Genomic DNA, 101,138 nt, shown 5'->3' with positions numbered 1-101,138 from the left:
TTCTGTCTATTTCACCAATTTGGTATCATCTTCTCTAATAAAATGTTATTTGAAATTATGTACACATGTATATATACATACATACATACATATATTTAATCAATGTAGATATTAGTTATGTGTTATGATACGTAAGCTTTGCAAATTATGTAGGGTAAAATGTACTTCCTCTTGCCACCTCTCGCACAGAACACTGGATAACTGCAAGCAACCCAATGCCTCAACAACAATGGCTATATCATAGATCTATATTTCACAAATGGAATACATTATTAGCTGCCCTAGCTGTTGGAAATAGCCCAGCCCAAGTATAGTAAAGCAGCAAGAAATGGAGCAAATGTAATATACAGTATATATGTGAGTGTGTGAGTTCACCAGGGATTCCATCAGGATGCCATATCAGAAACCCACTTTTTTTAGTAGCAGTGTAAGATTTGTGTTCAGCTGACTCTGTGTAAAGAAGACATACATACTTTTCCAATTCATCTTCAAAAATTCCAGACTGAACTAAACAATCTATATTTATCTATATTTGGCAAAAGAAAATAAAGTACATATCAGAGCCTACCTTTTGTTCAGGATAAAGGGTGGAGGGTTATCACAAGCCAGTCTGGAGCTAAATGCCTTTCCTGATTTTATTTAAGAAAGGGTTAATGAACATTAAATTAATAAGTATTGTCAAAAGCTGAATTCATTGGTTTTCTTTAAATAAGTCTTAGCATCAGTAAATGCTAGCAAATAATGCCATCAGTTCCGAAATGTTGAAATTATTGCAAAAGCACTGATAACCCCATGTATGAATGTTATGATTAAAAACCTTCATTCAAAAACATTTAGCAACTGCTAAATTACATTTTACCTTTTTTCTCACTGACTCACTAAGCACTAGTCACATAAATTGGACTGTACAGCCTTGCCTTGATGTTGTATTGGTTAAAAGCTTCAAATCCCAGGGCAAACACTTAGCCATCTTATCAGAAAACAAAAATGTCACAGCTGCTGGTGTCTTGCACCTCATCACACTTCAGATAATTGAGAGATTGTGTGAAATACTGGGGGGAAAGATATTTTATTAGCATGCTGACAATTTAATTGCCTGTTGCCCATGAAATATTTTTGGAGATTCAAATGCTTCATAAACAGCCTCGAGCCATGAATGGGTAAGGCAGTTGACAATGCAATACAGTAAATTTAACATGATCAAAAATTCATCATTATAATGATCACAGCAACCCACAAAATACTTAAATTAACATATCAGCGTTAGAGATGTCGCGAACTGTTCGCCGGCGAACTTGTTCGCGCGAACATCGGGTGTTCGCGCTCGCCGGAAGTTCGCGAACGTCGCGCGACGTTCGCCATTTTGGGTTCGCCATTGTTGGCGCTTTTTTTTGCCCTCTCACCCCAGACCAGCAGGTACATGGCAGCCAATCAGGAAGCTCTCCCCTGGACCACTCCCCTTCCCTATAAAAACCGAAGCCCTGCAGCGTTTTTTCACTCTGCCTGTGTGTGCTGAAGAGATAGTGTAGGGAGAGAGCTGCTGCCTGTTAGTGATTTCAGGGACAGTTGAAAGTTTGCTGGCTAGTAATCGTTTTGATACTGCTCTGTTATTGGAGGGACAGAAGTCTGCAGGGGTTTGAGGGACATTTAAGCTTAGGTAGCTTTGCTGGCTAGTAATCTACCTTCTACTGCAGTGCTCTGTATGTAGCTGCAGTGGGCAGCTGTCCTGCTTCTGATCTCATCTGCTGACTGCTGCAATAACAGTAGTCCTTGTAAGGACTGCTTTTATTTATTTTTTTGTTGTTTTACTACTACTACTACTACTACTACTATATAAGAGCCCAGTGCTATTAGTCTAGCAGTGTTGGGGAGTGGGACTGGTGTGCTAATCTGCTGCTCCTAGTAGTTCAGCAGCACCAACTTTAATTTTTTTTTTTAATATTCATTTTTTTTTTATTTTACTTTTTTTTATTTTACTACCGCTGTAGTAGTGTATAAGTTGACCTTTTAGGCATTATTTGCCCTGTAGGCATTATTTGCACACTGTTTTCTTCAACCCGCCATCGAGCTGTGTGACCTTGTTCACATTCTGTCTAAATATCCATAATATTACCGTCTCCAGAAAAAACACCGGAGTCACTTTTTTCAAGCAGCCATAATATATTTTACGTAATCCGTATCCACCGCTGTAGTAGTGTATACGTTGGCCTTGTAGGCATTATTTGCACACTGTTTTCTTCAACCCGCCATCGAGCTGTGTGACCTTGTTCCCATTCTGTCTAAATATCCATAATATTACCGTCTCCAGAAAAAACACCGGAGTCACTTTTTTCAAGCAGCATTCATATATTTTACGTAATCCGTATCCACCGCTGTAGTAGTGTATACGTTGACCTTGTAGGCATTGTTTGCCCAGTTTTTTTGGCCGCAGCCACTGAAGCACAGAGGCCAGAAAAAATATGCCATATAAATGCTGAAAATAGTAATTTTTTGCCATACGTTGACTCAACGTATATGGCAAAAAATGACTATTTTCAGCATTTATATGGCATATTTTTTCTGGCAACTGTGCTTCAGTGGCTGCGACCAAAAAAATGCATATTTTCTGCATTTATATGGCATAATTTTTCTGGCCTCTGTGCTTCAGTGGCTGCAACCAAAAAAATTTATATTTTCAGCATTTATATGGCATAATTTTTCTGGCAACTGTGCTTCAGTGGCTGCGACCAAAAAAATGCATATTTTCTGCATTTATATGGCATAATTTTTCTGGCCTCTGTGCTTCAGTGGCTGCAACCAAAAAAATTTATATTTTCAGCATTTATATGGCATAATTTTTCTGGCAACTGTGCTTCAGTGGCTGCGTCCAAAAAAACTGGGCAAACAATGTCTACAAGGTCAACGTATGGCGAAAAATTACTATTTTCAGCATTTATATGGCATATTTTTTCTGGCAACTGTGCTTCAGTGGCTGCGTCCAAAAAAACTGGGCAAACAATGCCTACAAGGTCAACGTATGGCAGTTGTTTAAAGAGAACAGTAGATTACTAGCCAGCAAAGCTACCTAAGCTAAAATGTCCCTCAAATCCCTGCAGACTTCTGTCCCTCCAATACAGAGCAGTATCAAGCAGATTACTAGCCAGCAAGCTTACTATCATCTGTCCCTGAAATCACTAACAGCTCTCCCCCTACACTATCTCTTCCAAGCACACACAGGCAGATTTTTCAGATACATTTTTGCCCTTGATCCCCCTCTGGCATGCCACTGTCCAGGTCGTTGCACCCTTTAAACAACTTTAAAATCATTTTTCTGGCCAGAAATGTCTTTTCTAGATGTTAAAGTTCGCCTTCCCATTGAAGTCTATGGGGTTCGCGAACCGTTCGCGAACCGCTCGCATTTCTGCGCAAGTTCGCGAATATGTTCGCGAACTTTTTTTCCGACGTTCGCTACATCCCTAATCAGCGTGTCACAAGGAGATAGTTCTATTGCTGAAAAAAAAGCATACTTATAAAAAGTAGCTTACACATATTACATCTGTGATTACGTCTGTGAAGGTTCTCATTCATCCAGGTCATGGTATCAGTGTCGGACTGGCCCACCAGGATACCAGGAAAACTCCTGGTGGGCCCAGGGGTCAATGGGCCCTCCTGCTTTTAAGCATCTGTAACAATTTCATGTTCATTCTCTAATTCTTTATGGAAAGAAAGGGTCCAGATAGATGGAGAATAGAGTTTATCATGTAAAGAAAAGTACCATGAAAATCAAAAGGTTAAGTGAGAAGTGGAGGAAAATTAGCTTGGAGAATGGTCCCATGGTCTAAGGTTTTCTGGTGGGCCCCTGGCATCCCAGTGCAACACTGCATGGTATAGCTATAGTAATAACTCAAATCAGCTGGACTTGCTGTATTTTCTTTTTCCTTGAAGACGTTTAAATATATTGCAATATATGGACAAACAACCCATGTTTTGTTTAAAAGGGAGGACATTTTTGGTAGTTTAATGCACAATACTGTATGTCTTAATGTATTTTTTGTCTTTAGTATTTTGATTACGGTTAGTTAGTGCAGATGACAGTCTGAGTTTGTATGAATATTTTAGTTGTTTTCCCTTTTTTTCCCTTTCTGTGATTACCTTTATAATAGTCTATCTAATGGTGATCAGCTCAGGTTAAAGTTAATGTCTGGAAGTCATGTCTCCAGCATTAGCTTTCGACCATCTTATTATTCTTTTGTTACTCCTCTGCTGTGAACTCCCTCTGGTGGCCATTTCTGGCATCTATCTCGCACCTACATTCAGCCATCCACAGTACTACATTATTCCAACATGAGACCCAGCACAGTGCTTTGTGGAAACTTCATTTTGCAGCTCATGGTGTGGAAAAAGCACACTGTTTTCAATCTCTCTATGGTAGCATCGCTGGTACGCAAATGGACTTAAACCTGTATTAAGCTACTTCTACAGCTACCAGCAGCTCAGATGCTTTGCTGAATACATGTATTATGCCAGTTTATGTATTATCTTGCAGCTGTTTAAAGTAGTTTGCCTTTCTTGAGTCACTGTTTGATATGTGTTTATGACAATATCATTGGTTATGTAGTCATGTTCATTGAGTTTTCTGTTATTTTACAGTTTCAATTTCATCTCTCACCTGCAATACATCCAGTAAAATTTACAGACTTCACTCTCAGGGGCAAATTTACTAAAGGGCGAAGTGGCTAACGCTAGTGAAAATTTGCCAGCGTGACGTCATTTTGTTACTTCGCCAATTTACTAACGGGTCCTGGCGTAAATTCGCTAGTGAAGTGGACCTACTTGAGCGCTACTTCGCACCCTTACGTCAGGCGAAGTTGCGCTATGGCGAAGGGACCTAACTACGCTAATTCACTAAGTTGCGGATTTTCGTGAATGTTACCTCTTGCTCCAGACTTTACTTTGCCACGAACAGGGTAGATAGGGATTGCTCCAAAAAAAGTTGAAATACTTTGGATCTTTGTGAATTTGCGCAGCCCTGGCGAATCTACGCCTGGCTAAGTGCGGCGAATTCAATGCTGGCGCAACTTCAAAGGTAAGTAAATTTGCCCCTCAGTCTCTTTATTGGTTTGAGGGAGGTTTAGCTACATGTTAAACTATACACTGCCTCAGGGTAATACGTAGTGAGGACACTAGGTATATTGCTGCTCCTTGGCTAATGGCACTTGGGGTGTTCTCCACCTGAATATAGTAGGCTGACTTCAGTTGGAACTAGAGTTGCCACCTTTTTGAGAAAAGTTTACCGGCCAGGGTAGGGGGCGTGTCCATGTGGTGGAGGACAGTGATGTAAATTGGCAGGGTTGTGATGTCACAGGGGCGGGGTCATGATGACGAGGGGCCGACCTGAGTCATGGAGCATGGAATTGGTAAGTATCGTCTAAAGGGAAGAAAGGGGTGGACTGGGGGTGCATTGGAGGCAGGCCGGGAGCAGTTTGACTGGTGATCACATATTTTTGACTGTAAATTTGTAATACCGGCCTTGGCTGGTATTTTACCGGGTAGACCGGTGAAAAAACAACCAGGTGGCAGACCTAGTTGACGTAGCTAGTTTGTGTGGTTTTCAACCTGAAAATGATCTGATGTACATTCTTATTGGAGACAATGGGAGGCAACATACATGGTTTAATGCACTTCTTTATGGCTTAAATATGGTAATTTAGCCAGTAAAAAATTGCTGGGGGGCCCTGCTCCCCCGGTAGTTACGCCACTGTTCTAGAGGCTGCTACAGTAGGCTCCTCTGAAGTTTTTTCCAAACTCCCTTATTAAGTAGCCTCCTCCTATTATGCCACTACACCTTCTATGGTCACAGTCATACTGGCCTTACAGAAATACCAGGCTCAAGGCTTATCTGAGGCTTTGCCTCCCCGGACTCCACTGTGGGGTAATAACCATCTTCTCCACTTTTATGGTCTTCCAGATACTGCCAGGTGGGCACAGCTTGGTATTAAAACCCTAGAGGACACTGTTACTGGTGGTGAATGTAAGACTTAGGTGCACCCCCCCAGATGTTTTTTTGTTTTTTTTAGGTTACTGCAATTGCACCATGTTTTCAGTATGCAATTTTCTACAAGGCCTGTAAGGTTGGCCAAAATAACTCTTGAATCTACCTACACGAGATGTGTTTGATACACTCAAACTAGTTCCAGACCCATCAATTTCCATGAAATATACATACAGATACATTTTCTCAACAGAGTGTACTTGACCACTTCCCGACTGGCAAAAATGTATGATAATGTGTCTGACCTATGTTCCAAGTGCAGGGATGAGATAAGCACTCTGTTTTCTGGTCCTGTTCAGCAATCCAGACATTCTGGGGTGATGTGTTACCAGTGTTGGACTGGGATGCCAGGGGCCCACCAGAAAACCTTAAGACCATGGGCCCACTTTCCAAACTATTATTCCTCCTCTCCTCACTCAACCTGTTTATTCTCCTAGTCTTTTATATCTACTTACTATATTCTTCTATTATTAAGCAGAAATAGAGAATGACCATGAAATAGGCTTAATGGTTAAAGCAAGAGGGCCAGCTGACACCTGGGCCCACCGGGAGTTTTCCTGGTATTCCAGTGGGCCAGTCGACACTGTGGGGCCCATTTACTTCGTTCAAGTGAAGCAATAGAAGAAAAAAAGAATTTAGAATGTTTTTTTAGCTACTTCGACCATCGAATTGGCTACTTCGACCTTCGACTACGACTTTGAATCGAACGATTCAAACTAAAAATCAGTCGACTATTCGACCATTCGATAGTCGAAGTACTGTCTCTTTAAAAAAAACTTCGACCCCCTAGTTCGCCACCTAAAACCTACCGAAGGAAGGTCCACATAGGCTTTCTAAGTATTTTTTGGTCGAACAAAAATCGTTTGATCGATGGATTAAAATCCTTTGAATCGAACGATTCGAAGGATTTAATCGTTCGATCAAACGATTTTTCATTCGATCGAACGAATTGCGGTAAATCCTTCGACTTCGGTATCCGAAGTCGAAGGATTTCAATTCGGCAATCGAAAATTCGACCATAAGTAAATTTGCCCCTGTGTGTTACAGTTTCTCAATGAGAAGTTTGCTCTCCCAAATATTCGTTCTCCCGAATTCTGTTTGTTAGAGTTTACAGGTGATCTACAACTGCGGTCTTATTCCAGTGCGCTATTTACAACTGTCCTACTATGCTAAAAAGGTCATCCTAATGTCTATGGATTTCCCCTCCCTACAAATTTGGCCAGAGGTTGCCTAGAGAAATTCAGTGCCATATGAGGTACTTGGCTGGACCTTTTTTTTTTTTTGATTGTGAAATACTGAATCCTGAACATTCACAATTAGTATTAGTGCATTAGCCTCACTTCTCTTTCTTTCATTTCTGTTTTTCTATTTGTTTGTAATTGAAAAAATAAGCAAGATAAAATCGTATTTAAAATGTGTACTATTCTGTGTTAAGCATTCATCCTTGTGACATGACATCCAGTGCCATGCCAGGTATACAGCTTCCCTGTGTCTTGCACCTGTGTTGCAAACCGTTACATGATAGTATTACTAGCTACCTGACCTTCTTGATAATGCACAACATTAGTTTCCTGGTTATCAAAGACTTTGTAGACATCAGTTATATATATATATATATATATATATATATATATATATATATATATATATATATATATATATATATATAATCAAACAGAATGCAATGCACAACCATTAGTATGCAGAAACCTGGGTGCTAGTCTGAAAAGTATGTAGACAAAATGCAGAGATTGACAGCACTCCAAGGAAATACATCAAGTCAATAGTTCAAATGAAAGTGGAGATTTATTGCTGATCCAACATTGACTTGATGTATTTCCTTTTATATATATATAATCAATGTTCATTGTTAGCTCAGTAAGAAAGCAATAAATACAATAGAATGGTTCGGTACTGGTCTAGTAACCCATAGCAAATAAGCAGCAGCGAGAATTAACTGGCCAGTTGTGTGTGGAAAATCCATTCCATCCTTCTTATCCATTAATCTGGTGGAAGCATCCTTTTCTCAACAGATCAGCCTTGAGTTAACTGGTATTGATTTATTTTCAAACAGCAATTGGTTGGGGCTAGAGATGCATCAAGTCCACTATTTTAGGATACCAACCAAATTTGAACCCTAATTTGCACTTATAAATTATCTGAATGAGGGGGAAAGAGAAGCACGCATGCAGCACAGTATTAACATTTTTTTTACTTCCTTGTTTGTGTGATGAAAAGTCACGTGTTTTTTTAGATTTTTTCAGCTGAATCTTGGCCGAATCCAAAACCAAAATCCCTAGGTGGGTCACAATACTAGAAAGAAAATTCATCTCAACAATTCACAAAACTTGGCTGATTAGGGTTTATCTAGCACATACTAATCCTACTAGTGGGGAAAAGGTTACTCCTACATTCACTAATAGCAAAACATTATAGTTTAACATAACAATGTGTCTGATATACTGTACCGCCACTTGAGACAAACATCACACCTGCGCTAACCCGTAATTAGAATGTAGCACTGTTTATTTTGTACAGCACATTTTATGGCACTTGAGTCACAGCTGGCCTCATGTTTTGCATGTACCAAAAATGACCATCTGAAGCCCTATCATTAATCCCTGACTGCGACCTATAGACCAGTGCCACCTTAGCAATATCATTCAATGTCTCTTCAGAGAACCTGCTATAAACATAAAACTATCACCATCCAATGAGACTGTTGTACTTACTAATGTTAATGAAGCATAGCTCACAGTGGTGAAAGAAAGCCCCATACTTGACATCTGCACATGTGCATTTTCCTCACCGAATGTTGAAAAATTGTGGTGTATGTAAATATACTGCCGTCATGACTATACGGGGTCTGTTTTGGTGTTACTCCAACAATCTACTCCAACAATCTACTAGCCCACAAAACAGTCCTCACATGGGCAGGGAATGAGCATCCCTAGAGGTGAAAATGCTGGATATGAAATGCTCCATATGGACTATGGATATTTTGCACTTTGTGGTAACAGTAAATAAATATGATGGTGTGTTACATTCTTTGCTTCTTTATCAAGGGTTGAATTTCAAATTCCCATGAACTCGATATTCCACCAATTGAAATGTATTTAAAACATTGAATTTTCCAAAGTCAGATGAATAGGATCGTCCCGAAAACTCAAATCAATTCGAATTCGATTCGAGTTTTAAAAAGTTTTAAAAACTCGAATGTCAGGAAGGCAGGAAACAACTCCAAATTGATCCTAGGATGTCTCCCATTGACTAAAACAGCAATGCGGCAGGTTTAAGGTGGCGAATAGTTGGATTTGAGTTCTTAAAGGGCCAGAGTATGATTAATCTTGAAAATTAAATTAAAATATTTAAAAAAAACTTGAATAAAAATTGAACAATTCCGAATTTGACAGTTTTGCCCATAAAAAAAACCTCAAAAATTTGAAATCGAAGTTCAAATTTTCACTTACACCCTTGATAAATTTTCCCATAAGTGGATGCATTTTTGAGTTTCTCGAAATGCCATTTTTATATTTTCTTTCAGTAACCTAGGAAACAGCCTTGGTTATTTTTTCCATCAGGTTCCTTTTATAGACCTAAAGTATAAGCTATAGAGTATAATTCCAGATTCTAGCCATTTAATATATTATACAGAATGTTATTAAAATTGTAACTGAAAGCTCACAATTTATCATTCAAGGGATGGACATATTTTTCTTAAGCAATTTAAGAATTGAACTTTGTGGATGTTCATAAAGCCAGGCATTTCTGTAAGTGTTTTTTTTATAGACCAGAAATACCAAAATGAAAGACTACAATGATGGATGTTGCAGTTTAATGGCATTCTTTAAGTCAGAAATGAGTAAAATGGACAGTGCATAGCAATAATAATGTTTGGAAATGTATTTTATCATTTTCAACCAAAAAAATAGACATTGAGTTCATTCCTACTGGATTACCAATGCTAACCTAAATGCATCTCTTTCCATATAACAATGTAGACATTAATGCATGTCCAGTAGGAGTTTAGTTGATTTAGGGTCTGTATAACTACAGATCGTAAAACACATAGTTGTACAGAATATATATATTTTTTTACCTACTGCATATATAAAAAAATTGTATAAATGCTGGTTTCACAGAATACAACTGTAAATGTTTTTATCTATTCCTATAATGTTTAATGAAAATTAAGGAGTCTATTCATTAAAGGTCAACTTTCTGTGGTTGAGTTTTTTAGTGAAAAATTAGAAATTTATTAAGCCCCAAAGCAGCAAAAAAAACCAAATCCAAAAATACTCCAGCTAAAATTTGTCAAATTCATGTAAAAGTCAATAAGCAGAGCTCTCTTTATCCATTTGAAGATGTTTTTTGCCTCACAATCTTTGGGTCTTTTGGGGTGTTTGACGCTGTTTTTCACATGAAAACTTGAATAATTTGAGTTTGTCACGCAACAATTCAAAAACGTTGCACGATTCGATGCTCAATATTTTCAAGGTTTTTTAGATCTGATTATATCAACCTAAATTATTAGTAAATTAGCCAAATTTGTGGATGGAAGTTAGTTTTAAAAAAAATGGTGCCAAATCAGGGAACTGTATTATACATGTATTGGTGGAACAGGAAACAGACTCGTAAAAACTTGACTATTTTATTACAAATTTGTAATGGAAATAAAACATTTGAATGTATAAATCCACTGAATACAGATTTTTTGTGTTTTTTTCCAGCTATGAATGAACTGCATTCTTCATTCCAAAGTTCTTCAACAGATTTTCACACACACAGCTCATGCATATCTGTAAAGACATAGATTACAGAGTGTAGTATAGGCCATACAGGATACTTAAAAAATTCTTGCTTGGCTGCGTTTCACAAAGCAATAATATATAACAGGGATGTAGGAAAGTTATTTACTGGCACTGAACATTTATTATGACAAAATAGTGACCTATTCAAAAGAGCTGTGCAGGTAATTCAGTATTTGCTGTCTGGTTTATAGTAGAACTTGCACCAGAAAGACCTACTCTTAAAAATAAGCCTTTTTATCCAAAGTCTGGAACTGGAAAAGCTGCTTGCTGTTAAGCCAATACTTATTAGCAGCGAAACATCTTTATTTAAATGTAATACATGTATTGGACCTGTTATCCAGAATGCTCGGGACTTGGGGTTTCCCAGATAACAGATCTTTCTTAAGAAAATAATATAAATATTAAATAAACCCTATAAGCTGGTTTTGCATCCAATAATGATTAATTATGTGTCAGTTCTGGTCAAGTACCAGGTACTGTTTTATTATTATTACAGAGAAAAAGAAAATCATTTTTAACAATTTGGATTATTTGATTATAATGGAGTCTATGGGAGATAGTCTTTCAGTAATTCAGAGCTTTCTGTATAACGGGTTTCCAGATAATGGATCCTATACCTGTAAAAAATCTTAGTTGTGGGCTTTGCTTTCCACAGAAAAGATTGAGTCTGATAAAATAGTAGTAAAAAAAAAGCAGTTTTCATTTTAATGTTCTCATCTTGAGATCAACAGCATAACAATTGAATCTCCGTTCCTACTATCCATTAATAAATAACACGGAAGAACAACTGCAGTGTATTTTGTTATTAGTTAAAAGAACATTGCTGACAAAGCTTTTGATTTCAACATATTGCCAAAACACCAGGATCACAATGGAAGCCCTGCATACTGTTACCTTTTAAAAGAGTAGTAGACCCACAAACTGCTGTGAAGTGCAACGCATGAAAGGATACTAGAAAGTGTAACAAGCGTTTGACATTTTAACATTGGTTACGTTAGGCAGCAAATATTGTATTTATCTGCAATATACAATTCTTACCTAAAAAAGGGATTCTTGAGATCAAGAATGTTACCAGACTTAAAACCGGTTTGGTCTACTGCTGCCACAATTTGTATGTCATAACTTTGTCTGGATCAAACAAAAAACATAGCATACCGTTAGTTATCAGTTATGCTCCATTACCACCTAATTACCTCCAATTATGTGCCTCTTCGTTGATTTGTGGTTAAAAATGGTATTAGAAGTATGTATATTACTTCTGCATTATACGTTCTCATAACAAACCGATACCATCACACTATTCTGAACATACTTTTTGTTAATTTGGGTGCCTTGATGCATACAGGTAAAGTTTCACAATTAGATTCTTGTACAAATAAAAATTGAAACATAGTTCTTGATTTCTGTACTTAGACGTATGCAGGAGCAGTTGATGTTTTTTTGGAGAAGCCTAAAAATACATTTTTGGTATTACACATATGGGGGTCTATTATCCAGAAAGCTTGGGACCTAGGGTTCTCCAGATAAAGGGTCTTTTCATACTTTTGTATGCTTAAGCAACAGTTTATATCAATTTAAGTGGAATATTAAAGAATCTTACCAAACTGGTATATATATTTATGTAAATATTGCCCTTTTATATCTCTTGCCTTGAACCACCATTTCGTGATGGTCTCTGTGCTGCTTAAGAGATCACCTGACCAGGAATACTACAACTCTAACTGTAACAGGAAGAAGTGTGGGAGTAAAATACAGAACTCTGTCTGTTAATTGGCTCATGTGACATAACATGTATGGTTTGTTTGAGTGCACTGTGAATCCTAGGATCCCAGGGGGCGGCCCTTATTTTTTAAAATGGTAATTTTCTATTTATGATTATCCAATGGCACATATTACTAAAAAGGTACATTATTATGAAATTGGTTTATTTACATGAAGCAGGGTTTTACATATGAGCTGTTTTATGCAATATAATATTATAGAGACCTACATTGTTCGGGGGGTATTGTTTTCCTTTAACTGGGTGACTACTACTATATACAATTTGTGATGGTCTGTTTCCTCTATAGAGCCTACATTAAGGGACCCATTTACTAACAATCGAATTGTGATTTTTTCCCCATAAATCTGGAAGAATTTGTGGTTTTCCTATATTTCTTAAAATCTGTTAAAATTCTAAATTTATTAAGTGCAAAACTTAAAAGTTGTTGAGATAGAAGTCAATGAGAGCTGCACTGATCTTATTGGACCACTTTAAATCAATTGGGACTTTCAGAAGTTTTCTGAAGGTTTTCGAGGTATTCGTATTTTTTAGCGCATCGTTCAGTGCCTTTTTTTTATTTGTACTTTTTATATTATGATCTTTTAATAAATTCAATGACAATCGTGGTTTTAGAGTTCGTGAGTTGAGTCGTGGTTGCAGAAACCTCTATATCCACTAAAATCCGACCTTTAATAAATACGCCTCCACTTTTCACTGAGAAGGAAGTCATTACTGGGTCAGGAACAAGTGATGCTTATAGGCCTTAGTGACCGCATTCTGCAACATTCTCATACTCAGCCCTTGACAATCAGGAGCTTATAGTTCATAAAATCAAAAATTCACTAAGCCATGGTAATGTATTCTAATATCATTATATATTACAAAATGAAATTGTGCTTACAGTAGTACCTTGTATTGACTTGAACAAGGGTATTACTATTTGGAGCATCTAAAATTCACTAAATCTATCCATACAGTAGATCTACTAAGAGGTGTCACAATTTCAAAAAAAATACCTGTTAGAAATATAATAAAACAGTGCTGGTCTCAATAAACACTGATCAAGGGTCATTGCACCCCACTAGTTTCTTGTACAAACAAAATTAATCACTCGTAAACTCACACAATGCTTTTCCAATATGTGCCATATTTAATGATATTTGCAGTATTATGGATGACATTTTATTAAACTGTCCACTAGATGTATTCCTTTATAACAAGAGTCACCCATGGCCTCCTGATTTATTTCCTATTTGGTGGAAACTGTGGGATGCAGTGGCTGTCTGCTTTCAGGTTCATGTTCCCTAAAATAAATGTTCTTGAAGTGCATATTCCTCAAACCATATCCTGTTGAGATTATTAATCATCTAGTTTTGCCTTTCTCTACCCAAGACCAACAGACACTACTATGAGGGAATTTACATGAACACACAAACTCCCATTTGGAGGCTTTTTTCTTTAGTCTGGGAAAAGTATTTTAGTTAACTAGCTATCAGTGTAACATTATTTCCAAAATTTTCAATTAGTTTAAGTACATAAAAATAAAGATGCCATTTTTTTTGTGTTTGTGGGTAGAAGCCTTGGATTTACATGGGTCTCAGAACCTGTGTCAATAGGGTTGTCACCTTTGCTCTGTGTGGCATCTAGACAGGGGACGGGACATGTGATGTTGTGGGGTGGGGCACGTGATGTAATGGGCGGGGCACGTGATGTCATACCACACATAACAAAACATATTATTATTACTATTATTATTACTAATAATAATACATTATAAACTATAAATAATAATACTAAATTATAGTTGCTTTGCTTAAACATGCTGCACAATTTTGAATTAAAGCAAACTGCACTGTTCCCAGTCATAGAGTGCTTGAGGAGGTGGGGGCAGGCAGAGAAGCAGATGACAGAGGTGCATATCTAACAAATATTAGGGAGTGTAAATATATGAGCGAGACAACTATGTTTCAGTTTATTTGCATGGTCTTACCGTTTATTAGCCTGAAGCAGCACTTTCCCTGAGAGAGTTTCACCCTCTTTTGCAAAGAGAGGCGTCTGAAGAAGGCAGCGTACCTGGTACCAGTGAGTTAGAGGTTCAGTAGGAGCCGTGGAAAGCCAGACTGTGACCCTGCCAGACAAGTGAGCAGACAAAATGACACAGAAAATACTGATAGAGAGACATTCAAGTTGTGTCTTGAATAATATATGTTCATTAGACATACAGATGACACTATGGTAATTGTTCTTTGCTCCCAGTTATTATTAGAGGTTCTCTGGAGATGGATAGATTAGCCCACCAAGAAACCATGAATGAATATACTGATTCATGTTGTTCATGATATTTTTGTGGCACAAGTGAAATGGGACCAAATGCAATAATATTAACTTTGCCTAGTGTTTATTAATAAAACGTTGTATTTTCTAGAATGAAAAGATAAATTATATAAATTATGTACAGTGATCCAACAAATGCAACGTCGAACCATATTGCAAGTCCATGGACTAATCCAGACTGTATCATGTGGAAAACAAAGGGGATCTCCATTCTGAAAAAAATAAGAAAATATATACAGAAAATATAAGTACCATTAAAAAAAGAGTACAGTACATTTAAGCAACAGATTGACCTAAAGTAGATACCACTTAACTTTATAGCAGTAAATTATAAATGAACAATTGATCGACTTAAAAAACACAAATAGAGCCAGTACTTAAGTTACAGCTAGTAGATAAGACCGCACTTCATTAAGAATCGCAAGATTTTTTCTTCATACGACTTATTATGTTTTTCAGTAGAACTTAGTTTGGGCTTCAATGCAAATTAGCAATAAATCAGTAGTAAAAAGGTTATGGATAAGCAATGAGATTGGCCTGAAAAAGTTTGACTGATGTTTATGGTCTTATAAATTGCCACAATAAATAATACACCTGTATTTGTAAATTAGTTCTACCCACGATTATAAAGAGAAAGGAGAAAGCATGCCATTGATGAGAATACACATATATATATAGAGAGAGAGTAATAGGTTGGGTTGCGTTTTTTACATATAGACATTATGTATTCGATTAGTAACAGTTTTAAATATGTAACATTTATATTTCTTAATGCCCCTTATAGTAACAACATAATTAGGATTTATTTACTGCAGATCATAAGAGCAGAAACAATTCTGTAGCTATTCAATTTTCTCTATGCTCCATTAGATAGATAAAGATGGAGAAATATATGTTCATCTGGGCATAATTGCTTTCTGTTTTTATTTTTATATCTGTTCCCACTGTGTTATTGAATACAAAACGAATAATCAGATTCATGAATCAATTTTCGTCTGGCATGCAATTTTTTTTTCATAATGGAGACCCATTATTTGGATGAAAAAAACCTGGTTCACAGGGTACCCAGGCTCCCTGCCAATATCTCGATTCAGTACTATATTTCTTACTGCCCAATAAATCATTTCCGCTTTCATAGACTGAAACTCTGAAGTCACAGTCTGTTTTTTTTTACTGGAGCCACACTGAACCTTCCTGTGAAATTAGCCAGAACATCATGAACTACCATAGTTAATTTCATGATATGGTGTGTATTAATAGCTGGATGGTAATCATCAAATAACACATACTAAACATGAATGAATATATATCATTGATTCATTTTATTTTTTTCTGAGGACTTGGATGTTTTTGGATTTATTAAATTATTATAAGAACAAAATACAGGCTCTAATCATAGCTATGGGGCCATTAATTAAATATTAGTTTGGTTTCATCAAGTGCCCTCAATATATTTGGTTGCAAATATGTAAATATTATGCCACTCACACTGCCATTAAACTTCTCATTTCCTATCAAATTTCCTGTGTAGAGTTTAGTGGCAGCATGCCAAGGATCTTCCTGGAAACATAACAGACTTCTTTAGCCCCATATAGTAGGTAAATAATTCTAACATTCTTTAGTTAAATTACAGTTGCAGACAGTCTCTTCAAAGTGTCTGCATCTTCTCCAGAAATGTGCTTAATTTTTTATCCTTTTTTTACACCTTAGTGCACCAGTGAATTTTTTGTTATGTTTAAAAGCTGTATGTTAAATAAACTCATTTTATCCTCTCTGCTGTTATCTGATTGATGATATTTTTCATTCCTAACTTATTTAGCCTTTTTAGCTGTTTTAATCTGCCAATTTATCAGAGTAGATTTGATAACTTGGAGCAGTTTCATTTGATTATTTGCTTTAAAGATCAATGCAAATAACACAGAAAATAAATAAGAAATCAGAACTGAGCCAATCAGCAATAAACCTGTTCCCACTGAAGATAGTCCCTATTTTTATTCCAAATATTACCATTGTGATATAAATAATATTATGATATGCAAATTAAAACATAGCTCACTAACAACATTATGTGCACACATTACAAGTAATTTATATTGATAAGAGTAATTTAGCATTATTAATATGCAACTTAAACTAAAACATATTGTAATGGTAGGTCTATGTTTGAAAAAAAAAAAAAGAGGTAGTAAATTCAGTTTGGATATTCTATCTAAATTAAAAATACATGTATGGGTTCCATTATACAGAAAGCTACAAATATGAAAAAGACTGTCTCCCATAGACTCCATTTTATCCAAAAAATCCAAATTTTTAAAAAATTATTTCCGGTTCCTGTAAAAATAACACGGAACCTTGTACTTGATCCAAGCTAAGATATAATTAACCCTTATAACCTATTGGGTTTATTTACTATTTACAAAAGCCCCCCTAATCTTGCAGGCATTGCCCCCTCTCCCTCCTGGCGATGTGCTTTAGTGTTAAAAAAACCCTTTTAAAAATGTTGACCCTTAAAGGAGAAGGAAAGGTTAAAACTAAGTAAGCCTTATCAGAAAGGTCCATCTTAATATACCAGTAAACCCCCAAAGTAATGCTGCTCTGAGTCCCCTGTCAAAAGAAACACTGCATTTCTTTCCTTCTATTGTGTACTCATGGGCTTCTGTATCAGACTTCCTGCCTTCAGCTTAAACCTCATTGCCCTGGGCAAGAGCATGCTCAGTTTGCTCCTCTCCCCCCCCCTCCCTTCTCTACTGTAATCTGAGCCCAGAGCAGGGAGAGACTCAGGCAGGAAGTGATGTCACACCACATTAATACAGCAGCTCCTATCCTAAACAAACAGAGAGTTTCTAGAGCCGTTTACTCAGGTATGGTAATACATTCTACAGAATAAATATAGCATTCTAGCTTGCACTATTGCAGCTAATCTATTGGCAATAAAATGCCTCTGTAGCTTTCCTTCTCCTTTAAATGCAGAGAAGAGCAGCGGAGCTCCCGGTCTCCATCTTCCGGCTCTTCGTATAGTCTTCTGGTCTCTTGTCATATCATAAAGCCTGCCGGAGCATGTGCAGTTAGTCTGAGCCAGGAATTGGCTTCAACTGCAAATCGGCTTTGAGACCTGAAGACTACTCAAAGATCGCTTCTCTGCATTTAAAGGTCAGAATTTTTAAAATAATTTATTCTACACTAAACCACATTGCGGGGGGGGGAGAGGGGAGGGAGGCAATGCCTGCAAGATTAGAGGGGCTTTTGGTAGGGGGGGGTTTAGTTCTCCTTTAAGGTATGAAGATCCAAATTTCGAAAATATCCAGTATCCAGAAAACCCCATTTCCCAATCAATCTGGATAACAGGTCCAATACCTGTAATTCATTACAGGCAAATCAGAACTAACCTGTGTAAATCTTCTTCTTTACCATCAATAAAATTAACAGTATATTTTACTGTTCGGGCCATCAGGATTCTTATATCAAAAGTGTCCTAGGCAAAAAAGTTAAAAATGTCCAGTTGGGTCATCTATTCCATATGTATATAAATGTGTTTTTTTCAAACTGTATTTATTAGGTGTCCAGCAAAAAATGTCTTGTAAGGTGTGTGTATATTATATAAATGAGCTCAACATTTGTTTCCTTGAGATTCAGTTTGCTGCTAAATTAATTGATATTTTGCCCATTCAGGACATGTACTGATTATATACGTGTGCATCTATAGAGTAAAGGTGGCAACAGATGTTACAATTATGATCTTTCCTGCAAATTAGCATGCGATTTTCGGTTTTCGACCTGTCTGAGAGACGATGATATCCTTGTTTTCTGGCGTTATCGGACGACTTCTCTACTACCATAAAGACACCGAATATCATATGAAACTTTATTGCATTCAATATTTTCTGTGCGCCTATGGCCACCATAAGTGTGTTGAAGTTCTTTTCCTTTTGCTCTCCAAACAACATATTTTCGCACTGAAATAAGTGTGGTGTTTTGTCTTCCAGATGTATCACTAATGTCTAATTAGTTTCACAATTAAAAAGATAGCAAATACCCCTATATTGGGTGGTTTGGCATTGATGGAGAAGTAATGGCACATGTAGCATTTTCTCACCTGCATATTTTAGATGTTAAAAATGCTCAATACTCCTCTGTTCCACTTGTCATTGACATGAATGGACCACACCAGTCAAAGATGATTTTTGGCCAAAAAATGCACCTTTGTTTATTTTTGTGATACTTTCCATTTGAATGCGAATAACAGGAGATACAGAGCTTTATTGGTGCCTTTAGCATTAATGTTTTAGAATTATATTATTGAAAATGTAGATATATAAACATATACTTATACATTTTAAAGGAAAAGGAAAGTTGTTTCACAGTGAATGTATTTACTTACCTGGTTCCAGGTAATGTTTTTTGTACCGTGTTAGCCCGTTGAAAAAGTTATAGGGTAGTGCTTTTGATATGAAGCATAAAAAAAGTGGTGTAAAGTGTAAATGTCTCTTGTTGGACACTTTGTGCATGTTATTGCATAAACTACATTGCTGGACATCTAACAACCCCACACATCCCCACACATCCTCTCTGCAGACAGAATACCAATTCAAATTTCCCGGGGCAGACGCATGCGCAGTTGAATGAAATAGGCGGCTTTTTAGTTAAAGTTTGGCTTTTCACTCTAATGCACATGCGCAGCTGCGAGAAGCAAGAAGAAGAGAATCACTCGCTGGTGCTCACTGGAATAACCCGGTTCAGTTTTCTGCTGGTAGGAGCACCGGCTCGGGGTTTCAGATAAGTAAATACATTCACTTAGGGCTGCCTAACATTTGGCACCCCTAAGTGTGAAACGTCTTTCCTTCTCCTTTAAGCAAATATTATGGTATTGTATTATTATGCATATCGGGCAGGGGCGTAACTATAGAGGAAGCAGACCCAGGAGGTATAGGGGCCCCATGAGCCGATAATTCATATAAAGTTTCAATAAATATTGAAAAAACAAGTCAACCTCTAAACATTTTGGGGGCCTGAAAAATAGTTTGCTGTGGGGCCCAGAAATATCTAGTTACGGCACTGATATCGGGGCAAATTCACTAAGATTCATAGTTGCGCCAGCGTCCGCTTCGCCGCACTTCGCCAGGCGTATTTTCGCCAGCGCTACGCAAATTCACAAAAATCCGAAGTTGCGCTCAGGGGAAGCGTAAAGTTGCACTAGCGTTAATTCGCCAAGCAAACCGAAGTTACGCTAGTGATGCTCAATTTGCATACGACGCCAAATTGAAGTTACAATGGAGGTATATGTAGCATCACTACACAAGCCTGGAAAAACCTTCAAAACATCAAATAAAATTTTTATTTTGCCCCACACATGTGCCCACTGTATAGTTAAGGTGCCAAGAGTTAGGAAATCTAGGGGGGAAGGAGGGTAGCCAAAAAATTTTTTTCGATCTTTTTCAGCCTATCACCCATAAAAAAAGAAAAAACGCCAGCGTTTTTTGGGACTTAGAAAAATACTCTATTGCACTTCGCATGGTCTGAGGTGGCGAAGGAAGTCTGGCGTAAAAGGTAGCGTTCAGAAATGCGGGCGTCTTTGAATTTGCGTAGTTACGTCCGTTGCGCAAATTCGCCAGGCGTAAGGGTGCGAAGTAAAACTAGTGAATTTACGCTATTGTCCGTTAGTGAATCAACAAATTAACGAAAATGCGCTACGCTAGCAAATCAACACTAGCGTTAGGTGCTTCGTCCTTTAGTGAATTTGCCCCATAGTGTTCTAAAATGGCTTTTGTGAAGAATATTATCTAAGAACCACTGTGATATCAAGAATCTCAATAATGAATTTATACAGTCATGGAACTATGCGGGGGAAGTCTAATATCCTCATTTTTTACAACGGCAGTAATTGTGCAACACAAATAACATCACTGATTACATTACTAAGCACTGTTTATCAGGAAATAGTTTACAGGATATTACATGAATTTCCCTTGCGACTTCTATTATACTTATAACTGAAAGAAGATGGCTCAGTTAATAATCCCATATTGCACAAAAAGGGCAAACGTACTATAATTGGTTGTCGGAAGTATTCATCAACTGCTGCACTTCGCAAGCCTGCCAAATTGACCCCATAAAAGCATTGCTGGTACCTAAACAGAACATGGCAACGGAATGATTTAATGTCAAGTTGCAAACATTGATGAAAGATTCTAGCATGGATTAAATATACATTTTGACATCAAAAAGATAGGGTATGGGATCTGTTATCCAGAAACCTGATATTCAGAACATTCTAAATTAAGAGAAAACTATCTCCTATAGCAGTGATCCCCAACCAGTAGCCCGTGAGCAACATGTTGCTCTCCAACCCCTTGGATGTTGCTCCCAGTGACCTCAAAGCAGGTGCTGATTTTTGAATTCCAGGCTTGGAGGCAAGTTTTGGTTTAATAAAAACCAGACACACAGTTAAACAGAGTCTCAATGTAGGTTTACAATCCACATAGGGGCAACCAAATGGGCAATCACAGTTCTTATTTGGCACCCCAAGAACATTTTTCATGCTAACGTTGCGCCCCATCTCCTTTTACTTCTGAATGTTGCTCACGTGTTCAAAAGGTTGGGGATCCCTGTCCTATAGAGTACATTTTAAGCAAACAATTTAAAATTCTTAAAATGGTTTCATTTATTGCCTTGTACTTGGTGGTTACTAAGTTGGTGGCTTATGATATATTGATCTAAATTACTAAAAAACACCACAATTTCAGAAAACTCCAGGTCCCAGACATTCTTAATAATAGATCCTATACCAACCCGACCCTACAAAACACTCAGAATTAGTTTTTAATGTCCATTTTTACGTTTATTCATAGAAAGACAAACTAAAAAATCCCTATCAGACATTAGCAAATGGAGCCAACCTGGGGTAAAATATTTTTTTTTCTGATACCAACATGGCAGTCAGATTTCTCCCATGATCAATAGCCTTAGTAATTTTATGTAACCAAGAATAACATAATAACATTTTTTTAAGAGAACAAGAAATGATATAATCTTTATTAAATTATTTTTTTTACAGGTTTGGTATCCGATATCCAGAAACCCGTTATCTAGTAAGCTCCAAATTACGGAAAGGCAGTCTCCCATAGACTTCATTTCATCTAAATAATACATTTTTGTAAAAATGTCCCTTTTCTCTGTAATAGTACCTTGTACTTGATCCAAACTAAGAAATAATTCATTCTTACTGGAAGCAGAACCAGACTATTGGGTTTATTTAATGTTTACATGATTTTTTAGTAGACAAAGTATGAAGATCCAAATTATGGAAAGCTCCCTTATCTGGAAAACCCAAGGTCCCAAGCATTCTGGTATAACGGGTCCCAAACCTGTCGTTATTAGCATATAATTACTACAGTTTAGTGCCAAAATGTATAAACATTTATTATCCATGTTGCAATGTATTCAAATCAGCGGTTTTCAGGGTTTTTTAAAAAAAAACTTTTCAGGACTATGTATTCTAGAATCCGCTTCGCCGGCATGAAAGATACTATACATTTTATATACAGTATCATCAGCCACCAGATTGCAATAGGATAATCATATATAGTGATGGGTGAACCTGTGCCGATTCGACTAAAAAATGCACAAATTAACCTCAAATTTGCGAAACGGCGAAAAATTTGTGAAACGCATTCAAGTCAATGGGTGTCAAAATAATTCTGACGCGAGCGTCAATTTTTAAAAGTGTGACAATTTGGTCCAAATGCATTTAAGTCAATGGGCGTCCGAATAATTTTGCTGTGCGACAATTTTTATGTTCCGGCCAATACTGAACCTTTATCTTACCATTAGTTTCCTAAGCCCTATTGTAATTTATCCCATCAATGGCAACATTACTTTTTTGCCCAGTTCCACATACACAAATACTTACTAAGGCTGTATTTAAGGTAAGTCTGGCAAGATTTCAATAAAGAAATAGTAGAAAAAACTATTACCAAAAGTTTGCCCTGGAATAATGTTCTGTGTATAACTGTTCATCTGAAAAAGGAGCCAAGTGAATATCACTGAATGCGGGAAACATCATGCCTGAAAGATAAAAAGAAGTTGACATATCAAACCAAAGGTTTACACTTCATCAGCTTTCTTACAATAAAAATATATTAGAAGCACCTCTTCTACTCGGTCATAGTTATTGACGGTGTGGGGAACATTTACTAAGGGTCGAATTTCGAAGTGAAAAAAAGTCGAAATTCGACCATCGAATTGCAGTTCTTTGATATTCAAAGTTTTTTTTGATCGAATATGGCCGTATTCGGTCAAAGTAAAATCATTCAAGGGAAGGTCCCCATAGGCTTTCTAGGCAATTTCTGATCGAAGGAAAATCGTTCGATCAATGTATTAAAATCCTTCGAATCGTTCCATTCGAAGGATTTAATAGTTCGATCGAATGATTTTTCCTTCGATCATTCGATCAAACGAATTGCGATAAATCCTTTGACTTCGATATTCGAAGTCGAAGGATTTAACTCTGATGGTCGAATATCGAGGGTTAATTAACCCACAATATTCGACCCTTGGTAAATGTGCCCCTTAGTATGTCATAGAATGATCAAATCTAAGCTACTTTTCAGCTGGTTATTTTTCTTCTGACTCTTTCCAGCTTTCAAATTGGGGGTCACTGACCCCATCTAAAAACAAATGCTCTGGAAGGCTACAAATGTATTGTTATTGCTACTTTTTATTATTCCTCTTTCTATTCAGGCCTCTCCTATTCATGTTCCAGTCTCTCATTCAAATCAGTGCAAGGTTGCTAGGGTAATTTGGACTCTAGCAACCAGATGGCTGAAATTGCAAACTGGAGAGCTGCTGAATAAAAAGCTAAATAACTCAAAAACCACAAATAATAAAAAATGAAAACCAATTGCAAGTTGTCTCAGAACATCCCTCGCTACATCATACTAACAGTTAATTTAGAGGTGAACAACCCTTTTAATGTTAAAATTATTTTTAGGTATGGTAATCCGAATTATAAAAGGATCCCTTATTTGTAAACCCCAGATCCCAAGCATTCTGCATAAGAGATCCAATATCTGCATTATGAAAATAATCAAGCTGTCACAAAGTTTTTCCTGGCTTTTGAATCGTGACTTGCATAAGGAAAGTGCAAAAAATGACTAGATGTCTTGTGCCCTGTAATTACCATTGCAATGAATATCCTCATTTTAATTATTTAATATTCAATAATGAAATCAGTCTCTGCAAAATAACTCACTGGAAAGTATTCAGTTATTTTTCAGTGCTTGATGTGTATCTGCTTACCTTTTGGTTTCAACCACTTCTTAGAGTGCAGGTAACTCTCCGATATTCGTTCGTTAAATAGCGTGTATCCCATTGGCTCCGATATAATTACATCTACATGCTCAGGGAGAGTTATTTCTTCAATTTTTCCACATATAACAGAGATTTTATCAGAAAGGTTGTTACTTATAACAAGCATCTACAAAAAAAAAAAACACCAAGGGGGGTTATATATCAAAATCCGAATTTATCTCAATATTTTCTGCTACAAACTCTGATCAAATCCGCTGGGGTTTTTAACTTATTTATTATTGCATATTCCCGAAAATTTGCTATGCAGGAAAAAATCTGATTTTCACGATTTTTTCATCCAATTTTCACGAATTTCACATTTTTTTCAGAATTTTCACCTGAAAACTCAGAAAACTTCAGGGTATTGCACGAAACCCAGCGCACATCAAAAAATCATTGGGACTTCTCCCGTTGACTTATAGGCAACCTCGACAGGTCTGAGTTGCCAGATTTTCAGATTCGGACTTCTCCATCCCCAGGGTTTAATAAATTCTGAAAAATTTGTGATATTTTTAAAAGTCTGATTTTATAAAAAAACAATAACCCCACAAGAGTGAAAGAAAAACTCATTTTGTAACAGAGGATACAACAGGGGTCATTTCCAGTCTCAGACACGTCAAAAAGCACTAAGGGGTGCAGAAGTTCCCATTAAAGAACACTTGAGTCCAGGGGAGATGAGGTCAATGAAGCCTGAATTCTGGGAAACATTCATTTGTGCACATGTGATTTCACTTTAGAGCAAAATCCATTTACTGGTGTTCCATCATTGCCACTGTATCTGATATTGCATGGCCTTGCACCATAAGAAGAAGCTTTATTCAATTTCGATCTGATGAATTTTTATCAGCACAGTTATTTATATACAAGAAATGGCTATAATGAATTGACAAATTTAGCCAACCAAGCATTTCCTACTTTGATCAATGTACATGTTTGCCAGAGCACGGTTTGCCTTTTAAAATAAATTATTACAAAAAATGAGGTGATAGTATTGTATGTGAGTCACTATTACCATTTTAAATTTGTAGTGCAGAATGCACACCGAGCTTTAAAAAATATTTTTACATTTAGTTTGTTATAGTAGTATTTTTTTATTTTATCTGCAGTTTTGTGTTTTTACAAACATATTAGAATTTCTAAATGTAAAAAGTAGAAAAAAAATATTCTGAAACTGTCAGCAGATATTCCTGAATGTATTTAGTGCTAGTGGGCACATAACAAATTTTTATCTTGCAATACAGAATGCCTGGCAGATGAAATATAATGATGTAGATGATTGCACTGCATAACATAAAAGATGACTTACTTATGCTGTTGAAAGGGGAAAGAAACACTGAACAAGTCTGTTGGAAATCGCTTCAGATGTGCTGCAGCAGGGCCCATTTTTATAAGGCAGCCATGTGACTCATTTACTGTATGATGCAGTCATCCTTTGAAAACCATTTCTTTCAAGATTTTTTTAGATAAGATGTTTCTTGTGGCATAACTGTCCTGTTTATTTTGCTTTTATCATTTCAAATCAGTGAGGTTGAAGAACCAAGCTGTGTTAAAAGCTTTATACAAGTATATTTTTTCTACATGGTTTGATTATAAAGACCACTCCTACCTCAGCATATTTTGCAACCGAGCTTCCCTCCACTGCATAAACCTTCCTTGCACCAGCTTGCACGGCAAAGAATGAGAGGATTCCCGAACCACAGCCAACATCCAGAACAACCTTGGGTAAGGAAATAGATAGGAAGTCCAAACTGAAAATCCATAAAACAAGATAAAGGCAAAAAAGACAGAAATCTTTAGATTTGAATGACATCAACTATAATAAAATCGAGAAAATTATTGAATAATTGAAAGTGGTGATGAACGATAGCTGGCATTCAAGTGAATGAGTTACCACTTCATGTTTCCATATTGTATGTAACAAAGTGGCATAATAAAAGTAATATATATATATATATAGTGAATAAAGTACCCCCTCTTGTAAAATATAAGGATATTATAAGTTAACGAGGAGTTTCATGACCATATAAAAACACGAGGCCGGAGGCCGAGTGTTTTTATACAGGTCATGGAACTCCGAGGTAACTTCTAATATCCTCATATTTTACAACTGGGGGTACTTTATTTATTATAATACACAAATTTCAGTGAGTCATGTGACAGAAATGACATCAGAACTCACCGTTTATAACTGATGACATCAGAACTCACCGTTTATAAGGATATAATTTACAGGATATTCATGGCTTTTGTGTATTATATGTATATATTATAAATATGTATATTATAGGGCCTGCAATTTACAAGATTATCTGATTTACATTTGAAAATACACATGGTCAGGATTCTCACTGGTCCTTCTGTACATTCTGGGCATCCAGCAGTCACTTGAACTTCGATCTTTATTGTTACATCATTTATTTCCATCCAGGTTTAATTCTCAATAATTCACTAGAATAAAGTTAAGTGCTTACAGACTGTGACTGGTTATTGGAGCAAGAAAATTTAGTCCACAATTCAAATAAGATGTTCACCTCTTTTAGGATTATTATCAACATCAGGGGTTCCCAAACCTTTTTTACCCATGAGCAACATTAATATGTAAAAAGAGTCAGTGAGCAACACAAGCATAAGAAAAAGTTCCTGGAGGTGCCAAATAAGGGCTGCGAATGGCTATTTGGTAGCCCCTATGTGGACTGGCAGCCTACAGAAGGCTCTTCTGTTGGGGACTGGTTGGGGATCACTGATCTACATGATGTCCAAGAAAAACAGTTACCCAGTTTTGAGGACTTCCTAATAAGAGGCAGATTTATCAACATTTGAATAAAACCTTTTACTGTGGATTAAGTGTTTTTTAGCAAAAAATTACAAACTCTAAAGTTACAAATTGTGGCTTCTTAAAGCTGGTGAGTTCATTAAAAAGTTAATGGGAGTTGTATTAGAAAATTTTCAATTGGTAATTTGACGTAGGAAAACTCAGATTTTAAAACATTAGAATTCACACTATGAATTAGGTTATTTACTAAACTACCAATGTAAAAATCACGAAAAATCACGAAAAATGTGTTTAATTTTTTTTAATAAAATCGGATCAAGAATTTTTTGGAATTTATTAAACCGTGAGGATGGAAAAGTCAGAATCAGAAAATCCGGCATCTCAGACCTGTCAAGGTTTCGTATAAGTCAATGGGAGAAGTCCCAATGATTTTTTGATGTGTGCTGGGTTTTGTGCAATACCCCAACGTTTTCGGGTGAAAAAATCTTGAAAATCGGATGAAAAATCAGGAAAAAAGTGTGAAAATCAGATGAAAAATCTGGAAAAAGTTTTTGCCGCACGTTTTTTTTTATTATGCCTGACGCCATACAAGTCTATGGGTGTCATTTCCACTTCGAAACAAGGCAAAAAAATCACCCATCCCTAGTTAGAAATTTAGGAAAATGTTGTTTAAAAGTCTTCCCTTTTTCGGTCAGCAATTACATTTTTATAAAGAACCAAATGTGACCAGCAGTTTTGTGAGATTAGCTGCTTCTTAAAAACACTGGTGGTCTCTAAGCTACTGTATATGTGAACTACATATGTCTTATTAATGTTTGTGAGTAGCAATAACTACAGCTCCCTGTAATGTCCACTACAGATAATTTCCCTATCTCAGAGGCTTTACATGTCTGAGTGTTTAGAGTTATGTGTTAGTCAGTTTCATGGTATATTCTGCTCCCATAGAGACTATTGGGGGAATGTTATAAAAGTTGCAAAGAGCAAAACAATTTGCACAAATAAGAACAGAAATTTGCATTTCACAATGTAATATTCTTCCTTAAACGGTTATTGCATTGCAAAATAGAATTGCGCATTGCAGATTTTTTTTGCTCACTTTTAAGAAGTGCTTGAAGGTGTCGTAATCTTTTGGAGCAAACATAAGAATTTTTATTACATTCACTGTGCACTATTGCAAACCCTAAAATTTCCAAACCTTCTTCCAGTGTCAGAAGAGGTTGCTAAACAGTTTCTAGGTTTTCAACAGCTATATTAAAATAGCCAAAAGGAATATTTGTTCGTACAAAGACATAACTTTTCCCATTGCGAATATTTTTTCCGTTACCGACATTAATTACATTCCCCCATATAACTTCTAAAGACAACTGACTTCTGTTCCAATTCCGAGTCATCCATCATCAGCTTTATCAGTCATTTGTATGTAGAGGTATATTTATAGGGCACTGCATATGGCTTGCCTCGACAGACTTTAGCAAACCATAAAATAGTACATTAAAATAGAAGATCAAAATAGTCCTATACTAGAAATTTTACAAAATTATGGAAGATATAGAAAGACATAGAAGACATAGAAAGATATAGAAAGGGAAACTTTGTGTTGGGTAGGAAGACCTGATGTTACTTAGAGATGCAGCTGAATTTGTAGGTTACATTAGTGTATCCATTAGGATTTCATATGGAGATGGAGTGTGACATAAGACCAGAGGAATGGAATTACAGCAGTACAAAGCAAGCATGGAATAAAGGTAACTATACAAACAGAGGTTTCTATACAACCAGGCTGATTCAATCTTGGGCCCCAGGGTCCAATGTTTGGATCACAAAGAGGAGAATACAGGTGACCAGGGAAGCCCATACAGTGTGCAATCACGCTTCAGTCGCTATTTTATTTTTTATTGAGTTTAAAAATATTGAGATAATATTTTTTAAACCACTTTAATGCATTACAGTTTGTTTCTGAAAAACATTATTCCTTTTTTCTGTATAGTTTGTGTTGTGTTGATTCAATTTTAGTACTAATTAAATGGGTTTTACCATGTTATGTCATTTTGGATGATAATTTCTCAATAAATAATTGGGAGCCATGGAATCGGTCTCTCCTCTGAGACTAAGGTGTCCAAGTCCAACTAGAGAATGTCAAAGCTAGTTATTCAAGAGAATCACCCAAAGATAATGCAATCATTTTGCTTCGAACCAGATGGTCAGTAAATGCTTCTTATTGGTTAGTTGCAATGATTTACTAAAGCTATTGCAATCTTCTGTCACATTGTCTCAAAAATAAGAAATCTATTCTTCTACACCAGAGATGACATTCAATAAATGCCATTTTGTTATGTGCAACAACCACAAAAAGCCAAACATGGTAGACTTGTCCACAGGTAGAGAATCAGATATCCTTGCCATGCCTACAACTAATAACTTCTTACCTTGTTGTTGAAATCAACATGGTTTTGTAATATAGCTCTGTGATATGTTGTGGTCCTTACATAGTCTTGCAGCATATTCTGTTGTTGAGATAAACAGCCATAAAACTGTTAAAAGAAAAATATAGCGCAATAAATATAATAACAATGTGTGTATATACTGTGTGTATATATATATATGTATATATATATATATATATATATATATATATATATATATATATATATATATATATATATATATATTGTAAGTGTATATATACTGTACATGTATGTGCACCTGTCACCTGGAGTGGAGCACCAATGTTTAATCGCAGCCTTAGTTCTCTGCCTCAAACAATTTCCCATTTAACCATTTGGAGGTACATTTATCAAGGGTCGAACTTTGAATTCATGTGAGTTTTATTAAACCCCCATAAATTGGAGGAATCGAAATGTATTAATAAAATAACATTTTCTCATGTCGGATGAATTGAATTGACCTGAAAAACTCAAATCAAATTTGATTTGAATTGAAAAATTAGATTCGAGTTTTTTTTCTCAGAAAAAAACTAGAATATAAGGAAGGCTGCAAATATCAAGAAATTGATCACTGGACCTCTCCCATTGACTTAAACAGCAATTCGGCAGGTATAAGGTGCTGAATAGTCGAACTTAAGTTCTTAAGGGGCCAGAGTATGATAAATCACAAAATTCGAATTTAAACTTGAATCGAGTTTCGATAATTCACAATTCGAATTTGTGTTTTGACCAAAAATACAACTCGAAAATTTGAATTCAAATTTTCACTTCGACCCTTAATAAATCTGCCCCTAAACATAAATATGTGAAATCTAGTGACATTCAAGATCATTTGGAAATAACTAGCAAAACACATAATAATTACATTTGATACGTGTGGATTTTTATTCAAAAAAGCGTGTTTAGATATATTTTGTGCAAAATTGATTAAGATGTTATGTGTAGGGGAATCTGAATACCCTCTTTAATAAGACAGCTATTAGTGCATTTATTGCAAGCTCTCTGGTTCTTCTATGTATTTATTCTCTGCATCATATAGATATGAGGTTGAAAAGTAGACAGTGCAACTAATGAATGAGCTCTTGCAATGGGTCCTTTCTCCACCATGGGAAAAATGTTTACTAACTGGTAAGACTGGGTAATTTTATGGTTTATGAAGGAAATCACATCTAGATCCCCAGACTGTCCTGTGATTTCACTCAGTAACTAGGGGACTGCTGTTATGGGTGCAAACCTGCATCGGGCCCCCACAGTCTGCATCCCTCTCCGGAACACAAACCAAGAACAGGCACTTTGGGTCACCCTGTGGTGTTTACAGTCACAGTTGACACTAGCGGGCCCTACCTGCTCCCCAGGTAGTTACGCTCACTTTCATAGGCAAAGGTATCTGTCATAAAGTTTCTTCTTCTATTTGTATAACTATTAGACAAGTATCCCCTTATTCAGAAACCTAAAAAGTACCCTATTATAGATGCCAGTTGCTCCATGCCTTCTACAAGTGATGCCTGGTAATAATAATGTTGTCAAAATGGGAGGGAAGCTTTTCTCCCAAACCTAAAAACAAGTAAATCCAGATAACCTGTAAGACATGCTCTTATAAAGGTATAAGGCAAGATGTGTGACACAGTACTGGGATTCGTGATTGTCTGTGGTACATAGCAAATAGGAATGAACATTGTTACATGCTGGAAGATTAGAGCTTGCAAAAGAAATTATAGTGTGCAAGCCTTAAGCAGTGTAGTTAGATGTAATTGGGCCCACAGTAAATTAATTTTAGGGCTCCCAACATATCCAGAGGTTGTCCTGTTTTACCAGAAGATGCTGAAGTTGCTCATTATTTGGTCCTCATGGGGCCCCCTATACCTCCTGGCCTCCCCTGCAGCCACAGTCTGCTTCCTCTGTAGTTAGGCCCCTGGCCTTATATGAGAATTCAACCCTTTAAGAAATAAACCTGTACCCCCCTCCCCACATAGACCCCCCTCCCCCCAGCCTAACTGCCCCCTGGAGTATGGGGCATTTCCCCGGGGGGGAAGTTAGGCTGGGGAAGGAGGGAAGGGGGTCTACGTGGAGTGGGGGTATGGGCTTATTTCTTAAAGGATTGAATTCTTCTTTAAGCGTTTTTGTAGATTGTGCTTGGCACAGCAGTAAAAGTTTTGGTGTGATGGTTGGGATTGTTTTGTAGCTAGTACAAGGATTCAGTGTCATTGACTTAGTGATGGGTGAATCTGACCCATTTTGCTTCATCAAAAATTCACAAAACAGAGAATAATTTGCCTAATGCATTGAAGTCAAGGGGCGACAATTTGTTTTTAAACGCCTATTAGTTTTCTACTGCAGGCATAGCCAGCTGACGTTGTAGGCGACCAATAGGGGTTGGAATCAAATTTGTGGTGTGTTAGGAAATGCATGAAATTATTTCTTCTCTCTCTTTTGTATATTAACAATACCAAGGTAACCAAGAGAAACTGTAATTAATAGTACTTAGATAGGTGTTTTCTCTTATACACTCATACAAGCAGCCTCTTTGGTTTAACGGAGCCATTGGGAATTTCCTGGCATCTGAACCAGCATTTGCAATAAAATAAGTAATGAATAAGTGGTAAGTCCTATTGCAAGCCAATTAAAAAAACATTAGAAATGAAATTAATCATGACTATATACCTGTTTTTTTCCAATCACATTTTTTTCCACAATGGTCATATTAAAGAAAAATTGCAAATGGCTTATGCTTTTTTGTCCAAATTTTATTTACAAATTTGATTTTCTAAATTGGAAATATTGAAATACCCGGGACACAAAGTTAACCATTGTGGGACTCCCAAAATTTTGGTTGTAACTCAAAAAAAATAATAAAATATGTTTTTATGAAAGGGAAAAACATGGGCATTTCTACAAAACATATCATTAAATCAATAGGTATTAATAGTTAGATACTATAGTTGGCCAATTGTGTGCATTCAAAAGGATGTTTTAAATTGACATCTGATAAGTAGGAGGTTTTTGAACGTTAGCCGGAATTTTGTAGAATCTTTTTCTGCTTCTTATAAAGTACAATAAATACCTGGAAGTATTGTGCAGGTGACGATTCCTCTGTGTGCTGAGATAACACATTGTGTTCCTTCCTGTGATTCCTATAACTCTTCAAGGCATTGTGAAAAGAACTGTACTCTGAAAAGAATATGACACTCACTTAATAGTTTAGCACATAATGCTCTGCTTTGTATGGAAGTAATATACTTACTAGTAATAAAAAACTACCCGTTTAGAGAAATATTCTGGTGTTGGTAGCAGAAATTAGAAATATAAATATATAAGATATTCGGTGAGGGTCTATTATAGAGATGGCAGAATATTCTTCTCATCTGAGCAATTCATTAAGTTTCAAGCTGCGATATGTAATTGCATACAATATGATTTTTGGAACTATAGAGGCCTATTTGTTAAAATTCGAGTTCATAGTATAAATCATGAGTGTGAAAGCACTACCTTATTTAAGAAAAAACCAGAACAGAATATTCTCGGTGTGTTATTCCATGGAAAAAAAGTAAAAATTACATTTTTTCCATAAACTGGAACAAAAATAGACAAACCTGTTAGCAAATACTTCATTGACTCCTATACAACCTTCCCAGCTAAGTTTTTTCTGGCAACTTTTTGCAGCTTTTTATCTTTCATAAAGTCTGACTATTTGAGGTTTCAGAAAATGTGTGTGCTTTTCTCAAATGAAGAAAAAAAAATGCATGATACACCCCTAATCACCTGTTTTTTTCAGCAATTTGGGTAAAAGCTTAAAAACTTAATTTGGAGGCCTATTTATTAAGGGTAGAATTTTAGTAGTTTTAGAGGTGTTTTAAACCACAATTTATCTGTTGGATCTATTTGTTGAACCTCAACAGCTTTTGATTGGCACATGTTTGTATCAGAGTTTTTCATGGTGTTTAAATCTCAATTTTTTGAGTTTTAAAGAAATACAGGAAAACCACACGTTTTAGAGATTAGTAAATAAGAAAAGGATGTAGATGTCCAGATATAGTTGATAGCTTAGACCCATAGGGGTCCGTTTACTGAAGCGCGGTAAAAATATGCGAACAAAATATAGACAAATTTGTCGCCAAATATGTTTTTGCCAGTTTACTAACCTGCGGTAAATATAAATCTGCAAATTTTCTTGCTCAAGAATATGTTTTCGTCAGTTATCGCATTTGCTGAAAATAATGCTACCTACACATTAATGCCTGGTTTACTAAACAACGAAACGTACGAAAGACAAAATCAATGCCAGAATATTTGCAAAATTTTACCGCCATCTATATAGTGGCAGTAATTTATTTTTTCACCAGAAAATTCTCTAGGGGACAGGAAATATCCTATAACACCTTGTTTTACCCATCATTGTTCCGGTTGCCATTCCTGACATGAGAAGAGAGAAGTGACAGGATAATCAAAGATGTTTTGGATTATTCTTTTGTCTGCTGTTGCAGCAGCTTTTTCAACTGACAGACAATTTATTATGGCTAGGAGGGACCAAAGGCTTTGTCTGCCTAGATTAAACTACATGTATATGTATTAGAGGCAAAACAATCATATTGGGTTTATTTAGAGGCACATTTATCAAAGGTCGAATTTCGAATTCATGTGATTTTTTAAAAACTCCCGCAAACTCCCATAAATTCGAAATTCGACCAATCAAAATGTATTGATAGAATAAAATTTTTAAAACTTGGATGTATTAAATCGACCCGAAAACTCGAATTGAATTCCATTCAAATTTGAATCGAATTTAAAAAACCCAATTCGAGTTTTTTTAATGTCTGGAAGGCTGCATACAACTCAAAATTGATCCCTGGACCACTCCCAATTCAACAGGTTTTAGGTGGCGAATAGTCGAATTCGCGTTCTTAATGGGCCAGAGTATGATAAATCTCAAAATTCTAATTCAAATTTTTTTAAAAACTTGAATCAAATTGGAATAACTCCCTAGTCAAATTTGACAGTTTTGACCATAAAAAAATTTGAAAATTCGAATTTTCAATTTGACCCTTGATAAATCTGCCCCCCTAACATTTAAATGACTTTTAGCAGACTTAAGGTATGAAGATCCAAATTACAGAAAGATCCCTTATCTGGAAAACCCCGGTCATATACATTTTGAAAACAGGTCCCATACCCGCACTTGATAGCTGCGGTAAAGATTTATGGTGGTTCTTTCATTTCATGTATTTAGGCATTTCATCACAGTATCCAGCAAAAACTAATTACAAATGGAATTGCTAATCTTAGATAGTGAATACCATAATGAGACTGAATATGTTTCTCTGTAGCACAGCATGCACACAGACAAATAACAGCACGTGTAATACTCACCGCTGTGTGTCTTGAAATGCAATAATGCGCTATTGAAACCAATGGTAATTAGAACTGATTGCTTTCCCACACGGCAGTATTCGGTATCCTTGTTAATCAAACTCTTGAACACACAAACTCCATCACCTGAAGGAGGAACAACATCAACAAATAGAAACAGTTTTAAAAATGAACACAGCTGAATCTGTCTTTACTAATTCTGAAAATGTTTATTAATTATACCCCAAAAACACCAAACGGTACAAGTGGTTCATCCTAACGTTTTAGCCTTGCCAAAGCTGCATACATTACCTGATTGCAGACTGGTTTACAATTCCATTACAAAAAGCCTTGCGGAAATGCCTGATGGTCAAGTTGCATAAATGTCACTGGCGAGTAGACAGGTAAACAGTGCTATACATGGCACTCTCTATAGCAGAGACAACTCCCTAGGTTTTCTCAAAGCCTGCATAGAGAGTTACCATAAATCTATGCCAGCATAGGTATTTGCTTGGTAAATGTGAGGTCAAAGGGACCCTTTTAGTAGGATGAGCTATTATTAACATAATTTAAAGGGGAACTATCGCAACAATGGAAATTCAATTTTAGCTTCAGCATACTTAAATAAAGTAAAAATTCTGTACTGTTTCTGAAAGTTTATTTTCACTATTCCTCTCTCAGCATCTGTTTCTCTTCATTCTCTCTTCTTGCAGGAGTTGGGTGTCAGATAATCATTGACAGTTAGATCCAATATAGCTTATAGACGGGCTCATTTTGCCAAGAATATGAATTAGACCTCACTCTATTAAAATCCCCAGACATCCTGTCTCTCTACATGCAGAATTTGTGCAAAAGGCAGTTCAATTGTTAGATTTTGTTTGTACTGGAATCAGTTATTTGAATGAGCTCTAATACGTCTGCTAGGAAAGGAAGCCCCCCTATAAGATATATTGGATCATTCATCTGACAACCAACTGCTGTTTGAAGACAGAATGAAGAGAGACAGATGATGAGAGAGGGATAGTGAACATAAGCTTGAATATCTTGTAGACTTTTTAATTGATTGTATTTAAAACGTTTCTTACTTCAGTATAAGGAAGCTTATATTACATTTTCATTTCCGCGATAGTTCCCCTTTAAGATTAATAGATAATGCTTGTGGATCTCAAAATCTTATGAAAACTGACAGATAACATTATTTTAGTGGTGGTGGCATATTTTATATGCCACCACGCCACTCTTAATAAGTCACACTGAAATCCATGTTTGTAGCGCACTCTCTGCATTACATGTAACTATAGTAGGAAGCTTGCACAATTCTTTGTTTCTCTCACTTGTTTAATGTACTGTATGGGCTGCATCCAAACATGATGGACACAGGGGTACAGTGATTTTGTATAACACTAGAGCTCATCACAAATTATGATCGTTTGCATAGCATTTGGTAAGAATGAATGAGGAAACACTTTCATTATTGCAGATTTTTGAGTAGCAACTGCAGTCTTTGTTCTTGAATGTTGTTATCTTGCTATTTGTGCCTTTGTGTCCTTAACATATAACGCCTTGCTCATGTTTACCCTTTTAGGTTGTTACACTAATATTTCATGGGCCAGTATGTATAATCTGGCTGCACAAACAGTACATGACCACAGTTGTCAGGCTGCAAATATACAGTAGGTCAAAGTAATTCGTCTTGCTGTCTACTCTACATTGTACTAATCATTACCATTTTCAGTTGTTTTTTTCTATTGGATGACCCTTCAGAACATCTATTAATTTCTCCCTCTTCTTAATCTCTATTCATAATAGTTTTCCTCCCCCTAGTCTATCTATGTTAGTTCCCTAGTCCTGCACATGATGACAAATAACATTATGAACAAAACAAAAAATGTGTTGAGTTTGTTAACATTTAATCACTTTGCCATGTCCCTTCTATTTGTAAAGTCATATAAGTTATTTCCCTTGCTCAAATTGCTATTTTCCTTTTGTAGAGTTCCACTATAAACATTTTGGCACTCAATGTCCATGAGAATTGATGCTGTTTGAGAAATGCCTCAACATCTGACCCCAGTTCAGTAGGGGGCTTAAATACCTGTACTAGGTTGGATAGATATTAGATAGATACAGTGTCGGACTGGCCCACCGGGATACCAGGAAAAATCCCGGTGGGCCCAGGTGTCAGTGGCCCCTCATGCTGCTAAACTTTTGGCCTATTTCATTTCCATTCACTATTTCTATGAGAACAAAGAGGCTAAATATGTGGAATAATTGGTTATAGTATGTAAAGAAAAGAGACTTGGAGAAGAGAGGTTGAGTTAGGAGAGAAAAAAATAGTACTAAGGGTGGGCCCCTGGTCTAAGGTTTTTTGGTGGGCCCCTGGTGTCCCAGTCCGACACTGGATAGATAGATAGATAGATAGATGATATTTTGCTGTGCCCAATGTTATATACTGCAGACAGATTGACATTTGTTACCAGGATGTTTTTTACACAATTATGAAGTAGGGCAAGGAACAGGCTTTGGACGTCAATCTGCACAATAACTGCGACCATATATGTTTGACCACAATTGCAGTTGCAGTTTGTAAATGATCCCTACAATAATTCATGAACTTGACAGTCAAAATCTAAACTATAAAACTGTTTCATGGGATGTAAAATAAAATTCTGCTGTCTCATTTTCCAGCTCTGTTAAATAGGACTTGTCATGGTTATACACAGGACAATTTTCAGAAATGTATTTTTCATGAAGACAATGGTATTATCTTCTGTTTGGGAAGAAAAAAAACAGAAGAAAGAAAACCTTTACAGCTGCATTAAAGAACTAAGGACATGATTCAGTGGTGTGCTTATTTTCTAAAAACAAGCCAGCGTCTGCTTCTTTGAACTCTTCAAATGATAATGATTCTGGCAAATCAACTAAAAAGGATTTAAAGGGAATCAGGTAGGAGGCATAACTGTCACCTACAAAAGCATTTTCAGAACAGGATGACCCTTTCCTCTTGGCATTCAGTGCTGAGAGAACAGCTCAATTGTGGCTATTATTTTTCTCCCTATGTTGTTGCTAGCACCTCATTGTATAATATAATCCTTATTAGCCTAGCGGTGGTTTTCCCAGAACTACTTGGAATGCTGCCACAAGATTGAATAAGACTGAATAATGATACTTAAATGTATCTAGACAGACAAGCCCCGTTGAATAAACAGAATACTTTATAATATATCATGTACATCTACATTTATTTCCACAAAGCCTAAATCTTGTCTTGCCATTCAAGATAGCAGTACTTTCTAAAAGTCATGCATACGGAACAATCAGTTGGGATACATTCCATTGCTTGAATCTAATTTTATCATGGCTTCATCTGAACACCCACATTAGTGGCACAGACACAGACATGTATTTTACTTAGTTGGAATCTTAGGGCTCAGAAGAATGATTATACAGAAATCACTGGCTACTGAGTCAAGGATCTGACAATAGTTAGAATATTGTAAAGGGTGGGTAAGGAAAATCCCTCCCCTTTTTTGCCGAAACAGGTAAAGGAAAGCATTACCTTCTACCATTTAATTGTATCATTCAGTTAAAGTTAAAGGAAAACCATACCTCCAAATAAATACTTAAACGACAGATATATCATATTAAGTAGCATAGTAAAGAATCTTACCAAACTGGAATATATATTTAAAGGGCACCTGTTGGCTAAATATATCACCCCAACCTAATACAGCCCATACTCCGGTTGGGGGTAACAGTATTTTTTTTTTTTATATATATATAATTGCCCCCCCCCAGCCATGAAGCAGGGTTTTATAAAGTATTTCACTTATGAAGAGACATGGAACAAGGAAATTTGTTACCCAGCAAGATCCAGGAACATGCAGTATGAGTCGCGTTACTCATACATTTTTGGGGGGCATAACATAAGAGTGTTCTGTATGTTACTGTAACAGTATGTAAATGTTACTGTAACAGTATCTTTTGAACTACATTATGGTTCAGTTCAATGCTCTGTATGTAAGCACATGTATATTCTTATTGTAGGACATGAACAAAGCATCCTACAAAGGGTCTGACCTAGTGATTAAAAAGGCTTGGTTAACAGAAAATAAGCAGATATGGGACACACCTGACATGGCATTAGCAAGAACAACTCTTGTTGTTTACTTTCTATATAGGTTTGCCACTGGAAATAAAATATAATATAAAAATTCCTTTAAAATAAAGACATGTAACATTTTGAAATGTGCCCTGGTAAAAAGCATCTCATATGAATGTTAAATACTTATTCTGTGAGTCTTCCAACATGCTGCTTCCATAATATTAACTGGTAATTTAGCATTAGCAGAAATAGACAGTTCTTAAGTACAAATTTGCATTCTCCCTTAAGTCAGTTTGATTTAGCATCTAATATAGCTGTCAGAATGACATCTTTCTAGGGCTTGTGCGTGATCTAAACAGATTTTAAAGCGATCAAGTTAGTCTGTTATGATCATAAATTGATGCAGGTGGATGGAAGTTTTCCAAGTTATTAAAAATAGCTGTGCTACTTCAGCCAGCCACTAATTTCAGCTCTCTTAATTGGAAGCTAACAGAAAGAATAATGTATTATAATATAAATCTAAACGATACAACAGAGCAGCTTGCCTTTCATTTATAATATAGTCTGCATTAAAGTATCAAAATAGTGACAGTTACTTAAACATTAGTGGAGATTTAAATTACAAGCGAAAGAGGAAATATCTCTGTGTAATATACTGTGAACTGTATATATATATATATATATATATATATATAAAAATAATTTAAAAAAAACCTTTATTTGAACATCTCTATTGCCTTACAAGTTTTGTGCTCTATGAGCACGTAATTATAGCCTAAATTACATCAGCAGGATGTACCTATTTATAAAAGCATCCATTAAAAAAGGCCCTTTGAGAGACTTGCATCTTGCACCTAAAACTCCTCCTTATACTTCCTCATAGTTGTGCAAAAATTGCAAGTAAAGTCCTCCTATTGATGCCAGGGGAGCATGTCAATGGTGGTTGTAGCTCTAGGGTTCCCACACAAAGTATAACAAATGTGGGTGCATATGTTGTATTGATGCAGAATGCCACAAGTGACACCAGCTGGACACAGTGCAATTGTGTCTGATCAGCATTGAAGCACATATGCAACTTGCCTTGTTTTAATGCATTAGCTGCAATTGCTGGAAATAACATGGTGATTGTGTCCAAAATTGCAATTTACACACTGTACCTACAGTACATAACCGGCCCCTATTATAAGTGAATAGTCTCTGCTACATACAGTACTCATGAAAGGGCTGGTAAAATGGCTTGCCATTTATGCACTAATAATAGATGCAGTGAGCGCCAATTTGTAAAAGCAGTTATTATTACACACATTGTGCTTCAAGCCATATTAACCAGCTGTAGATCAGCTACAGATATTGGAAGTTGTAGTTCAGTATTTTACTGCTGCAAGCAACCCTTCATTCCAAAGAATGCACTGGCTCCCTCAACTTTTGCCATTTTTTAATATCACCATTACATGTCATTTTGAGGAAGTAATGTACTCCAGAGGGACAGAGCTGAAAGGCCTATTCATTGCTTTACACTTTTGGCCCAGTCAATAAAATAACTGTTTGTAAGAGCTGTCTTTATACCTCAATGTAATAAAATACTGCTCTCCTTGTTTTTATACTACTGCAACATTTACTGTAAATAGGCTTAATTTATTTTGTCATAACATAACCAGCATTCACCCATCTCGAACAAATCTCAGTCTTTGAATTCCTATCAAAGCCTGCCTTGAATGGTGGGTAAGTACAAATTAACTATGAACAGAACAATGTTTTCCCATAGCATCTTAAATATTTTCATTTATTAATGGATAAATAAATGGCCACAAGAATTTTTTTAGTTAACTAACATAATACTTCACTCACCCTGTATTGGTGATTCACATATAATCTACTGTACACTGTGATGAACTGTTTATTTATCAATAATATCAGGTACATAATGATGGGCGAATTTGTCCCATTTCACTTTGCCGAAAAAATGCGCAAGATTCGCGGAATGACAAAAAATTTTACATTGTTCGTATATTAATGCAGGCTATTTTCAGTCTTGTTTTTACAACAATTAAATTAAAATACAGTGGAGAGCATCAGGTGTTTTTCTTTTTCTAAGCACTGAAACACGAAATTAGTGTTTGGGACTTTTTTAATGAGCAGGGTCTGGGCCTGTTAGAAAAAAATAAAGAGAGAATGGGAAGTGTAAAATACATGGGAATTATGCAAGAGAACTAGTTTTAGCCTGCTATAGACTGAAGATTTGAAAAATGTTTATCTCTCAGCAGGACAATAATCCCAAAAAAAAAGTAACACTGGAAAGGCTCTAGAACAAAACGATGAATGATCTGCAATGGAATAGTCAATGGCCTTAGCTTTTAAACCAACTGTGGCAATTTACCAAAACTGAAGTGTCCTCCAAATAACCTGAATAACCTGGAGCTAATCTGCCTGTGAGAATAGGCTGTTAATTAAAGTTGTGCTGCAAATGGCAGCTCTACAAAATATCATGTGTGGAGTATGTAGAGAAGGCATTTTTATTTATTTTTATCAATATTTTGTATCATAAAACATTGTAGCTTAAAACAAAATATCATAGCGAATAAGGGTAAGGGTTGAAATTGAGAAAAAATTATAAAAGGCCCAGGGGTCTGAATAATATTTGAAAGGCATTCCATAGCCCACATATAGGTAAATTTGAAAGTTTTGCTTTCCCCGTTTTCCTCAGTTGTGTTGTTGTGTATATACTGCCCTTACGCAACATTCACCCATCACCTACCTCCCAATAAGGAATATTTGTATGTGTGGGCACAGGGACAGATTGACATAAGGCAACAATATAAATATGAATTCAATTTGTGATATATGAAGCTGAAGACATTTTTATATTATACATGTGTCTAGTATTTATGTACTTATAGTTACTCTTTTTCGTTGCTTCTACCATTGATACTGGAGGATGCCACAAGGTGTCACTGCTGCACTACTATAAAAGGAGATGGCATGTGCTCACACAGTCATTATTGTTGTATTTGCTGCCAGTGTTCTAGTTTCACTTTTGGATGCAGGATGGAGTGATTGTTGGCTGAGGTGCTGCAGTGGCAGACCTCAGGCTATGGAGACACACCACATGGCTGCTATGCCCTGTGTGGGCTATGGGATAACTAGACTCTGACATTCCTGAAGCTGGATGCCAGACACTGGACTGGGAGCTACAGTTCAGCAAATGGATCAAGCAAGTGTGTGCTCGACTGGGAGAGTCTGGAGCCTATAAATAATCCTATTGCCTGTTTCCGCTCTGTGTGAGCCTGCCAGCTCTGTGTGTGAGCCCTCAGGTGAGTCTGCCTGGGGAGAGTAGAGGAAAGGATCCAGCGGGTTTCTATTGTGTCACAGGCTTTTTGTGTGCCTGCCACGTGGAAGCCAGTACCTTGTCCATTGGGAAAGGTACTTGGCGCTACCTGGACCATTTGTACTCATTGGGGATAAGGGACTGAGACTCTGATTCTTCTAGTGCAGTAGTGCGGGACCTTGCCTGGTAGGGAATTACGAGGATAGGACCGTCACAGTTTCACAAGGGTAGTGGGTCATGCTAGTTGAATGCATATTTGTACTTTTACAGTTTACTTACCCTTTAATCTGCACTTCTTTGTATAAAGTTGATATTTTTTTATAAAGCAAGTGTGTGTATTGAATGTTTTACATAATGGGGCCACCCGCAGGTGTATTCCCGGATCGCATTAGGTGGAGGCACTGCCAGAGAAGGGTTTTCCCAGTACCCTTTCCCCTAGCAAAGGGGACTCAGGACCTGTAATTGTTAAGAAATGGTTTGATGTATAACCTTTGGCACAGTGGGGTGGCCAAAAGGGGGTTACATTTATTTATGAGCATATCAGTACTGCATAGAGCTAAAGTTGCTAGAAATCTTATCATGCAAAAAATCTTTCAGTAGGTGTTTATTTCATTCTGATGGCCATCTGACATCTGTCAGCTGAGACTGCTAGACTATCACTGTGTGTTTTAAGTAAAATATCCAACTTTGCTGTTGATCAGCAATTCCCAGAATCCACCAGCAACTGAAGATTGTTGTAGATGATGGCAATTACAGCTTTAAAAAAGCTAGATATCACTTGGCTTAACCTGATAATTTTCAGATTAATATAGGTGGATCTTTGAGTATGGTCATAAAACTGTATAATGTGTATTTGTACTCGTGGCAGAACCCTATCCAGTTAATGAATATTTGAGGGTCACTAGAACATAAGTGGAATGAACAGTGTGATCTCTCCTATAAATCTAAGCAGGTTTCAGATAAAGCAGTTAATATTCTCAATGTTATATAATGATAGAGCTTAGGCTGGCATTTACCATCCTCCAGCGTAATTGCTAATGTACAGTGACAAATTGTTATCGTCAGTCAGTGACTATGGTTGCATTTATTGAACAGATTGATGTAAAGCCCCTTTGTAACACAGTGCTGTGAAATACAAAGGAATAGATTTCACCTATTATGTTTCTTTTAGAAGCAGATGCATTCTGGGTTGTGAATAAAAGGTTTACTAGAAAAAAAACACACTAATTGTTGATTCAGTTGCCCTCTGAAATGACTGTGTCGCAGAGTCCCATTATCAATGCATGTTCAGGTAATGGCAAAATTATGTAGCTGACTGATACAAACGGCTCTGTATGAAACTGTTAATGAAAAGGATTATATGCTCACCTACTACAAAAATTAGCAGGGGACTAATTACTGTTCTGTTCCTGGTGCCCAAGTACCAGGAAATATGCTAATATCTATTATGTTTGCCCTGAGAAAACATTCCGCAAACTCTGAGATACCAAACTGTCCATACCTTCCAATATACCACACGGTATGATATGGAAATTTTACACAACAATCCACTCTTCATGGAAACACAACAGTAGTACCAAAACATATCTCAAGGAGACAACCAGCTGACCTGTACACAAGGAGTCGTCACACTAATATATTACTTGCTTCGCAACATCATAATGCTGTAAAAACAAAGTACTGAAACTGGTATGATTCAATAATTATGTATTTTATTATGTTATACTTTGATTAGTAATGTATGGTTCTATTTATTTACCATACACTGTATTTTGTATATTTGTACATCTATAAATGTGTTATCAAAATGTAAATAAAAATAATATTTAAAAAAAAAGCACTGCCATTGTTGTGTCCTTTCGCACCACTTGGAATGCCCCTTGGGACTGACATCAAAGGGAATGATGTTTGATGCAAAATGTGTAATAAATTGTATAGAAGAGTGATTTACCTGGCCAAGAAATATTGCTAAATGATTTTGTATACCCACAGCCCACCTGATTACACAACAGAAGTGTAAAGCAATCATTGAGTATACTGTAAGTCTCAATGTGCATTGAGTAGTGTGCAGAATGATTCTTATATTTTGAGCATGGTCCTTAGGATGAAGACATACAGGTAAGTGGTGATTCGTCTCGGAGACTTTTAAAAACCTGCAACTGATTTCAGCAATGTAACAGCCACAGGTTAATGCTGCAAATCGATTCAAAAGTTGCGCCGGCAAATCACACGTGTGCCTTTACCACATCCAGTATGTAATGTGTTTTGCACAATAAACATCCAATTAAAATACATTTTACTGCCTCCCACTTCAAACTCTGGGTTTTGATACCTAAGTTCAATGGCCACAAACATTCTCTAAGCTTCTAAACTCACAAATTGCTTTCCACTGTGGAAAAAATTAACTTTCTACAAGTATAGTGGCTCCCACTGTCCATAAAGGGATAAAAGCTATGTCACCATCTATCCTGTTACTCATATTTCTGAAGAATATTGTTTCACCAAAGACCAGTCACCTGTTGTGGCCTTAGTGTGGAGTTTAATCCAATTAAATACAACTAAGGGCAGAACTGACCATCTGCATCTTGTGAGATGGTTGTATTTCAAGGACAGATGGAGAGCCATAGACTGGAACACAATGGTATAACAAATTGGTGGTGGTATTTTAAAGTAGGCTCTCCCATGGCTGAAAAGCCAGAGGGTCAGAGATTGCTACCACCTGACCCATAAAAAAAGATACTCAATAGTAGGACAGACAAAGACTACAATGGTGGCAAACTAGTCAGAGGCCCTAAAAGACCAATAACCAAAGTATCTGCAGTGGTATTTTCAGTGGACTGAAAGTATGTATTTTCAATCCAGGTTCTTCGTCCTCAGTAACATATTTCCATTACTGGAAACCCACAAAGTACTTCAGCCAAATTTAAAATGAAGAATCTTGACCTGTTGAAAGCCAAGATATCATAACACATTTATTCAGCTTTTTTCTAATACAAATGCAGTATCAAAGAGATGAAAAGCCCTAATTCAGCCACCGTCAACCCCAAGAAAATGACAGTAGCAGTTACATTCACATTCTGGCTTCATCGCTCTTCCTTCTTTAAACAGAAATCTACTAGAAAGTAATAAAAGTCATTTCCCAAGCCAACTATTGAGCTGTCCAAGAATGAGAGACTGATGTCTTTAGAGCACAAAAAATATTTGTTCACAGCAGGCAAACCTGAGCAGACATCTGGCATTCATTTGATAATTATGCAACCCTGTAACAGTTCAACTGAGAAAATGAAAAATGTATTATGAAAATATTGCTGTTTCAGATGTGATTTCTATGTGACCTGCCTGTTCATTATCATTTATTGCAGCTTACAGGAAACGAAAGCTTTAGCCATGTAACCATGTATAAAGGGAATGATGTAACCTCTCTTGTAAAATATATTAACTTATTAGTAGTGACTTTGCAGTTCCACCATTGTGTAAGTCTTTTATGCTACAGTATGAATATTCAGGTTTCTCTCGTAAAACTTCCTCTGCAGCTCAAAGATACTGTACATTTGCAGTGGTACATCCAATTTGAGGTGATTCTGCTTTGTTGCTGTTGGAATGTAAAAGTTAAAAGGCCACTTTTATGTTCTATTTTTTTTCTTGGTTAATTTAAGTTTTATTGGCAATTGCTCTAGAACAGGCACAACAGAAATCATGGATCCATTCAGGGCCAGATGTTAAATTACCAGCAGCTTTTTCATTTAGAAGGCTGTGTTCCTTCACTAGTTAGTTCCTGTTCATGCTGGGCAATAAAGAGAAGGCACCCGGCTCAGTAAAGATCTATTTTATTGGTGAAGGGAGTCCCCCCCCCCACTTCCTTTTCATGGGTCATATTGGCAACTTCACATTTATGTGAAACACAGAAATACATTAAGATCCAATGCATATATGTTATATATATATATTAATTTACATGTAATTGAAGGCAGAGCATAGCAGCATTAGAGGTGGATTCACTGCAGAAGTCCAGGACCTGCTGCAGTGTCAATTCTTGTGCTGCTACCTAATGTAAATTGATACAATCTATACCTATAAATATTCCATTGTTACTACATCAGCATCCATCTGGCTTTATGAACATTTTGGTTTGGTGCTCAAAGGAGAGACAAAAGCGGAGTATATGACGTCGCACAATCCCAAATTACCCCAGTATTAAACGTTGTGTGTGCCTGCTTAAGATGATCGACTCGGAATTAAACTAAACAAACAAACCAATGTGTTCACGTTGTGATCAAACCATTCATGTCTTCTGTGATTGTCAGAAAGAAATTAAATAAAGTGCATTTTTTGGAGAATTCATGGTGACTTAATATATAAAGTGCATGGTGCTTGATTGTGAGCATAAAAAAGTGCTTGAGCTAACAGTTTAGGCTGATTAAAGAGACTCGTAAAAGATAACTTTTATTAAATCTACTAAAATTTCATTAGTAAAAGGGAATTGAGAGTAACAAACACTAAAAACAATTAAAAGACGAGGGTGGAAATCGGATCTGGATTAAGTGTAAAAGGGGATGACAGTGTAAGTGTTACCTTAGACTGTTCCCTTATCGATCCCACGACACCCGTTTCCCTATACTGGCTAAATAGTAGTCAGGGAGTACATTAAGGATAGGTTAGCACAGAAGCAGTGATCTCCAAAGAGATTAAGCAAAGGTAAGCGAGGATTGGGGGTTATGAGGAGATGCCCCTTGATCGACAGGCGTGATATGTCAGCCACTATAAAGTGTGGTGTGCGCAAAGTTAACTAACACTGTGTCCTCTCAGAGGCGCCTAAATCGTTATGGCCTAATCCCTAGACACTATATAGGCAACACACCATGCTGACAGATCCGCTGAACAGTGCAGACTGAGGAAAGATTCCCCCACCCCGAAAATATCATCCGTTCCTCCCCCCTTGCTCCTCTGACCCACTGCGTGCTTAAATTAAGTTCCTTATAGTTCCCAGTTTTTAAATCGCTAAGTTAGCGGTTAAGCTACAGTGCCTGACGCACGTTTCGCCGGTTAGGCTTTTTCAAAGGCAAATGGCGGCGTGTTCTCGCGATATTTACGTACTCACGTTCACGCCGATTGGTCTCTTGATGTCACATGACCTGAAGCCGTCACTGCATTTGTGTCTCTTGCGAAATGCCTCACGTGATCATAACATCCTTATGTTTGTATTAGATACAATACATTGTAGCGATTCTGATCACATTGGCAACTGTTTCTATACTTCATTCTGACGTTTCCATGTTTTTAGATACAAAAGTAACACTTAAATACACATAAGTTCACACTTCTCAATAGGTTGCCTGCTGATTAGAAACTATATATAAAGAAGCCAAAGAACATGATTTAAGTTTTCTGTATTTTAATCTTTTTATACATTATATTATCTTGGATCTCATTATCTTTTCAGACATTTTGACAGATCCTACTTGGAACAACCATGCCCTATAGTATCATGATGCTTATGGCTTCTAGGAACCTATATACGTGTGTAATGATAAACTCTCATTTAGACCATGGGGATTGAGAGTGTTTAATTCATAGATCCATCTGCTTTCTGTTGAGAGTAATTTATGGTCTAAATCCCCTCTTCTGATTCCTAGTGAGATTTTTTCAAGAACTGACACTGTTAGGCCATCTGGTGAGCCCTTATGGTGTAAATAAAAATGTTTACCTAAAGGACTAACTTTTTTGGGGTAAGGCAATTTTTTATCTGTACATGATGAATCTGGAAATTGAGTTTCGAGTAACGTTCTTTGTGTAGATTTTATACTATTTATATGCTCGGAAATCCTTTTATTTAGAGATCTTTTCGTTTTACCGATGTAATGTAAATTACAGGGACAGGTGATCCTATAGATCACTGCATGGGTTCTACAGTTGCTCCACTGCCGCAGCAGATGTTTCTTGCCAAACCTGTCTTCAACCTCTTTGGTATTGTGTATATAGGGGCAGATGTTGCAAGAGCCACACGGATACGTGCCCCATTTTTGTTTTGATCCATTCCCTTTTTTATTATTAAAATGACTACGAACCAACAGATTTTGTAAATTGGGAGCCCGTCTCGATGTCATTTGTGGGAATGTTTGAATGTATTTACTCAAGGTAAAGTCAGCATGTAAAATGTGCCAGTGTTTTTTCAGGATAGACCTGATTCCATCCCACTGTTTACAATATGTTGTAACAAATCTCACACTGTCTTGATTGGACTTTTTTTCGGTTTGACATAAAGTTTGTGACCTGGATGTGGATTGTGATCTTTTCTTTCCCTCCCTTATTGATCTGTTACTATAACCGCGTTTTTTTAACCTTTTTGTTAGCTCTTCAGCTCTTTTCCTAAAGGTAAAATCATCGGAGCAATTCCTCCTAACCCTTAGGAATTCACCAATAGGTATTGCTTTTTTCACATTACTTGCATGATGGCTGGAGAAGTGTAATGTGGAGTTAGTAGCGGTTTCCTTCCTGAACATATCTGTTTGCAGGAGACCATTATCATCCTTAATAATGGTTATATCCAGAAAATCTATCTTGGTAAAATCGGCCGCATATGTAAGTTTCAGATTGAGGTCATTATCATTTAGCTCCTCAATAAACTCATGTAGAGAGTCCACTGTGCCTTCCCATATGATTAGCAGATCGTCAATATAACGTATCCATTGGTTGATTTTACATGTCCATTTCTCATGTTCTTCAGAGAAGACATAAAACTGTTCCCACCACCCAGAAATAAATTAGCATAAGTGGGGGCAAACGGAGCCCCCATCGCTGTCCCTTGTATTTGTAAGTAATATTTTTCGTTGAAAACAAAATAATTGTGCGACAAACAGAATTGTAATAGATCCATGAGAAAAATTCTAAAATCCAGGTCATAATTGCTCTCACCTTCGAGAATAGTATTGACTGCTCTTATACCTGCCTTATGACTAATGCAGGTATATAGTGAGGTGACGTCACAGGTTACTAGTACAGTATCCTTGTTGACCATGGTGTTTTCTAGTTTGCGTAATACGTCTCTGGTATCTTTAACGTATGATGGGAGAGAAGTGACATAAGGACGCAGTTTTGTGTCAATATATTGACCTGCAATCTCACACAAGTTCCCATTACCTGAGACTATAGGTCGACCGGGGGGTCTCTCTTTATTTTTATGGACTTTTGGCAACATATAAAATGTTGGTATCCTTGGGTTATCATTGGACAATGCATTGAACTCTTGTACAGAGAGTAAACCAGATTCCTTGGCATCACTTATGAGCTCATGGTATCGTTTCTTGTAGCTATCAGTGGGATCATGTGCAAGTTTAGTATAACATCTGTTATCATTCAATTGTTTTAGGGCCTCTGCTATGTACATGGTTTTGGGCCATATCACTATGTTGCCTCCCTTATCTGCCGCTTTGATAAGAACATCATCCCATTGTTGAATTTCTTTGACTGCTCTTCTCTCGGCTTGCGACATATTGTTCCCATTAATTGTGTCAGGTAATGAATTAAATTCTTTCATTACTAATTCCCCAAAGACTTGGACAGCTGGACAGATTTGGCTCATGGGAGTGAAAGTACTTTGTACCTTGAATTGTCTTTCTGGTACTGCTTCTTCATTTAAAAGTGAACATAAATCATGTAGAGCATTATTGAAGATCTTTTCTTCTTCACTAATGATCTGTTGTGGTGTAAATAGATCAAAGGGATTGTCCCAACTAGTTATCTTCGATAAAGGGTTATGGTCACCCATTGTTACAGGATCATGTATGGAGTAATATTTTTTTAGGAGTAATTTTCTACAAAAGAGAAACAGATCTTTGTATAAAGTGAATTTGTCCACATCGCAGCTAGGTGAAAAGGATAAACCTTTTTTTAAAACTTCTAACTGTGTATTTGTCAAAACGTGCTCACTTAAATTAATCACATTTAGTTCCTCTGTTGTTTTTTGTATCTCCAATGACCCCTTCCTCTGTTTGTCTCCCATGAATTCTGCCTGGGATAACCCCATCTTTCTCTGTTCCTTAATCTTCTTGCCCCCCCTTCTAGTCCGCTTATGTCTCCTTGTCCTAAAAAAGTCATGGGTTCTAAGGGGGAACTAGAAATAGTTTGGAGGTTGGTCTGTGAGTTAGAGTGTTGATTGGTATTACTCCCAGTTTCTATGTCGGATGTGTCAGTCTCGGTCAATTCATGATCAGAATTGATTGGATTACGTAATGATCTTTCGCTTTTTCTTCCCCATTTATAAATGTTCCCTGTTTTGAAGTCCTGCATATCTCGCATAAACTTATGTTTTTTCTTAAAAATAGTGTCCTGTTCCAGTTTGTCTAGTTGATCATTCATTTTTGCTATAAACGCAGTATATTCTACACAATCTTTGTATTCTTGTAGTTGGGTTTCCCTGTTCTTAATTCTCTCGGTAAATTCTCTGACCATAGTGTCTTCATACTCATGAAGTATTTTGATTAAGTCTATTGAGCATTTGGACAGAGTGTCCTCCCATCTCTCTTTAAAGTCTGGGGCATTTATAATAAATGCCGGAAATATCCGGATTCGTAAACCTCTAGGGATAATTTTTTCTTCCAAATATTTATTGTAAGTGGATTTGTTCCACCACGACTTCAATAATTTAGTATTGTCACTCCGATAATTATTCAGCAAAGTCATCATGGACTGATCGGCTGATGAGAGTAGTTCTAATTTGTCATGGGAGAAAGTTTCTTGCATTTTCCCTTCCCATTTGTTGATCCTAGTAAGTAGTGAGGTCATATTTGCAAAGACCGTAAGAAATTATTAGAGAGTTAGGTGAGGATTCATATGACAAAAGGTTATGTGCAGGCAAAGAGAGGTTCTACCATGGAGGGTATTAATGAACCTTAGACTTAAATGAAAAATACTAAAGTTGGTAGCCGCACCTTCTAACCTGTTGTTTTTACTTAGGGTTGCCCCTAAACCGAGAGTCAGAAACAAATGGGCATGGATGTGCTGACCACTCCTATATACATATTTGGTTTGGTGCTCAAAGGAGAGACAAAAGCGGAGTATATGACGTCGCACAATCCCAAATTACCCCAGTATTAAACGTTGTGTGTGCCTGCTTAAGATGATCGACTCGGAATTAAACTAAACAAACAAACCAATGTGTTCACGTTGTGATCAAACCATTCATGTCTTCTGTGATTGTCAGAAAGAAATTAAATAAAGTGCATTTTTTGGAGAATTCATGGTGACTTAATATATAAAGTGCATGGTGCTTGATTGTGAGCATAAAAAAGTGCTTGAGCTAACAGTTTAGGCTGATTAAAGAGACTCGTAAAAGATAACTTTTATTAAATCTACTAAAATTTCATTAGTAAAAGGGAATTGAGAGTAACAAACACTAAAAACAATTAAAAGACGAGGGTGGAAATCGGATCTGGATTAAGTGTAAAAGGGGATGACAGTGTAAGTGTTACCTTAGACTGTTCCCTTATCGATCCCACGACACCCGTTTCCCTATACTGGCTAAATAGTAGTCAGGGAGTACATTAAGGATAGGTTAGCACAGAAGCAGTGATCTCCAAAGAGATTAAGCAAAGGTAAGCGAGGATTGGGGGTTATGAGGAGATGCCCCTTGATCGACAGGCGTGATATGTCAGCCACTATAAAGTGTGGTGTGCGCAAAGTTAACTAACACTGTGTCCTCTCAGAGGCGCCTAAATCGTTATGGCCTAATCCCTAGACACTATATAGGCAACACACCATGCTGACAGATCCGCTGAACAGTGCAGACTGAGGAAAGATTCCCCCACCCCGAAAATATCATCCGTTCCTCCCCCCTTGCTCCTCTGACCCACTGCGTGCTTAAATTAAGTTCCTTATAGTTCCCAGTTTTTAAATCGCTAAGTTAGCGGTTAAGCTACAGTGCCTGACGCACGTTTCGCCGGTTAGGCTTTTTCAAAGGCAAATGGCGGCGTGTTCTCGCGATATTTACGTACTCACGTTCACGCCGATTGGTCTCTTGATGTCACATGACCTGAAGCCGTCACTGCATTTGTGTCTCTTGCGAAATGCCTCACGTGATCATAACATCCTTATGTTTGTATTAGATACAATACATTGTAGCGATTCTGATCACATTGGCAACTGTTTCTATACTTCATTCTGACGTTTCCATGTTTTTAGATACAAAAGTAACACTTAAATACACATAAGTTCACACTTCTCAATAGGTTGCCTGCTGATTAGAAACTATATATAAAGAAGCCAAAGAACATGATTTAAGTTTTCTGTATTTTAATCTTTTTATACATTATATTATCTTGGATCTCATTATCTTTTCAGACATTTTGACAGATCCTACTTGGAACAACCATGCCCTATAGTATCATGATGCTTATGGCTTCTAGGAACCTATATACGTGTGTAATGATAAACTCTCATTTAGACCATGGGGATTGAGAGTGTTTAATTCATAGATCCATCTGCTTTCTGTTGAGAGTAATTTATGGTCTAAATCCCCTCTTCTGATTCCTAGTGAGATTTTTTCAAGAACTGACACTGTTAGGCCATCTGGTGAGCCCTTATGGTGTAAATAAAAATGTTTACCTAAAGGACTAACTTTTTTGGGGTAAGGCAATTTTTTATCTGTACATGATGAATCTGGAAATTGAGTTTCGAGTAACGTTCTTTGTGTAGATTTTATACTATTTATATGCTCGGAAATCCTTTTATTTAGAGATCTTTTCGTTTTACCGATGTAATGTAAATTACAGGGACAGGTGATCCTATAGATCACTGCATGGGTTCTACAGTTGCTCCACTGCCGCAGCAGATGTTTCTTGCCAAACCTGTCTTCAACCTCTTTGGTATTGTGTATATAGGGGCAGATGTTGCAAGAGCCACACGGATACGTGCCCCATTTTTGTTTTGATCCATTCCCTTTTTTATTATTAAAATGACTACGAACCAACAGATTTTGTAAATTGGGAGCCCGTCTCGATGTCATTTGTGGGAATGTTTGAATGTATTTACTCAAGGTAAAGTCAGCATGTAAAATGTGCCAGTGTTTTTTCAGGATAGACCTGATTCCATCCCACTGTTTACAATATGTTGTAACAAATCTCACACTGTCTTGATTGGACTTTTTTTCGGTTTGACATAAAGTTTGTGACCTGGATGTGGATTGTGATCTTTTCTTTCCCTCCCTTATTGATCTGTTACTATAACCGCGTTTTTTTAACCTTTTTGTTAGCTCTTCAGCTCTTTTCCTAAAGGTAAAATCATCGGAGCAATTCCTCCTAACCCTTAGGAATTCACCAATAGGTATTGCTTTTTTCACATTACTTGCATGATGTGAAAAAGACAGTGTGAGATTTGTTACAACATATTGTAAACAGTGGGATGGAATCAGGTCTATCCTGAAAAAACACTGGCACATTTTACATGCTGACTTTACCTTGAGTAAATACATTCAAACATTCCCACAAATGACATCGAGACGGGCTCCCAATTTACAAAATCTGTTGGTTCGTAGTCATTTTAATAATAAAAAAGGGAATGGATCAAAACAAAAATGGGGCACGTATCCGTGTGGCTCTTGCAACATCTGCCCCTATATACACAATACCAAAGAGGTTGAAGACAGGTTTGGCAAGAAACATCTGCTGCGGCAGTGGAGCAACTGTAGAACCCATGCAGTGATCTATAGGATCACCTGTCCCTGTAATTTACATTACATCGGTAAAACGAAAAGATCTCTAAATAAAAGGATTTCCGAGCATATAAATAGTATAAAATCTACACAAAGAACGTTACTCGAAACTCAATTTCCAGATTCATCATGTACAGATAAAAAATTGCCTTACCCCAAAAAAGTTAGTCCTTTAGGTAAACATTTTTATTTACACCATAAGGGCTCACCAGATGGCCTAACAGTGTCAGTTCTTGAAAAAATCTCACTAGGAATCAGAAGAGGGGATTTAGACCATAAATTACTCTCAACAGAAAGCAGATGGATCTATGAATTAAACACTCTCAATCCCCATGGTCTAAATGAGAGTTTATCATTACACACGTATATAGGTTCCTAGAAGCCATAAGCATCATGATACTATAGGGCATGGTTGTTCCAAGTAGGATCTGTCAAAATGTCTGAAAAGATAATGAGATCCAAGATAATATAATGTATAAAAAGATTAAAATACAGAAAACTTAAATCATGTTCTTTGGCTTCTTTATATATAGTTTCTAATCAGCAGGCAACCTATTGAGAAGTGTGAACTTATGTGTATTTAAGTGTTACTTTTGTATCTAAAAACATGGAAACGTCAGAATGAAGTATAGAAACAGTTGCCAATGTGATCAGAATCGCTACAATGTATTGTATCTAATACAAACATAAGGATGTTATGATCACGTGAGGCATTTCGCAAGAGACACAAATGCAGTGACGGCTTCAGGTCATGTGACATCAAGAGACCAATCGGCGTGAACGTGAGTACGTAAATATCGCGAGAACACGCCGCCATTTGCCTTTGAAAAAGCCTAACCGGCGAAACGTGCGTCAGGCACTGTAGCTTAACCGCTAACTTAGCGATTTAAAAACTGGGAACTATAAGGAACTTAATTTAAGCACGCAGTGGGTCAGAGGAGCAAGGGGGGAGGAACGGATGATATTTTCGGGGTGGGGGAATCTTTCCTCAGTCTGCACTGTTCAGCGGATCTGTCAGCATGGTGTGTTGCCTATATAGTGTCTAGGGATTAGGCCATAACGATTTAGGCGCCTCTGAGAGGACACAGTGTTAGTTAACTTTGCGCACACCACACTTTATAGTGGCTGACATATCACGCCTGTCGATCAAGGGGCATCTCCTCATAACCCCCAATCCTCGCTTACCTTTGCTTAATCTCTTTGGAGATCACTGCTTCTGTGCTAACCTATCCTTAATGTACTCCCTGACTACTATTTAGCCAGTATAGGGAAACGGGTGTCGTGGGATCGATAAGGGAACAGTCTAAGGTAACACTTACACTGTCATCCCCTTTTACACTTAATCCAGATCCGATTTCCACCCTCGTCTTTTAATTGTTTTTAGTGTTTGTTACTCTCAATTCCCTTTTACTAATGAAATTTTAGTAGATTTAATAAAAGTTATCTTTTACGAGTCTCTTTAATCAGCCTAAACTGTTAGCTCAAGCACTTTTTTATGCTCACAATCAAGCACCATGCACTTTATATATTAAGTCACCATGAATTCTCCAAAAAATGCACTTTATTTAATTTCTTTCTGACAATCACAGAAGACATGAATGGTTTGATCACAACGTGAACACATTGGTTTGTTTGTTTAGTTTAATTCCGAGTCGATCATCTTAAGCAGGCACACACAACGTTTAATACTGGGGTAATTTGGGATTGTGCGACGTCATATACTCCGCTTTTGTCTCTCCTTTGAGCACCAAACCAAATATGTATATAGGAGTGGTCAGCACATCCATGCCCATTTGTTTCTGACTCTCGGTTTAGGGGCAACCCTAAGTAAAAACAACAGGTTAGAAGGTGCGGCTACCAACTTTAGTATTTTTCATTTAAGTCTAAGGTTCATTAATACCCTCCATGGTAGAACCTCTCTTTGCCTGCACATAACCTTTTGTCATATGAATCCTCACCTAACTCTCTAATAATTTCTTACGGTCTTTGCAAATATGACCTCACTACTTACTAGGATCAACAAATGGGAAGGGAAAATGCAAGAAACTTTCTCCCATGACAAATTAGAACTACTCTCATCAGCCGATCAGTCCATGATGACTTTGCTGAATAATTATCGGAGTGACAATACTAAATTATTGAAGTCGTGGTGGAACAAATCCACTTACAATAAATATTTGGAAGAAAAAATTATCCCTAGAGGTTTACGAATCCGGATATTTCCGGCATTTATTATAAATGCCCCAGACTTTAAAGAGAGATGGGAGGACACTCTGTCCAAATGCTCAATAGACTTAATCAAAATACTTCATGAGTATGAAGACACTATGGTCAGAGAATTTACCGAGAGAATTAAGAACAGGGAAACCCAACTACAAGAATACAAAGATTGTGTAGAATATACTGCGTTTATAGCAAAAATGAATGATCAACTAGACAAACTGGAACAGGACACTATTTTTAAGAAAAAACAAAAGTTTATGCGAGATATGCAGGACTTCAAAACAGGGAACATTTATAAATGGGGAAGAAAAAGCGAAAGATCATTACGTAATCCAATCAATTCTGATCATGAATTGACCGAGACTGACACATCCGACATAGAAACTGGGAGTAATACCAATCAACACTCTAACTCACAGACCAACCTCCAAACTATTTCTAGTTCCCCCTTAGAACCCATGACTTTTTTAGGACAAGGAGACATAAGCGGACTAGAAGGGGGGCAAGAAGATTAAGGAACAGAGAAAGATGGGGTTATCCCAGGCAGAATTCATGGGAGACAAACAGAGGAAGGGGTCATTGGAGATACAAAAAACAACAGAGGAACTAAATGTGATTAATTTAAGTGAGCACGTTTTGACAAATACACAGTTAGAAGTTTTAAAAAAAGGTTTATCCTTTTCACCTAGCTGCGATGTGGACAAATTCACTTTATACAAAGATCTGTTTCTCTTTTGTAGAAAATTACTCCTAAAAAAATATTACTCCATACATGATCCTGTAACAATGGGTGACCATAACCCTTTATCGAAGATAACTAGTTGGGACAATCCCTTTGATCTATTTACACCACAACAGATCATTAGTGAAGAAGAAAAGATCTTCAATAATGCTCTACATGATTTATGTTCACTTTTAAATGAAGAAGCAGTACCAGAAAGACAATTCAAGGTACAAAGTACTTTCACTCCCATGAGCCAAATCTGTCCAGCTGTCCAAGTCTTTGGGGAATTAGTAATGAAAGAATTTAATTCATTACCTGACACAATTAATGGGAACAATATGTCGCAAGCCGAGAGAAGAGCAGTCAAAGAAATTCAACAATGGGATGATGTTCTTATCAAAGCGGCAGATAAGGGAGGCAACATAGTGATATGGCCCAAAACCATGTACATAGCAGAGGCCCTAAAACAATTGAATGATAACAGATGTTATACTAAACTTGCACATGATCCCACTGATAGCTACAAGAAACGATACCATGAGCTCATAAGTGATGCCAAGGAATCTGGTTTACTCTCTGTACAAGAGTTCAATGCATTGTCCAATGATAACCCAAGGATACCAACATTTTATATGTTGCCAAAAGTCCATAAAAATAAAGAGAGACCCCCCGGTCGACCTATAGTCTCAGGTAATGGGAACTTGTGTGAGATTGCAGGTCAATATATTGACACAAAACTGCGTCCTTATGTCACTTCTCTCCCATCATACGTTAAAGATACCAGAGACGTATTACGCAAACTAGAAAACACCATGGTCAACAAGGATACTGTACTAGTAACCTGTGACGTCACCTCACTATATACCTGCATTAGTCATAAGGCAGGTATAAGAGCAGTCAATACTATTCTCGAAGGTGAGAGCAATTATGACCTGGATTTTAGAATTTTTCTCATGGATCTATTACAATTCTGTTTGTCGCACAATTATTTTGTTTTCAACGAAAAATATTACTTACAAATACAAGGGACAGCGATGGGGGCTCCGTTTGCCCCCACTTATGCTAATTTATTTCTGGGGTGGTGGGAACAGTTTTATGTCTTCTCTGAAGAACATGAGAAATGGACATGTAAAATCAACCAATGGATACGTTATATTGACGATCTGCTAATCATATGGGAAGGCACAGTGGACTCTCTACATGAGTTTATTGAGGAGCTAAATGATAATGACCTCAATCTGAAACTTACATATGCGGCCGATTTTACCAAGATAGATTTTCTGGATATAACCATTATTAAGGATGATAATGGTCTCCTGCAAACAGATATGTTCAGGAAGGAAACCGCTACTAACTCCACATTACACTTCTCCAGCCATCATGCAAGTAATGTGAAAAAAGCAATACCTATTGGTGAATTCCTAAGGGTTAGGAGGAATTGCTCCGATGATTTTACCTTTAGGAAAAGAGCTGAAGAGCTAACAAAAAGGTTAAAAAAACGCGGTTATAGTAACAGATCAATAAGGGAGGGAAAGAAAAGATCACAATCCACATCCAGGTCACAAACTTTATGTCAAACCGAAAAAAAGTCCAATCAAGACAGTGTGAGATTTGTTACAACATATTGTAAACAGTGGGATGGAATCAGGTCTATCCTGAAAAAACACTGGCACATTTTACATGCTGACTTTACCTTGAGTAAATACATTCAAACATTCCCACAAATGACATCGAGACGGGCTCCCAATTTACAAAATCTGTTGGTTCGTAGTCATTTTAATAATAAAAAAGGGAATGGATCAAAACAAAAATGGGGCACGTATCCGTGTGGCTCTTGCAACATCTGCCCCTATATACACAATACCAAAGAGGTTGAAGACAGGTTTGGCAAGAAACATCTGCTGCGGCAGTGGAGCAACTGTAGAACCCATGCAGTGATCTATAGGATCACCTGTCCCTGTAATTTACATTACATCGGTAAAACGAAAAGATCTCTAAATAAAAGGATTTCCGAGCATATAAATAGTATAAAATCTACACAAAGAACGTTACTCGAAACTCAATTTCCAGATTCATCATGTACAGATAAAAAATTGCCTTACCCCAAAAAAGTTAGTCCTTTAGGTAAACATTTTTATTTACACCATAAGGGCTCACCAGATGGCCTAACAGTGTCAGTTCTTGAAAAAATCTCACTAGGAATCAGAAGAGGGGATTTAGACCATAAATTACTCTCAACAGAAAGCAGATGGATCTATGAATTAAACACTCTCAATCCCCATGGTCTAAATGAGAGTTTATCATTACACACGTATATAGGTTCCTAGAAGCCATAAGCATCATGATACTATAGGGCATGGTTGTTCCAAGTAGGATCTGTCAAAATGTCTGAAAAGATAATGAGATCCAAGATAATATAATGTATAAAAAGATTAAAATACAGAAAACTTAAATCATGTTCTTTGGCTTCTTTATATATAGTTTCTAATCAGCAGGCAACCTATTGAGAAGTGTGAACTTATGTGTATTTAAGTGTTACTTTTGTATCTAAAAACATGGAAACGTCAGAATGAAGTATAGAAACAGTTGCCAATGTGATCAGAATCGCTACAATGTATTGTATCTAATACAAACATAAGGATGTTATGATCACGTGAGGCATTTCGCAAGAGACACAAATGCAGTGACGGCTTCAGGTCATGTGACATCAAGAGACCAATCGGCGTGAACGTGAGTACGTAAATATCGCGAGAACACGCCGCCATTTGCCTTTGAAAAAGCCTAACCGGCGAAACGTGCGTCAGGCACTGTAGCTTAACCGCTAACTTAGCGATTTAAAAACTGGGAACTATAAGGAACTTAATTTAAGCACGCAGTGGGTCAGAGGAGCAAGGGGGGAGGAACGGATGATATTTTCGGGGTGGGGGAATCTTTCCTCAGTCTGCACTGTTCAGCGGATCTGTCAGCATGGTGTGTTGCCTATATAGTGTCTAGGGATTAGGCCATAACGATTTAGGCGCCTCTGAGAGGACACAGTGTTAGTTAACTTTGCGCACACCACACTTTATAGTGGCTGACATATCACGCCTGTCGATCAAGGGGCATCTCCTCATAACCCCCAATCCTCGCTTACCTTTGCTTAATCTCTTTGGAGATCACTGCTTCTGTGCTAACCTATCCTTAATGTACTCCCTGACTACTATTTAGCCAGTATAGGGAAACGGGTGTCGTGGGATCGATAAGGGAACAGTCTAAGGTAACACTTACACTGTCATCCCCTTTTACACTTAATCCAGATCCGATTTCCACCCTCGTCTTTTAATTGTTTTTAGTGTTTGTTACTCTCAATTCCCTTTTACTAATGAAATTTTAGTAGATTTAATAAAAGTTATCTTTTACGAGTCTCTTTAATCAGCCTAAACTGTTAGCTCAAGCACTTTTTTATGCTCACAATCAAGCACCATGCACTTTATATATTAAGTCACCATGAATTCTCCAAAAAATGCACTTTATTTAATTTCTTTCTGACAATCACAGAAGACATGAATGGTTTGATCACAACGTGAACACATTGGTTTGTTTGTTTAGTTTAATTCCGAGTCGATCATCTTAAGCAGGCACACACAACGTTTAATACTGGGGTAATTTGGGATTGTGCGACGTCATATACTCCGCTTTTGTCTCTCCTTTGAGCACCAAACCAAATATGTATATAGGAGTGGTCAGCACATCCATGCCCATTTGTTTCTGACTCTCGGTTTAGGGGCAACCCTAAGTAAAAACAACAGGTTAGAAGGTGCGGCTACCAACTTTAGTATTTTTCTTTATGAACATTTGCAGCTTTTTTAAATATTGGCGTCTCCACTATTTCAGGAAGCAAGGCAAAGTAAGAAGCATTATTCTTTTCGGGGGGAAATGTAATAAAATTCAAGAGCAAAACTTTGAGAATACAAATGTGCCTGTCACAATGCAATATTCTTTATTAGGCTTTTATTGCATTTTCTAGTCCTAACTCCTGCTCTGGAGTTTCGTTAAAGGGGACCCATCACTCAAAAAAATGATTCCAAATCTTATTTTATCATGTTAGTCAAGCAAAATGAACTTTAATTACATTGTAAAAATTATTTGAATCTTGTTTCCATCAGTCTGGGAATTCATAATTATAGCAAGCAGGCAGGAGCCATTTGTGGACATTGAGTTAAGTTAAGACTTCCATCATCTCAGAATCTTGTTTATGCAGCAGAATGGGGGTCCTGATGTCCATCCCCATGCCCTAGCTACACAATTAAATGGTTACGAGAACTGGGGGAATGTGGGGGAGCAGTGACATCTAGGAAGTGCTGAATGGAAAGTGAAAGTAATTGTCTGCCCCACCTCTATGCCTAAGACATAGAGAAGTGGCAGTTAATATTTGATTGACAGCTGAGATTTTTAAATGAGTTTACAACAGCTATGAATGCTTTAATTAAAAAAAGAATTTGGATTTGTTTAATTTGAAAAAGACTTTTATTATACAGCTTTTTATGTCTGGGTGACAGGTCCAAAAAAAATGGCTTGCGATTGCAAAATTTTCTTACATACACGCAAAGGTGTTTGCGTACTTTTTTTGCGCTACCGAAACATATTTCATTCCCCCAGCCTTAGAAGGTTTATTTATTATTTACAATAGTTCAGACTCTGATCTTTGATAATAGACCTATAAACAAAATGGACAATGATTTCAGAATGATAGATGAGGCAGAATTCCATGATAGTTTCCTGACTGTGACGTGCCAAAGGGTTCATAAAGCCCCACAAGAACATCAAGGGGGTGCACCGGAGGAGCCTATGTTGTACACTATAGTGTCTCTTATGAGTCGTAGAGCTGTTCTATAATTAATAAGCAGTTTGCATTGTTCTTTAAGCCTTCTATAAGAAGCTAAACCCATACATAGCCATGGCACGAAAGCAAGCCATATACAGTATTTATCAGCATGCACAGCACAACATAAACAAGAGTGTGCAAATGAGAATAGCTACAAGTGATCTAATAACCTACAAGTGATCTAATTTGTTACCATCATGCAATTACAAAATGTAGTGAAGAATGTAAGACCTGATTCATGGCCTGTCTTTGCACAATGTATACTGTTTACCTTGCCTTAACCTGAGGTGAGCCACAGCTGTTGTAATGATCTCAGAGTCTGGCAAGGGCTATGTGAGAATTCTTGTTGGATATGGGTAGCTGGGATATCCCTCACCACTGCATTCTATTGGCCACAACGGAGACATGACATTTTCATTTATGCTAAGCTGCATGGCACTGTTTGGCCTAATAGAGATCAAGTTTATAATCTAACAGGCTCTAGAAAACACTTTTCTATACAGAATATAACTCAGTGGGAAACATTCTGTTTCAGGAACAGATATTAATTTCCAGTAATATGACTGATATCACCTCTTATTGTAGCATTTCTTTTTTTCTAAACACACGCATCTACACATTGAAACTAAGATTTCTGTTCACATTTCAAGGGCAACCGCACATAAAAAACCCTAACCACAAGCATGCATAACTGAATGTTGATGGCCTTAACATATATCCAAATGTCAAACTCTGTCTATCTCATGAGTGCACTGACGTCTCTTACTACTGTGTATATACAGTATACTGTATGCAAAACAAGCACCACCTCTTCTGCAAAAGAGGCATAAGGGGCAAAACCTGTGTAGTATATAGAAGGTTTTAAACGAGAATGTTAGCTTTGACACAAACAGACTCACATGCAAATTCAGACTCATAGCAACCCCTTAATGCCAAATGACTGACATTAGAACATCAGATGCAGACGTTTAATCATGGAGTGAAGGGTGGTTGGCTAAATTCTTCTCCTTTGAATTCTATTTTTTCCATTGACATTATCCTGTGAACAAATACTGTTATTTATTGCAGATAGAATGCCAAAGATTATTTACTTATTAAATATTAACCAGGGGGATTCCATTTGTTAGTTTTTATGTAGTTTCAACATGTTATGCAGCAGGGTGATAATAGCAGACACATGACCAAACTTTTCATATTCTCATTAATACCAAGTAAATATATATGTATAATACACAAAAGCCATGAATATCCTGTACATGATATCCTTATAAACAGCTTTTAGTGATGTCATCAGTTATAAACAGAGCTTTGCGATGTAATTTTTGTCGTATGACTCACTAAAACTTGTTTATTATAATAAATAAAGAACCCTTTGTTGGAAAATATGAGGATATTGGAAGTAACCTTGGAGCTCCATGACCTATATAATAGCACTCGGCCTTCGACCTTGTGTTTTTATATTGTCATGGGACTCTGTAACTTATAATATCCTTAACTTATAATAGGGGTACTTTATTCACAATATATACAAAGTAATTACAGGTATGGGACCTGTTATCCAGAATGCTTGGGACCTGGGGTTTTCCGGTAAACAGATCTTTCTGTAATTTGGATCTTCTTACCTTAAGTCTTCTAGAAAATCATATAAACAGTACTGTTTTATTATTACAGAGAGAAGGGAAATCATTTTTTAAAAATTGTGATTATTTGGATAAAAAAGAGTCTATGGGAGACATTCATTCCATAATTCAGAGCTTTCTGGATAGCAGATTTCTGGATAATGGATCCCCTACCTGTATATATATATATATATACATACAGTATATTAGTATATGGAGAAGTATATGGAGAAGAAAAGAACAGGTCCCTGATGAAAAAGTATGGAATGCTCACATGAGGAATGCTGCCGCTCAATGATAAAACTGTTTATGGAAAATCACGCAGTAACATTTCAGTCACAGCACAGAAGTGGTTACAGTGTGAGGTCTCCTGTAACTAAAGATTTTCTTTACTCTCCTTTAATGTTCATACATTTATTTGAGTTACAAAGCTGTAGGTTATTAAAAAAAAACCTCAACAGTAAAAATGCAGTTACAGTACATGAAATAATGTCTCAATAATATTGCATTTGGAGCACTAAAAAGGGTTAAATCAAGCTTGTCTTGTTGGCCATTGATGGAGCATCCAACAAAAAGTAACATACTGTAAGTAGTGTTAAAGATACCTCACCATCTGTAATGGTTATATCAGCTTCTTCTTCTCCTCCGGGATGGACATTAAGTTGTAAGAGTTTGGTGTTGGAGCTGCTGGATAGCTGCAATAATCCACATTCTCTACTATCTTCACCTCCTTTCTTCTGCTCCTCACTGAGGAAGACCAGTCTGACACTGCACTGCAGTTGGTGGGGTGGAGGAGAAGCCATGAGATTGAGGGTGAGGGGGGAGAAATGAAAGACCGCAGCCCATCCACTGCTGAGCTTCACTGCCTCAGAGAAGCTTAAAGAACTGGGCATACAACCAGCAGAGCCAAGTTCTGAAAAGGAGGGGTTGGTTAAATAGTATATTGTGGTTTCATACAGAAGAAAAATACTCCTTGTATCTTAGAGACACCTTCTGGCTCATTTGGGCATCTGCAACAGAAGGTTTAAACTTATTTTTGTTGTCTTTATCCAGAATGCTCTTTATCCAGAATGCTCAGGACCTGGGGTCTTCTGGATAAGGGATCTTTCCATAATTTGGATCTCCATACCTTAAGCCTACTAAAAAAAATGTAAACATTATATAAACCCAAAATGATTACTTCACCAATAGGTGAATGTAAAGCAGAGTTTAAAATTCTGGTGTAAATCATTAAGCTTGAAAAATGCCACACATTGAGTATCAATGCCTTTTACACAAATGTTTGGGGATGTGTAGGTGGTGGGATAGAAAATGCTTACTTTTGTTACCATTTTGGGTAGAGTGTTGCCTAATGCAGAACTTGGGGGCTGATTCATTAAGGGTCGAATATCGAGGGTTAATTAACCCTCGATATTCGACTAGGAATTGAAATCCTTCGACTTCGAATATCGAAGTCGAAGGATTTAGCGCAAATACTGCGATCGTACGATCGAAGGATTATTCCTTCGATCGAACGATTAAATCCTTTGAATCAAACGATTCAAAGGATTTAAATCCAACGATCGAAGGAATATCCTTCGATCAAAAAAAGTTAGGCAAGCCTATGGGGACCTTCCCCATAGGCTAACATTGACTTCGGTAGCTTTTAGCTGCCGAAGTAGGGGGTCGAAGTTTTTTTTAAAGAGACAGTACTTCGACTATTGAATGGTCGAATAGTCGAACGATTTTTAGTTCGAATCCTTCGATTCGAAGTCGTAGTTGTAGTCGAAGGTCGAAGTAGCCCATTCGATGGTTGAAGTAGCCCAAAAAATACTTCGAAATTCGAAGTTTTTTTACTTCGAATCCTTCACTCGAATTTAGTGGATCGGCCCCATAGTGTGCAAAGTGCAAAAAAAATGGCTGCATGCACTTTGCACTTTGAACACTGAGTTCTGCATAGAAAATTACCCTTTATGTTTCTAAGCATAGGCTATTTTACATAGCATTAATATATGTAAATACAGCTCATAATGTAAAATATTCTGTGTTGCATTCAGCGACTGGGGAATGGCTAAGAGGAACGTTATTGCCATCTCCTGGTCTGTATGGGTACTTACTGTGGTTAAACTGGAATCCAAAAAATATGTTAGCCAAATGATGCAAATCATTTGCACCACTGTCATAATGTTACAGTTGTGTTTTCTGTACATTCAAATACTCAGAGTAATGCTAGACTAAAATATTTGCCGTAAACTAACATTTTATATATATATGTGATTGTCCTGTTTAGTTACGTAATATTCTTATATATATAATATATTTCATGTTAAAATAAAATTCCTTGTGAAGATGTTTTAATTTAGTTATATTGTATATTTTCTATTGAACTTTGATTTGTAAATATGAATTAAGTATTAGAAATAATGTTTCCAAGAAACGTGTATTCTTATAAATGTATGCATAAAAATCAAAAATATTGCTATACTTCAGTGGGTGGGAACTTGGCAATTTCGAAGCAGAGCTAGAAGCTATATTTAATAGGCATGTACACTGGAATTCTGGGAAATAATTGGTAGGCTGCAATACTTACTATTACTATACTAACTATATTTAACTATTAAAAGAACCCACTAGGATTGTTTTGCCAACAGTATGCATTTATTCTAGCTAATAAATGGTGGCCATACACGGGCAGATAAAGCTGCCGATATTGGTCGTTTGGACCAATTTGACAGTTTATCTGCCCGTGTATGGGGGCTTCCGATGGGTCTTCCTGATCGATATCTGGCCACGATATCGATCGGGAAGGTTTGATTTGTAACCGACCGACCCATCGGAGCCCCTTGGCGTATCGTAATTCAATAGTTCGGCCATACGGCCGAACGTTTGAATTACCCCCGATATAGCCATGCCGTTAAGGATCAGTCCTTGTTGTTATGGGTCCCTCCTAGTTTGTCAACTGAACACAGTTTTGTATTGTTAAAAGTCTGGCTGCTTTCTATGATTTTATAAGCTACAGTATACATACACCTTGATATTTCTTAATGTTTTCATTATTATCTAAACAGTATATTAGTCTAGTAATAGTATATATTCTGGTAAAGACTGTAACCGCAGTTATGAACAAATAGACAGCCACAATCATCAGAGCATTCTTTGTTTTTATGATTCTCCCAGTAGGTCTCATTGTTTTCTTTCTCCTTTATGAGAACTGCTCAAAAAACCCAAATCAGGCTACTCTCAAACGAAATATTTATTTATTAAAAAATACATTTTCTGATCTAATTTCTGATAGGCAGCCTGGGAAAGCAGCCAGCTTGATGAACAGAAAATACGTTACAGGAATGCGTTTTATCTATTTTTGTTATTTTTCATTCAAAATTTTGAATCGGGTAATGTACACATTGCTGGAGCCACCACCAAGAGAGAAAGAAAAAAACACAGAAACAATGTGCTCAGCTTGATCATGAAACAGAAGTAGTTTCAAAACACCAGTGGAAAATTGTAATAATGTGCAGTACATGGGCAAGAGAGGAGACCAGCAGGAGCACCTGACTGCATATTCAATTCCATCCATTCTCTCTGATTTAACCAATATATGGTATATAAGGTATTATACTTTCAAGATTTACAGTTTACTGCACCATAAGGAAGATATCTCCATTGTTTTACACAAGTATCAGATCAGCTGTAGGCAAAGGAGGATATTTCTATTTAAACTTGCATGACATGGTGTCAGTAGATATATTGCTCACCACAAGCTCACTGTGAATCAAAGAATATTTCCGCTTCTCCATTTCTGTTTTTTTTTGTGTCTGGGTGGTAATCTCCTCCAGGATCAGACACAGGACTTTATAAAGGGATAGAGAATAATCCACAAACACTGAGGAACTGTGCAGTATGTTATTGTTCTCATTTCTTTATTAGAAGGTAGGATAGTGGTCCCAAACTGCCCACAACAGCACTGACATTTTTTTAATAGAACATTGCATTGGCAAGTGATAAGTCATTCACCCTAATAAGGCTATAAAGGTATAAGATACAAGAATTATAGATATGAAGATTAACAGTGGCTACAATATAATAGCTTAGTCTCATATGAACCCTATGTAAAGGGAAAAAGTCCACTTATGATAATGGATGAATATAAAGTCTTACAAAAGTTTTAATACTCTCCAATACTCTTTCGTTGCTAGCATTTAGGAGAATCACTCACATTATTGAGATGTCATTTTGAAATAGGTGCAGTATTTCACTTGTACAGTGTACCTCCAGGGTTACAAAAGATTGTCAATCAAGAGAGCACATTATTCTGGTAATTGAATGGAATGGATGGTAAAATAAAGTAAAGGAAAATAATAATCGACATATTAGTAGATTTTCTTGTAAATGTTTTTTTTGTCATATATGAACTATCTATAGGCTGAAAATGTTTTCCCCAGTGGCAAAGTCTTCATTGAATATAGCAGTTTTTCTTAAATGATTCTCTCAATCATGGCATATTGAATTTGAAATTCATTATTGGACTTAATGGGGGTAATGTAATTAAAGTCGCAAAAAGAAAAACAATTCGCACCAATGAGAATAAAAATCCACATCTCGCAATGTAATATTGTTCCTTAAACTGTTTTTGCATTGCAAATTTTAATTGCGCACTCTTAAGAAGTGCTTGAGCTGCCACACAGAATAATTATACCGTGCCTTTTCTCACAAAAGAATATAGGCCCAGTTCTGTTGGCTTGCAATGTGTCCAGTTATCTGCCTCCACATTTACTATAACGTAATTTCCCTACAGTAACTAAAACTTTTGTTCTAGTATATGAAAAAAGGTTAAAACAAAAATGTGTAATTTAAACAACTTTTAAAGACGATCATGCTTTAGAATACAAAAAAACGGCAGCTTTTTTTATGATTTTAATAACTTCGGCATACAGGATATGATGTCACTGACATAAGATTGAGGAAGATGTAACTTCATCTTATCAGTTTGCCAGGTCTAAGCTGGTGAAGGAAACTCTGGTGAAAGTAAATGTTCTGTAAAATTTGCACTTTAGTGAATTTGCGTAGTAACAATTAGTGATAGGGCATGAGACTATGCTATTGATGGTCTTTTTCACTAGCAAATTGGCCTCTACGACTGTTAGTAAATTGGCAATGTCCCTGCAGATGGGATTTATGTAATTTTTTCGCTACTGACGGCCGCTTTGCCCTTAGTAAATCTGCCCCATGGTCTGGTGTTCCAAATTACAGAAACATCCCTTATCCAAAAAACTCCAGGTTCTAGGCATTTTGGATTAAAGACCCTATACCTGGATAATGGATGTGGCTGTAGGCAATATGGTTATGTAATAAGAAAAAGCCAATTACAGGGAATACTCCCAAGCTGCATAATTCTTTTTTATTATTTCAGTGTGCATCTTAAAAATGTAGAAAAATATTTTTCCTCCCCTTTTTAATACCTTACACATAACAGGATACATCATAATAATCAATCAGCTACTATTACTTTCTGACCTGCAAATTGAAAGCCAATATCTGATTGGCTATGGTTGCTATGGATTAAAAGAAAGAAGGAGAAATAAAGGCTTTATTTGGTCTTAGCAGTTCCTTCTGCACCACATTCTTTAAAAAAGAAAAACAATATAAAAGCTATTCCAATTTTTTAAAGTTTCAACAACTCACAAGAACACAGTTTTTCTTGTTTCAAAGCAAGCTTGGGTAGCTGAAAGAGGGTCATGTCATGCTAGTCACACAATTGATTTTGTGATGGGTGTTCCTGATGGAACCATTTGCAGCCAACACTTTTCTGTGATAATGGATGAACTGGGAATGCTCGAAATCAACACTTTGGCACGCACTCCACAGGACTCCAGGTAACGGTAAAAAGGATTTTACTTTATTACACAAACAAATATCCACCTAACGCGTTTCGTATGTTACCACACGTAATCATAGGCATGTATGCCTATGATTACGTGTGGTAACATACGAAACGCGTTAGGTGGATATTTGTTTGTGTAATAAAGTAAAATCCTTTTTACCGTTACCTGGAGTCCTGTGGAGTGCGTGCCAAAGTGTTGATTTCGTACCTTGATGTCTCCCCTATGCTGAGGGTCCGGGGCGCAGCACCCGGACCACCGATCAGGAGCGGTGAGTGACCCACAAATTTACTTCATTGGGATATTTAAAGCGGAGGGCTTGGGGCTTATGCACCCGAGCCAATTTCAAACAGCGGTGAGCAAACTTGGATTAAATGTTTTAGCAGACCGCGAAGTAGAAGAACGTCCCAATACATAATCTTAATGATACGGCGAGTAGTTAGAGCGCTCCAGTCCTTAATTGTGTAAAAGTGAACTGGGAATGCTGTCTAGCTCTTTAGGTAAAGTAAAACTAGGGGACATAGGTGCTAGTAATCACAAAGAAACAACTGTCACAGCACAGTAATCAAAAAAAGCTAGAAAAGGTCTTTATGTTTTCCTTACTGAGCAGAAACATATATGCAGACAGCAGCAGTCCCGCACATATATAAAAGCCACCTTTTCTCACCATTCATTTGAACTGAAACTTCCATCCTTTCAAAATGGGAAAGGTAAGTTGGAACCATAAAAGTTATATTTATTTAAGGGCTGGTTCACATTTACGTTAACTTTTAGTATGTTGTAGAAAAGCTAATTCTAAGCAATTTTTCAATCGGTCTTCATTTTCTCCCTTTTTTTTAATAGTTTATGAACTATTTGCCTTTCTCGTCTGACTCATTCCAGCTTTCAAATGGGGTCACTGACCCAATCTAAAAACAAGTGCTCTGTAAAGCTACAAATGTTTATTGCTACTTTTTATTATTCAGGTTTTCTCCTATTCATATTGCAGGCTTGTATTCAAATCAGTGCACTAAATAACTCAAAAACCACATATAATAAAACATGAAAACTGATTGCAAATTGTCACAGAATATTACTCTTTACATTATACGAAAAGTTAATTTAAAGATGCATAGATGTTCACAGGGCTAAAGGTTTTAAGACCCTATAGTTTCCCAAGTTCAATCAGCCTCATTACCGTGGAAAATGAAAGCTTATTCAGTGACATAACACTCAGTTCTTAGCTGCCCATATAGATGTTGAAATGGATTGTAAAGGATATTATTATTGTTATTAACATGTATTTATATAGCCCCAATATATTTCGCAGCGCTGTATATGTATTGTCCAAGACTCTGTCTTGTATGCTTAGACAACAGTGTGATAATTAATACTTGTATACATTGTCTATGAATCAGACTGGCCCACCAGGATACCAGGAAAACTCCCGGTAGACCCAGGTGTTAGTGAGCACTTGCTTCTAACCATTTGGCCTTTTTCATGGTTATTCCCTATTTCTTAATAGTAAAAAATGCTTAATAATGGAAGAATATAGTAAGTAGATATAAAAGACTAGGATAATAAAGAGGTTGAGTGAGGAGAAGAGGAATAATAGTTTGGAAAGTGGCCTCACAATCTAAAATTTTCTGGTGGCCCCACAACCTAAGTCCTACACTGTATGAATATATATATATATATATATATATATATATATATATATATATATATATATATATATATATTTATATATATTTAGAGTTTTTATTTTGTCTGTAGCTGTTAGAGGGCTTGTTTAAATCATAGGTTATATAAAGGACCTGTTTTCTGAATGATTGGTGGCTATAGGAAACTGCAGTGGTGCAATTTAGCATCTTTCTTAGTAAATCAACCGCATTATCTTTAACATTTATATGTATATGTCGTATAGCACACACTTTCAGAAATACACAACGTGCATTGCTGTGTTACAGTTTCTTTAAATTTATATTACTGTCAGAATGGTTAAAACATATACAGTATACTGTACATTTCTCTACAGCTCAACCATATTTACAATACAAAATGTAAAAAAAAAGTAATTGAGGCCATGATATATTGCTTTACATCATCTTCTACGAGGAGAGAAACTTCCAAGGACGTTACAATTAATCTTTAAATACACTTTGCCTTCCTTCAGATCTTCTTCTATGAGGACAAGAACTTCCAAGGCCGCAGCTATGAGTGTAACTCAGACTGTTCTGACCTGTCCTCTTATTTCAATCGCTGCAACTCCATCAGGGTGGAGAGTGGCAACTGGATCCTGTATGAGCAGCCCAGTTACAGGGGACACCAGTATTACCTCTGGAAAGGAGAATACCCAGACTTCCAGAGATGGATGGGTTTCAACGACTCCATCAGGTCCTGCCGCATGAGTCCTTATGTAAGTGTTTTCACTTTCAGAGTATCTTGAAGTGCAATAGTAGCCAAAACTTCTACTCTTTCAAAGCTACTATGCTTTTTTAGATGCTTCTACACAGTAACAACTAGACTATAGGAAACTGTGAACTGTTGGCTAGATTGTCTGCTCATATGCTCATAATTAATATGCTCATTATTATTATTCAGATTATTCAGAGGAATAAATACTTACTTCTAAAGGTGATGGCCTTGGGCTGTTACAAACCATGTCACAACTAATTCATTGTTGAGCTTAAATAGAGATGCCTAAAATAAAAAGGTAATTACATTTTATTACCTACGGCACATGTGAGGTACATTGATATCTATAAGATAAACCTTTTATATTTCATAAGTTCCATCTTGCAGTCTCTTGCTTTGTCTAACTAGAGATGGTTCAGCTGCAGCTTTTTTTTCTACAAATTTAACTTAACTCTTTTTTTTATTGTTTAAACACTAAGGAGAATCAAATTTAGTTTGAGAAAACTACAAGAAAAGTCGTTCTTATTTTTTTCTTCTTTGATATGCTGCTTGCAATAACCACATCTCTGTATTTTATTTTGGGTAAAGCACCAAGGGCAATATAAAATGAGAATCTATGAAAGAGGAGACTTCCAAGGGCAGAATATGGAGTTCTTTGAGGACTGCCCCAATACATATGATCGATTCCGTTTCCGTGACATTCACTCCTGCAATGTGTTTGATGGCAACTGGATGTTCTATGAGGAACCCAACTACAGGGGGCGTCAGTACTACCTGAGACCTGGAGAATACAGGAGATACAGTGACTGGGGAGCCTCCAGCGCTAGAATTGGTTCTTTCAGAAGAGTTCATCACATTTTTTAAATAATCTGGAAAATATAACAATTAAAATATGTTACAATAAAAGTTGCAAACATATGAATATACTTTGTTTCTATTGATTTTGTAAATTAGGTTGCTTGATACCTCTTGGCTATGCACTGGCTCCTGTACAGTGTCCATATTTACAGTGTCCATATTCAGACTCTGAATTCTAAAAACATCCTTACATCAATTAGTAATTCTGAGTCCTGGTCCTGACCACACCATAGTTTGTCTACTTAAAAAAAGAATTTTAACATTAAATAAACCCAAAAGTATAGTTTTGCCGCTAATAAGAATTAATTATATACTAGTTATGATCAGTACCAGATACTGTTTTATTATTGCAGAGAAAAAGAAAATTGATTTAAAAAATGTGAATTATTTTATTAAAATGGGAAATGGACTTGGAGCTTTGTGGATAACAGTGTCTGGAACCCATACTTGTACTGTTAAGTCAATATGAGGCCATACACACAAATAACATTTTATGCAACTCCTCTCATGAAAACCTGTATGCTTCCAATCCCAACCTGAACACATGTACTATAGATATTGGTCATTCTGGGGATGGGTCTGATTTAAAAATTCCCTCTGCCAAATGCACTGTGTATATGATGCATCAGCAGATAAGGAAGTTAAGATTAGCTGCAGCTCTTCTTCAATTCCTGCTGTTCTGATTCTGGTATGTGTGCTCTGGGCAAACAATCAGAATAATAGACAAATACACATAGAGATATTCTCTTATATTCAATGAATGGTAGAATTGGTAGTTGTTTGGCATATAGCAGCATTAACATAACGTCTGTTTATCCTATATCCTCTAATAAATGAGGCCCTTCCCTTCTACAAGTTTACTTATCCGAGCAGAGGGTTTGAGGAAATCTGGGGCCCATGTACGGACAAACTTGCCACATCTCCAACTCAGGAAATTAACATGGAAATAGAATTAACATGATACAACCTGCCTTTGACTTGATACCAAATATGTACCCCAGCATGCCTTCTATCCTTTCCTCTTAATTTCTTTTCTATCAATGCATTAGATCACTTATTAGTTGTTCCTGCTGCCACTGCTGAACTTGTGAGCTAATAACACATTTTCCGCATATGGATATCTACTCTGATCTGTTTTGTCTGCATCTTTCAAAGGTTAAATAGAAGAAATAAAGCCTTTAAAGATAAAAAGAACAGTCACCAAAGACTTACCAAGAAGTCTGTGATTGCATTTCTATTATTCCTAAAGATCATGCGGTAATTCTGAATTCTGTTCAATGTATTTATATAGAATATGGAAGAACTCATGAAATACCGTATAGTACTACTACACAGAGAGGTATGCTCAGAAGCTTAAATAAATAAACATGAGGTTTATGTTGGATGTTAAAACCAAACATTGCTCTAGGCCTACCAGTAAAACCTAAATGAAAATGTATGCACATCACTGTCCTGGGCTTCCAAAGAACAACCTAAATGCAAAGCTGGGTACACAGCAATATACTATAAATGAAGCCTTGATAGAGGAATAAATTGTAGCATAAACATTTTAATCCTAAAGCTAAAACTCAGGAAACAAATAGACTGTAGATATTATATATGGCAGAGCATTAGTCAAATACAAACCCCAAAAGCAACCTGAATGATTATTTGCATATTTAAATTTGAAAAAAAATATATAAATTATAAATCGTTATGTCTTTACTTTTAGTTAGTTTTGACAAAAAGTTACGATTAAGCACAAGTTTGAATCCTGCCAAAAAAAGTGCTGGGATTCATTAAATTTTAATTTAAATCCTGGATTTAATGTGATCTATTCCAATCTCTACACTGGCTTCTACTACCACAAAAAAATAAAATTGTAATGACCTTGACATTTAAAGCAGTCAACAACTCAGCAACTCTGTCCTCTGAATATATTTCCAGGTTCTCATCATGCTTTTCTACCAATCTTTTCCTCACATACAAGATATTGCTAGAGCCTCATCCATTTTGTCCACTGCTGTGAAATATTTTGCCTCTTTATTAGGGAAAATTTATATAGCTCTTTTCTCCAAGGGGACTTTAAGGTATTCTGTCATAATTTTATGGTGTAGTTTTTATTTCTTTATTACACTGTTTACACTGCAAATAATTCACTCTTCATATAATATATAAAATGTCATTCCTAACCCAACAAGTGTATTATTATTAGTTGTAATATTGGTGTGTAGGCAGCCATCTCAGGTCATTTTGCCTGGTCATGTGCTTTCCGAAAGAGCCAGTGCTGCACTATGGAACTGCTTTCTGGGCTATTGTTTCTCCTACTCAGGGGCTGCTCCAGGAGCTGCTACCATCTGAGTGGGTTATAGGGGGGCAGCATCGCTAGTGCAATAAGTGCCCTGCTCTTACACAATGTAACTGAAGGAGTCGCAGTGGGACATGGATTTTTACTGTTGAGTACTGTTATCTGTTTACTTTTCCATTGTTCTGCTTATGGGCTGCTTGGTAGGGGGTGATGTTATTCCAACAATGCAGCAGTAAAGAGTGACTGACGTTTATCAGATCGCAAGTCACATGACTGGGGGAACCTGGGGAACTGACAATATGTCTAGCCCCATCAAACTAGTCCTGTGCCAAAGAATGTAATGAGCAACATATAAACCAACGTGCCAAGTAATGCACCTAGTGGACTTGAGCCCTAACATGGAAAATAATTCCAATCAGAAATATATACAATATATACAATCACGCTTTCCTCTTCCTTTAATTCTGTTAATTTGCATGTTACTGACTATAGAATAATCTGGCCAATTAGGTTGCTGCGGCAAGGAAGTAGAAACTGCAAGACTGGCTATTACTGTATCCTGCACACCTGAGAAATGTGGCTCATGAATAGTCGGTATAGAAGGGGGTCTGAAAAGGGAGAAAACAAGGGGTTTATTTATCAAAACCCGAAAAGTTCAGAAAATGACTCCGACCAAATCTGCGTGGATTTCCCCCCCTATTTATCAGTAAATTGTTCTGAACATTTCTTTTGCATTGGGAACACAGCATTCCCCAGCGATATGTCACATAGCGAGCATGGGGTTTGTGCTCAATCAGCGGGAGCTAAGACCGCGAGGCCTCGGGGGGCCACGGCAGGAAATCCAGCCCTCCGTAGGGCTCAATCTCCAATGCCTTGCCCAGCTGCTAAGTACACTAAGGGGCTTATTTATTAACATACAAGACAAACTTTAACCAAGCTTACATTTTTATTCAAAATTAAATTTTTTCATAGTTGCAGTGTTATATTTTCCAGATTATTTAAACCATGTGATGAACTCTTCTGAAAGAACCAATTCTGGCGCTGGAGGCTCCCCAGTCACTGTATCTCCTGTATTCTCCAGGTCTCAGGTAGTACTGACGCCCCCTGTAGTTGGGTTCCTCATAGAACATCCAGTTGCCATCAAACACATTGCAGGAGTGAATGTCACGGAAACGGAATCGATCATATGTATTGGGGCAGTCCTCAAAGAACTCCATATTCTGCCCTTGGAAGTCTCCTCTTTCATAGATTCTCATTTTATATTGCCCTTGGTGCTTTAAACAAATGAAAACAGGTTTAATAACCCATTTATTGTACAAGCCATTGAACAATATTTACCATATTTACCAGGACAATATGATTTGCAATCAGTATTTAGAATAGAATCTGGCAACTACCATTTGATGATTCACTATGCTAATGTTACATTCTATATTACAATGGCTTAAGGGTCCCACTAAGAATAACCCACAGAAGGACTACAAAAGCAATAGTCATTTATAGTATTGGATTCTTATGTGGTTTCAAGAAAGCTTTAAAAACACTTACATAAGGACTCATGCGGCAGGACCTGATGGAGTCGTTGAAACCCATCCATCTCTGGAAGTCTGGGTATTCTCCTTTCCAGAGGTAATACTGGTGTCCCCTGTAACTGGGCTGCTCATACAGGATCCAGTTGCCACTCTCCACCCTTATGGAGTTGCAGCGATTGAAATAAGAGGACAGGTCAGAACAGTCTGAGTTACACTCATAACTGCGGCCCTGGAAGTTCTTGTCCTCATAGAAGAAGATCTGGAGGAAGGCAAAGTTTATTTAAAGATACATTGCAGCTAAAACGTCTGTGGGGAGAGAATATGCTGGCAGTTATCCCTGTATAAAACAATGTATGTGTATTATGTAAATTAAGTTGTTGGGAATTTGTAAATATGAAGTTTTTCTAAGATACTGGAAAATACTTTTATAGCACTACGATACTACAGTGCAATGTGATAACACAGCACAATGCATTTGTGACTTAATGGGGAACTGAACCCCCCCAATATGAAAATCTCCTACCCACTACCCTAGATAGTCCCCCCTCCCTGCTTCCCCCTATATAGATCGTTACCCCAAATGTATCGGTGCAGATTAAATGCAGCGGAGCTCATGGGCTCCGTCTTCCAGATTGTCTTATTCTGTAAGGGAGCGCCATATTGGCACATGCGCAGTTGGAGCGGCCTTCTAGTTCTAGCCAAAAGTGCCGGAAATCGCTGAAGGGAAGGAAAAGGACCCGAAGAAGACAGGAGATCCTGAAGATGGCACCCATGAGCTCTGCTTACTCTGCACCGATACATGAGCAAAGTGTTAGGGGCACTTTCAGGGGTAACAAACTATGCGCAGGGGGGAAAGCAGGTAGGGGGACTATCTAGGGTAGTAGGTAGGAGCTTTTCTTATTGGGGGGTTAGTTCTCCTTTTAGCTCAATAATGGCAAGTTAATAACTTTAACTAGTAGAGGATAGAAATTTGATAGTAAAATAAAGGCTTATAAGGGACTGAGGAGGGGGGGTGAGAGCATTAGTTGTAAAAATCTACTTTTGGGGGAAAATACACACTGAGGTTCTATCTTCAGCAAAAGTAAATATAAAATATTTAAAGGGATTCTTTCAAGATTTTAATTATGTTTTTGTTACTAATTTTTTAGTTGCAATATTGATATGTAGACAGCCATCTCAGGTCATTTTGCATGGTTATGAGCTTTCAGAATGAGTCAGCATCTGCTTTTAGATAGGCTATTGTTTCTCCTATGCAGTGTAACTGGAGGAATTACAGTAGGACTTGGATTTTTACTATTGAGTGCTATTCTCATTATATTTTCTCTCATTATAATATCTCTATTGGGGCATAGGAGCATTTCTAGCTGTGCAAGTGTCAGGGAACCCGACACGTTACAGGGGCTGCTACCGCCTGAGGCAGCAGCCCCAATGCCGCCCCCCCTCCTGCTCCGCTCTTCTAAGTCCAGCGTCGGAGCGGGTGGAGGAGGGGCCTCATTGCCAGTGCAGCGAGCACTATTGTGTTTTAAAAAACGGAAATTCGCCTCTTAAAGTTACCAGAAGTGGCTTTTTGCCACCCTTGGTAACTGGCCGCTCCGTGTTGCCTGAGGCAAGATTCTGACCTTGCCTCATGGCGGAGCGGCCCTGCAGGGAGCTGTCATCTGGATACCTTCCCATTGTTGATCTGATGGGCTGCTGTGAGGGGGAAGGGTGGGGGTAATATCACTTCAACTTGTATTGCAGTAGTAAAGAGTGACTGAAGTTTATCAGAGCACATGACTTAGTGCATCTGGGAAACTGACAATATGTCTAGCCCCATGTCAGATTTCAAAATGAAATATAAAAAAATCTGCTTGCTCTTTTGAAAAATGGATTTCAATGCAGAAGTCTGCTGGGGCAGCACTATTAAATAACTGGTGCATTTTTTAATACATGTGTTCCCATGACAGAATCTCTTTAAGATTAAGGGGCTAAATTACCCCAATTACTTAATTGTCAAAAATGTTTTGTGAATCTTTTAGGGTTCCCCTGTTTGATAAATCTGTCCCTGAAACTGAAAGGAGACCCCAGTGTCCTAAAATCTTGCAATTTAAAGAGACAGTAACATCAAAAAATAAAAGTGTTTTAAAGTAATGACAAAATAATATAGTGTTGGGGGGCGGTCCTTAGCCATGGTGGAGTCCGGACGCAGACTTTAAGAGCTCCTCCACTGGATCCCTGTTAACCCGACATTACGCTATTTGCTGAGCACATCACATTACTCCGGGTTACTCCTGATTAATGCCGAAGCATGGGTAAACGTGGAACCCGGGCACAACGTGCAACTATGTCACCTTTCCTGCACAAAACCCCTGGCAGAGGCAAACACGCGAAGTTCCAAGATGGCGGTGAGGACGCTGACGCATCTCACACTTCCCCGCGCATACCTGCCTCACCCACGCGATCAGTGAGTATGTCTCCGGCACTCACCCCAACTCAGACTTCCCCGCAAGGGTCCCCATCTGATCCCTCGCAACCGCCGGACGATCAGCCAGTAACGCCACAGATTTTAGCGGCCCAGCTAGCGACACTGCAGGACTCGTTGACTTCCACTATCACGCAGTCTGTGTCGGCGGCCGTGAATGCAGCACTAAAAGAGATCCAAAGGGATGTTAACGATCTGGGAGACCGCACAGATAAGTTGGAATCTTATACTGATGATATTGCTCAACGCCTGATGTATGTTGAGGAAGATAACGAAACTCTTAGAGGGGAAGTCTGTGATTTGCGCGACATGTGTGAGGACTTGGAGAACAGGTTGCGGCGACAGAACCTGCGATTTAGGGGGATTCCTGAGGAAGTCACCCCTTCCGAGATACCGGGCTACCTTGCTGATTTGTGTGCGTTCATATGCGCGACAACCCCAAGTGAATTATGGAGATTTGATAGGGCACATCGCTCTCTAGGCCCAAAACCCGCTGCATCGAAACCTCCACGTGATATCGTTGCCTGCTTTCATTATTATCAAGGGAAGGAAGCTATCCTGGCGAAAACGAGAGCTACCCGTGAATGGGCCTTCCGCTCCCATAAGGTCCAGATATTTCAAGATCTCTCTCCGATTACTCTGTCCAAACGGAGAGATTTGCGGCCTGTTACACAAACACTCAGAGACCACGGCATACCCTATCGCTGGGGATTCCCTTTCAAGCTGATTGTTGTACGCACGGGTCAGACCTATACGCTACACAACCCCCGGAATGGGGACAGATTTCTCAAGGCACTTGGACTATCTGCTCGAGACCCGCCTAAAGATCCCCCACAAAGGGAGCCCTCGCAACCGCTAGCGCCTCAATGGTCCACCGTTCGACAGAAAGCTTCACCGCCACGGCTGGCCCTCAGCCCTTCGCCTCCTCGCGATGGGTGAGTGGTGACTCGCATCCGCCTCATTGTTTCCAAGCTGGGTATATACCCTATTTTTCTACTTTATTGCCAGCAGCCACCTATTGGATCCAGGGATGGATAGGCCACTTTCCCATCCTGCCTTTTCTCTTTTTGGTCTGCACGACCCCTACGTGGATATTGATCCTCACCCCCCACCAGAGGTGCTTGTTTTGCTCCTCGTAAGCTCTTGACGTCTTGTCAGGGCTTTGTTCTCAATTTTTCTCTACAGGATAACCATCAGATTCGGTTCTACTCAAGGCAGAGATGACTGACATTTTTTCTTCATTTTTCCTTTTTTCCTTTTTTCTCTTTTTTCCTTTTTGTTTGTGGATTATTATGCTATTTTGGTTCAGATACTGGTACTTACACCTCTTATTTGGGAGCTTATTGTATATTTGCAAAGTTCATGTTCTTTTCATTCCTGATTGTCAGGGTACTTATAATGTGTTTCGGGGGTCTATGACATGTTGTGGGGGGATGTGGGAGTCTGGTCGCTTACTTTCCCTTTCCTTCCCTCCTCCAGGTCACCATCCAGATGAGCTTCACTTATCCTTCCAATATTATGGCTAAATTTATATCTATGAACGTCAAGGGCCTTAATAGTATCCATAAGAGGTATCTTGCCTTAAAAGAGCTCAAACACTCTCGGGCGGACATAGCTCTTATTCAGGAAACTCATTTTCATAAAGACAATCATAGCAAGCTTGCTTCCAAACTCTACCCAACTGCCTACTACTCCTCTGGTCCCTATAAAAGAGCAGGGGTTGCCATACTTATCCATAAGGATTGCCCCTTTCGAGTTGACCAGACTCTCACAGACCCCAATGGCCATTTTTTGATGCTCAAAGGAATGTATGCTAATGTGCAGTTATTGTTGGTCAATGTATACTCACCTAACAAACGGCAGATCAGCTTCCTGCGCAAACTCATCACTAAGTCCCAACAATTACACTCCGCATATGTGATAATAGGGGGTGATTTTAATTTGACATACTCTCAGGGGACTGATAGATCGGAACCCTCGCCAAACCAGATGGCCCATACCCTCTCTACTTCTTTTAGGCAGATTATGCGCCAATCTCAGTTCTTTGATGCTTGGCGAACTAAACACCCTCGTGATAAACAGTTTACATTCTATTCGCCCACTTATAAAACGCATTCACGCATTGACTACTTTTTTATATCCTACTCTTGCCTACACTTACCTTATGATTCAGACATTATGCCAATCACTTGGTCAGATCATGCTCCGATCACATTGACCATAGAACTGTTTAAATCCCCTCCCCGAGAGCCTCATTGGCGCCTCAATGAATCGCTCCTGCATGACAAAGACGTGTTTGCTAAGATTGAGGGTAATCTGAAGGAATATTTTGCTATTAATGAGGGCTCCGTGGCCTCCTTAACCACGCTATGGGAAGCTCATAAAGCCACTTTGCGGGGCCAGCTGATAGCACTGACAGCACACAAAAACAGGACAGCTAATGTTACCTATCTTACACTCCATAGGCAACTTAGAGACTTGGAAACACAATACAACCTGAATCAGAGTGACTTTTTACTGGCCCGAATTAGACACATACGTACAGAGCTAGCCGCCTTACGGCAAAAACAGGCTGAGAAGGCCATACTTTGGACGCGGCAGCGTTTCTATGAAAAGGCTGATAGACAGCATACTTTGCTTGCCAAAAAGTTGAGGGACCAACAGGTCCAATCTCGAATAACCTCTCTGATGACCCCTGCAGGCCATTTAACCTATGACCCTTACCAGATCGGTTCCCTGTTTTACGATTATTATCACAAACTTTACAATTTGTCCCCGACCTTGACTGACACCAGGCTACATTCTGAGTCTATTATTGGTTTTTTAGAGAATTTAGAGCTCCCAGGTCTTACAGAAGACGACTTAGGAATTCTAAATAAGGATATTACGATGGAGGAATTGTCAATCGCCCTTAAGACTATGCCGAGTGGCAAAACTCCGGGTCCAGATGGGTTGCCGTATAAATATTATCAATTATACCAACATATTCTTCTACCTTACCTGTTAAAGCTGTTTAATCTATACTTGCACGGCGAACCCATCCCTCCCTCTGTGCTATCCTCCTACTTGACACTGCTGCCCAAGGAAGGTAAAGACCCTACACTATGCTCCAACTACAGACCGATAGCCCTCCTGAACTCGGACTTGAAACTGTTCACTAAAATTCTTGCAAACAGTTTGGCCCCAATACTACCTAGGCTTATAAATAAGGACCAGGTGGGTTTCATTTTGGGGCGCCAAGCGGGTGACAACACTAGACGTACAGTAGACCTAATTGAAATACTTCAGAGACGTAAAGCTCCCTCGTTAGTTCTTAGCCTAGACGCCGAAAAGGCGTTCGATAGATTAGACTGGACTTACCTTTTTAAACTCTTGGAACACTTGAATTTCTCAGGCCCCTACCTGCATGCTCTTCGCAATCTCTATAGCACCCCATCCACCCATCTAAAACTTTCGGGTCAATCTGGTAAAGCGATCCCAATAAGGAATGGCACTAGGCAGGGGTGTCCTTTATCTCCCCTTCTCTATGCTCTTAGCATCGAACCTCTAGCGGCAGCCATTAGGTCACATCCTGACATAGGGGGGGTTTTAGTGGACTCTGTGCATTATAAGATAGCCCTATTTGCAGACGACGTCCTACTCACCATGACTAATCCACATGTTTCCCTTCCGAACCTCCACCTCGTCCTAGATGGCTATAGTAGGATCTCGGGTTACAAACTTAATATTAATAAAACGGAAGCTCTCCCACTCAACATACCACCCCAGGAACTTGCAGCATTGCAACTTAAATTCAATTACAAATGGAGGGTGGAATCCTTGACATATCTAGGGACCCAGATGGCAGCATCTCATGCTCAGTTATATAATCTGAATTTTAAACCGCTCATCCAGCAAACAAAGACCTCTCTCATGCGATGGACTAATTACTCTATTTCTTGGCTCGGCAGGATAGCCGCTCTAAAAATGTCGGTTTTACCCAAGTACCTTTACTTGTTTGAGACTCTGCCGGTTCCGATAGCTCCCAAAGTCTTTCGGGAACTACAAGCCTTGTTTCACAATTTTATATGGGCCCACCGGAGCCACAGAGTGGCTAAATCAGTGATGATGAGCCATACGAGCATGGGAGGTCTGGGGGTCCCCAATCTTCGACGATACTATGAAGCCTCGCAGTTGAGGCAACTTTTAGCATGGTCTCACCATTTTCCAACTACCACCTGGGGTCACATTGAAAATAGTATGGTGACGGATTATCATTTAAATGTTCTCATTTGGGACCTTGCCTTCTCTCTGCGGATTCCATCATCTATCCTTTCCGCCACCAGGCTTTCCTACTCTATATGGCTGAAGACCCGGCTTAAATACAAATTGGTCTCCGCTAAATCATTGGTAACAACCTTTTTGAACAATCCGATGTTTTCGCCTGGCACTGAGCCGTCGTTTTGTACCAGATGGTCTAGGTTACAGTTCTTTACGGTCAAAGACCTGCTCACTCCACTCGCTTATGGGATGTTGCCTTACCAAGTGATTAAGGAGAAGCACCCCCTAACGGATATAAAATTATTTGAATATTTCCAGGTACGGCATTTTTTGGCTCCCTATGTCGCATATCTCAAATCACATCCCCCCACGATGTTTGAGACTTTGGCACTTCCAGGCCTACCACAGAAAGGCCTCATCTCCAGGATCTACAATATATTGACTACTCCTCCAGACTTGGATCTGCCCAGACATAAGTACATGGAGAAATGGGATCGAGACCTCCCACACCCAGTCCAGCCTAAAGATTGGCCATTGATATGGAACAACGCTAAACGTATGGTCACTTGTGTGCGGCAGAAAGAACACATTTATAAAATTTTGACCTATTGGTACTATACCCCTGACAGGCTGCACAAATTATTTCCGAATATATCAGGTTGTATCCAAGGACAAACTTTGGTTTCCCCACAGTTCAGCACTTGCAGGTCCTCCTCCACCTGTTTGAGACGATCTCCAAGTACAGAAAATAAAGTGCTAGAATCCACAAATTATTTCCGCAACATTCGCCCCTATGCTGGAGGAACTGTGGGCTTCGGGGTACTATGCTTCATATCTTTTGGGATTGCCCAGTGATACAGCCGCTGTGGACTGAAATCTCTCAGCTCTTGAGCCGTATCTTCCATAGCCCATTTCCGATGGATCCTATTGTCTTATTACTGGGTAAACCTATATCACGATTTCGCAATTGTGGTCAAGCTTTGGTGAACCAAATACTGACCGCAACCCGTCTGGCCATTTCTTCACACTGGAAAGACCCTATGCCACCTACTTTGTCTGAGATAGTTTCCAGAATTAATGCTAACAGAACCTTTGAAGCTGGTATTGCCATGTTGTCTAACACTATGGAGCGGTTTATTAATATCTGGGACGTATGGGATTTGAGAGAGTTAGTCGTCAATGGGTCGCAAGGAATCCACCCCCCATCTGCCACTTAGTCATGAGAGGCCTGGTGGATCGTTCTTTGATTTGATTTTCTTTAGAGTAGATCTTTTCCTATTCTGATACAATCTACCCCAGGTTTAGGACATCAGCTTTGTTCGCTACTTGTCTTACATCTGCCTGCTCTGCCAATTGCCGTGCTGTATTAAGTTTCTCCCCTGGTGCTTTTTCATATATTTGTTTTCTTGTACCTGTATCTATTTCCACTGTTTCTACTGAACCACAGAAATGTTAAGCTGTACTGTTTATTATGATTTTGTAAAACCAATAAAAATCTAAGTTACAAAAAAAAAAATAATATAGTGTTGCCCTGCACTGGTAAAACTGCTGTGTTAGCTTAAGAAAAGAAATAGGGATGGGTGAATTTGACCCGTTTCGTTTCAACAAAAATTCGTCGCCGGAAAAATGTTGCGGACGCCCATTAAAGTCTATGGGCGTCCAAAAATTTTTGTCACGCGGCGAAATTGTTTTGTCACGCGGCGAAATTGTTTTGACACGCGTCTTTTTTTTTTTTTTGCCGCACAAAGCCATACAAGTCTATGGGCGTTATTTTTAAGCTGAAACAAGGGAAAAACATTCACCCATCCCTATTAAGAAACACTACTGATGTTTATATAAATAAGCTGCTGTGGGGGCAGCCATTCAAAGGAGAAAAGGCTCAGGTTACACAGCAGATAGCAAATAAGCTCTGTCTGTCTAATGGTGTTATCTGTTATCATCATCATCATCATTTATTTATATAGCGCTGTCAAGATACGCAGTGCTCCATTAGTTAACCTGTGCCATATAGCCGTTTTTCAATTTCCGCCATTGCTCCACAGCAGCTTGTTTATATGAACTATAGTAGTGTTTCTGAAGCAAACACATCAGTTTTACCAGTGCAGGGCAACACTACATGATATTTTCATTACTTTAAAACACTTACATTTTTGGTGTTACTGTTCCTTTAATATGAAGAAGTGGGTTTAGTTCTCTATATACACTGCTGGTGGAAAAATGTATCACAATAACTCTGCAAATGATGCCCATTAGGCCCTGACAATAAAATTGCTATTTTTACCTATATTTCTAGAAAGCTCTAAAAATTCATGTATGTATTAATGTATTAAGTGAAAAACCACAAACACCTTTACTACCAAACGTCGCCAAGTAAAAGTTGTTGAGATGCTATAAGGGTCATTTATCAACAGTGGGTAAATTTTCTCCTGGGCTGTAACCCATGGCAACCAATGAGATCATTACAGGTGTCTACAGGTGTCTTAATAAAGCTAAACACTGATTGGTTGCTATGGTTTGCACAGGTGCAAATCTGCCCAGTGTTTATAAGTGACCCCAAATGGGACCTTCACTGATCTTATTAGACTGTCTTTAATCAGATCAGACTTCTAGAGGTTTTAAGATTATTTTCCTCTGGGAATTGTCTGAAAAACTTGAATTTTTAGAGGTTTTTGAGGTATTTGCATTTTTTAGTACATTGTTCAGCACTTTTTTTCATTCATTTAGATCTTTTAATTAATTCAATAACATTTGTGGTTTTAGAGCTTCTGAGTTTAGTCGTGGTGTCAAAAACCACAAAAATTGGACCTTTTAGAAATAAGCCTCCAAGTGTACGTTTTGCTGAATAGGGATGTTTTGGGCACACAAGCAACCTCCTTATATCATACCATTTACTAAAAGGGGATATATTCTGAAACTTCTCCTGTGACTTTGCAAATTGTCTTTATTTTAATTCATGTTTTGGGTAGTATTTATTTTAATGTTTTTTCATTATATCCCAATGATATAAACTGCCGAGTGCAGAAAAGAAAGACATGGAAGTCTTTTTTGGTTGAGCCTATCGCAAAACAGGTTCAGGAGGCATTACAATGGGAATTTATATAATGAAAATAATCACCAATTCTCAGTAAGTCTACATTAATATGTAAATGTGGGCATTTTTCCCAAACACAGTAGGCTGGTTACGTGACAGGTGGGACTCACTTTTATCCCCTTTGAAATCTATGGAAAATGCAGGGATACTGAGTTTAAAGAAGGTTTTACATTAGAATAAAATTTGTTGAATTGCTTTGCTTCTTTTTGCTTGAATTGTATGGTTTGCACCCTGTACTCTTAAATAACAATGGCAGCATAAACATTAAACCCTTTACTTACCTTTCCCATTTTGACTGGATGGAAGTTTCAGCACAGCTATAGGGTGTGAAGATGCAGCCTTTATATATGTCCTGGATTGCTGCTGTCTGCATACACCCAGCCTAGAACATACAGTACATATTTGTCTAGTAAGGAAAATGTCAATAGCTTTTGTTGTGTATTGTTTTTTCTTGCTGTGCTGTGACATTTGTTTCTCTGTGATTACTGGCACCTACTGTATGTTCTATTGCTTTCACTGAATAGCTACCCGACATTCCCACTTCATTCACTTAAAGGCAAAAATACCCCTTGTTCATCATGAATTCAATAGTAGAGCTTGTGCTAAACATAAATCTTTTTCTATTGTTTTCATCAGGGAAAGGCTATGGTTTTGTCATTGTTATGAGCCAAACAGAGCAAACAGGGAAAAGGAAGCTACACTATGTATGATCTTTGTAAGGTAGTTTATTATTACCAGAGCACAGGCAAGCAGGAGTTCATTGTATGTGGGGGGGGGGGGGAGGGTTGCCTGTGCACTTGTAATCTGATTATCTACCTCAAATGAACCAAAAACTCACTAATTCAATTCAAAAACTGAAAATATTTTCATTTATCAAGTGAACAATTGCTAAATTTAGCATCCACTGCGCAACAATGTTTACTTGATAGCTGATCTGCAAGGTTGAATACAATGTATCACAATCAAAAAACAACTGAAGTGAGAGTTGTGTCCTGATAGCCTGAACACTTGCCCTACAACTCCCAGCAACCCAGTTCAGACCGCTATCAACAGTGCTGGTGATAGCTTAACACTAGACCCCTTCCCCATAGCTTAAAACATAACTTTTAATAACTTATTAGTTAAAAACCACACACACCCTTAGTGTGCCACACTTCCCACGACCAAACAAGACCCACTGCGTTAACTACGTCAGTGCTGGACTGTATCCTTAAAAACATTCAATAAAATTGCCCAGGAGGACGAGTGGATGGCCTCGTGCCAACTTGCAGCGTGACCAGATTCACCAAAGTGATCCTATTAGGTAAGTATACCCCAATCAGGACTGTAGGCTCTAGGCAAAATGGCAAAATGTAAGCAATTTTTCCAATATGAGTTTCTCAAATTTTTTAAATGAGTATATGTTTGTTTTTAAAATGTTTTTATTAGTTTACATGGACATTAGAAATGAAAAGCAGAATACATTTAAACATTTTAAATTTAGAGATACACATGCAAGTCTTTCAGAACGAGTAGGTAATCATAATATATATATATATATATATAATCGGGATTATATATTAGATCCACAAGAACAGCAATAGAATTAGTATATGTAGTACAGTATATACTACAGATGTAGGGGTTTAGGCCCTGTAGTTTTATCATCCTCACCCCACACTCCATTTTTGTTTAATACCTATGTATGCCACATTTAACAATCCTCAAAATGTATGATTAGCAATTTTCCTCATACGAAATTGAATTTAGTTGGACAAGCCCTATTAATTTAAGTCAGCTGGGCCAGAGGGAGTGTCCCATCAATTAGCTTCAAAGTAGGGGACACACACAGGTCTCATCCAGATCATAATTATAATTTTTATGGAATAAAATAATACATTTAGTTGAATCCTTTCCTTTAAACCCATGACTAGATTCTACATTCCCCCTAATAAGCACACTACTGGAGAGGTGGTTAACTGAGTTGATATTTTCTCTTTTATCCTCTTTATTAGTTTTTACCAATCTAGCCAATAATTAGCAGAAAAGACCATGCTATATGGTAATAGTCTTCTCTCATAGATGAAATCATTGAGAGCTGCCCTGATCCAATTGGACCAATTTTGATCAATCCAGACTTTTAGTACATCATTCAACATATTTTTCTGTTAATACTTTTTTTCAGATATTTAAATAAATTCCAAGGCATCCAATGTTTTAGATTCACACATCAATCTTGTCAGCACCTGTTTCTATAAAACAGTCAGTAATGGGTTAGGTCACACCATGTCCACATTCATCTGAATATCCACTAAACTGTTAATAGACTGTACCTCCAAAATAAATCTTTTTAAAAGCCTATAATTAATTAAGGGTTCTGGCCAGGCATCAGCAATGTTTCAGACCAACACCGGTCTTTTATCAAGCTACTTAATACTTTGACGGATATTCAAAGTTTTAGAGGAACAGAGTTTAAATGTGGTTTCAAAGACTTAAAAAAACACTAAAATTTAACCTTCAATACATAGGCCTCCACAAGATTTTGGCCCCTTAAATGTTTATAACAGTAGGGGGGATACATTAAGAACATAAAAAAAATCCTGCCCTGTTATTCCTGAGTTTTCTTTGTTTTAGCAAATCAATGAAAGGCTATTTGTTCTGGTAATTTTTTTCAGTTTATTAAGATTGTCCTGACATTATGAACCTTTCACAATCTATCCAGGGTTGGACTGACTCTTCTGTCCAATTTCATTGTGGCTGCCCCAGTTTTCCTCACTTGCACTGCAGCTCCACTGCCTGATTACAACCATGCCATCAGTAAGTCACCAGCTGGCTGCACCATGTTTGTGGTGGGACTCTGGAAGAGGCACAAAAGGGAGGAGTGCTTATATAGTTGGTTCCTAGAATACACACTGGCTGCAAACCTAACCCCAGACAATGCTGCCTTCTAATCTGACTTTAATTACAAGCAGTCAGCATGGACAATGTCTGGTGTGCAAACTTGTACAAAACAGTCTGGGGTAGGTTGTCGTGGCATGGGTTAATTGTCCATTGTCCATTTCTGCAGTGATCTTATTAGCAGGTCTGGGGTTAGTGGTGTATTCACTGGCCACTTCTGCAGTGATCACAATGGCATGCCTGGGCATTACTTGAGTACTCATTTCCATTTCTGCATTTTGGCTATGTGCAGTGCAGTTTTGGGGAGCAGTTTTTGCTTAGGCCCCATACTTTGTAAAGATGACCCTGTTCATCTGTGTACATAGTGTAGGGTGTGCTGTGGAACTTGCCAGTGGAAGGGTACAGCAGAAGCTGCTCTTATGTGTTTGGTTATGTTCTTTGGCGGGCCCCAGAAACCCCAATATGACTTATTGCCAAAGTCTATTTTTTTTTTTACTAATCTGGCTCATTTGTCAAAGCATTTCCCAACTTTTTTTCCGATAAGTTTTCTTCAGCTTTGTGCAGTCAAAAAAATGTTTTATTCTATGGGCCAGGTCTGTTCTAAATTCTATTAGTCCTTCCAGGTAAAAAGCCATGAACCAATATTTATATATATTATATATTTTGGCTTCCTAACATACAGGGGCCCGTTTACTTAGCTCGAGTGAAGGAATAGAAGAAAAAATACTTCGACCATCGAATAGGCTACTTTGACCTTCGAATCGAACGATTCGAATTAAAAATCGTTCGACTATTTGACCATTCGATAGTCAAAGTACTGTCTCTTTAAAAAATACTTTGACCCCCTAGTTCGCCACCTAAAACCTACCGGGGCCAATGTTAGCCTATGGGGAAGGTCCCCATAGGCTTCCTAACAATTTTCTGATCGAAGGAAAATCCTTCGATCGATGGATTAAAATCCTTCAAATTGTTTGATTCAAAGGATTTAATCAATTGTTAGATCGTAGTAATAGTGCTAAATCCTTCGACTTCGATATTTTGATTCAAAGGATTCCTTCAATTGTTAGATCGTAGTAATAGTGCTAAATCCTTCGACTTCGATATTCAAAGTCGAAGGATTTACATTCGGCAGTCGAATATCAAGGGTTCATCAACCCTCGATATTAGACCCTATGTAAATCTGCCCCATAGTTGAAAGTCAGTTAACTAGGAATCTTGCAAGATAAATGTCCTGAATCAGGTGGGAAACTAAAAATATACATTTGTAAGAAAAAGTAATTTAAGTACGACATTGCTAAATGAACTTTTGGCATTGTTTTGTTTATTTAAATTTAAACATATTTCAAATGTTATGTGTGAAAAATGAATTAAACCATGTGATGAACTCTTCTGAAAGAACCAATTCTAGCGCTGGAGGCTCCCCAGTCACTGTATCTCCTGTATTCTCCAGGTCTCAGGTAGTACTGACGCCCCCTGTAGTTGGGTTCCTCATAGAACATCCAGTTGCCATCAAACACATTGCAGGAGTGAATGTCACGGAAACGGAATCGATCATATGTATTGGGGCAGTCCTCAAAGAACTCCATATTCTGCCCTTGGAAGTCTCCTCTCTCGTAGATTCTCATTTTATATTGCCCCTGGTGCTTTAAACAAATGAAAACAGGTTAAATTACCCATTTATTGTAGAATAAACAGCCATTGAACTATATTTACCATACATTTTTTAAATTTTTTTCTAGCATTTTTATGGCTTGTACTCAATATCAGTGTCAGGACAATATGATTTGCAATCAGTAGTTAGGATAGAATTTGGCAGTGACCATGTTGCTTCACTGTTGATTCACTATACTAATGTTACATTCTATATTACAATGGCTTAAGGGTCCCACTAAGAATAACCAATAGAAGCACTACAAAAGCAATAGTCATTTATAGTATTGGATACTTATGTGGTTCCAAAAAAGCTTTAAAAACACTTACATAAGGACTCATGCGGCAGGACCTGATGGAGTCGTTGAAACCCATCCATCTCTGGAAGTCTGGGTATTCTCCTTTCCAGAGGTAATACTGGTGTCCCCTGTAACTGGGCTGCTCATACAGGATCCAGTTGCCACTCTCCACCCTGATGGAGTTGCAGCGATTGAAATAAGAGGACAGGTCAGAACAGTCTGAGTTACACTCATAGCTGCGGCCTTGGAAGTTCTTGTCCTCGTAGAAGAAGATCTAAAGGAAGGCAAAGTATATTTAAAGATTCATTGTAGATAAAACATCTGTGGGGAGTAAATATGCTGGCAGTTATCCCTGTATAAAACAATGTATGTGTATTATATATATTATTTTGTTGGAAATTTATAAATATGAAGTGTTACTGGCATATACTTTTATAGAGCCATTATACTACAGTGCAATGTGATAACACAGCAAAATGCATTTGTTCTAATTTATGTTTCTGGTAGTATTTATTTTAACTGTTTTTTTACTTTACCTCTTTCTGGTTGAGCCTTTGGCAAAACAGGTTCAGGAGGCATTACAATGAGAATTTATCATTCTTGATGAAAATCAATAGCAAATGACACAGATCCCTATGAAATCGCCACTAAATTACATATTTACATAGTGAGTTTTACACTAGAATAACATGTTTTGAATTGCTTTGCTCTTTTATACATTCTGTAATCTTAAGCAACAATGGCAGCTTAACGTTACCATTTTGCGTCATATCCATCTTTTAGTATCTTTTTTACAATGCGCAGTACTGCAAAAAAAAACCTTTAAAAAACATTTTACCTCCAAAAAAAATATTATATATGAGCAGCAAAGAGATCCTCTCTCTTCACAGGCTAGGCTGAAATGAGGGTTGGGCATGTCACCTCATTCTCCCATAGGAAATCATCATACCATTGATTGACAAGAAGTACTCTCTTAGGTCCCAATCTTCACCCCATTAGATACAGTATCATTTGTTGTTCATCTTATTTTAGTAACCCTTCAGTCTCCTTTATTTTCTTCACTATTTGCTATTTCACTGTTCCCCTTTCCTTCCCATATTCTGCTAACTGCAATGTCCACACACTGCTGTTCCTTTTTAGCTCCCAGCCCCACCCTGAAGTCAGACATGGCAGCCATGGTACAACTAGTTAATAAATCATTGGTGGTCAGATTGGCTAAATATCCGGCTGACTTCTGCTCCTTAAAAAAACTTTGAACCCATTTTGAACCCTCTGTAACTGCCTCTGCTTAACCTGCTGTAATAAAACACTTTTGACTGCAAGTCGTATATTTTTCTCAATCTGGGTCGGCGGCTCCATGGGCAATAGTGAGGAGGGAAAGAATGGAAGTAAAAGAAAGGGGCAGGACCCAGGCACTTCTCAGTGTTTTTAAGAAAAAATACATCCCAAAGGTTTGCCAAATATAGTGCTACCTTCAATATTTATCAATATATTATGAATTTCAACAATGTACGTAATTACTGTATATGTCCCCTTTAAACCTTTTACTTACCTTTCCCATTTTGACTGGATGGAAGTTTCAGCACAGCTATAGGGTGTGAAGATGAAGCCTTTATATATGTCCTGGATTGCTGCTGTCTGCATACACCCAGCCTAGAACATACAGTACATATTTGTCTAGTAAGGAAAATGTCAATAGCTTTTGTTGTGTATTGTTTTTTCTTGCTGTGCTGTGGCAGTTGTTTCTCTGTGATTACTGGCACCTACTGTATGTTCTATTGCTTTCACTGAATAGCTACCCGACATTCCCACTTCATTCATTAAAGGCAAAAATACCCCTTGTTCAACATGAGTTCAATAGTAGGGCTTATGCTAAACATACAATTAAATAAACAGGGCAGAAGGGAAAATTAAGTTACTCCATGTATGGTCCTAATTATTACACAGAGCACAGGCAAGCAAGAATTCATTATGGGGGGGGGGAATTGGCTGTGCACCAGTAATCTGATTATGTACCTCAAATTATCCAAAAATTCAGAGTTTCAAATTGCAAATAAGTCAAATGTAAAAATGTTGCATCTGACAAATTCATCTAGAAGTCAGTGAGAATTGTTCTAGACAAAATGTAAGCATTTTTTTCAATAGTATATTAGTACTATGTAGTGTATGCTACAGTAGCTCAGATGCAGGTGCATGGGTCCCTGCAGTTTGTTTAATTTTTGTTTTGTTTACTTTATTTTTATTCTATTTTTCATAAGCAATAATGCAACAGAGATGTTTTTAACAATGTTTCCCTTATAGTTATGCAAACAATTCAAAAAGTATATAATATCATTTATTTTGCATACTTTTACTTAATCATGTATGTCACAGTTAACAATCCTAAAAATGTATGTCCCCCAAATGAACTGAATTAAGTCGGACAAGCTCTATTAATTTAAGTCAGCTGGGCCAGAGGGAGTGTCCTATCAATTAGCATAGTCCAGCTCTTTAAAGTAGGGGTTATAGGTCTTGTCCAGATCATAATTATATTTTCTCATGGAATAAAATAATACATTTTACATTGGAATCCTTTCATTTAAAGGGATTGTTCACCTTTAAATTCACTTTTAGTATGATGTAGAAGTGATGAGACAATTTGTAATTGGTTTTCATTTTTTATATCGTTTTTGAGTTATTTAGCTTTTAATTCAGCAAATCTTTGGTTTGCTAGTTTATCTGGCTGCTAGGATCCAAATTACCCTAGCAACCATGTATTGATTTGACTAAGAGAATGGAATGCGAATAGGACAGGGCCTGAATAGAAATATGAGTAATAAAAAGTAACAATAACAATACATTTTAAGCCTTACAGAACATTTCTTTTTAGATGGGGTCAGTGACCCCCATTTGAAAGCTGGAGAAAGGCAGAAGAAGAAGGCAAATAATATGAAAACTATAAAAAAAAAAATGAAGGCCAGTTGTAAAGTTGCTTAGAATTAGCCATTCTATAAAATACTAAAAGTTGAACCACCCCTTAATACCATGATTAAATTCTCCACCGGCTCCAACAAGTATACTACCGATGAGAGTAATGAGTTGATGTTTTCACTTTTATCTTCTTTATTACTTTTCACCAATCTAGCCAATAGCAGAAAAGACCATGCCATATGATATAGTCTGCTCCCTTTTGCTTTCGACTTGGACATACAATGCATCATTTTTGGTAGAAAATAGCTATAACTTGGGTTATAGTAATATTGATGAAAGGATTTTAGACTTTTGAATTGATGAAGATTTCATTACATGGAGCTTGTAGTTACAGGAACTCCTGGATCCCTTTGTCAAAAGGTACTTCCTGTGTGGCAAGTACAGATGAGTATAATGTAGATCATAGGTGGAGGGGGATTTTTTGTTTGGGTCGGCTGATGTTACATCTAGTTTCTTCACCAGTGATTTTCCACTGGCGGAAAAGCACTGGCAAAAGTTGTAATCCACTTTCTAATTTTCACATTCAATTTGTATTTTTTTTTTGTTGCAATATTGGTGTGTAGGCAGCCACCTCGGGTCATTTTGCCTGGTTATTTGCTTTCAGAAAGAGCCAGTACTGCACTATGTAACTGCTTTCTGACAGTGTAACTGAAGGAGTCACAATGGGACATTGATTTCTACTATTGAGTGCTATTCTTATATCTACCAGGGAGCTGTTATCTGGTTACCTTCCCATTGTTCTCCTGATGGGTTGCTGGGAGGGGGGGGAGAAGAGAGGAGTGATATCACTCACAAAAAATGGCTGAAGTTTATCGGAGCAAAGTCACATGAATGGGGCACCTGGGAAACTGACAATATTTCTAGACCCATGTCAGATTTCAAAATTAAATATAAAAAAATCTGTTTGCTCTTTTAAAAAATGGATTTCTGTGCAGAAGTCTGCTGGAGCAGCACTATTAACTGGTGCATTTTCAAAAAACCTGTTTTCTCGTGACAGTATACCTTTACCTCACAGCTTAAACGAAATTTTCAATTTTATTTGCAAAGTTGTTAGAACATATAAAACATGGCCCTAAAACTCCCAGAAATGTGTTCAAAGGTTGACAATTTTTGTAGAATGAACATGGTAATGAGGAGGTATAACCATAAAATGGGCAGGTCAAAATTTTTTGCTGCAATTGAAATTGGTTTTAATTTTTTGTGGTGTTTTAAGTCATTTATATTTTTATTCAGCAGCTCTCCTGTTTGCTGTATTGCAATCCGATGCACTGATCAGCAAACTATGAACTGATTTGAAAAGGAATATGAATAGGAGAAGCCTGAATGGAAAGATAAGTAATAAAAAGTAGCAATAACAATACATGTGTAGGCAGCCTTACAGAGCATTTGTTTTTAGATGGGGTCATTTGAAAGATGGAAAGAGTCAGAAGAAAAAATGTACAAAAGGTTAATTTAAAGGTGAAACACCCCTTTAAGACAGCACTCCAGTAAGATAGAATGGCATATGCTATTTGCTAGGCAGCTAAGGATACAAGTCATTAGCCCCTTAAAAACAGTCACCAATATCCAGTCACAATGGCTCCATTAAACTGTTCAGGGAGCTTCATCAGCGCACCCAATGGCATGAAACAAGCCAGGAGAGAGTGGCCGTCTCTCTCTATATATAATTTTTATATTTTGAAGTTATTCCCGAGTTTTCTTTGTTTCAGTAAATTAATCAAAGGCTTCTTTTGTTTTCAATTTACAAAGATTTTCCCAACGTTATGAACCTTTTACAATTGATCCAGGGCTGGACTGGCTCCTCTGTCTAATTTCATTGTGGCTGCCCACATTAATAACATAAAATAAAATTTGGCTTAGCTAATTAATCAAAATCTATCTATCTTGGTAAAATATTGCATATTTCATGTATTTGTATTATTTTTTTTAAATCTATAAAGATCTTCCTGACATTATGAACCTTTCACAACTTATATAGGGTTGGACTGGCTCCTCTGTCTAATTTTATTGTGGCTGCCCCACATAGATAGTTTTCCTTATATGTTTATAACAGTAGGGGGGTTACATTAATAATATGAATGTTAATATTATTAATATTAATAATAGTGGCCGTCTCTCTCTATATATAATTTTTATATTTTGAAGTTATTCCTGAGTTTTCTTTGTTTCAGTAAATTAATCAAAGGTTACTTTTGTTTTCAATTTATAAAGATTTTCCCAACGTTATGAACCTTTTACAATTGATCCAGGGCTGGACTGGCTTCTCTGTCTAATTTCATCGTGACTGCCCCACATTAATAACATAAAATGAAAATTGTCTCAGCAAATTAATCAAAGCTATCTGTCTTGTTTAAACATTGCATAATTCATGTATTTTTATTTATTTATTTTTAATCTATAAAGATCTTCCTGACGTTATAAACCTTTCACAACTTATCTAGGGTTGGACGGGCTCCTCTGTCCAATTCCATTGTTGCTGCTCCACATAAATATTCATTGACCACTTCTGCAGTGATTATAATGGCATGCCTGGACATTACTTGAGTGCCATTTTCCATTTATGCAGTGATTTCTGGCATAATATTTTTGCAAAGGGCTATGTGATGAGCAGTTTTTGGGACCTCAAGCTTTTTGCCTTAGGCCCCATATTTTGAAGAGATGACCCTGTTCATCTGTGTACATAATGTAGGGTGGGCAGTGGAAGGGTACAGCTGAAGCTGAACTTATATGTTTGGTCAATCCCCAGGGTTATGTTCTTTGGTGGGCACCAGAAACCCCAATGTGAATCTGACCTTATCTCCAGAGTCTATATTTTTTTACCAATCTGGCTCATTTGTCAAAGCATTTCCCCACTTTTTTTCACAAAGTTTTCTTTAGCTTTGTGCAGCCAAAAAACTTTTATTCTATGGGCCAGGTCTGTTCTAAATTCTATTAGTCGTTCCAGGTAAAAATTCATGAGCCATTATTTATATATATTATATATTTTGGCTTCCTAACATATAGTTGAAAGTCAGTTATCTAGAAACCTTGCAAGATAAATGACCTGAATCTGGTGGGAAACTAAAAATATACATTTGTAAGAAAATGTAATTTAAGTACGACATTGCTAAATGAACTTTTGGCATTATTATGTTTATTCAAATGTAAACATATTTCAAATGTCATGTGTGAAAAATGAATTAAAACATGTGATGAACTCTTCTGAAAGAACCAATTCTAGCGCTGGAGGCTCCCCAGTCACTGTATCTCCTGTATTCTCCAGGTCTCAGGTAGTACTGACGCCCCCTGTAGTTGGGTTCCTCATAGAACATCCAGTAGCCATCAAACACATTGCAGGAGTGAATGTCACGGAAACGGAATCGATCATATGTATTGGGGCAGTCCTCAAAGAACTCCATATTCTGCCCTTGGAAGTCTCCTCTTTCATAGATTCTCATTTCATATTGCCCTTGGTGCTTGAAACAAATGAAAACAGGTTTAATGACTTATTTATTGTACAAGAAACAGCCATTGAACAATATTTACCATATATTTTTTACATTTAGGGTTTTTTTCTAGCTGTGCATTTGGATGGGTTGTACTCGATATTAGTGTCAGCACAGAAGCACTACAAAAGCAATAGTCATTTATAGTATTGGATACTTATGTGGTTCCAAGAAAGCTTTAAAAACACTTACATAGGGACTCATGCGGCAGGACCTGATGGAGTCGTTGAAACCCATCCATCTCTGGAAGTCTGGGTATTCTCCTTTCCAGAGGTAATACTGGTGTCCCCTGTAACTGGGCTGCTCATACAGGATCCAGTTGCCACTCTCCACCCTGATGGAGTTGCAGCGATTGAAATAAGAGGACAGGTCAGAACAGTCTGAGTTACACTCATAGCTGCGGCCTTGGAAGTTCTTGTCCTCGTAGAAGAAAATCTGAAGGAAGGCAAAGTGTATTTAAAGATTCATATGCATATAAAACGTCTGTGGGGAGTAAATATGCTGGCAGTTATCCCTGTATAAAACAATGTATGTGTAATATATATATTATTTTGTTGGAAATTTATAAATATGAAGTGTTACTGGAATATACTTTTATAGAGCCATTATACTACAGTGCAATGTGATAACACAGCAAAATGCATTTGTTCTAATTTATGTTTCTATTAGTATTTATTTTAACTGTTTTTTTGCTTTACTTCTTTCTGGTTGAGCCTTTGGCAAAACAGGTTTAGGAGGCATTACAATGAGAATTTGTCATTCATGATGAAAATCAATAGCAAATGACACAGATCCCTATGAAATCGCCACTAAATTACATATTTACATAGTGAGTTTTACACTAGAATAAAATGTAGGGATGCACCGAATCCACTATTTTGGATTCGGCCGAACCCCCGAATCCTTCGTGAAAGATTCGGCCGAATACCGAACCGAATCCGAACCCTAATTTGCATATGCAAATTAGGGGTTGAAAGGGGAAAATATTTTTTACTTCCTTGTTTTGTGACAAAAAGTCACGCGATTTCCCTCCCCGCCCCTAATTTGCATATGCAAATTAGGATTCGGATTCGGTTCGGCCGGGCAGAAGGATTCGGCCGAATCCGAATCCTGCTGAAAAAGGCCGAATCCTGGCCGAATCCCGAACCGAATCCTGGATTCGGTGCATCCCTAATAAAATGTGTTGAATTGCTTTGCTCTTTTATACATTCTGTAATCTTAAGCAACAATGGCAGCCTGTAACGTTACAGGACACATTTTGCATCATATCCATCTTTTAGTATGATGTTCCCCCTTCATTACAATGCACAGTACTGCAAAAAAAAAAAAAGATTTTACCTCCAAAAAAATATCATTATATATGAGCAGCAAAGAGATCCTCTCTCTTCACAGGCTAGGCTGAAATGAGGGTTGGGCATGTCACCTCATTCTCCCACAGGAAATCATCGTACCATTGATTGACAAGCAGTACTCTCTTAGGTCCCAATCTTCACACCATTAGATATCATTCGTTTTTCATCTTATTTTAGTAGCCCATATTCTGCTAACTGCAATATCCACACACTACTGTTCCTTTTTGGCTCCCAGCCCCACCCTGTGTCAGACATGGCAGCCACTGTGCAACTAGTTAATAAATCATTGGTGGTCAGATTGGCTAAATATCCAGCTGACTTCTGCTCCTTAAAAAAACTTTGAACCCATTTTGAACCCTCTGTAACTGCTTTTGCTTAACCTGCTGTAATAAAACACTTTTTACTGCAAGTCGGATCTCGTGTTTTTTTAAATACATAGTTGTGTGATTTAGATTTAGTAGAGTGTGAGATCCAAGCGACTGTCAAAAGTGTTGTATTATTGGCAGGCTTAGCAGGCAAGAATTGGCACACAGAAAGATAACCTCCTGATCCACTGTTTCTTTCATGGGACAGGCTCATTCTTAGTTCCGTGACTTACCTCATTGAAGAGCATCTCCCACATCTGCTCACCACATCAAAGCTCAAAGCACAGCTTTTTCTCAATCGGGGCTGGTGGCTCCACAGGCAATAGTGAGGAGGGCAAGAACGGAAGTAATTGAAAGGGGCAGGACCCAGGCACTTCTCAGTGTTTTAAAGAAAAAATACATCCCAAAGGTTTGCCAAATATAGCACTACCCTCAATATTTATCAATATATTATGTATTTCAACAATGTACATAATTACTGTATATGTCCCCCTTAAACCCTTTACTTACTTTTCCCATTTTGACTGGATGGAAGTTTCAGCACAGCTATAGGGTGTGAAGATGAAGCCTTTATATATGTCCTGGATTGCTGCTGTCTGCATACACCCAGCCTAGAACATACAGTACATATTTGTCTAGTAAGGAAAATGTCAATAGCTTTTGTTGTGTTTTGTTTTTTCTTGCTGTGCTGTGACAGTTGTTTCTCTGTGATTACTGATACCTATGTTCTATTGATTTCACTGAATAGCTACCCGACGATTCCACTTCATTCACGTAAAGGCAAAAATACTCCTTTTTCCACATGAGTTCAATAGTAGGGCTTGTGCTGAACATACAATTTTTCTATTGTTTTCATAAGGAAAAAGTTTTGTCATTTTTGGGAGATAAACAGGGCAGACAGGGAAAATTAAGTTACTCCATGTATGGTCCTTGCAAGGTAGATAATTATTACACAGAGCACAGGCAAGCACGAGTTCATTATGGGGGGGGGGATTGGCTGTGCACCAGTAATCTGATTATGTCTCTCAAATGATCCAAAAATTCAGAGTTTCAGATGGCAAATAAGTCAAATGTAAAAATGTTGCATCTGACAAATTCATCTAGAAGTCAGTGAGAATTGTTCTACACAAAATGTAAGCAATTTTTCCAGTAGTATACTAGTACTATGTAGTGTATGCTACAGTAGCTCAGATGCAGGTGCATGGGTCCCTGCAGACAGTTTGTTTCATTTAATTTTTCTTTTGTTTACTTTATTTTTATTCTATTTTTCATAAGCAATAATGCAACAGAGATGTTTTAACAATGTTTCCCTTATAGTTATGCAAACAATTCAAAAAGTATACAATATCATTTACTTTGCATACTTTTACTTAATCGTGTATGTCACAGATAACAATCCTAAAAATGTGTGTCCCCCAAATGAACTGAATTTAGTTGGACAAGCTCTATTAATTTAAGTCAACTGGGCCAGAGGGAGTGTCCTATCAATTAGCATAGTCCAGCTCTTTAGTAGGGGATATAGGTCTTGTCCAGATCATAATTATATTTTTTTATGGAATAAAATAATACATTTTTCATTGGAATCCTTTCATTTAAAGGCATTGTTCACCTTTAAATTCACTTTTAGTATGATGTATAAGTGATGAGACAATTTGTAATTGGTTTTCATTTTTATATAGTTTTTGAGTTATTTAGCTTTTTATTCAGTTATTTTCTGGTTTGATATTTTATCTGGCTGCTAGGATCCAAATTACTCTAGCAACTATGTATTGATTTGAGTAAGAGGAGAGGCCTGAATAGAAATAGGAGTAATAAAAAGTAACAATAACAATACATTTGTAGCCTTACAGAATATTTGTTTTTAGATGGGGTCAGTGACTCCCATTTGAAAGCTGGAGAAGGGGAGAAGAAGAAGGCAAATAATATGAAAACTATAAAAAAGAAAAAATGAAGGCCAGTTGTAAAGTTGCTTAGAATTAGCCACTCTATAAC

General features: G+C 37.5%; 5 protein-coding genes across 7 annotated transcripts; 1 reads left to right on the top strand and 4 right to left on the bottom strand.

Moving 5' to 3' along the window:
• Nucleotides 1-10,758: 10,758 nt before the first annotated feature.
• On the bottom strand, nt 10,759-64,312 carry LOC121399435 (histone-arginine methyltransferase CARM1-like). Its single transcript, XM_041580131.1, has 13 exons — nt 64,015-64,312; nt 34,865-34,990; nt 32,562-32,668; nt 29,483-29,587; nt 25,890-26,000; nt 24,233-24,410; nt 22,909-22,999; nt 20,982-21,063; nt 18,325-18,410; nt 15,061-15,150; nt 14,595-14,732; nt 11,881-11,970; nt 10,759-10,830 (listed from the first exon to the last, which is right to left on the bottom strand). The coding sequence occupies exons 1-13, from the start codon at nt 64,295-64,297 to the stop codon at nt 10,821-10,823; spliced, it is 1,497 nt and encodes a 498-aa protein (XP_041436065.1). The 5' UTR covers nt 64,298-64,312; the 3' UTR covers nt 10,759-10,820.
• On the top strand, nt 25,946-72,526 carry crygbl.1.S (1 S homeolog). 2 transcript variants are annotated; one of them, XM_041572521.1, is made up of 3 exons: nt 25,946-26,005; nt 71,418-71,660; nt 72,248-72,526. In XM_041572521.1, exons 1-3 carry the CDS (start codon nt 25,961-25,963, stop codon nt 72,521-72,523), a joined length of 564 nt encoding a protein of 187 aa, XP_041428455.1. In that variant the 5' UTR covers nt 25,946-25,960; the 3' UTR covers nt 72,524-72,526.
• A 3,205-nt stretch (nt 72,527-75,731) lies between these two features.
• Nucleotides 75,732-86,535, bottom strand: crygbl.2.S (crystallin gamma B like gene 2 S homeolog). Its single transcript, XM_018241635.2, has 3 exons — nt 86,430-86,535; nt 76,353-76,595; nt 75,732-76,078 (listed from the first exon to the last, which is right to left on the bottom strand). Exons 1-3 carry the CDS (start codon nt 86,436-86,438, stop codon nt 75,803-75,805), a joined length of 528 nt encoding a protein of 175 aa, XP_018097124.1. The 5' UTR covers nt 86,439-86,535; the 3' UTR covers nt 75,732-75,802.
• A 3,791-nt stretch (nt 86,536-90,326) lies between these two features.
• crygbl.3.S (crystallin gamma B like gene 3 S homeolog) lies at nt 90,327-92,631 on the bottom strand. Its single transcript, XM_018241629.2, has 3 exons — nt 92,527-92,631; nt 91,006-91,248; nt 90,327-90,668 (listed from the first exon to the last, which is right to left on the bottom strand). Exons 1-3 carry the CDS (start codon nt 92,533-92,535, stop codon nt 90,393-90,395), a joined length of 528 nt encoding a protein of 175 aa, XP_018097118.1. The 5' UTR covers nt 92,536-92,631; the 3' UTR covers nt 90,327-90,392.
• A 4,429-nt stretch (nt 92,632-97,060) lies between these two features.
• LOC121398707 (gamma-crystallin-3-like) lies at nt 97,061-99,762 on the bottom strand. 2 transcript variants are annotated; one of them, XM_041577648.1, is made up of 3 exons: nt 99,657-99,762; nt 97,622-97,864; nt 97,061-97,399 (listed from the first exon to the last, which is right to left on the bottom strand). In XM_041577648.1, exons 1-3 carry the CDS (start codon nt 99,663-99,665, stop codon nt 97,124-97,126), a joined length of 528 nt encoding a protein of 175 aa, XP_041433582.1. In that variant the 5' UTR covers nt 99,666-99,762; the 3' UTR covers nt 97,061-97,123. The 2 variants fall into 2 exon arrangements, with proteins under 2 accessions (XP_041433582.1, XP_041433581.1); XM_041577647.1 differs by lacking the exon at nt 99,657-99,762 and adding an exon at nt 99,380-99,409.
• Between the last annotated feature and the right edge of the window lie 1,376 nt (nt 99,763-101,138).

This window comes from Xenopus laevis, chromosome 1S (assembly GCF_017654675.1).
Source record: "Xenopus laevis strain J_2021 chromosome 1S, Xenopus_laevis_v10.1, whole genome shotgun sequence".
In the NCBI taxonomy this organism is placed as follows: domain Eukaryota; kingdom Metazoa; phylum Chordata; class Amphibia; order Anura; family Pipidae; genus Xenopus; species Xenopus laevis.
This window is presented reverse-complemented; position numbering and strand designations above follow the sequence as displayed.

Excerpts from the sequence above, each read along its gene's own strand:
- crygbl.1.S (XM_041572521.1), top strand. The coding sequence starts at position 25,961 with ATGAGAGGATTCCCGAACCACAGCCAACATCCAGAACAACCTTGG. Across the intron at positions 26,006-71,417 it reads AACATCCAGAACAACCTTGG|ATCTTCTTCTATGAGGACAA; the intron begins GTAAGGAAATAG and ends GCCTTCCTTCAG. Across the intron at positions 71,661-72,247 it reads CCTGCCGCATGAGTCCTTAT|CACCAAGGGCAATATAAAAT; the intron begins GTAAGTGTTTTC and ends TTTTGGGTAAAG.
- LOC121399435 (XM_041580131.1), bottom strand. The coding sequence starts at position 64,297 with ATGCCCAGTTCTTTAAGCTTCTCTGAGGCAGTGAAGCTCAGCAGTGGA. Across the intron at positions 15,151-18,324 it reads AAAGAAGAAGATTTACACAG|AATGGAGATCCCCTTTGTTT; the intron begins GTTAGTTCTGAT and ends TATTTTTTTCAG. Across the intron at positions 14,733-15,060 it reads GTTGCATTTGTTGGATCACT|GGTCACAGTCTGGCTTTCCA; the intron begins GTACATAATTTA and ends CTTGTCTGGCAG.
- crygbl.2.S (XM_018241635.2), bottom strand. Across the intron at positions 76,079-76,352 it reads CCTGCCGCATGAGTCCTTAT|CACCAAGGGCAATATAAAAT; the intron begins GTAAGTGTTTTT and ends ATTTGTTTAAAG.
- crygbl.3.S (XM_018241629.2), bottom strand. Across the intron at positions 90,669-91,005 it reads CCTGCCGCATGAGTCCTTAT|CACCAGGGGCAATATAAAAT; the intron begins GTAAGTGTTTTT and ends ATTTGTTTAAAG.
- LOC121398707 (XM_041577647.1), bottom strand. The coding sequence starts at position 99,403 with ATGTGGGAGATGCTCTTCAATGAG. Across the intron at positions 97,865-99,379 it reads GGGAGATGCTCTTCAATGAG|ATTTTCTTCTACGAGGACAA; the intron begins GTAAGTCACGGA and ends GCCTTCCTTCAG. Across the intron at positions 97,400-97,621 it reads CCTGCCGCATGAGTCCCTAT|CACCAAGGGCAATATGAAAT; the intron begins GTAAGTGTTTTT and ends ATTTGTTTCAAG.